The sequence below is a fragment of the Hypanus sabinus genome, chromosome 19 (assembly GCF_030144855.1).
Source record: "Hypanus sabinus isolate sHypSab1 chromosome 19, sHypSab1.hap1, whole genome shotgun sequence".
Lineage (NCBI taxonomy): Eukaryota > Metazoa > Chordata > Chondrichthyes > Myliobatiformes > Dasyatidae > Hypanus > Hypanus sabinus.
Window position 1 is genome coordinate 19,195,210 of NC_082724.1, and position 121,896 is coordinate 19,317,105.

At 40.8% G+C, this 121,896-nt stretch overlaps 1 long non-coding RNA gene across 1 annotated transcript; it reads left to right on the forward strand.

Annotated features, from left to right (window-relative positions):
* Positions 1–48,238: 48,238 nt before the first annotated feature.
* Positions 48,239–106,098, forward strand: LOC132378113 (uncharacterized). Its single transcript, XR_009506890.1, has 3 exons — positions 48,239–48,352; positions 58,679–58,866; positions 105,364–106,098. It is a non-coding gene; the product is annotated as an uncharacterized LOC132378113 (long non-coding RNA).
* Positions 106,099–121,896: the final 15,798 nt, after the last annotated feature.

The following is a 121,896-nucleotide window of genomic DNA, read 5'->3' on the forward strand; positions in this document are numbered from 1 at the left end:
ACCAGATTGATTCCTGGGATGGCAGGACTTTCAAATGAAGAAAGACTGGATCGACTAGGCTTATACTCACTGGAATTTAGAAGATTGAGGGGGGATCTTATTGAAACATACAAAATTCTAAAGGGATTGGACAGGCTAGATGCAGGAAGATTGTTTCCGATGTTGGGGAAGTCCAGAACGAGGGGTCACAGTTTAAGGATAAAGGGGAAGCCTTTTAGGACTGAGATGAGGAAAAACTTCTTCACACAGAGAGTGGTGAATCTGTGGAATTCTCTGCCACAGGAAACAGTTCAGGCCGGTGATTGGCTATATTTAAGAGGGAGTTGGATATGGCCCTTGTGGCTAAAGGGATCAGGGGTATGGAGAGAAAGCAGGTACAGGGTTCTGAGTTGGATGATCAGCCATGATCATACTGAATGGCGGTGTAGGCTCGAAGGGCCAAAAGGCCTACTCCTGCACCTATTTTCTATGTTTCTATGTAAGGTCAAATGTCCATTATACAAGAGGTCTGTTCAAGAATCTAATAACAGCAGCATAGAAACTGTCCTTGAGCCTGGTGGTGTGTGCTTTTGAGGTTTTTGTATTTTCTGGCTGCTTGGAGAGGGGTGAAGAGCGAATGTTTAGGATGGGTGGTATCTTTGGCTACTGTTACTGAGCACACACAGTCCATCGGGAGGCTGGTTTTACTGATGTGCTGAACTGCGCTCACAACTCTCTGCTGATTTCTTATGTGGATGTTATACATCTACACTGAATGCTTTCTATAGTGTATCTTTAAAAATCAGTGTGGGTGCTTTTGGACCTGCCAGATTTCTTTAGCCTGCAGAGGTGCTGGTGAGTTTTCATAGCTGTGATGTGGTGACATCAAGATGGGCTATTGGTGATGTTTACTCCTAGGAACTTGAAGCTTTCTACCCCCTGAACCTCAACACTGTCAATGTAGACAGCAGAATGTAAACTGTCCCCACCCTTCCTGAAGTCAATGACCAGCTCTTTTCTTTTGAGGCCACTGAGGGAAAGGTTATTCTTAGGACACTATGTTACTAAACTCTCTCTGTCTTTCAAACTTCTTTACCAATGAATGCAATCAAACAATGGACTATTTGACAGATGTGGCTTGGAGACAAAATGCCTCTTTGAGAAAGTCACACAGTAGCATGCAAACAGCAAGCCCAGTTTATACATTTTACAGTCATGCACGTCAGAATAGCTGCAAGGTCGTTAATCCATCTTTTTCTTGGAGCACAATGAATGTATTTTCTTACGTGAGCTACCTGACTTGAGTATGCTTGAATTTATTTCCATTTTCTTCCCCATTCCAGCTTTATATTGATCCAGCAAAACTACTCCCACTTCAGCGATTTTTTCCATGACCACCTGGTGCAAAAGGTCAGGTGAGGGGAGCTCGTGGTGGAGGTCAAGTTGGACATGGTTTCCAAGGCGGTGGCAGTGGGCGAGGTGGTAAGAAATACTCCATTAATTGAATATCGAAATTGCACCTGTGCAAAGCCCCTTTCTTTAGCGTTGTGTGTACTCCAAGCACTTCACAGCAGTGTTAGCAAACAGTATTTGATGTTCAGTCACAAAAGGGAGATGCTTGGCCATAGAAGCAGGTTGTAACGAATGTTATAAAAACGGGAAGAGTAGGAAGATGGAGAGACCCAGCGAGGGAATTTCAGAGAGAGTTACTTAGGAAGCAGAGGGCATGTCCTCTAATTGATTGATTAGTTTAAGGGATAGAACTGGACGAGTGTCAATGTAGAGTCAAGCAGCATGGAAACAGGCCCTTTGGCCCAACTCATCAATGGTGACTGCATTGCCCAGTGAATTGCTCCCATTGCCCACCCATGTTTTCCCCTTAGCCCTCTAAACGTCTTCTATCCGTGCACTTACCTAGATGTTTTTTGAATATTGCTAACATGCCCACCTCAACCACTACTTCTGGGAGCTCGTTACAAATATCCATTAGAGTTTGCATGAAGAAGCTGCACTTGATGTCCCTCTTAAATTCTTTGCCTCTCATTTTAAACCTATCACTTCTTGTTTTTAGTATTTTTACACAGGGAGAGGGTACTATATGCTTTCACCCTGTCCATACCCCTTATAATCTTAATACTGCTAAAGTCACACCTAATTCTACGTTTCAGCAAATAAAGTCCTAGTCTGCAGAACCTCTCCTTTTAATTCAGGCCCCCAAGTCCAAGTAATTTCCTGATAAATCTCTTCTGTATTATTTCTAGTTAAATAATGACTTGTGGCGACCCACTTCCTGCACAGGCAAACCAGCTCACAAATAGCCAACGCACGGGGGGAGACTTTGGTAATGCACCTCTGATGTCATTTCCGCCTGGAGAGCATTTCGTGCTAGGGATTAAATGCCAGCGCCACGAAGTTTGAATAAACTAGTCTCCAAACGACTTTCCGACTGCGTGTCGTTATTTCAGCGCTGTGTGTAGCACATTGCAACATTGGTGACCCCGATGGACCAAACGGGATTTGGACCAAAGATGACCGACTCTTCATCTGTTCACGCAGTTTCACTAAAACTGCCGACTTTCTGGACGCTGCGACCACGCGTGTGGTTTAGCCAAGCAGAAGCCCAGTTCCAGATTCGGCAGATATTCTCTGATTCCACGCGTTACTACCACGTGGTGAGTGCCCTTGACCAGGAGACGGCCACCCAGGTTGTGGATTTCATACAGTCGCCCCCGGAAGAAGGCAAATATGAAGCATTCTAAGCGCTGCTCATTGGGACCTTTGGCCTCTCACGGCGTGAGCAGGGAGCCCACCTGCTTCACCTGGACGGTTTGGGAGACAGGCTGCCGTCAGCATTGATGAACGAGATGCTGTCCCTGGCTGATGGACACAAGCCCTGCCTCATGTTCGAGTAAGCGTTCCTAGGGCAACTGCCCGAGGACATACATCTGCTGCTGGCCGATGCAGATTTTAGCAACCCATGGAAGCTGGCGGCCCGGGCAGACGTGCTGTGGAAAGCCAAGAGGGAGAGTGTGGCGTCCGTCGGTCAGATTACCAGGCCACGCACCCAACAGCGGACCAGACCAGGCCCAGCGGGGGAGCGCACACAACACAGAGGCAGGAGTGAGGAGGCCAGTGAACAGTGGTGTTTCTACCACCAGCGGTGGGGCACAAAAGCTCACCGTTGTCGCCCGCCCTGCAAGGGCCAGCTGCCGCTAATGACTATGGCGGCTGGCCACCAGGACAGCCTCTTGTACGCCTGGGACAAATAGTCAGGACTCCACTTCTTGGTCGACACCGGAGCGGAGATCAGCGTCTTGCCCCCGACGGAGTACGACACCTGTAACAGGAAGCCAGGACCCACCCTGAGGGCCGCAAACGACAGGACGATACGGACCTACGGTACCCACACAGTGCAGCTGCAGTTCGACACCAGCCGGTTCACGTGGGACTTCACACTGGCCGCCGTGGCCCAACCACTCCTGGGGATGGACTTCTTGCGAGCTCACAGCCTGCTGGTCGACTTGCAAGGGAAAAGACTGGTACATGCCGAGACTTTCCAGACGTTCTCCCTGGGTGAAGCCAAGTTGCCGGCCCCACACCTGGACTCCATCACGCGGTTGGACAACAAATTCACCAGAATCCTGGTGGACTTTTCATTGATTCTGGCACCGCAGTTCATGGCGGCTATGCCCAGACACGGTACAGCACCACATCCCGACCCAGGGACCACCCCTCCACGCCTGTGCATGAAGGCTCCCCCCGGAAAATCTCCGCCTGGCGAAGGAGGAGTTCAAGAGGATGGAGGAATTGGGGATCGTACGGCGGTCCGACAGCCCATGGGCCTCCCCCCTGCACATGGTGCCCAAAGCAGCTGGGGGTTGGAGACCATGCGGCGACTACCACAGACTGAACGAGGCTACAACTCCAGACTGCTACCCCATGCCTCACATACAGGACTTTGCAGCAAACCTGCACGGGCCAAGTATCTTTTCAAAGTAGACCTCGTCTGGGGGTACCATCAAATCCCGGTGCACCCTGAAGGCATCCCCAAAACTGCTCTCATCACCCCGTTCGGCCTGTTCGAGTTCCTCCAAATGCCGTTCAGCCTGAAGAATGCCACACATACGTTCCAGCGGCTAATGGACACAGTGGGACGCGACCTGGACTTTGCGTTCATCTATTTGGACAACATCCTTATAGCCAGCAGTAGTCGTCAGGAGCATCTGTCCCACCTCCGCCAGCTCTGCTCCTGCCTGAGTGATTTCGGCCTCACGATCAACCCAGCCAAATGCCAGTTCGGTCTCTATACCATCGACTTCCTGGGCCACAGGATTACCAAAGACGGGGCAACACCTCTGCCCGCCAAGGTAGACGCGATCTGCCGCGGTCAAAGCCCTGCAGGAATTCGTTGGTATGGTGAACTTCTACCACTGTTCCTCCCCTCAGCAGCCCGTATCATGGGCCCTTTGTACACCCTGATGTCGGGTAAAGGCAAGGACATTACTTGGGACGAGGAGGCCACGGTCGCTTTCGTTAAAGCCAAGGAAGCCTTGGCAGATGCCGCGATGCTGGTGCACCCCAGAACGGACGTTCCGACCGCCCTCACGGTGGACGCATCCAACACAGCAGTCGGTGGTGTGCTGGAGCAGCTCATCGAGGGGTGCTGGCAACCCCTGGCGTTCTTCAGCAAGCACCTACGGCCACCCGAATTGAAGTACAGTGCTTTCGACCAGGAGCTGTTGGCACTGTATCTGGCAATCTGGCATTTCAGGTACTTCTTAGAAGGCAGGCCGTTCACCGCGTTCACGGACCACAAACTGTTGACCTTCACATTCACAAAGGTGTCCGATACCTGGTCGGCTCGCTAGCAGCAACATCTGTCCTACATCTCCGAGTACACGACAGACATCCAGCATGTCTCGGGAAAGGACAACATTGTGGCGGACACACTCTCCAGACCAGCTCTCCAGGCCCTGTCCCTGGGGGTGGACTATGCAGCACTGGCGGAGGCGCAGCAGACAGACGACGAGATGCCCAACTACAGGACCGCAGTCTCGGGTTTGCAGCTGCAGGACTTTCTCGTAGGCCCAGGAGATAGGACCCTCCTGTGCGACGTGGCTACCGGCCAACCTCGCCCCATTGTCCCGGCAGCCTGGAGGCGGTGGGTTTTCGACTCCATACACGGTTTGGCGCACCCATCTATCAGGACAACCATCCGGCTGGTCTCCAGCAAGTTCGCGTGGCACGGACTTCACAAGCAGGTCAGTGAATGGGCCAGAACGTGCGCGCAGTGCCAAACAGCCAAGGTGCAGTGGCACACTAAAGCCCCGCCGCAGCAATTTGAACCCACCCACCGGAGGTTCAACCACATTCATGTGGATATCGTGGGCCCTCTACCAGTGTCCCGAGGAGCACGGTACCTCCTAACTATGGTAGACCGGTTCACGAGGTGGCCAGAGGCAGTCCCGCTCACCGACACATCTGCCGATTCCTGCGCCCGAGCACTGATCGCAATCTGGGTTGCACGCTTCGGGGTACTGGCCCACATTACCTCCGACAGAGGCACCCAGTTCACCTCCAGCCTGTGGTCGGCTGTGGCCAGCCTGTTGGGGACGCAGCTACACCACACTACTGCCTACCACCCACCGTCACTTGAAGTCGGCTCTCATGGCCCACCTGAGAGGACCTAACTGGGTGGACGAGCTTCCCTGGATCCTGCTTGGAATTCGTACAGCGCCCAAAAAGGATCAGCACGCCTCGTTGGCTGAGTTGGTGTACGGCGTGCCCCTGGCCATCCCGGGAGAGTTCATACCAGCCCCAAGGGGGCAAGAGGAAGAACCCGCAGCAGTCCTGGACAGGCTACGCGAAAGGCTCGGCAACCTGGCCTCCGTACCAACTTCACAGCACAGACGGACCCCGACCCATGTACCCAAAGACCTGCAGAACTGTAAGTTTGTGTTTGTACAAAGGGGCGGACACTGGGCACTGCTACAGCGGCTGTACGAGGGGCCATTCAAGGTGATCCATGTCAAGGGTCCATGTACGTTCTGGACATGGGGGGGGAGGAGGTTTTCACGATGGACCCACTCAAACCAGCCCATGTGGACTTGGCGCAGCTGGTCGAGGTTCAGGCACCGCGGCGCAGAGGCAGACCTCCCAAACAGAAGCTGATCCAGACTGTGGACACTGGGGGGTGTATCGCCAGTTCTGGGGGGGGGGGGTTATGTGGCAACCCACTTTCTGCGTAGGCGAACCGGCTCACAAATAGCCAGCGCGCAGGGGGAGACTTTGGTAATGCACCTCAGACGTCATTTCCGCCCGGTGCTAGGGATTAAATGCCAGCGCCGTGAAGTTTGAATAAACTAGTCTCCAAACGACTTACCGACTGCGTGTTGTTATTTCAGCGCTGTGTGTAGCACATTGCTACAGACTTTCCTATAACAGGGTGACCAAAACTGTACAAAATGCTTCAAGTGCAGCCTCAAAAATGTCTTTCATAACTGCAACATAACTTCTTGACTTCTACACTCACCCCGAATTAAGTCCAGTGTGTCAAACATTTTCCCCACCCTATCTACCAGTGACACTACTTCCAGTGCGCTCCGAGGTCCCAACCATCACGTACTTAAAGTCCGACACTGGTTTGATTAAATTAAAAACCTCACTTTTATCTGGATTGGAAGCCATTTGCCAGTCCTTAGCCTACATATCTAGCTGATCAATATTTCCCTCTAATTTGTCATAATTTCTACACTATCTACAACACCAGCTGTTTTACTATTATGCACAGACTTAATAACTATCTATATTTAACATAAATTACAAACAATAAAGGTAGCTGCACTGATGCTTTTGGCACAGCACTAGACCAAGTCCTCCAGTTTAAAATAACTCTTGACATCGCCCTCTGCTTCCTACAACTGAGCCAATTACAAACCCAATCCCCAAGTCCATGTGATTTAGCCTTATGAGGGACTTTGACAAAGGCACTGCTAAAGCCCTGCCCGAGGAATTTTTTGTGGGTGTTGGTGCTGAGGGAAATTGTAGTCTGGGGAGAATAACGTAGCAGAGGAGTGAGTTAAAAATCAAAATGCAGACTTTGCATGCCCTGAGCCCAGTAGAGACCAGCAGCGGTAGCTGGATGGGCTCATGTGCATAAAGGCATAAGCAGCGTGGTTTTGAATTACCTCAGGGCTAGGGGAAGGTGAAGAAGTGGATTAGTGAATTCCAGAGGTAAGTGCTAAGAAGCAGGGTCTTAACAGCAGACTAGCCGGAGCGTAGGTGATTAAGCTATGTTTCACCTCACTGTAAACCAGGAAACACATCCTTAACTTCTTTCTCTAGTGGGTCTACTTCTACAGTTCACACCTACCATAAATGAGTGGAAAACCTATTTGTAATTTGTGACTCACACTTGACTGATATTACTATTGCCGTGTGGCAAGCCAGCAGTGAAGAAACATTACCAGGGCAACAGTGACAGTGCAAACTTTCCTTCCTCTGGAGGAGGTTATCCAGCAAGATACGACAGCGGTCTTTGCTCCTCTGTCAGTAAAGTACAGACTCACTCTCATTATTATTCTCAGATCTAGGATTGTTCACCTTGGTTTTTTCAGCTGACAGGAAAGCTGGCTGCAAACAATCTTTCCATGAATGTTTCAGGATTTTCCCACCATTTTCATTTCAACTTCTTCCAAATGAGGTAAGTGAATCGTTGCTGAAGATCTAAGTGATGGTATTGAAACCGTTCGTGAAAAATTTTATTAGATACGGTGTAGCAAATACATTGACCAAAGAACATGCTGGAATCGGAAGCAACACAAACAAACTGCCAGAGGAACTCCGCAGGTCAGGGAGCTTTATGGAACAGAATACAGTCGATGTTTTGGGCCAAGACTCTTCTTCAGGATTGGAAGGGAAGATGACAAAATAAAATGGTAGGAGGAAGGGAAGGAGGATAGCTGGAAGGCGATAGGTGTGAAGCCAGGTTCAAATGATTCAATTTAATATCAGAGAATGTATATGATATACAACCTGAAATTCTTATTCCTCACCAACATCCACAAAAAAAGAAATCCCATAAAATGAATGACAGAAACATCATAAAACTGAAGCCCCTCTCTCCCCTAACCCCTCCATCACAGGTAAAGGGCTGGAGAGGAGAATGGACCATAGGAGAAAGGGTAGGAGGAGGGTACCCAGGGGGAGGTGATAGGCATGCACCTAACTTTAAATGGTCAACAAAAAACAATTCATTTTTAGGAATTAGCTTTCCAAGTTTCAGGGACTTAATGTCAAAAGATATGAAAGCTGCACAGATGGTTACAAAATTATTTTTTTCATCATATGAGCATGTTCATAGAGCCTATTTTGGACAATAGATTACAGTAGTTTTTCTGATTGATTGTGTAAATTTATATGCACCAAGGATCTGTTCTCTACTGAATGTCATGATCTTCTTTTCACCGGCTCATGTAGGGAAAACAGAGAATAAAACGGATTCCAGCATCAATATGCACAAAATATTGGAGGATCTCAGCAAGTCAGGCAGCATCTATGGAGGGCAATGTACGTTTGTACAATTGACATTTTGGGCCAAATGCTTCATCAGGGATTAATCCAGATTTCCAGCAGTCTCTCGTGCCTTAAAATAGATTCCATATCTACTTAGATACAAAAAGAAATTTGAATATACAGGGTGAAATTGGACACCAGGTCAGCACACAGGCAGAAACAAATGATTGATTCACGTGAAGCAGGAAGCACACCTAATTCATACTGCCCGCTGTTATTAATGTCTTGAATGTACAGATAGTAGGAACCATTCTGTGAAGCACATGATGTTTGAGCAACTCAGCAGGTTAGGCAGCATCTGTGGAACAAAATCAGCAGTTGGCGATTTGAGCCAAGACCCTTCATCAGGCAACCATATCAAAAGGCCTGTTCTGACTTGCTGAGTTCCTCCAGCATTTTTTTGTGTGTATGTGTTGGTCCACATTTCCAGCATCTGCAGAATATACTCTGTCCGTTGGCTTATTGTCTCGGTGGCAGTTTTGTAGGTGGCTATCACCAGTGAAAGCTAGTCTGCAATTTTTAAAAGAGGTTAATTGTAGCTCATTGTGACATCATGCATTTTAAAGACTGCAGCCAAACCCAGTAACTGAGAATGACAATACACGAAAAGAGAAGGAACCACCATGTGTGGAGACTAGCAGTGTAGGTATGTACAAAGGAATGCTCCAAATGTAATGCAAGCATAGCTGGTTTACAATGACAAAAGTGTAAAGACCTGACTGACTGGATGTCATTAGTTCAAAGACCTCTTACAGGGATTCAAGTTCTCAAATGACATTCTACAATGTTGTTTCCAACTGCACCTCAGCTGCAAGCACTGCTCAATACACACCCAGTCACCATAATATATCCAGTAGTTATGAGTTGTTCTCCCCTCACACTCACTATTGAACCAGGATGTCCAAATATATACAGTCGGCCCTCCTTATCCGTGGGGGACTGATTCCAGGATCCCCCCGCGGATACCAAAAAACACGGATGCTCCAGTCCCTTATTTAACCTGACTCAGTGCGGTAGACTTTAGGACCTGGCACAGCTCTGAATTTACAGTGTTTCTGTTCATGAAAATAATCACGATCACGATTGAAAATAAGGTGGAAGTAATAAAGCGATCGGAAAGAGGTGAAATGCCTTCGGTCACTGGAAAAGCGTTAGGCTACAGTCGGTCAACGATCGGAACAATTTTAATGGAGCATTGAAAGGCCCTGACCCGATGAAAGCTACAATTATTACTAAGCAATGCAGTGGTTTAATTATTGAAATACATATGTTTCTTAAGTGTTTTATTGCATAGAAAGGTAAAATATATACTATATACTAAGATAAAAGTTTTACTAACTGACGCTAAATAATACTGGATGTACCTGTTCCGACTTCAAATCCAACTTAAAGACGGACTCAGGAACAGAACTCATTCATAACCTGGGGACTGCCTGTACTTTAAAATCATCTCTAGATTACTTATAATACCTAATACAATGTAAATGCTATGTAAATAGTTGTTATACTGTATTGTTTAGGGAATAATGACAAGAAAAAAGTCTGTACATGCTCAAACGAATGCTGGAGAGAGAACTTCCGGGTTTTCCCGATCCGCAGTTGGTTGAATCCGTGCATGCGGAATCCGTGGATAAGGAGGGCCGACTGTACTCTATAAACTTGAAGGAGAAGATGTAATGAATGGATTTATTTCTTTTAGTGCAGTGACTCCCCTTAACACTACTTATTGACTGATAATGTAGCCATGCTCATTGATTTGTTCCTCCCTCTGCAAAGTGAATATACTCGTTAACCTCACCTCCGCATGTGTGCTTTTATTTAACTGATATATCGTTGTACAGGCACAACAAATTGGCGATGAGTATGAACCTGGAAGTCAGCAGATATCACCAACTGCACCAACTGTTACGAGGCGACAGAATTCGGACGAAGGGAGAAAGACAGTGAGAGGAAGGAGTGAACCAGTATGCAGAAGGCCGTCACGGATACCATGGGACTCGTGATTAATAGTGCACAGTACACGGAGAGAGACAAACAACTATCAAACTTAAAGTGAAAATAATGTGATGGCGTCCCTAGTCGGGAAAGTTGACAAATTTGATAGTAATAATGAGGACTGGGAATCATATCTTGAGAGGGTTCAACTGTATTGCAATGCAAATAATGTGGATTAGGAAAATAAAGTCTCCACACTTCTTAGTGTAATAGGTGCTAAAACGTACAGGCACCTATACAATTTAGTAACCTGAAAAGCCAGCAGGCAAGATGTTTGATGAAATTGTTGCAATTTTACCAAATCACATGAGCCCTAAACCTGCTAGTAGCTGAGAGATTTATATTTCACAAAATGAACCAGTGAAAGGATGAAAGCATTTCTGAATACAAGAGAATACAAGCAGTGCTGCAATCCCCCAAACTGGAAAATGTGTCAGCCTGGGTCACACTTGGGCCTAGTAAACTACTACAACCAGTTTCTCTCAAACATTGCTACAGTGCTGCACCATTGAACATACTGTTGCAGAGAGAAGCAAAGTAGGAATGGTCGGAAAGATGTGAAAGAGCATTTAAGGAAACAAGGAGACTAATAACATCTAATGAACTGCTCACCCATTATGACCCATCTCTGTCCATCAGACTGGCGCACGATGTGTCCCCTTACGGAATTTGTGCCGTTTTGTCACACACTGTGAAAGATGGATCTGAACATCAGATTGCTTCAAGATCACTGAAAAGAGCAGAATGCAACAACACACAAATCAACCAAGAGGCCCCAAGTCTGGTATACAGAATGCAGAAGTTCCACCACTACCTCTACTGACTAAAGCTTACTCTAGTGACAGGCCACCAGCCCCCTGTGCCCGTTTTCAATCCCAGGAAGGGAATCCCAGTGATGTCCGCTACCCAGTTACAATGTTGGGCACTGTTCCTAGGAGCCCACTCTTATGACAGCGTTGAAGGGTACCAAACAACACAGCAATGCTGATGGCTTGTCACCTCCTCTGCCATTGGCAAATGTAGAAGAAAACTCTTAATGCTGTGACCCAGCAGAAGTGTTCCACACGACATCGGTGGACCAGTGGCTGGTAACAATTCTGAAATACAAAGAGAAACAAGGATTGACCCGACATTATCAAATGTCTATGACATCACCATGTGAGGATGGCCAGCTCATGTTTCCACATTTCCAGAGTTCTCAGTGAAAGAAGACCACCTGTAGGTACGTCAAAGAATGCTGATGTATGGATCTCGTGTTGTGGTTCCCTCTGAACTATGCACCAGAACGTAAGGGAATCTGCACAAAGGACACCCGGGTACAGTCAATATGAAAAGCCTCACCTGGAGCTATATGTGGTGACCGGGAATAGATAAACAGATTGAAGACTTGACAAAAAGCTGTTCAGAGTACCACAAAGTTCAAAATGCACCCTCACAGGTACCGTTACATCTGTGGGAGTGGCCATCTTCACTGCGGCAAAGAGTGCATTTTGACTTTGTTGGGCCATTCATGGGCCATATGTCTGATTGCTGTGGATGCTCATTCGAACTGGCCTGAGGTGATACCAATAAAGTCAACCACATCAAGAAAGACTGTTTCCATTCTGAGGATCATCTTCCCCAGAAATGGCTTACCTGAACAAATTGTAAGTGACAACGGACTATAACACATGGCAAAAGAGTTCAGACTATTCATGAAGAAAAATAGCATCAGGCATTTCAAGTCCGTTCCTTACCACCCAGCAACAAATGGGTTAGCTGAAAGATTTATCCAAACCTTCAAGAAGTCCATTAAAGCTATGGACAAAGAGGACATTTCTTTACAGGACAAGGTGGACTACTTCCATTTTGGGTATCAGAACTCTGTTCATGTGATGACAGATCAAACACTTGCAATGCTGTTCAGAGGCAGGAATCTGTGATCTCGCATAGACCTCCTCAATCATGATCTACAGAGGGAAGTGCAGAATAAGCGGTTCAGTCTGTTGCCAAGTGAATCAGAAAGAAGCTTGGAGGTTGAACAGGAAGTCCTGGCGTATGATCATCACAAAGACAAGTGGACACCTGATAGGATAGCTACAAGAACTGGACCACTGATGTACACAGTAGATGATGGAGATTAGACATGGAGACATCGTGTGGAACAGGTACTGGATGCTCAGTTGAAGAACACACCTGAGTTGACTGCTACCGACAAGACAGACGCATTACAACCACCGGACTTACCTCCCAGTGATGATCATGTCACCTGCAACCAAGAAGTTGTCTTTAACGAGACACCTGCCAAATCTGATGCCACTCCACAGGTCCAGAGGTGCCATCCTGAAAGAAACAGAGTGCCACCCAAAAGGCTAAATCTTTAGTATAGTGACGTTAGTTATGGACAGCAATTGTTTATCTGAATAGGGTTTGTTAAAGGGAAATTGAATGTCTTGTTACATATACAGTTTATATTACATTAATCTAAAGGAGGAGGAAGTGTAATGTATGGATTTATATCTTTTAGCACAATGACTCCCCGTAGCACTATGTGTTGATTGATAACTTACCCATCCTCTCTCTGCAAAGTGAATATACCTGTTAACTTCACCTGCACATGCGTACTTCTGTTTAATTAGTACGCAGTTGTACAGACACAGCAGAACGCGTTACCCAGCTGGAGTGAGCAGCTCTGTTGGGTTCCAGTGAGGCTCTGTTGGGTTCCGGCTGGTTGCAGCACCTTCTTGCCCAAAGACGTGGAAACCATAACTGGAGTGATCCGTACAGAGTCTGCGACCATGGATGATGATGACGATGGCTTCCCACCCACCTCTGCCTCTCACTTTACAATTGTTTGCAATTCTCCCATCCTGTCAGCTTTACAAGTTGTCAATGATGTAAGTAGCCTCAGCGTTTTTCCCTCCCCCATTTCACAGCATGACATTCTCCTAAGGACAACTCCCAGGAGAAAGTAAAGATACACAGTTTTAATAAAGACTTAGCACTTATGAAGAGCATATCAGGCAGACTGAGCATGACTTAGAAATGGGGTCTGAATGCAGTGAACATCTGGGCATTATTGCAACTTGAAAGGATAATGTAGAAGCTTAAAGACAATTCCTTCAGCACTTGGTCTGTCATTCCACACTAACCTAGAAAGCACCAAATCCTTCTGCAAATCTTGGGACAGCTAGTATAAATCAATCATCAACTAACTATGAAGGTAATGATCCTTCTAAGTGGCGCTGGTGGGGACAGCAGATGGGAGAGCTCCTTATTGCTACTTACCGGTCAAATACACAGCTGTGTGAGGTTAAAGGAGGGGGTTAGCTGAATCCCTGGCCTCAAATCAGCAATTAACTTAGATCCATCTACCTTGCATACACCAAGCAGGTGTTTGCCCCTTCACCAATGTGGGTGCTCAGCAAGGCTCAAGCTATGCATATGCACAGGTATGTCTACTGCCATATTCACTCCCAAACAATTGCAGCTACAGAACTGAAATTTACTGCCACTGTAATGAGCATTCTGTATTTTTCAGCAGCACCTAGAAGTAGACAAAAACAATTGGACAGACCTTTCCACTAAGCCATTCGTAGCTGGGTGGTATGGGGTGCAGATGTAACAAATCTTATTCCATTCATTTTCAGGAATGACTGAAACTGTTCTGCCACAAACTGTGGTGCGTTGTCACTGAATAACACCGGTCCTTGCGAAGAGGCTTCTCAACACGTCAATCGTGAGGTTGCAGTCGAGGGTATTACGGAACAGTCCTGGCCACTTTGTAGCTATATCATCTACTACTGTGAAATTTGTGCCCATGAATAGTCCAGCAGGATCTGCATGAATCCTCTTCAGGCCAATTCCAGTGATGGAGAGGCACTGCTCTTGGCATCTTCTAGACATGTTGGCATCCCGCACGATGCGTGGCAAACTGTTCTGTCTGCTGATCTACCTTAAATCACCAAACAAAGCTTCAAGCCACGCTTTCATTTTAAGTGCACCTGGATGGTAGCTGCAACTCCTCCTGAAAGTGAACTCTCAGCTTATTCAATAATATAAGTCATTCATTGGTTTATTCGTGGATTCTGTGATACCTACTCCCAACGTGAATGATTATCTACAATATGTAAAGTCATTGTAATTTGGAAAGATCTCTCTTCGCCCAAGCCTCTTATTGTTTATAAATAATAAATATTCAGTTCCGACTTGCATTAGTCCTCTACTTTTGACTCTAGTTTATGTTTCGAAATGGATGCTTTCAACACAATCTTATCTGCACCATTCCAGGTTTTAATGTAATTCATAGATATGCCTTCTGAAATGTGACAAATTTCAAGCAAAACCCATAAAGAAAATCCAAACCAGTCAAAGTGGATAAAACACTATAATGTGGACATTATGAAGTACACAAACTCAAACAAATCAAATTCTTGTCAATAATGTTATCATGTTAAAATATCTACCAAGTCATAAGTTAAATTACCATCACTTCCAGGTAATACCCCTATGTAATTATCACAACAGAAATTCGCTAATTAAAGAAAAGCTATTGTTACATATGAAATAAAAGTAATTCACCATCATTATGTACCACATTGTATGACTTGAGTGATCATTATCTATAACCATGATTGTTCTTGGCAAAGTTTTCTATAGAAGTCGTTTGCCATTGCCTTCTTCTGGGCAGTGTCTTTACAAGACGGGTGACCCCAGCCATTATCAATACATTTCGGTAATTGTCTGCCTGGTGTCAGTGGTCACGTAACCAGGTCTATTGATATGCACCAGCTGCTCATACAACTATCCACCATCTTCTCTCATGGATTGGTGTGACCCTGATCGTGGGGCAGAGCAGTTGCCACACCTTGCATAAGGGCGACCTGCAGGCTAGCAGAGAGAATGAGATCTCCTTTGGTAGAGATGTATCTCCACCCTGCCGCCCAAAATAAGTAAGATTAAGGAGACATGTATTAAACATTTTGGAGAGCTGTTATGTGTATATGGCCATTAGTATACTGCAAATGGGATTGGAAAGGTTAAGGAACATGAAAATGAGCAAATGAATAAAAATAAAGCATTTACTTTCCAGCTTATTGGGTGTCCTACATTGATCAGTCTGATTACATTATTAAAATCCTTGAAGCATGCATCTTTTATTTCAGTCCATTTGCACCTGACTAGGCAGGGACAGCAGGAGCGCACGATGTACCACGGCTGAGGCTGCAGCCTCTCTGATCCAGTAATTTGGGGTTGATCCTGACCTCTGTCTGGAGTCTGCACAATCTCATTGGGTCAACCTGTTCCCCCTGGTGCTCTAATTTCTTAACACTTTACAATTACATGCTGGTTAATTGATTACTGTAAACCATCCCAACTATAGACTGATAACAGAAAAATTATGAGATTTGATGGGTGCCTAATAAAGATAGAGAAGTACTTATTGATTCCAAAAGAAATTACAGTGTCACAATAGTATTCCTTGTGCACAGATAGACAAATATTAGAAGAGAGAATAAAAAATAATTTACCACAAACAGTCTAACAAGAGGGGTCATCACTTCCCCAGCTATAGGTGACTCATTATAGAGCCTAATGGCTGAGGGTAAGAATGACCTCATATCGCGCACTGTGGAGCAGCGTAGTTACCGATAAATAAATGTGGAATGGGATTAACAGGATTGGTCTGAGAGTCAGCAAAGACTTGATGGGCTGAACAGCTTTCTAAGAAAATATAAAATACAATATATAAAATAATCTAACACAAAATTATCTGTATGATTAATTTACTCTTTTAAAAAACCTTGGTAGACTGTGTTCATTTTTTAAATTACTGCAACTCTTAAAGGTACTTTGGGAAAAAAAACTAGTCATGCATAAGGTGGTCAAATATCAAGTTTTTTATATCTAGCAATATTAGCACCATTGCATCATAATTCCAATTTCCAAGTTAAGGACTTAGATAATTATTGCATAAAACCATTAGAACTCATATCTAGGGTGTTTTATATTTAGGAGCATTAAAAATGTCTTTCTGTTGGATGCTGGGCACAAAATCAATTTGAGTAATTTGAATAGGAACATTATTAATAAGAAAGAAGAATGGTTTCAGGTTTGAAGATATAATGGCTTTGAGAACTACATCTCATTTATTACTAGCTAGCTTTTTGTTACTGATATTTCTACCTATTTCATTGCTGCACATTCAAATTTCTCAAAGTCCTAGTGCCACTGCTGGGATTACCACTGTTGCTTCCCTTAAAATCATCTGGTAGTAACGTACATAAAGGTCACCATCTATCAAGACAGCATTGATATTTCAATGCTTCTGGGCCCAGCACGCAAGTGGTATTACAAAGAAAGCATAGCAGTGCCTCTGCTTTCTTGGAAATTTGCAAAGATCTGGTATGTCATCTGTAACTTAGAAAAACTTCTATAGATGTATGGTGGGAGAGTATATTGACTGGGTGCATCATGGTCTGGTATTGAAAGCAAAAGCCACACAAAGTAGTGGATGCAGCCCAGCCCATCATGGGTAGAGCCCTCCCCACCATTGCACACATCTACATGGAGTGTTGTCGCAGGAAAGCAGCATCCATTATCAAGGACCCCTCACCATCTAGGCAATACTCTCCTTTTGCTGCTTCCATCAAGAAGAAGGTAAAGGAGCCTCAGGGCCAACATCTCCAGGTTCAGGAACAGTTATTACCCCTCAACCATCAGGCTATTGAACCAGAGAGGACAACTTCACTCAACTTCACTTGCTCCATCACTGAACTGTTCCCACAACCTATGGACTCACATTCAAGGACTCTTAATCTCATAATCTCAAAATTTATTATTTATTTATTGTTATTTTTTTTCTTTCACTCTGCTCTGTTGGGTGTCTTCTATTATACTTCTTGTATTTACTGTGATTGCCAGTATAAATCTCAAGGTTGCTTATGGTGACGTATATGTAGTTTGATAATAAATTTACTTTGGACTTCAAACTTTTTGCATGGATCCCTTAGATTCTTTGTCCACAATAATTCTGTTACACTGAATGCAGAGCATGCAAACTGCTCGAGAGGTTGATGAATCAAACACTGTTTTCTGATGGGCAGGCGATCAAATAAAAGGACCTGGTAAAATGGCACCACGATCGCAGGACTGTCTACTTGATGCTTTAATGTGCTAAATATTTCAGATGACAAGAACCTGATACTAAAATAGAAAATGTCAGAAGTACTTCTACACTTACAGAGAAATAAATTAATCATAAACTGAAATGTTAAATCCTGCATTTTCTCTATACAAGCATTGGCACATGCATAGATATAAGACCATAAGATATACGAGCAGAATAGGCTCATCGAGTCTGTTCTGCCATTTCATCATACCTGATCCATTTTTCCCCTCAACCCAAATCTCCTGCCTTCTCCCCATATCCCTTCATGACTTGACCAATCAAGAATTTATCAACCACTGCCTTAAATATACCCAATGTCTTCCACAGCCACCTGTGCAACGAATTCCACAGATTCACCTTTCTTAGGCTAAAGAAATTCCTCCTCATTTCCATTCTAAAAGGACACGCCTCTATTCTAAGGGTACGTCCTCTGGTCTTAGACTCTCCCACCATAGGAAACATCCTCTGCACATCCACTCTATCAAGGCCTTTTGACATTCCATAGGTTTCAATGAGGTCCCTCCTTAATCTTCTAAATTCTAGTGAGTACAGGCCCAGAGCCATCAAACACGTTTCATATGACAAGCCTTTCATTTCTGGAATCCTTTTGTGAAACTCCTTTGAACCCTTTCCAATGTCAATACATCCATTCTTAGATAAGTAAGCCAAAACTACTCACAATACTCCGAGTGAGGCCTCACCAGTGTTCTATAAAGTCTCAACACTACATCCTTGCTTTACATTCTAGTCCTCTTGAAATTAATGCTATCATTGTATTTGTCTTCCTCACCACTGACTCAACCTGCAAATTAACCTTTGGGGAATCATGCACAAGGACTCCCAAGTCCCTCTGCACCTCATATTTTTGAATGTTCTCTCCATTTAGAAAATAGTCTATCCTTTTATTTCTTCTACGAAAGTACATGAACATACACTTCTCAACACTATATTCCATCTGTCACATTTCTCTTAATCTGTCTAAGTCCTTCTGTAGCCTACTTCCTCAAAACTACCTGTCTCTCCACCTATCTTTGTATCATCCGCAAACTTGGCCACAAAGCTATCAATTCCATAATCCAATGTTAGTGACGTATAATGTGAAAATAATCAGTCCCAACACAGAACCCTGTGGAACACCATTAGTCACAGGCAGCCTAACAGAAAAGACTCCCTTTATTCCTACTCTTTGCCTCCTGCCCATCAACCAATGCTCTATCCATGCTAATATTTTTCCTGTAATACCATAGGCTCTTAACTTGGTAAGCAGCCTCATGTGTGGCAATTTGCAAAAAGTCTTCTGAAAATGGAAATACACAACATCCACCAATTCTCCTCTGTCTATCCTGCTTGTTATTTCTCAAAAGAGTTCCATCAGATTTGGTAGGCAAGAGTTTCCCTTGAGGAAACCATGTTGACTATGGCCTATTTTTATCATGCACCTCCAAGTGTCCTGAACAATCTGCTTATCCATCTTCCCAAACTCTGAGGTCAGATGAACTGGCTTATAGTTTCCTTTCTTCTGCCTCTCTTTCTTCTTAAAGTGTGGAGTGACATTTACAGTTTTTCATTCTTCTGGAACTATGCCAGAATCTATTGATTATTGAAAGATTGTTACTAATGCTTCCACAATCTCTTCAGCCTTAATGTATAATGGTTTATAAATGCTGCGACTGTCCATGGCAGACTGAATGTCTTAGTTAGTTTACGACAAAATTACTTCGAACCATGTCACTTTGATCTTGTCCATTAAGATCACACGCAAACACATGGAAACAAATTGGTTGTGTTGTTATTGTAGGGAGGGTAGTCTTAAGCCACAAAATAATATTGATCAGACGGTAACTTGAGCAGAGGAATGGCAGATGGAATTTAATCCTGACAAATGTGAAATAATGCATTAATGCAACTTCTTTTAAGGGGATGATGTGGGGCATATACCATGAGTGACAGGGCTTTGGGAAGCATAGAGGAACAAGGAGACCTTAGTGTATTAGTCCATTGAACACTGTACACTTAAGAGCGATGAAGACATATAATATGCTTTTCTTCATTAACTGGGGCATTAAATATAAAAATAGACAAATCATAGTAGAAGCTTATAAAAGTTTTCTTAGGCTGGAGCTAGAATAGTTTCAGTAGTTCCAGTTGTCACAACATAAGTGCACTGGAGAGAGTGCAGAGGAGATTCGTCAGGATGTTGCCCACAGTGGAATATGAGGGGAGTTTTGACAGGCTGGGTTTGTTTACCTTCAGGCAGAGGAGACTGAAAGGTGACCTAAAAGAGACAGTGAAATTCTAATTTGCATAGATAGGACAGATATTATGAAACTTTAGGACCCCTCACCCCCCATTCTGCGGCAAAGGTGTCCAGGACCTGAAGGCATAGAATTAAGGTGAGGGTAAGAAGTTTTAGAAGTCACCCAGAGGGTACTTATAGTCTAGAATGCGCAACATATGAAGACATTGGAGACAGGTATTCTAACAATATTTTAAAGTGCTTGAATTATTGAGGCATAAGCAGCTACGGAACAACTACTGGTAAAATGGGATAAATATATGGGTTCTTGATGGTTACCATCGGCATAATGAACAGACAGGCCAGTTTGTCTTCTGTATAATCCTATGGGAACTGTGTGCCCATGATTAAAGGACAGTACACTATTAACCAACAGCCCCCCCCACCACCATTTTTATATTACAAAGCAACCTCAAATGTCACAACCTTAAAACATCAGAAACCTCACAGGACAGGAATTAGAGTTGTTCCACATACTACATGCTTTGTGCCAGTATTGAGGTCTAGATCTCCAAATATTTTTTTCTTCAGCCGCCCTGAAATGGTGCTGGCATTCTGAAGGCAATAGTAAATCTCATCACTGATGTCTGCCTTCACTAAAGAGGCCAACAAGGTACACAAGGAGGTCAATGCTTTCCATGGTCTTGCTGTGAACCATTACTGGGCTGCAGGAACAGGTTTGCCTTGTGGAAATTGAGTTAAGGCCCATCCATTCATATACACTTCAGTAGATCAACAAATAAATTGCATTCATATATGTAAGGGTAACTGCCTCTCAACTATTAAGTCTGGGGTGACTTGGGTTCTACAGTGCTCATAGTGTAGATTAAAGAGTTTCCCATTGGTCCTATAGATTTGTTTGTTGGAGATGAGGGACAGTATTGTGGCAAAAAAAGGACAATAATCAAATGGGGCCATGAATTGCCCTTGCATAACACCAGTGTTTACAATGGTGAGTTCTTTCTATCTCTTTTGGCTAGTATCTCGACTTGCATGCCATCATAATAGAGGAAGTTTCTGCGGGCAGCCAGATTAGAGGAGAGTGATAGATAATCTCTCCCAGTTGAGGGAACTTACATGTAGTACCCCAAGGATGCATCTAAAAGGGGAACAAAATTCTTATAATAACCCAGTAGCTGAAATGTTTTGAGATTGTTTTGCAGAATGGTGATTAGAACTGTATTATTTCTGCTAAAAAGGAAACAGAAATCTTGCCTATTATCTAAATTTCTGTGAACAAACCCGGTGTGTTAAAAAAACAACAACATTTGAATGGCTTGTAAAAGATCCATTGAGGCAGCCAGTATTTGGCCTAGCAGGCACAATCAGTAGGGCCAGCTCTTAGAAAGAGATGGAACAATATAAGTAACACTCTTCCAGCTCCAGGGAAGTATCACTACTGAATGAGCATGATGGAAAGTGACCTAAATGGGGTGGTAAGAAAATGTGTCTACAGGACTCGTGTTCAAAGATAGACACAGCACAGAAGTAGACTGGCCTATGTGTCCCTGCTGAGCATTAAGCATGCAGTTACAATTATTCTACCCTAATCCTTTTTATACCGCACATTCCAATCAAGCAACCTTGGATTCTACCACTCACTTGCATTTTGCACAGCCTTCGTCAGTCTTTGGGTATCGTTTTTCATTGATTCCGTTGTATTTCTTTGTTCTACTGTGAATGCCTGCAAGAAAGTGAATCTCAAGGTAGTATTTGGTGACATATACTGTACGTACTTTGATAATAAATTTACTTTGAACTTTGATACCTCGGGGCAATTTACAGCAACCATTTAGTTTACTAATCCAAACGTCTTCAGGATGTGGTAAGAACCGCACATCGTCACAAAGAATATATATGTTACCTCTCTAGAGGTAGTGCCGGAATTCGGGATCAAATACAGCTCATTGGAAATACGAGACAGCTACAGCCAGACACCCTGGTAGAAAATTGCTAGCAAGGATTCTGTAAGGACATGAACACAGTTTCTGAATGCCTACACATTGGGGAAGTACTCTCTCCATTTTACCCATCCCTGTGGGATGAAAGGAGGACGGAGTTTGGAATTCCTTTCCAATGAGGCCATGATCAGCAAACTGCAAGATATGGCAAAGATCAGCAGCAGTAACCTGAAAACTTCCTGAGGTTAGGAAGTGAAAATGACTGTGACTTTGAACTCCATAGGCAAAGTGGTGAAAGCAGATCTGATGTTGTTGAAGACAAGAATGCAGTATGAGCAATGGCCCTTTAAATAGCATAGTTTCATGGAAAACAAAGTTAATAAGAATTAAATCTGTGAGAAACTAAAAGTTGCTGTTTTCAGCCAAGTCAGGTTAAATATCTCCCTATAGATGAATTTTGTATACATATTGCACTAATGTTGGTATAGTTTCAACTGAAAAAAAAAGGTGTTAGGGCAAATTAAAATTCTGCTGAAAACTGAATTTCCTAAAGACCGTCAGAAATGTGCACAAAACGTGTCAAATCTAAATTAATACAGCGCCTATTTTTTTGCAACCATCACCCAAGTACATCCTAGTTTTAAGAATTATTACTGTTGTAAATAAGAATTTGCACTGCATTATTATAAAACACTGGACCTTAGTATTAAACTTACTGCATCCAATTTTACCTGGTGTTAAACCATTTTCTTTAAGGGATTGTTGAAAGATTAGGCCAAAAATATAATCATTTAGACAATTATTTTACAGGTTTTTCTCCAGCTTTATGATTATAAATTGAAAGCAATTCACTTATACACTGACTTCTGCATGTAACAGGAATTCTCCAAAATGATATCGAATAGAAATAGATTAATTTGCTTGCAAATTGGACCACCCAAATTATTAGAAGTAATTGTATGCAGACAGAGGACTGCACCTCTAAAGAACATTTCCTTGTTTTGAAGAAACTGAATGCCTTCCTTATAAGTAATTTGAAACAGGTAATTATACCAGGGACAATCTATAAGTGTACTATAGTAATTGAAGATTACTTCATGCAGATTCCATGTTACTTGCTATCCACTGTACAATCATGTTAAGTATTATATAGATTTTAATCTACCATTTATGAATCCTAAAAATATAATGTGAACAATCACTCTGTCCAACTTACAAGAACAGGCCTGGAGCTTGGAGAAACCTAGATATTCTCCTTTAGAATTCTAGAATAAGATAAATATGTATATTTATAATATTCTATATGATTTCCCAGTTTATTGAATTATTCATGCAGAAGCAAAATCAAATTCAACGAAGTTGTTCCAAATTGCTAGAAAAAGTGAAATAGCACCACAAACATGCTGCTTAAAGTTTATTAATTTTCAGGATTTTTATGTGACTGGGTCCAATACATTAAGGACTGAAATGTTTCATGCTTTACAAATAGAAACTTCTTGTAATTAATATTTTGTGAAATGAGTGAGTGAATTTCCATTTTTTCAAGAGTCACAGTGCGTGAGAGTTTAGTCTAATATAAGGAAACTTTCAAGTGAGTTGCAAAGGAAAAGCATTGTAGGGAATCTCGGGATGCAGGTGGAAAGCGTGGATGTAGACCTTGACAGAATCCAGGCAGAGAGCATTCACAGTGCGTCACAAAACTGAGCCTTGGCAACTGGCAAACTTTGTGCACAAATGATTATGTGCTACAGAATTAGAAAAGGTTCTTAGATTGTTCACTACAGATTGAGGCCTTAAAAGAGGCCTCACTAAGTATTGGGAACAGAAGCCACCTAGAAAGGGAGACGTGGGTGGTCACCTGCAAAGGGGATAGAATTCATAGGCATGGAGTCACTAATCAATCGGAGCTATCTAATACCTTCAATCTAACCCCACTTTAATGCAGAACTCAGGCAAAATTCTACACTCCCTTGGTCCTCCTGCTCTCCATGGGCTTGACATGCCACTGCCTAACTGCCCTCAGGAAAACTTGCCAATTATAGTATAAACAATGAGACCTCTTTTGCAATCAATTAACTTACTAAACTCACAAAAAAAAAGCTCTCGGTTAAGGTACCAAGTAAATAGCCTTTAAAGTACTTTTTAAAACATTGAACAGCTAAAATAAAGATAAATTCAAACTCAAAACTTAATATAACAGGAAAGTTATGCATAATATCATTGCTACAATTGCTACATTGGGCTAACTCTGCTGCGGTTTGAATTCTGCTGATTGAGCATTTAAATAGCAAGGCAGTGTAATGGAAGAGTCAGAGCCCTGGGATTAATGCAACAGGGACCACTTTTTTCTATTCATACAGAAAGGGCCAGATGAAATTTAATTCAACAAGAGTTGTACGTCAGTAGAAAAAGTGCACATTGTGCAATTCTTAAACAATGTTGAAATAGGTAAGTTTAAAAATCCCAGTTCTTTCTAAAATTGCCATTTAAACGATCCAGTAATCAGCAAAGCCTATAGAACAATGAAATGCAAAAGTAAGTCCTCAAAACATAGATATAAGTTATGATGTAACTGTAGAGCAACTAGTCAATATAGATTATGGCATCTTTCAGAGTGAATGGATGGAGATATTGTGATTTTACACTCACATGGCTAAAGGGAACCTCATTTCAAACTGAAGATGATGAGCATTATCAAAATTGAATTTGATAGTTATTGCGAGTTTGCAAAACCATCTACTCCAAGAGGAACACTGATTCTGCAATCATTAATTATCCATGAATATGTGTTCTGACCTCTCTTCCCCAGAACGCTTACACTAATAAAAACATCTGGGGACCAAGTATATTTCTAAGTCAGACACCAGGATCTGGAAAACCATTCATTAAAATACCATGGATAAAGATATTTGTTTTCAGATTTAGGCAGCTAAAAACTAAAGTTAATAATTCATGGCTATAGGCAATAGAGCAAAATGGGTAACATTGAATTTTCAGCCTGTTTAAACTCCATTTTCTTTCCTAATGTAGTGGGTGGGATACAGACGAGCTCAAATTTAATTTATAACCAAACCATCTTTGTTATTACAATAATATTTCCAAACTAGTGATGATGCAACCAGTGAAAAATTGGAGCTAATCTCCCCTTTGTTCCTATAGGCCCTTGTTTGATTTTATCTCAAAAAAGCAATTTTAAGCCACCCACTTGCCCTCCAACAACCTGTGACTTCCTGTCCCTCAGAAAGAAACCATTAATTCAGTTGGCTTTTTACTTGTCTGCTTGCTACTAAATCACTGGACTGAAAGTCCCTAGATTGTTTCCAGTTACTTCTGAAATTACATTGTTGCCTAGTTCTTTTTCCTCTATAAATCATTTCCAGTCATAATATGTGAGGACACTGAAATTATCCTTAACAATACCACAATGGGAATTCTGTATTACCATGGTTGTTAGACACAATCTGTCCTCAGACCTCCAGAGGTGTCTTCAAGTTTTGATTCAAAGATGACTGGTCAAGCATCCTCTTCCAATGCCTCATGCCTAGCATCTCGTTGGTAGGATTTTCCTCATCTATGTCAACCCAGTTGAAGCCAGAGCTTCACTTTCCACACCTTCAAAGTTGCTCTTGGAGTTCTACAAAGATCAAACCTTGGTCCTCATGATACCACAACAGAAAATGCCTTTGCCTTTTTCCTGGAGTGCACGAATATTTTTGCACACTTCCTTGTAAAGTGGTATTTTAGTGGTGTTGGCAGATGGCCAAGTGGTTAAGGCATTCGTCTGGTGATCTGAAGGTCACTAGTTTAAGCCTTGGCTGAGGCTGTGTATATGTCCTATAGGAAGGCACTTAACCACACATTGCTCTGCGGTGACACCAGTGCCAAGCTGTATGGGTCCTAATGCCCTTCCCTTGGACAACATCGCTGACGTGGAGAGGGGAGACTTGGGCAACTGCCAGTCTTCCATAAAAAAACCTTGCCTAGGCTTGCAACCTGGAAACTTTCCAAGGTGCCAATCCATGGTCTATTGAGACTAACGGAGGCCTACACACATACATTTTAGTGACAACTGAGATTTTTAAACCTTTTAAAAAGTCACACTTTTCAAAGTATTAAGTGTTTGAGGAGCAGAAATTTCCTCCAGCTAAACATCGGGAAGATCAAAGCCATAAGCTCAGTGACAAGCCACCATTTCCATCCCACCATGGGGCAAATGTCTGGGACTGTACTTGATTAATCAAAACTTTGGTGTTATGTATGTTTGATCTTAAAAAAGCTTCTGAGACCATATCGTTCCACCTCATCTCTGTTTATTTGCCACTGTTATCTTCAGCTGCTACCAAACACAAAAAAAACTGACAATCTCTGCTTTATTTTCCTCTCTTTTCACCTTTGCAGGCAAGATTGACTTTGTGCAAAAACATAAAACATTGATAATCTGTCAAATGACTTCACATCTCTTCTCCTGAGGCCTGATGCTGGTAGAAATGCACAAATACAGAGGCATCTGCCCTCTTTCACTCAACAGCCCTACAGCAGGAAGCAAGAGGAAATTCTGCTCCAAAGCAATTCAACTGTCATTTCAAAAATAAAATAGTGGGCAAACATTTCCAGTACACCTGGTTAAAAGTAATTATGGCAAAAAGTATTTATTAAATTCTCGGAGCTATTTTGAGATGTTGGTGCCACTTCCAAGTCCTTCTAATGGAAAATGATCAAACTGAAGTATAAACCACGTCAAACCTTTTCCCAGCTCCCCCAGTAATAAAATAACAGAATATAAATCAAGATATATGTATAATGTTCAGGATCTGGGTATTTTCCAAAACTCAGCAATCAAGAAAGAATAGAACAAGACTATCATTTTTAGCATCCACATGATCTGAGTGCTAACGGAGATTTTGCCAGATGCAAATATTTTCGGTCCACAAGGAACAAGCCCACTAATTTTCAGCAAAGTCCATTTTTATTATATTACATTTATAGGCTAATCTGTTTCTCCACTGACTGCATTTTATATGTTCTCAGTCACTCACAATTTATTATTTTATGTGTTTCTCTAGACAATTGGAATTTGTGTAAAGGAAATGGTTCATAATGTAGCAAAGCAATTGAGGCCAAGAAACTAGACAGTAGCCCTCTTGAAAAATAAATCTTCATGAAATTAAAGTACATAACTTGAGCTTTATATATCTGTGGGTTTAAACCAAGTCTCAGTAATGGCTCTAAAATGTACGATTACTGCACAATATGCAGGTACAAATACTAGTAAGTCTCAGGAGAATGCCACCTCATTTACAATATTAAAATATAGGGCACTTTGCAACAATTAGTCTGCACATTGCAACACTCCTTATCCCCTTGTTGCTCTTTTAATCCCAAACAAACTCTGCTCTATATAAATTAATTTTCAGCCCAATTATTTACATTACATTTTTAGTTTATAAATGTACTGCTAAATAAACTGTTATATGTTACCACATGCCCAAAATATGAGTTGAAGTTTGAAAGTACAGCTGAAAACTTGATGGGTGAGTACTTCAGGAACTCGTTGCTTGCTGCTGATTTCCTGCCCACAGGATGCGCTGAAATCCTTTAACCAATGTGTGTGGTGCAAGCTATCATATTGTAGTACTTTACCTGAGGGAGACACTGATCTGCTAACAACCTCCCTGCAGATGCTAATTTTCTGAAGAGGTAATGCTCAACCTCTCTCAGTGTCCTTGTCGATAATAGCATTGGCCAACTACAGTATGCAGACCTATCAACCTAATGGTCATCCATTAGATCCCTGGCCTGCCCTGATCTCATGTGAGGCAGCCAAAATGGCGCCGCAGATGGTAATGGGGTCTCTCAGGTAGTAAGAAGATAGATAAGTCAATTATCTATTAAATAGATATCTATAATATCAAGTAATATTAATTAATATTATTTAGTATTGTCTAGCGACTTTAGTTGGAAAGTGAATGTGTGTGAATGCCAAGGGAGAAGTGAATTGTGCTTTAATGTGATTTCCCTACAGTAACTTCTCCCAGAACAGAGTATCTGGAGATCCGTAACTCTACTCGAGAAGGAGAGAAAATGGAAGTTAGAAGGCAGAAAGTCATGCTCACAAAATTCCTAAGCAATGAGATATTGCTTAGGTGAGGAACTTGTTGCAGCTAACGGGCCTTAGGGGAACACTATCGAGCAAAAGCTGGACATCATCAACAGGTCACCCAGAATGTGATCACTACACGTTCTAGGAGGCCACTTCCTAATGTCCTCTCCCCACTTACCACTGATCATCAGGAACTGCTTAAAAAGGATTAGAGCAGGGGTTCTCAACCTTTTTTATGCCATAGACCCCTACCATTAACAAAGGGGTCCGTTGGCCCCAGACTGGGAACCCCTGGATTAGACTTTGCCATGAAAATCATCCTGAGCAGACAAGAGAAAATCGGCAGCTGCTGGAAATCCGAGCAACACACAAAATGCTGGAAGAACTCAGCAGGCCAGGCAGCATCTATGGGGAAAAGTATAATCAACACTTCGGGCCAAAAACCCTACAGCAGGGCCGGAAGAGCAGAAATGTTCTGACTTGTCAGGTCACTAATGAGTGCACTTATTAAAAATATAGATAGTTTCAGCTGAATTGTAATTAACAATCAACTGGATAAATAAACACACTATGATAAAAAAATGCCTTCATGAATTGAGTGTGTGCAAACAACTGTAAGTGTTCAGTCGCATGCCAGGAATGCATTCATCAATGTTAAATGCACACTGAGGCGTGGCGTTGGATGGTAAATTGGATTTCCTCAGAAGCAGGCTGTGAGAGTGCATTGTGTCTGTGATAGAGTTTGGTCCAACTCCTTCACGTGGTGGTGGGGGGGTTGGGGGAAGGGGGAGGGGAGAGGGTTAACGCTTTGCTGCTGCTTTAGCATGAGGGGGGGGCTTTGGGGTTCTAATGTTTTTCTGCCATTCACTCTTTGGGGTTTGTCCCCTGTTTCGAGGATGGCTGTGAAGGGTAAGAATTTCAGGTTATACACACTCTCCGATATTAAATGGCCCATTGAATGACAGTGCCTCAGACACTGTTCAACACCTCACAACCTCATGTACAACACCCTCTATTAATCCAGTCTCACAATGTGAGCTCCATCAAATACTCACATCCTCACTACTGCTGAATAAGCCATGTCTATAACTTCTACTTCCCACATACCATGAGCGATTCAATCCCGGCAGACATATTTGCTCCAACAGATTGCATGTTCCTCACTGGTATCCTTCAAGATGGGACAGATCTGAAGGTAAGTGGAGCTAATGGAAGAGTGGAGGTTTGCTTATCTATCCTAAACACTGTTGTGGGAATAACATTGGCATTATTGTTTTAGCTATTGCTTAGATTGTTGAATCCTTGTGCAGTGAAGCTTTGGACTTGATTGAATGGGGGCAGGAGCAAGATAATAAAACGAAGAGCTTACCAGTGGCCAAAGGACTCAGGTGAGATCTTTGATAGCTCAAACTACAGGCAAAAGCATGTTTAGAAAAGGAAAATACACAACCATGAATTGCATTAGAACAGGTGATAGGGATACAATTGCGGCTTTGTACTGAGAAAGTGGCATTGCTGCCTGTTTTGCATGGTTTAAGAAGAAGCTAAATATCATTGTGCAATTGCAGGATTGGGGCAAGTGCCAAGGCTTCATATTTGCAGGGTATTGACATATCACCTGCGCTAGAAGAAGCATATTGAAATGGAATCAACATACTTGAAGATAAAGTAACTAAAACGCGAGAGGCCCAAAAAGAACAGCGGAGATTTGTTCCCAGAAGCAAAATGAAGAGTCAGGCAAACAACCTATACTAATAAGAGAGAAATGCATAAATCTGCAATCAGAAATGGAAAACAAAGGAGAAATCGATTTCAGTAAAATCCTCCGCATTAACTTGAATTAAAAAGGAGTGAAGGTTTGACGTAGAGAGAGATTAAAAGAATTAATGATGTGAACAGTATTAATGATATCAAAAATATTATATAAGGAAATCTGGAAAAGAAATGTTATTTTGTAAAAACATTAAAGTTAGGATTGACTTGCATACTTGTACCTTCTATATACGCAATCAAATCTGGAGAGCTTCAGGAATTTACAATTTTGTAAGGATTAAATATAATTGCAACAAGTTTACTTCAAATTAGTTTTAATTATATTAGGAAGGGAAGTTTATAATACCGGATATAGCACTTTTGGCATGTAACAAAGGGTAAAAGGGGATTCTTTCACATTACTGGAACACAGGCATGCCATTCACAGCATAAGTATGTAAGGAATAGAAGGCAAACATGTTTATTTCTCTCTATATATTTTACGCTACCACGTTATTGAGATGGAGATTTATGAAGGAAACAACATTGGCCATTTTTGAACTCTTGGGGTCATAGAGTTACAGTTATACAATTTGGAAATAGGCCCCATAACCCAATGTGTTCATGCCAAGCAGTTTGCCTGCCTAAGCTAGTTCCAGATACTTGACACTGTCAGTGTGAAAAACTTGCCCCTCGGGCCCCATTTTAAAGTTTCCTTTCTCACTGTAAATCTATGCCCTCTACTTTTACACTCCTCCATCCTGAGCAAAAGACTGTGACCATTCACTTACTGATGCCCATCATGATTTTGTACCTCCATAAGGTCACCTCCCGCCCCCCCCCCCCCCACCACCTTTGCTCCAGGGAAAAAAGACCTATCTAGCTCTTCCTTATAACTCAAGCCCTTCAATATCTGCACCATTCTTGTGAACCTTTTCTGTACTCTTTCAAACTTAATGGCATCCTTCCTATAGCCAGTGACTAGAAATGCACACATTACTTCAAGTGTGGTCTCAACAGCCACAGGAGGTGAACTTGTGGAATTTATTACCACGGCAAGCTGTGGAGACCAGGTTGTTGGGGGTATTTAAGGCAGAGCTTGAGAGGTTCTTGATTGGACCACAGCATCAAAGGTTACGGGGAGAAGGTGGGGGAGTGGGGCTCAGCAGTGAAAATTCTTCAAATGTAAAATATAAACCTAATATTCTTGTTAGCTGAGCAAATGCACTAAACCAATACCCAAGTGTGCACCTCAGAACAAATATTCCACATTTAACACACACATCTTTTATGTCGTAGATCTCAATTCATGTGTAGCCGTGGAGCAGTCACGCTGGAGAATGGAGGCAGAGCACGATCTCAGGCCGTGAGAAGGAAACACAGGATGTTTTTCAAGCAGGGTACTAGATGATGAGGATTGTTGCAGTCATCTGCTGGGAGGATATCAGAGTGATACCTGATGGAATGGTATGTTGGAATAATGATCAAATGAGGGGACAGTGCCAGCGAGCCAGGGGAAAATCCACAGAAATGGGTAAATGCATCATTTAAACAGGTCCTACCAGCAACCAAGTGCTGGATCCTACAGCTTTGGACCTGCTCGTGCAGGGAATGAGGCAAATGTCATTTTCAATGTGAAGGTGTGCCTCTATGTGAGGAGACCACGCCATTCACAGGCAACAGAAGTGTAACAGAATATAGCTACTATCGACCTCACTGCCATGAGGTTTGTGTAAACTTTTGCCAACCCTTTGTGAACCTATGTGACGCATCAGGTACTGGTTCTGCAGTTAATTTCTTTCCGATATTGCATACTACATGTAGATGCTGCATCGTGTGATAGAGTTTCACACCTGTGTGGGCTATGTAAGAAAACGTTCTCTATCATGACTTTTTATGTTCTTATGTTTAAATTCAGTTTTTGAGATTTTGTTGCCCATTGAAAATTTGTCCTTGCAAAGGTGGGTGGTGAACTACTTCCTGAAACACTGCAGCCCTTTTGGAGAAACTGTGCTGTGCTGTTAAGCCAGGAGTTCCAGTTTATTTATTTATTGAGATGCAGCCCAGAATAGACCATTCTGACCCTTTGAGCCCCACTGGCCAGCAACCCTCCCCGATCTAATCCTAGCCTAGACTGGGTGAGAATGAAGGGTGGCAGGGTACTTTGAGATCAGAATGGTGTATGTGCCAGAATTTGGAGCTCCTCTCTGAAGTAGCCTGGGTGAGGACCATAAGGGTGCAGAAATGAATTGACCGGTAAGAAGCCCGAGGCTTACTGAAAACGTAAAAACAAGGCACACGATAAAATTAGGGCTGACAATACTAAGGATAATGATGAAAAATATAATCTGCCTCTTAGGAATGTGGGAAGTTCAGTTGTAAAGGATCTGGGGAACTATGTAAAAAAAAACAGATAATACACAGGAAATAGAAAGGGCATTTTATAAACAAATGAAGTTAGTAGGACGTCAAGAGGGTAAGACTGCTAAAGAGTGAGGGAGTAAGTGACACTTAATGCCTATTGAGTTACTTATGGAACAGCAGATAAACTCAACCATGAAGCCACAAAATGTACACCAAAGTGCGATTTCCCATCTCATCTTTAGTAAGGAGGAACTTGGGTGCCTCTTGTAGGTAGAATATAAATTCCCAATGCAATTAATCTTCCCCTTCATTCAAAAAGAATACACCAAAAATAAAGAAACATCACAAGTGCAAGCTGAAATAGACCTACGGAGTTAAAGCAATCACAAAAGCTTCCAATTCACAGTGGGTGGTCATGTCAAAATGATAGGGAAAGTGGTCTAATACCAAACAATTATAGTGAGATCTGGAAGCATTTTTACCTAGTACTGCTTTCCTTTATATGGATATGTGACAAAGGAGTACAACTATTTATAATTGGGGGTTAAAACAAAATGCTTTTCCTGGACAGTAATTATTGACGATGAATTGTAGAACACTAATAGGCTGGGGCATGCCATATACTTTCAAATTGAAGGAAGACAAGCCAGCAGCACTAGGTTAATTGCTAAGAGATGGGCTACAGAATGCCGGCTAGAATTTCACTTAATGATTTGAGATTGGAGTGGCAGCCGTATTGGATAATGGAAATTACCCGTCATAAGAATGCAGGGACCTGTCAGTAACTGAGCTCATTTTACGAGGCTTGAGAAGACCTGACATATTCCGTCAAGTACAGGCACAATCGATAGGACGAGGCACAGACAACCTTTCCCCTTATTACCAGCAGAAAGAAGCCACCGTTCATGTCCTACCTAAACTGATCATCGGCTACTGAGTTGTTGTCTAATTTCTTCTGTCACCTTGCTTCTAACAATGACACTGTGTAGGAGACTTGAGCTTGCTGTTCCCCATTCTGTCTGAGCAAGCTTTTCTTCTGCGCTCCTGATGGAACAATCTCTGCAAGCAGCACTTGCACCCTACAGTGTGGCAGTTGTCATTGAAGCAGCTTCACTCGAGTGTGAAAGTGAACGAGCAGAAAATTAACTCTGAACTCCATTCCTTCGAGTGAAACTCAGTAAACGTTGACACCATGGCGAGAAGTCACTGTACTTCCTTTGAACAGCTGTTGCCATGAATTTCAGCTTGTGGTCACATAGGAGTTATAAGTTCGGGGAGTGTTTGCCCTTGTAATTCCTAAGGATATCCAGGTTCACATGGGAGGCTGCAATCCTTGGAAATTCAATTGAACCTTCTGGACCTCTCAAGGAGACATATGAATTCTCTGTTCTTCGGGTAGAGAGTGTCAGTAATGTACGTAACATGGCAGAGCTGCATAAATTTCAAACCATGGCTTGGTAAGCTGGTATCACAGGAAATTATCATAAAGCCGGGAAGTTCAGAATAACCTTATCTCAGGTGGCACAGTCCAGGTCTGACTATGTGGTTGTGACAGAATACAAAAGGCACAGATCTCGATCGCCACTGATTCTGAACACTCAGCTTCTGGATTTCGTGATTCTGGCAATAGAGTGGATATTAAAGCGTCTGTCCTTGGTGAAAGATCCCTTCCTCCCCTCCACCTTGACAGCCCTCTGCAAGTCAATCTATTCTTCCAACCTCACTACGACTAAAGCACTCCTGGCAAATCAGAAAAACACTTCAAATGTTACTAAATGCTCGTGCTGCATTTGGGTTCTTCTGGACCCAGAAAGACTGAAGCTGGTCTCCAACTGACATTGCAAAGAAGAAAACTGTAAGAAATCTATTTAAATCATGCAGATGAATGGCCTGGCACCATTAGCAAAACCTTACATCATGTGCTAGGCTCTCTGTCACAATTAGAACCCAACAGAATTTCACTGGGGAGGTTTCCATGGCATGGTGAGACAATTTACATTGCTCCTGCATTCTCTGCTTCCTCTGTGCTCAAAGAATTATCATTACACGTAATCCAAGTGCTTTAAGCCAATGATTCAGTCAATTAGCATATAGGAACAACATTGCATTGCACTTGCTTTCTAACTCAAAATAATTGTTTCCTACTGAGATACTATCCTTTAGTTAAAAGGACCTTAAAAGACAAACTGTGCACAGAAACAAGGATGTTTCATGACTTAATATCGATGAATTAAATTTCCCAAAGTGAGCAGGATGCAATCAGGTTGTTACCCTTCTAAATGAAAAGAAAAATCAAAATGTCCTGCTGATGACAAAGGAATCTAGTTTTTACCCAGGTGTCCTGTTTTTACTTATTGATTTATTTTTTGAGGTACAGCACAAAATAGGCCCTTCTGGCCCTTCGAGCTGTGCTACCCAGAACCCCCGATTAAACGGGACAGTTTACAATGACCAATTAACCTACCAACCAGTACGACTTTGGAGTGTGGGAGGAAACTGGAACACCCAGAGGAAACCCCTGTGGTCATGGGGAGAACGTACAAACTCCTTAACAGCAGTGGTAGGAATTGAACTCGGGTCACCGGTGCTGTAAAGTGCTGTGCTCACCATTAAGCTATCTTACTGTTAACCGCTACACTATCACACTGTGGTGAAACCGATCTTTGTGTGAATTTCATAAAAACAGGTAAGGTATGTGGATCCTGCTCACCGCACAGTCAACAATGGTGGAACATACTAGCTCTTATCTACTCACTCTAGATACGTAGAGCTCAATGAGACAATCACTCCCACACATCCAACAAGCCACCTCTAGGCAAGATCCAGAACGACTTCCTTTGTTTCACTTGCTGGTCTGTGGAGTGAAACGTTCAAATTGATTTTTCTCTGAATGAATCTTTGAAATTGTATGTATTAGTTGAGCTGTCATTAGAAGCAGCTTCTAATAGAGATTAGTCAACATGCTTGTCCACCTATAGATTAAGTCAAGATACCTGTATTAACTTTAAACTAAGTAAGTACAATTAGGTTTATATAAGTATAGCTGAACTGCGACAGGGCAGGAAGACGAGATGGACATGACATACCAATTGTCTTTACAGTGCTGTGGTCTGAGCAATATTTTGTAGTACTCTCAGTGAGCCGAGGCATTAGGAGATATACGACATGATTCCTCATGGACAGAAACTCCACCGGTTCAAAATAAGTCCATGCGGCATGCATTGATTATTATCACTGTGATCTGGCTGTAAATGATCAGACAAGGATCATTTTAAATCGATAACTTTCAATGGCAACAAAGGAAAAATACTATTACAGAAGTGTATCATATGCTAAGGGCACTTTATTCTCACATAGAAGTTAATGAACGTAGCTTAAGGGTATGGCAAAGTAAATTGACCACAGTTTCTAAAAATAGTCCAAATGAATTACTCTGAAATAAATGACATTAAGCACAACCACACAAACCAACAATTGTCCACTCCCACTGCAATAATTACTTGCTACATAAATTTATGCTGTATGAATTATTGTGTTAAGTATGTGCTAAGAGTAATCAAATTTCAATATTGCTAAAGTCACAAAAACACAAAACACGTCATCTATTAACTGCCTGACATTTACAGTCATTAAAAATTAATGAAATGTCTTTCCTTTTGGGGGCTAAGCAATTTTGTTTATCGTTTGATTTTATGGAATGGTGGAAATTTTGCTTAAAAGGACAAGAAATCATCTTACGAATTTGAAATAAGAAGTGAAAAACACAAAATGTTATAGTCTGGGAAAGCAAGTCTCTGAAAAAAGTGACGCACCCGGATTATTTAACATTAGTGATGAGGCAAGTACTGTAAAGTTATTAGCCCGCAACGCGGCTAGTGCAACTGAGATACGGTTGTGATCACAGGTCCTTGCTGTTTCTTGAGTCAAAAGGAACATTTTATGAAATGTGCAGAGTTTGGGAAGAGGCTGGCCAGGATAAATCACTCTTAGACCTGAAGTTGGTTCAAAGTGGCACAGCCTTGCTACCTGTAGCACGCTGTTTCTACATTTCTGGGCGGCACTGTAACGTACCAGTTAACGCATCTGCTTTACCATGCTGGCGATCACTGATTGGGGTTGGATTCCTGCCACTGTGTCTCAGGGTCTTGAACATTCTTCTCATGTCTGAGTGGGTTTCTTCCACATGAACAGTCAGGGTTATTGAGTTGTGGGCATGCTATGTTGGCATCAGAACTTGTGGGCTGCCCCCAGCACGTTGCAAACTGTGACACCAACGACATACTTCACAATATGTTTTGATGTTCTGACAAATAAAGCAAATCTTCTTCTTTTCTTCTATTTTGCATGTAATCCTGTGCTGCAACTTCACTGGACCAGAACTCAACTTCAGGTAAAAGTGTTGCTGGTCTCAGCACACTCCTTGGCTTGCTGACAGTTCTGGTAGAGCGAGGGATAGAAGATCGTAAGAGATAGGAGCAGAATTAGGCCATTCGGCCCATTGAGTCTGCTTTGCCATTTCATCATGGCTGATCCAATTTTCCTCTCAGCCCAAATCTCCTGCCTCCCCACCCCTTTCTTTTCATGCCCTGACCAATCAAGAATCTGTTAACCTGTGCTTTAAATATACATATATAGACTTGGCCTCCATAGCCACCCGTGGCAATGAATTCCACTGATTCAGCACTCTCTGGCTAAAGAAATTCCTCCTTTTCTCTACTGTAAAAGGACAGCCCTCTGTTCTGAGGCTGCGTCCTCTGGTCTTGGACTCTCCCACCACAGGAAACATCCTCAACATCCATTTTATCAAAGCCTTTCACCATTCCACAGCTTTCAATTAGCTCACCCTTTATTCTTCTGAATTTCAGTGAATACAGGCCCAGAGCCATCAAATGCTCTTCAAATGACAAGTTGTTCATTCCTGGAATCACTGTCATGAACCCCTTTCGAACCCTCTCCAGTTTCAGCACATCCTTTCTAAGATAAGGGGCCCAAAACTGCAATACACCCAGAGAGGCCTTACTAGTGCTTTATAAAGCCTCAACATTACATTCTTTTATATTCTAGTCCTCTTGAAATGAATGCTAACATTGCATTTGCCTTCCTCACCACTTATGATAAGTCATGATGTAACAAACTGGTGCAATACAGTTCCTTTGTCTCCTGGCCACCTTGTGTTAAGCAACTCAGTCTACTTCAAATTTGTCTCGGCAGGCACAACACATTGGAGGTTGCTTTCCATGCCAAGACTCCAATATCTGCAAGGAGACTGCAGTGATTATTCCTCCCAATAGTGCCCATAGCCAGATAAACTTGATGCAGTCATTAATGTGAATGACTTCAAGCAGGCTTGTCCCTTATATTAGTTAGCTCACCACCTGTTTGGCAGCTATGACCTCCTGGTCAGCAACGGCACTAACAGACTTTGTTTCATGTTGAAGAACCCTGCCCTAAATATAAAATGTACCCTTGTTATGTTCCAAAATTCATCACCTGAAGAAGAGCATTATCAAAAAGCTCAAGGGTTTAATTTCTTTGTTTTGTCTTATGTCATGAGTTGTCATGGATCTAAAGTGAATATTAAGGATTCTGTCCTGTCTACATTCCACCATGCAGCCATCTCTGATAGATCTGTTTCTTTATTGGGGGTTGTGAATCATTGAAATTATTTACTCCAGAGGGTTGTGGATGCTCAAATATTGATTTTATTCTAAACCAAGATCGATAGATTATCAGGTACTAGAGGAAAAGATAGGGAGATAGTTCAGGAAAATCTTCTTTAAGTATTAATGATGAATGAGCTTAACAGGATAAATGCAGAGTTCTTTCTTCTACTAGAGAACCAAGGACTCAAAGGCATAGCCTCAAAATAAGGGGAGCCAATTTAAGAAAAAGATGAAAAGGAGCTTCTCTCAAAGGTTTGTGAATATTGGGAACTTCCTCGCTTATCTAGTTTTGGGGGGGGGCACTTCATTAAATGTATTCAAGGCTGACTTCAGAGGGATCAAAGGTTTCAGGGATCAGCCAAGAAAAGGAGTTAAGGCCAAGATCAGATCATCATGGATTAATGGTGATCTTGTTGAATGGTGGAGAGGCCATTTGGTCTACCCTTACTCCTCTGATTTCTTAAGGTAATAAGTTCTCAAAATGGATTTTCTATGGAACTTCAGTGCTGATTTTACTGAGTGATGGACAGATTCCATATGCTTACATCCATTTTCTCGCACACATTACTTCTTATCAAGAGCAATTGCAATTTATAAAACAGAATAATACAGTAAACACACACTCTATACAGCAGAGGAAATTTTAAGAACTAGCATTGAAAAAGTGATGTTCAAGTTGACCTACTGTGGTCTAAATGTAGCTCAGGTTTTATTATTGGAGTCTATATATTTGATAAATAAAAATAAATAAAAATTCAGATGGCAGCTCATTTGGTATTAAAATGGAATAGTTTGGTAACAGTGATATGTTTCAATTCAAATCCAACAAGTTTGCTTCCACATGACATTTCTCATATCTATAAATCACTTGGTAAATTTTAGAATTTTGGTAGTTTTTAATGTTACAATACTTTCAAGTCAAAAAGAAAAAGACACAAATGTATTTCGGTAACCACTGGTAAATTTTAAATCAGATCTTAAAAAATTGAACCTTGTGTTTTTGAAATAATTTACTTTGTCACATCCAAACTTTGTAAAAGTCAAGGAACTGCCATAACTAAGATGCAACAAAGTCAAACTGATTAACTTCCACCATCTCTTTCGTGTCATTGTAAGTCAGCTTTGACAAGATGGAAAAGCTGCAAGGTGACATGTAACATCATATTAGTCTTATTTTTAAATATAATGGGGAGGTTAAACAGGGGCATCCCCCAAAATGGTGCAGGGATCAGAATAGTGTAATTGATTGCAATGCAGGCATAATGCCAGTTACAGGCTGCCTGCTTATTATAATGATTTCTATGTACATCTAACTCTGAGTGCATTGTTGACTGACTGGACACATCAGCATGGGGCCAATATTCATAACTTGCTAGCACCAGTTATAGTTAGTCCACACCTCTTAAATTGAGACTGAAGCGAATGCTGGTGAACATGCAGAAAGCGAATGTGACCTGGAAAACAGTAAAGAATGGCACGGGGGAAAAGGAAAGCTGCAGAGTGTCCCAACGTACCTCGGAGAAGGCAGAATGATGGACAGACATGGGAGCGATGTATCTGGAAGGGAGCCTGGTGGATTTCTAGATTCCCACTTCAAAAAAAAAATAACAGAAATAGATAGTTATAGAGGTTGGTGCTTGACACTATACAGTCCTGCAACTGGTTCATGATGGCCACCACATCTTCCCTGGTAGTCCCAGTTGACCACATTCAGCCCATAACCCTGCAAGCCCTTCCCCTCCATGTACCAGTCCAAAGTCCTCTTAAATGTTGTAACTGTACTCTCCTCCACTAATTCCTCCAGCAGTTTATTCCAGGTATCCCAGGGCACTCAGTGTAAAGAAGTTACCTTTCAGGAATCTTTTAAATCTCTCCCCTCTTTTCTTGTATCTGCGCCCTCTCATTTTGGACTCCCCAAGCCTGGGGAAAAGTCTATTTGTATCCCCCAGGACTTTACAGACTTCTGAGGTCACCCTCTCATTCTACTGTACTCTAGGGAACAAAAACCCAGTGTCGCAGCCCCTCCTTAGAACTCGGGCACTCAGTATCCTTGTAATTCTCTCCTGTATCTCCTCCAGCTTGACTATGTCTTTCCCATAATGGGCTGAGCAAAACTTCACGCAATACACCAAATACGGCCTCGCCAACAACTTATATAACTGCAACATAATGTCCCTTCTCCTATAGTCTGTGCCCCGACTGATGAAAGCTATTGACAAAGGCAATAGTTGATCTTCAGCTATCTTCAGATACTCAGCTGATCTTGCAAAACCAGGTCATATATTTGTGAGTCGGTGTGGCACCCTTACTGAATCATAGGCAAGTTGCATGCCTTTCGTCTTTAATCATCTCATCTTGATATTTATTTGTCTTCCACTGACAGCTACTCACCCCATCTCCTCCACTTCACAATCCTGCCCCCCAACATATTCAAACATAGAACATGGAACTGTCACAGGGTGGGCATTGAGGCCCCAAATGCAAGACGCAGACACTGAAATACTAGGAACAGGACGTAGGGCCGGGACTCATACACAGAAAGCTGAACATGATGAGACTGTTCTCAACACTAAGTAGCAGCAAACGGTCGGACCTACCTAGCGAAGGTGAGGACACAGAGAGACAGTTCCAAACAACGAAAGACAGTTTCTTATCTAGACACTGCAAGGCTCCGGTCTTGCTCTGGCAGTAGAACTTGAAGGCGAGAATAGGTGAGGATGTAGGCAAGGCTCCAGATGAAAGGTAGCAGGGGAGACTTCAGCCAAGGGCTACAGAAGGAAAGGGAAGGGAAGGGAACAGTCCAGCCTCAGGATAATGGCAAAGGCTGCCTGGCTTACCCAATAGAGGCAAGGACAGGAAGGGACAGATCCAACCACAGGGAAACAGCAAAGCCAGCCTGACTTAACCCACAGTGGTGAGGATGAATAAGCCAGCACCTACACTTGATCCCAGGGCCACTTATATTCCCAGCCCCAAGACGAGCATCTGGTGCCTATGATCAAGCCCAACTGAAACAAGGGACAGCCCGAAGACCCGGAGTCCGGAGTCCACGGATCAGACCGTGAACTGGAACTCAGACTTCACGGACCAGATCATAACAGGAACAGTACAACCAACAGGTTCACTGCTCTGTATCAGATCCTCATTTTGCTTGTTTTCTTATCAAGACGCACAACAAAATTAATGCCTATTGATCTACCCGTGTTTGAGAGCAATTGATCTGGCTGATGTCTTTATGTCAATAACAGGTCCTTCAGTACGTCCCTCAGTACTCATTGTAGATTTCTGCAACCTAAAATAACATCAGAAAGTACCAAACACTTGGCAAATCATGGCACTAGCCAGAGGAAATCAACTTGCTCATTAGTCAATAAGGTGAGAGGTGAGAGTAGATATTGGCTGCTGGAAGATGACACTGGAGAGTTGTAATGGCAGACAAGCTTAATAAGAAACACACACAAAATGTTGGAGGAACTCAGCTGGTCAGGCAGCATCTATGGAAATGAGTAAACAGTTGGCATTTCAGGCCATGACCCTTCTTCAGGACCAGAAAGGAAAGGGGAAGATGCCAGAATAAAAAGATGGGGGGAGGGAAGGAGATAAGCTAGAAGGTGATAGATGATGCCATGAAGGTATTAAAGATAAAGGGCTGGAGAGGAAGGAAACTGATAGGATAAGAGAGTGGATCACAGGAGAAAGGGAAGGAGCAGGGGCCCCAGGGAAGGTGATAGGTAGGTGAGAAGAGGAAAGAGGCCAGAGTGGGGAATAGAAGAAGAGGGGAGGAGGAGAGATTTTATTTTTACTGGTGGTAGAAATCGATATTCATGCCATCAGGTTGGAGGGTACCTGGATGGAATATAAGGTGTTGCTCCTCCAGCCCGAGGGTGGCTTCATCGTGGAACAAAAGAAGACCATGGACTGACATTTAGTAATGAGAACAGGAATTAAAACATTTGGCTACTGGGAAGTTCTGCTTTAGGCAGATAAGAGCGGAGGAGATCAAACTTAATAGGTAATTTGCATCAGTCTTCAGTGTGGAAGACACTAGCAGTGTGCTACAAATTCGAGTGTCGGGGGCAGAAGTGAGTGTAATTGCTGTTGCCAAGCAGAAGGTGAAAGGTCTGAAGGTAGGTAAGTCACCTGGACCAGACAGGTTCTGAAAGAGGTGGCTAAAGAGATTGCGGAGACATTAGTAATGACTGTTCATGAATCACTAAACTCTGGAATGGTTCCAGGGGACTGGAAAATTGCAAATGTCACTCCACTCATCAAAGAGGGAGGGAAGCAGAAGGAAGCCTGACTTCAGTGATTGGGAAGATGTTGGAGTCCATTATTAAGGATAAGATTTCCAGATACTTGGAGGCATATGATAAAGTAGGCCAAAGTCAGCATGGTTTCCTTAAGGTGATTGTTGGAATTCTTTGAGGAAATAATAGGCAAAGTAGACAAAGGAGCAGATGTTGTTCACTTGGATTTTCAGAAGGCCTTTGACAAAGATGCCGCACATAACTGCTTAACAATTTAAGAGCCCATGGTATTACTGGAAAGAGACTAGCATGGATGGAAGATTGGCTGATTGGCAGAAGGCCGACTTGGAATAAGGGTGGCCTATTTTGGTTAGCTGGTGATGACAAGTGGTGTTCCGCAGCAGTCAGTATGGGACCATTTGTTTTCACGCTATACATCGATTTGGAAGCCAGAATTGATGGCTTTGTGGCCAAGTTTGCATATCATACAATGAGAGGTAAATGAGCAGGCAGTGTTGAAGAGGCAGAGTCTGCAGAAAGACTTGTTTCAAACCTGATAGTTTGATCTACTGGTGCATGTCTGCTGGATATTAAGTTGTGCTTAATAGCTCTCCAATATGCGCCAGGCACAGTTATTGACACATGCAATGCTCTCCAAACAATAATCAAACAGTGGCAGCTTCCAATTCCAATTTTGTATTCAATACCTCCGGAATTGTTGACAGTCATTGTTCAGGAATTATTTAGATTTATTAATTTTGACAGAATAGTGGATTATGCTTATCGAGATTCAGCTAATGCAAACTCCCCCTTACAGAATTCTCAAATCACTATCCAGAAATTTGAGATCCAAATGAAAATTTGATCTTTTGAATTTGCTTGAAAAAAAAATAACAAATAAATAAATAAACATAAAATTTACTTCTTTCATCTTACTTTCCTAGATGTGTGTGCAGAGGGCACAGCTTCACATTATAAAAAGTCATGATACAGACCATTTCCAAGGAATGTAGGACCTCCCTTCCAGCCCTCCCCTCCCCTTCTGTAAAGTAGGGATGGCTTTACTTTACTCAGGGTATTGATGGTGAATGATGCCAAAACAGGAAAAAAATTGGATTTATCAGTTGAAAACACTGTAAAACATCTCCTGTAACGATTATATCATGTCTGATCAACTACCTTCGCTTTTGTTGTAAAATGAATTCCATCACTGCCAGCTCAACAAAATGACGAATTTTATCAATAAGCGAAAAAGTTTCAAGCTATTATACTGTAGCTGTACTTTTTTCAGTGGTTCCAGAAGCTATTTTAATTTAATTCACTTTACTTATTATTACAACACATAAATCAGCCTCGTTAGGGACCTGGAATTTGCTACAGGGACCATAACTGGGACATTACACCCGATTTACACCCACTTTTTTGCCAATTTCAATTTACACTGAAATTTCCTGTGGATCTAATTAAACAACAACACAACATTAAATAACTACTCAATTGAAATATAATGAAAGAATGTCCCCTGTTTCCATGATATATTGTTTGGCTCCAATGCCATTCCAGCTCTCTGTAATTACACTAAAATAGGATTTTGGAAGTAATCAACTCATGTCACATTAGTCATATTTATTAATAAATGAACAAAACACTTAAGTTATTAAATAAAGCAATGAAATGAAGATTTCATGGTTATCTACTGTAATAATTAATGTTTGGATTTTTAAAAACTTAATGCATTCCTAAATTTGTTTGTCCATTTTTTCTTACATCCATACTCTCCTTAAGAGGGTATCTGAGAGGTTGTAAAGAACAGCTTTATGGAACATAGAATAGTACAGCAAAAGAACAGGCCCTTCAGCCCACAAAGTATGTGCTGACCATGATGCCGAATTAAACTAATTCCTTACGTCTGCTCATAATCCATACTCCTCCATCTCCTGCATATTCAAATGCCTTTCTAAACACCTCTTCCTTCCTCGCAAACCTTGACATGCAAGGGAAGTAGTCACACTTTGAAGGAGAATTTTTCCACTATTTAAAACACGAATAATCATCAGTTTTAAAAGCATCCAATAATATTTCAATAGTCAAAATAAGTTACATGGAGTAACTTACTTACTCACTTCCTGTTATGCTGCTGGCGTTTAGGCCAGCAATGAAGGTCCTCCATCTCTGTCCGTGTTGGCCGGAGTCAGGGCATTATGCTTTGGCTCTTGGTAGAGTCAGCCATGCCAAAGAGGTCAAAGGGTAGAGGCCAGACTAAGAGCGGCCCATTAGTCTTTCAGGTTCAGCTCACAGCTAACAACCTTGACTGGCCAAATAAAACTGTTACAGAAACAGAATAATCCTTCTACATCTGTGTAAGACGGTATTCCTGAGTCTCCACCTGGGAAACTACTGGCCATCAACTTTGGCCTAGCTTTTGGCAGTGGTCAGGGCTTCCTTTGTCATGCTAGGAGCTAAGAGTTTTGACTACTGTCAGCTATGCAAGTCTTCAGGATTACTGTCGCACACAGACGTTGAAGGATTCTTTATTGCTGTTTCTCTGACAGTTTTGTTTGACCAATCAGGGTTGTTGACACTAAGCTGAACCCCCCGAAAGATTGGTGGACCACTCTTAGTTTGACTTCTACCCTTTGATCTGTTTGGCATGGGTGGCCCTACGAAGAGCCAAAGCATAAAGTCCTGAATGCAACCAACATAGAGTAGATCTCCTGGTCATTGTGGCAGGCAAGTCTCTAAACCACAACAAAGTTATGGTCCTCTTGGAGATATGTGAAGAAAGTAATTGTGTTTCTTAGGTTTCCTGTGGAAAGTAATTTCTCACATAACAAATATTCTTTGCAATTTATATTTAAATCCTAGATATACAACTATTATTAAATAGTTAGCATTAGAATTTGACTGTTCATTGCAGTTGGTAACTTTAACTCCTTGATCAATAGCTTATATGTTTATGGCAAATTCTGATTGAACAACTCTGTCTGATTTAGATTGAGCAGACAGGGAATGGAGAGATATAGACCATGTACATGCAGATGGGATTATTTAAACTGGCTTCATGGAGGACATAGGCGTTGAGAACTATACCTAAGCTAAGTTCTCAAAGCATTCACATTTTATCTTTTTCAAATGCAAGATTGTTACACCTTTTACTCAAGTTCTCTGTTTTTAATTTACAAAATAACATGAGCCAAATAATGCAGAATTGGATCACTCAATATTAATGTGTAGTAGTCAAACTTAAAAAAAATTAGGATCCATGGTATCAGTATTTTAAGGAAATAATTCTTATTTAGGCATACGTAAGCTCCTTGATACTGCAAATTTTTATTTGTGAAAGATTGAAAACTAGCTATTGCAAATTGAATGCAATATATAAAAATAATTTAATATTTCTCCAATTAACCTCTGAAGTTGAATTGTGTACCATGTCTACAGAATACAGTCATGTTTTTAATTAAGTGTACATTTTTCTTCAAGTCTCCTGCTCTTCTGTGTGTGGCCTTTTCTGGCAATGGTGTTGAAGGTGAATTTTGTTATTTTGCAAAGTGAGAATATATGAATATGACACCTCCTAATCTGCAATAATTCTTTAACTATCACAGTTCATGCTTTTCCTAATTTGAAATTTCCATTTAATATATTTTAATGTGTTACATACACTAGATCTTCTGGAGGTGCATGAATTTAGCATTTGTTGTAGTGAATTCATAGATTGGGTAGCCATTGCCAACCACTAATGTAAACTTGAAGGAAGTCTGGAACCTAAAATATTACATTTACATTGTTAGTACTTGCATAAAGCAGGAAATCGATGTTTTATTGTCGTTTTGATTAATAGGCTACATGAATAAATGCTGGAATATTGAAACATAGCTTAAGGAAATGGCACAAAATTATAGTCACTTACTTCTGATTTTCCTTGTCCTTTAGAAATTAGTACTGTGCAGCAATTAGTCCATATGTTGGATGCAAACTGAAAGGAAATTCTTCATTTCACTTAATTAAATGGACTCAGCCAATCTGCTTAATTGTGTTGTGCTACTTGAACGTTCAACATGGAAATAAGCAGCAATGGAGCTGATTCATTTGTTAAAAAGATTTGCCGAATAAATATTTCTAATCTGTTCTTTAATAAATGTTTTCATAAATCAATTGTTGGTTGAATTGCCACTTTCCCAAGTAATTACATCCCTGTTTTGCTGTAATCAGCACGTTTGCATTGAAACAGATTTGTCACTGAGTGTGATGGCAGTACCGATTCTAAGATGTTGATTCTGGGAGTAAGGACAACTTAGTTTATGGATAAAACTGTGGTAGACTGCCAGTAAAGCATACGGCAGATTTAGCACCAGCTTTTTGTATTTTTAACATTGTCAAACTTCACGGTAACACGGAGGAAATCAATAAAGTCACGGTAAAATGCAAATTTGGCAGAGTTGAACTCTCAGCTTCATTAGAGGAAGGCTGCAGTTTAATGCTTATGCATAAAGTGGGTGTTACTGTTCAAACTTTCCTTTGGCTTTGTTTGTCAGATGAACAAATCTGTACCATGGTGAAAATTGCAAAGTGTTTAATAAGCAAGCACAGCTGCTTTGTGATAACTGCCACACAAAGTGCTCAGCTAAAAAACACAGCTGTACTGGAAAGGGACCCACAGCATACATACATTTGTCTGGTTAACTTCAATGCCTCGACTATCAATCAGGACAAACAAAGAAAAAAAATGAATGGCATTAGTCAAAACAATGGATTGCAAATAAGCACTATTCCATGATTAATACTGCCTAGTTTAAATGTGAAATAATTTGAGCTCTGAATATGTGATGATCGATTTCCATTAGGCTGGCTTTTTAAAAAAAAGAACATTTTGAGAATATCGTGATAAAACATCTTTCAGGGACTTTACACATCAAACCATATGTATTTGGAAAATGACTTCACATGTTGTACTGTCAAAGTGAACATTGCATACCATCTTTTTTCATGTTGCATAAGGACCTTTTTCAAGTTTGGAATGTATATGCATTGGGCCTGTACAAAACCCTATTTGTACTTGGAAGATTTTTTGATCCTGTCAAATATCAGAATGGAAATTGAATTTGTTAAATGTATTTAATACAACCAAAGTGATTGGGATGAAACCTACTCTCACTGTAACTTTCTAATTTAAAAGCTTTAAAAAAAATTTCCTTGTAGTTTGCCTCTTTTTGCATTGGCACTTTTGTTCTATTTGTAGAAAGGGTGACTTTGGGTTTAGTTTAATTTCCAAGCATTTGTGCCACTTAAAAGATATATTTTCAAAAGCTTTAAAACCTGTTCCTCGGGTCCAGTGAATAAGATTCTGATCATAATACTAACAAGTAGATTTCGTTGGTGATTATCAGTTAAATATAGATCCAAAACTAGGACAGCAAGCAACATTAGGTTTAGTGTTTCTATTCCCCTGGTCATTTTGCAGATGTCAAACTCAAAGTAACAGTTGTAATTTCTGCAATTAAAGCCACCATTATTGCTTCCTTGAGTCAAATTAGGAATCTAAACTACTTGCCTAAATGTAACCACCAGTTGCTTCCTGCACATTTGAAGACTTGGTCGGCAGGAGAGTCTTCAAACTGACTGCTGTCTGAAAACTAAGTAATGTCATAAGCAATAATCCATCTCTTAAACACTACCCCGGTGCTTTATCTGCTAGATAATGATTGATACAGCCAGCCCTGTCATGTAGTGAGTCGTTGAGGGATTGGATCACTGGTGTGGGAGGAGAACATACGAGAGCAATCCAAATGCATGACAAACTGCAGACATAACAGTCCACTCAGACACTTGTTACAAGCACATAAACACTTGTTACACTGAGATTCAAGAGCAGCAGCTGAAAATTAACTCAGTGAAAAAAGCTTGGACTGATCTGTCATTTATCAACTACTAATTAACCATTTACTTGCCAACTTTCCTGCGGAAGAATAATATAAGGCTAAACAATTTGTGATGCATTACCCTTCTGCCAAGTTCAATGCAATGGATAATCTAGAGTTTTCATGCATTCGTTGAACTTTAGGAGAAAAAAAAGTGCCCTTCTCGCCATCTAATTGGACCATATTTAGCTGGTTAAAAACTGACGCAGTGGAAGTAAACCTGGTACTTTCATGCATGTGTAGTTAATGATGTTGATCTGAATTTACCAACAGCTTCTGAACAGTAAATCTGTCATTTGGGCCACTGCTGGTGAATTGGTGCTCAGGGTTAGACCTGGCAGAGGATTAGTGACCTCGGAGATATCAATAGGGACTGTAGAGCTGCAGAGAGGAAAACAAAGGGAAGGCAGGTTTGTTTTATAAAAATTAATTGTTTCATGTTTTTAATTATTTGTAAATGTTTTAAGTACTCTTGGCTACTTTTTACTGTTTAAGTATTATTAATCTCAATCATTTACTCATATTTAATAATTGTTAAATATCTCTGAGTATCAGAGACATTTAGAATCCAGGCAATGACAATAAGTACAAGAGGAAAGCAATGCTGATTGTTAAATGTTTCAGGGTCGTTTTGAAGGTTACTGGAGGCTTCATCAACACACCTCTGGAGGCTCTGCCTCGGCTCAGGTCTTTACACGGAGGTGCAGGACGCTTCAGGGCAAAAAGGGCATGGGGCAAGAATGCATGGCAAATGTAGGCACGTGGCCCAAGCTATGAGGTGGATTATTGTGTACAACACGAACAACATGATAAAATCAGTTAAATTAGAACTAGTGTTGGTAAAAAAAATACCTCTGTTAATTCCAATTTCCTTTCAGCAATACTTTCTTTTTAAATCATCAAAATACCATCAATTCTCAGAGATCATGAAGGAATGAGCACAGTGAAAATTATCTGTGAACCCTATCTCGGCAAGATGGCATAAATGCAAAGGTACCGACTGACAAATTTAGGTTTAAGGGCCTCCAACAGTGAAGATCTGTTAGACCTTTGAAAGTCGTCCAAACGTTAGGCTCTTTTCTTCTCACACCAGCTTTCAGCTTTGTCGTTGCCCCTAATGCCTCGCATGTTCTGGGCTTTTCCTGGCGTGCCGTGGCCAAAGCTGGTAATAAGCAGTAGATAGAAATAAAAAAGCATTCATGGTCAAAGGGGCACACACAAAATGCCGGAGGAACTCAGGCAGCGTCTGTGGGAAAGAGTAAACCCTTTTCCTCCAGCATTTTGTGTTTGTTGTTTTATATCTCCAGTATCAGCAGATTTTCCCGGGTTCATGGTCAAAGGAACTCGTTTTCCAGCCTTTCTCAATGACAACTACAGTCACCTTGGCAGATAGAATAAGGATGCCCCATAACAGCCAAAAACTGCACCTATGACATAGTACAACAATCCATGTGAATGGGTGATTTGCCTCACTATAGATTAGACCCCACCACCAGATGAATCGCTTCTCTTTCCTGTGCATTCAGAAGGTACTCCAGACCAGATGCTCAGAAATTAAGCAAACAAGGAGCCATTAAGAGGACAGAAATAGCAGCACACATTTTCATTCAGTCACTCGCTCTCTTTCACAAGTGCTGACAGGTCAACTTTCCTATTAATGAAGACTGCTGAAGTTACTTTTTGGAAAACATTTGTTATAAAGCTGTGTCATTAAATGTATAGGGAGATTTTAAAACTAAGGACTCCTTATCATTGTCCTCCATGGGCAATATTTCAAAATTATTACACAAAATCAAATCTACACAACTAAGCTGAGAACATACACCAGCCTTTAGAGAACAGCTCAGCGAACATAAAAAGTTCTGTTCTCAAGTACTATTACAAGACCATAAATTAACATTACGGCCAAACACCACTGCAACATTTTCATGGAGACAGACTGCTTTTAAAAAAAAAATGAATTAAAAGCTCAGTGGAGTTTATCAGAAGGTTGTAATATGTTATATAGGAACACTGTGCAGATTTGGTTTTATTAGTTTGACCATATAACCCTTAGAGACCCAGAAAAGAAGAAATTACCACTATTCTCCCATTTTGCACGAAGCACTGTTGAATCCTGACAAACACGTAATTACTTTGCCAGGAAATGTTACGCTTGAATAAAGATTTTATTGATCGTGTGTTAAGAAAGGCCTAATTTGTAATATTTGTACCTCAGCCTGTCTAATCAAAAGTGTCATAACTTAACCAAAAGAAAAAAAGCCTTTACGTGGAATCACTTAGGTACAAATGTTGAAGATATGTGATTTGCAGAGCAAAGAGAACAGAAGTAATTAAGGGCACTTTAGGTTTAATAAAGAAAATTCATTAAACTGATTTCCCTGAGTCGAAATGGAATGCACGGCGAATTTTCATATCAGAACACAGTCTCTGGATTGTCTCTTATGATTACATCAGGCATGCATTTATATGAAGTCAAGTAATCTGACCGCTGAAGTTAAACTGTCAACTTTTACAGCTTTAAGTATAATCATCTTAACCCTAATTCTAAAATAAACAAATAAATAAATAAACAAAGTTTACTCTCTTTGTCAACCTCAAGATGCCCCAGATGAGGAACTATTGAAATAAGTCCAGCATGAGATAAATGACCAAATAGAAAAATAAAATGCATGTTTTAGTAACGATTGTGGTTTAAATAATAGCACTTAATGCAGGAGAATTTCTCAGATCTTCTTAACGGATCTAGAGAGAGCAAACCCAATATCTGATCTAAAGAAAACTAAATAATTAATCAGAAATTAGCACTTTTTCAGAAACTATTTTCATTACTTCTTGAAAAATAATTCAGCTTCAAGTGCAACTTCCATCTGTAAAAATACTTTAACTAAAAAAAATGTTTGTCATTAATGTCTGAGACTATTATTGCTGATTCTATAATTACCAATGAAATTTACAACAGTTCTTGAAAAAGTTATATATTTTAAGCTAATATGTGCCTTGGTGACTCTCTTGATCAAGGGTTCCCAACCTTTTTTATGCCATGGACCAATACTATTTAGCAAAGGGTCCATGGACCCCAGGTTGAGAGCCCTTGCTCTCGATTGTCAGTATTGATACAATGCACGTAGACTTCAAGATGTGGCTGATTGCCTGCAATCCTTCACTTGCCATCTTCCTGACACCATTAGAGAGGTACCTAATCCAGGGTACCTCCCATTACCTGCTGGGAGAATTACAATGCATTGCAGGGATGGAAAATACTGCAATTCTATAGCTATGTAGAGTAGGTGTTTTTTGTATGATGTATGTAAAGAAGGAGACAAATAAGATTAAAGTAATCCTGGAGACAGAATACTAAACTAGAACATCACCTCCCAACAATTAATGTGCCACTTGATTTAAGCTGAAAGTAGAGCTGTTCATAAATTGATTACTGCAAATAAAGCATCAGCAAATTTTTTAAAAGCCAAGTTTCCCAAGTAAAATCATTGGAGAAATTCAAGGAGTGACAAATTAACTTTTATTACACAGTTAATTTTTAGCTCATAAATTCCAGAGGAAAAACAACATTTTCATTAAAGGCCTAATTTTCCCTATCCACTGTGCAATTAGTAACACTTGGCTGCAGACAATGGAAATTAATATTGTATAATTTTGTCTTGTACACTGTGGATTCAAGAATATATTTGGTGTTATTACAGCAGTAGTGGCCAGCTTTCTGAATTGGCACTAATGCTGGCAAGTTAGTAGCTGCTTCTTTCTGTATATTTAACATAGTTTTTTCTGTGCACATTGTATCCCATATACAGTGCTTCCTAAAACAGATTAATATTGATTTCAACCTTGCATTGGGCATCATGGATTATTCCTAATTACGAAGCCAAAGTAATCTCCTCTCAGGCCTTTCTGAACACACAGTTCTGGTGAATGAGAAGTGTCTGTGGTGATTCACCCTCTGACTTTTCCCTTTTCTTCTTATGAGAATCACCTGGATTCTGTGGGGAACCAGTACAGACCCCAACGTTTGTTTAAACCAAGAAGCAAGAAATGGCTGGATGGCTGAATTCTAGTATCTATGGGAACTAAACTCTGGCTATTTACTGTGGATTTTTCAGTAGGTTTGAGCATTAAACTCCATTGTATAATCTTCAAGTGGGTCACAGAATAGGAGCTCCATTTATTGTGCCTTTGAGCAGAGCAATCTGTGATATTGGTCAAGAACTATCCCAGTTCAGGAATGTACATCATATCCTAGTAATCTCTATGCAGAGGTTTTTGTACTTGTGCAAAAGTAAAAGTGCCTCCTTGTACTCACACTGAGTGGATGTATAGGTTCCAACATTGTTTGTATGGGGAACTATTGGGTGGAATGTTCAATCTTCAGTATTGCATTTTATTAAGTAATACAAAGGACAAATGTTTCAGATTCAGAATTACTCTAACCAATCACTTTGAGAAAAATAAACAGGATTGGGTTCCTATAGCCTGCAGTTGTTATTGAAGAAGGTATGTCTAGAGATTGCTAAATGAAATCAGTCCCACTGCAATTATGATCGTTGAAGCATACACTCAATATATCGTGCCAAATTGGGTAGACTTCAGCAATTTAACTTCCTCCGTGAAAGCCTGAGGGACAGTTTTGAGAAAGTACAGACTGTTTACAAACAGGGCAAGCCTCTAGGAATTAGGATTTAACTATCTGCAGCAGTACCACCAGCACACAGCCACACACCTGCTAAAGATTTCTGTAGCTTCTTACGAGCACTTTCAGCCATTTAAAAACAAACCAACATTAAGCATGTACAACGGCAGAAAACTAAATATAACTCCTGTTGTTCAACAAACAGAGTTTTAAGTGGAAAAAGTCAAAAGTCAACATTCATTTTGTAAACTCTGAAGCCAAATCTTATATTTGGCATACCTTCTGTAATCTGACTTTCACTGCCTTTGCCCAGCACTAACAGCCTCAGGATGGGCTCAGAAGCCTATTGCCTCATCAGCACAGTGTAACAATCAGCTCCATTTTGAAAGACGGCCACTACTTGACGACAACACTGTCAGCTCACCTCAGGATCAATGCCCATTCTGACAATGAATATAAGTCTCTTATATTGTAGGCAGCACTTGGATTGCTGATTTTGATGGGACGTATTTGGAGATGGTGCTATTCACCACTTCTACAGGCAATGGAAGTGTAAGCTTGCCAAATTTATATGTTGAGTAATATTTGTACGCCCCACAGGAGCTTAACATCTCATCACAACTGTTTTCAAAGAATTGAAATTTCAGCATGATGAAAGGACCCAAGAACATATTGGGTCTTGGTTGGAAACTCTTGCACTAATAAGACTGACATCGCCGATGTTTTTAGGTCCTGATAGCAATGTGAACTCACTTCAGTTAATTTCTTTTCCTTGTTTGAACACGAGTTACCTCCTCTGAAAGCAACACAAAAGGTTTCCTTGTTTATGCAGCAACTATTTGATGCATTTGTCGTTACTTTCTGTAATTAGTTTGCTTGTTTCCGAAGTGTATGGTGATGCACTTTGGTAGAAGGGATAAAGGTGTAATGCCCTGATTAAGAACCTGTCTATTCTATTTCTACTGCTGTGCAGTGAGGTACTTTTATTTTAGCCGTCTTTATGCAAATGCAGTGTGCTCTGTTAGCTAAGCTTCATAGACTTCTGATTTGGCTTTGGCTGATAGAAGGAGCATTTGCTCAGCCTAGGGATGTTGCTTCAGCCAGTTGGGTTTGACTGGTAACGTGCTGTAACATTCTGTTGAGTGGGAAGTCACAGAACATTTGAGAGAGCTGGGCGGGATCAGATTTCTGAAGGACAGTGGTCTGGTTTTGGGCTTTGGCTGGTAGGGGTTGGAAGATGAAGGTGGTGCTGAGCAGAAGGGAAGATGATCACAGAATCCCGCCTGAAGGAGAGACCTCGTTGTAAGAAGTGCTTTGTGCAGATGAATGGTTCCAAGGAGGAAGTGTCAATACTCATGAGTCAGCCAGTTCATTTAAAAAGTCTTTTGGGAAGTTCAAACTGGTGTCTTTCATGCAGAGTGTGGGTTCAGCATATGACTAATCAAGGTGCAGCGCCCAGCTACTCCAGAAATGAGCTCCAATGTTTACGTGCACATTTAGACTAGTTTAACTATCCTGGGCCCTTTCTTCTTTTTCCCTATTAACCGTTTGTTAAAATTGAAATATCTGTAAATATTCTTCCACTTTAATTTAATGCTACTGTAAGGTTTGTTATTTCCTGGCAAATGATAACCTTGCATGGGGCGGCATTTACACAGCATTCGCCACAATTTCCGTTCCCTCATCAGAGTTCTCCGACTTCCCTGTTTGGCTCAACCCAAATCATACCAACCCTAGATGTGCGCTGCTTATTGTTGGCCGTCTCACCGTTGCCCAAGCAAAACTGAGTCACGTGGCTGTTAGCTAATGAGCCAAGTTTGTTACTGTGGTGAACTACATGTACCTGTCTGGACACGCCCCCTGCTGACTGCTCCTGTGGCTCCTCCCACAGACCCCGGCATGAAGGCGATCAAGGCCTGAGCCCGGCCTCTCTGTCTCCAGGATGTAGTATGGTGGTCACTCACTGCTTGTTCCTTCTTCCAGTCAATAAAAGCCGATATCTCGCCTTTACGTCTCAGAGTGAGTTATTGATGGTGCATCAGTTACGAGCTGTGGTGAGAGGATTACAAAGGCCTAGACTATTTTCTAAGCAGGGAGAAAACTTGGGAGTCCTTTTGCAGGATTCCCTAAACATCAACCTGCTAAGGAAGGCCGATGCAATGTTAACTTTGATTTTGAGAGGACTTCAATATAAGAGCAAAGGATGTAATGCTGTGGCTTACAAGGCATTGGTCAGACTCATAAAGTATTGTGAGCAGTTTTGGGCCCATTACCTAAGAAAGGGTGTGTTGGCATTGCAGGTGGTCTAAAGGAGATTCAGAAGAATGATTCCAGGAATGAAAGCATTAATGCATAAGGAGCATCTGATGACTCTGGGCCCGTACTCACTGGAGTTTAGAAGAAAGAGGCAGAGCTCATTGAAATCTCTTGAATATTGGAAGGCCTCGATAGAATTCATTAGAGAAGAAGTTTCCTGTTGTTGGAGAGTTTAGAACTAGAAGGCACAGCCTCAGAATAGAGGGACATCCATTTAGAACAGAAATGAGGAGCAATTTCTTTAGCCGGGGGTAGTGAATCTGTGGAGTTCATTGCCTCAAACTGCTGTGCAGGCCAAGTTATTGAGTATATTTAAAGTGGAGGTTGATAGTTCTTGATTAGTCACTTCATCAAAGGTTACCAGAAGAAGGCAGGAGAATGAGGTTGACAGGGAAAAACATGAAAGACAAACAGGTTTTATTTGCTGGACAGAAAGCAAGAATTGTGTGGGGATAGAGGTAGATAGAGATAGAAGTAGAACAAAGTACAATGAAAGACAGAAAATCTTTAATGTATTTGTATAGCCTTTCATAACCTTATACGGTCTTATAAACAATGGTGTTTCTGAGTATAATCACTGTCAAACGTGATAATGCATTAATTGAGATTCATTTTCTTGCGGGCATGCTTATGTTGCTGTGGTTAAGCTCTTCACAGAACAAAGGTCTACAGCTTAGAATTATTCTGCAATTTTCAACCAACCATTTAAGTTGAGGATATTCAAAATAATAATCTACTTCATTCTTTTAGGTCTGATCAGCATAAAATATACATCCAATGCTTGCAGTTTTGATGTCAGGTTATAAGCATGGGTTATTTTACGATATTGCTGGAAATACTCATCAGGTCAGACAGCAAACTGTAGAAAAAGAAATAGACTTTACATTTCAGATTTCCAGCATCTGCAGGAGTTTGATTTGCAATCTGAGTGGTTTTACAGTTGATTCTGATACCCTCTAAGATTACCGAAAACATAGTTCAATTGATTCCAATTGATTGAAAGAAAGTAGAAAGGCATTTGACAAACAGCTCATCATACCTACTTAAAATCAAAGCTATGAAGAATCAGACAAGAAACTAAGGTCAAAGGTAGATTGGGGGGGTGGTTGACATCACTAGAAGTCAATGAGAATGTTTATAATTTAGATCAGTAACTTGGATTAAGAAACTAGGCAATTTAAATGGTTCGGTCCAGACTAAATAAGCCGAAGGGCCTGTTTCTATGCTGTACTTTTCTATTACTCTAAGAAACTCTATAAAATGGTCAAACATGCATTTGAACAAAGTCCAAAGGACAGTGAAATCAAAGGGAGGGGGTGGAATAAGGAATTTAAGGATGGCTTAATATGTCATGAACTAAATAAATTTCTTCACTTTTTAACTTTTATCCATTACTCTGTAAATAAATTTCCATGCATTAATTAGCTAATAATTAAATGTAACACACAGAAAATGTTGGGGGAACTCAGCAGGCCAGGCAGCACCTATGAAAAAGAGTGAATAGTTGACGTTTCGGGCCGAGATCCTTCATGCCCAAAACATCGACTGTTTACTCTTTTCCACAGATGCTGCCCGGCCTGCTGAGTTCCTCCAGCATTTTCTGTGTGTTGCTTTGATTTCCAGCATCTGCAAATTTTCTCGTGTTTGTGATAATTAAAAGTAGCTTTGTCCTGACAGAAAACATAAATCACCTCTATCTGGCTCTGTTAGTGATTCCCCCAAATTTGCAAGCAGATTTTCAGGCAGTAAACAAGAAGCTGTCATTTTACCTAATACTTCATTTGCAATATCTTGCTTTAAAATTGACTATATCACTCTTTTCATTGAGAGTACATTTATATAGTAATCCTTACCTGACTGCAATTCTTAAACATACAACTCACAAATGTGGCTTAAATGACCTGAAATGCTCTTGGTTTGTAGTTTTCCTGAACCATTATCCCTATATTCACCCTTTTTTAAGTTTGGGAATATACTTTTGGGATTGGGAGATATCTCATTATAATCTGGCATTGGAATAAACAAACACAACTTTGGAAACAATCTTGGGTACAAGACTAGGATATAAAAATGGAGGGGGGGGGGGAAAGAACTTCGTGCCACACACTTTGTTAATTCAAATTAAAAACTACCAACCACACTTTGCACTACAGACCTAATTAGCTCTCCTGTGAACCTTGGCGTCTCTCAAATAGTAAATGCTCCACTTGGTTCTCTCTGGTCTGCACTAAATGTCAAGACACAGTGATGTAAAACCAGGTTCATAACCAAAACATGCATGTTGTGATGCCATGCCTGGAAACAGAAACAAAGAAATTTCATACAGTCTAACAATAATTGGCAATAGTTTAAAAGCTAAATAACAAAATCCACTAACTTCAACTCAAATCAACTCAATTTAAACAATCACTGCTCTATAAAGTCTGGACTCATTTGATTATCCATTTAAATTCCATCATGTTTTACAATAATTTATCAGCTAAACACACAAACATAATGACATACAGCAAATGACTGATTAATGTGCATTCGTTGCAGCAGGCTCACTAATAAGAACTGCAAAAACATAATGGGCCTCACATGTACAGGAGAAGCCAATTAAGCCTCTACAGGTGACCTATTGTCTCAGGGGAAAGTCAATGATCCTGAATAACTCTAGAGGCATGATCTTCTGAGGCCCCACAGGTGGCATGGGGCTCACTGACAGCGAGCCGGAGTAACGGGATACGGCCTCAGAAACTGCACTCGCCATTCCTAAAGAGCTAATTTTTCCAACTGTTGGCTTTAAAAATGCCAGCAAAGTTATAATTGTAACTCTGCAAAATAATACTTTGCCGTTGTTAATCAAATGCCAAATTTCTCAACATAGAGTGAAATCTTACCCAGCCTCACCACAACTGGTACATCTCTGGAAAATGAGCTTGCCTTAATTTGTACACATCCTTAGAACTTTTGGATAGCGGCTGACAATTTGGATAGTTCAGGTATTGCTGCATTTGCTATTTGTATTTGTGCATTTTGATGGATGCTATTCATGGGCTTTTTGCTTTAACAACAGTTAATTGCTCCAGTACAAACTATTACAAATGATCTAAATGGCAGCTAGGATAAAGGTCGTGAATAGGAATCCCTTATTACTTATTTCCAGGGACAATATCAAGCTAATGAGATACAGTTCATGACAGGAATTGACAGTCTTGTAAGATCACCAGATCTCTTCCTGTCTTGCTCCCAGGAATTAGTAAGGGAACAGAACTTGTCAGCCGCTTCCTGCTGTCTCTCTTTCAGTTCCGCTGTGGGAGTCCCCCTGGCAATCCAGGCTTAGGGGCATCCTCCTTTGTACCCCGTACCCAACTTTCCACCACACCGCAGACATTTCCAAAGACAGATCAATGCAAACTCTTCCTACAGTGCTGTTGTGAGTATCCTTTAAGGGGTGGAGCTCTGACATCAATTAGCCCAGCAGCAGGTTAGCAGGTGCATGGTACTGAGGTGCTAATAGTCACAGTCTGCAAACCCTCCAGATAAAAACAGCAGTGCATGCTCAAAGGCCTACAAAAACATGTTCGCCAGGATATTGACCGAATTCCAGCTATGGCCTGCACCAGCATGAATTGATGAGTGTTCCGACACTGCTCAGGTTTATTGTGTCAATTTAAACATCGATTCCTAGCCAGACAATCTCTTTTTGTTCTGTGATTTACACCGCGCTGCAAACTGATGCTGCGCGTTCCATTGATTCCGCTAATATTGAATCTTTCCCCTCCTCTCACAGGTCCAAATCTTCTGCAAAACAATACATGGGTCTGCTGGTTCTACCCTTCTGTGGGACTTCTGGAGGGCAGAATCCTGACTGCCCGAACAGCCGAATGGTGCTGTCAAGACCTCTGCATCTTGGTGCTGCACTTAGGGAGTCCTCGAGGTGAAGTGCAAAGTTTTTCAACAGTAACGTCAAGAAATACGGTAATTTCAGTGAAAATAGCCATTGTGTTCTTTGTGTCAGCTAACATATCTCAGTATAAATATCAGACAGTGATAATCTAGCATTAATAACCTGCCTTAACTAAGTCCAAGATCTCTCTCACCAGAGACAAGTCTGCAAGCTATGATAAGTATTGATGTTCCTCAAAGTGTCAATGATCCCTTGGTAATGTTGGCAGTGATTGGAGGCAAGCTGCTTCTTATTACAAATGATTGGAAGTTGAACTATTATGCCTAATAACTAATCATACATTATAAATATCCTAAATTATCATTCTTGAGTCAGCTAAAACTCACACATTCAAAAATACGACCAATGTGCTCATTTGCGAACTAAATCAAATATTATCACTTGTAAATTGAGTCTGCCTTTAGAAAAATACTACCTCCCAAAATGCAAAACACACATTTTTGCCTATCAGTGAGTGAAAACTTGCGATGAGGACAATAGTCAAAGTATTAGTTTCTGCAGTTACAGCAAATCAAATCTATCAGCAGCTTCCGATCCAGAAACAATCATGGTGGAGTCTGTGATTTGACATGAGTTTCAATATTTTATTCATTATTCTCATGCCAAAAACAGTCAAAATGTCAAAAATGTTGAAAAATGTATGGTGGCACACTAAATCATGATTATTTTTGAATTACCTCCATGGCCCATTTTTTTTTTATTTGTGCACTTCTCTCAAAGCACCATGAATTTATAGAATATTGTTTTATTATAAAATTTATGGTAGTTTAACAATCATTTAAATGCATCAATCATTTCTTGACTCTTTCTTGGTAGGTAGGTTTGATATAGATTTTTAAAATATTTTCTGTATGAGTGTTTAACCGGGTTTCAGTTGTCACTTTTTCTGGCTGCCATAGATTCCTATAGCAAGTACCTAACAGTAACAGATCTTTAAAAATGAGAAATTACACATAGAGCTCCCTGTTATTGTGGGCAGTGGGGTTTTTTTCGGGTCTGCTATGAGTGTTATCTTTTGCCACCAACTAGAAAATGCTATTGGTTTCATGTTGTGGAAAAACACCACAAATACCATTTCTGTAAAATCCCAATTATCACTGGAAGGATAAGTAAACCAAGGACAATGGTCTCTCCCAGGCCAAACGCATCCTGTACCAAAGCCCTAGTTACTCCCAAACATCTTGACAGGACACGTTCTTCATATGCTCTCTACCAGATTCTCAAAGCAGACTCCAAGCGTCATCATACAAGGGAAAAATTATTTATTTATCTATTGAGATTCAGCATGGAGTAGGCCCTTCCAGGCCTTCGAGCCACAGTGCCCAGCAATCCCCCAATTTAATCCTACCCTAATCACGGGACAATTTACAATGACCAATTAATCTGCCAACTGATACATCTTTGGACTGTGGGAGGGAACCGCAGCACTTAGAGGAAACCCACATGGCCACAGGGAGAACGTATGAACTCTTTACAGGCGGTGCTGGGTAATGAACCCAGAGTGCATTGTGCTAAGCACCACACTTACTGTGCCGCATGTGCCCACAGTACCCTTGAAGAGGTGCAATACTCTTCCTGATTCCTGATTGTTTCCGCTCAAAGAGGAGGAGTATTTGAGATACTACTGTGAAGCTCAAATCCACGCATCAGAAGCCAAGTGTGAGCAGTAGAAGGAGCAGACTATCTCATGAACTACCCCTTATTTTCCATCAGCCATGTCCTGCCCCATCTGTGGATGAACCTGCAATTCTCACACTGCTCTCATCAGTCACCTCAGAACACACAGAACTAGAGTGGAAGCAAGTCATCTTTGATACTGAGCTTATTCTTCAGTATATCTACAAGCCTTATTGGTGTTTTGCAATGCACCTTTTAGCTAAAGAAAAGCCTAAATACTAGAGTCCCACATGGGGGAAAAGGAACCTCTGAAAACAGGGCAAGGCAATCGTGTTAAAAATCCTTAACTAATGATACTGAAGAACTCTCTCTGGGATATTCACTGCCTCAATCATGAAGTTTATGTTGAAATATTTAACATTTTTCCTTCATTATTTTCAGTTAATTTTCAGTCTCACTGACAGTATGGAAGATCAGCAAACACCCACTGAAATGTTTTCCATCTTTTGACTGGCATTTTTAATGATTATTACACAAATACTGTAAATTCATACGCTCCCATACATTTGCATGCAGAATTTCCTGATGAGCTTCTCTGAAAGATTGGTGAAAGTTGAACAAAAGCTTCCCAATTCCCACGTTCAGCTGTGAAGGTAGTTGCTGAAATTTAATCCTCACTACTGATAGTGAGCCTTCCTATTATCTCTGCTGCAAAATGTAGGTTGCTCAGTGTGTGTCTGTGTAAAAAAAAATGTCAGTCTGGGTGGTCAAGAAATCGAAGAACATCAATAATTATTGCTGACAAGTGGAATGGTGTGATTGGAGATACGAGTTCATAACAATGATTCAGGATGATCTTCAGCTTCCAGGACACATTTAATGAAGAAGAATAACGCAATCTAATAGCTTTCGGTCTACCTCAGCCAGACATGGCAATGCTTGTCTAGATGTTATACCTGACAACATCCATTGTAAATGAATGGAGCAAAGTCACCAAATAATGTGAAATATTCACAAAGGCATCGTCAAGTTTGTAATCTGTAGCCTGGAAGGAAGTGGACAAAGGTGCTGAGCAAAGGGCAAATTGTCATAGATACCCTCATGTAGAATCTGAGGGACATGAAGGAGTAGATAACTGACTCCTGAAGTTAACAGGTTCTAGCAGAAATCTATAGTGCGCAGAGGTAAAATAACACTCAAGTCACCGACCACTCCAGTCATTAGTCCTGATTCTTCTGTGAACTCATAAGGTATTTTCTTTAAAAATTCCTTTATGATTGATGTATGGAGTTCCATGCTTTAAAATGTTCACTTCCATCAGCAATGTGCCGTACAGTTTGTGTGGAATTAGACTGCACTGCAAAAAGGAAATGATACTGTGTGCTGATGTAGCAGATAACATTTTAGTTGAATAATTGCACTGGGCTACATATTGTTAAAAGGAATAGTGGAATTCTGTGCATTTATTAATGGTAATGGCACTTCTTTTGCGGGTATTATGTTTCTTCTTAATATGCTCTCATTTGTGATAGATCTGCAAAATTGGACTCACCTACACTGGGAACTCCCCTGAGCTAATTTAAAACTACTTTCAGAGGCAATTCCCTTCCAAGAGGTTCCAAGTGCCTTTATTTCCAGGCTTTGTTAGAAGTCACTGGAGAATGTAGGAATCAGGCCCTTGCCCATAGCAATGACTGTATAGACTGGGGATAACAAGAGCACTCATTATGTCCATCTTTAAAAGCTTGGAGCAGCTCCTTCAAAGACATAGGTTATTTGCATCTCAGTATCTAGTGCATGTTTTCTATCTGCAAGTCACCTATTCAAATTTACGGGGGTGGGGGGGGGGGGGTTAAATGAGAAAAAATATGTTCCCATTTAACCAACCGTATTGCCAGCATAAGAAAGCCCAAAACCAATTCTCTATTTTTAACTCATGGCTTAGATGTTACATTTTCTTTAGCTTTTCTTATTTATTCATTTTTCAGAATGTCCGTTTTGCTGATGGGGCCAGCATTTATCACCCATCCGTAAACACCCTTACCTCCTTGTACCAATACACTCCATCCATTTGATACCACTGAGAGGCTACAAGGCTGTTTCAGAAGTGAATTATCTGCCATTGACGTGACTGGGGTCTGGAGCTCCATATAGGCCAGAATTGGTAACAATGGCAGATCAGAGAACCAGATGGTGTTTAAGGCTATCCGGCAACGTAATGGTTGCTGGTATTGTTCGAAGATCTCAAATTATATACCTAGCTGAATTCAAACTCTATAGCTGCTATGGTGAGTTGTTAGACCAGATCTTTGGATAACCAGTCTGGTAATTTAACCACAGTGCTATCAATTCTGCACATTTACACTGATTCCATGTGGTAAGACAGTTATGAACATTGGAGTAGAATCTTGGCAGAAAAATATTATAAAGTTTTGTTACTTCCAATTCTAAAAATTTGTCTTCTGACCTTTTAATACAGTGGGATGATCTGAATGGAAATGACACCTAAACTGGTACTTGACTAGAAAAGGGAATGATCTTAGTCTTACATTTAAGAGCAATCCCTGCCTCACAGACATCAAAAATATGGAATACTTATTCTGGTACCAATCCACTCATTCCAATTAAAGTAAGCAAGGTCTGTTCAAAGGGTTTCATAGTATAATTGCGTGAAAGTAATATAGGATTAGTACTTTTCAGCATTGCAATGCGCTGTAAGGCAAGTCAGATGGGGATTGAATTATGTTGCAGCCCATTTAAGGTTCTGACTTCTGCTTCTTCAATCCTCTATAATTTAAGTCTCAAGATGGAGTCTGTGATTATATTGCCCAGCAGGCCACAGGGCCATAGAATTAAGTTTTGTTGGGAAATTGCTGTCTCATTATTAAACTTGCAAACCAAAATACAAATCTCGTAATAGTGAAAGAATTGTTATTGTCAAAATAACACCTAGCAGATACTAGTGACAAAGGAACATTAAACTGAAGATGAAAACAGTGCAATTTTGTGGCTGGTTGTTTCAGTTACCATTTCTCACAAATTTCTTGATGAAATCCAGTTTTAATGGCGAAGCATATTTTTCATAAAAGTAATGACAACACTAAACACATTAAGCATTTATAAAACAAGAATTTTACAAAGCAGTAAGCATGGTTGGCTCATAAAAATAAATATATTATATATAACTTATATATATTATGTTTAACTAATTTCAGTACTACAGGTATTTGCTTTCAACTGTACACTAAATTGCTCAGTTATTACTTCAAATTTTCAGATGAAATTTGTTCCAGTTATTTTAACAGTAAAATTTAATTCCTATTTTAAGAGAGCCACCCATTGCTTCTTATGTTTTTGGAGACTCAATGGAATAATCCGATTTTCATCTGTCTAATACAAGGACAATAAAGCTGTTTTGAATAAAAGATCACTTTAATCACTGTTTTACATTGCAGTGGGCTGAGGATTTCCCAAAATAATCACCCAGTTTTGTATGGAATGGATATTTAACTTGGTGGATACAGCACCAATAACATTGTAGTCTTTATTTGTCTCTTGTAGATAATGGGAATGTTTTTGGGTTTCAGAATACAAAGGTTTTGATATCCTGTATTCACAGTTTATGGTCTATTTATTTGTTTACTTTGAACTGTTCTTGCAATCTACAAGCCCTGTACTTCAAAAGTTTCATAGCCTTTTGAACTGCTTTTTTATGTATTCAAATTTATATCACTTGCAGACTTGGGCACACTATTATTTATAACCTACTTCAATCTTGGAAACTTGTCTTGGTCACTCATCTTTCCTGTATTCAGGACAATTCTCTCTTCTGCGCCAAAAATCCCACAAAGAAGTAGTGGACGTGGCCCAGCCCTCTCAGTCACTGAGCACACCTACCTGAAATGCAGGAAAGCAGCATCCACCATCAGGGACGCCACCACCCAGGGCATGCTGTCTTCTCGCTACTGCCATCAGGAAGGAGGGGCTTACACTACCCGCTTCAGGAACAGTTACTACCCCTCAACCATCAGGCTCTTGAACCAACAGGGATAACTTCACTCAACTTCAATTGCCCATCATTGAAGTATTCCTATGACCAATGGACTCACTTTCAAGGACTCTTCATCTTATGTTCTCGAAATTTATTGCTTATTTATTTATTATGATTTTTTTTTTCTTCTGTTGTCTTCTGCACTCTGGTTGAACGCTCTAGTTGGGCAGTCTTTCATTGATTCTGTTATGGTTCTTATTCTATAGATTTACTAAGTTTGCCCACAAGAAAATGGATTTCACGGTTGTGTATGGTGACATACATATAATTTGATAATATATTCACATCAAACTTCTCATTCAGCGCATTAATTGTCCATTTAAAGGCCTTTGACCATATTTCTCCCAACTGCTAAAATCTCCAGTTGTTAGGGAAGCCTGACTTTTCAGTAATTTATCAGGCAGTACTATAAAACAATAACCCAAGTGTTATAGAATAAATTCGAGGAACACAACAGAACTTTGAACAAACTTTGAGGTAGTTTATTAAAGGAATGCACACTACAATTCAACACGCTGTGTAGAGAGATCTGAAACCTACAGAGAGAGAGATCTTACACACACACACACACACACAACACTGCAAGAAACTAATTCATCTAAGAAATACTGTAACTAATTAGCCCTCTAACTCCAAGCACTTTTATAATGGGGAACGTCTTCTGGTGCTTTCTGATTAGGAGAAAGGCAAATCATCTTGGTTTATCTGGCTATCTTATGATCCCCCAATCCTAGATCCACCACGACATCTCTGGGGTCCACTCTAAACTCAGGACCCCTTGCATCAGCAGGCATCTCCAGTCACTAGTGATCTTCACAGAGCTGATCAGTGTTGGCACATTCAGACCATTGGGACAGATCAGCGGCTTGTAACTTGCTTTTCTTCTGTCTGCACCGTATACACCTTCAGATAACCTTCACAACATCACAACATAGAGTCTGACTGGATTCCCAGGGATTTATTTTAAACTAATAGCATCAGTTTTTACTAGCAGTTCATTTGTACGTACTTTATTACCTGGAGAGTGGTAAGGTGACCTCGGTAAGGTCCAAGGCTCTCTTGAAGCCTGATTAGCAACCCACCCCTAGGCTCACAAACAAAGTTATAACTGATACCATTGTTGCATTGGATTTGAAGATGAAAGTAAATCATAGTTAAAATTCTACTATTTATAGGAAAATGCTGGAAGAGTATGGGGGAAATGACAGCATCAATGGAAAATAAACTCCTGCCTAACTGAGTGGCAAGACCTCATAACCACGTCATGGCTGGCAACATTGCAGTCAGAGGCTTGCAAAATCATCCAGGAGTTCCAGTCTCCCCCAGGATTGGGAATGCATGCAACATTATTGGAAATCAATGGTACGTGATCAACAAACTAGGTCAGCATAGAAGACTTGTTCCATTAATTTTAATCATTGTGCGAAGCAGAAAATGATATTTGTAAAGCAGGGAAAGGAAAACCATTGGTTTTCATGATTGTTTTCCCAGTTATCTGTGCAAAGCAGAAGATAATATTTGTAAACCAGGAAAAGGAAAAGCAAGGGTGCAGGGGCTTTAGGACTACTTTTGGTTATTGTGTTGTGGATTCATGGTCAATTTCATACAGTAGAGAATTTCCAGTGAGGCAGCTGACACTCTAGAAACTCTGACTGGAAGCAGATCTTTTCAGATTTAATGAACTGCTGCTCTGTGAATGCTGCTTAAAGCATAAACTGATGATAGCCAGCTGAAGGTAAAGTAGAAAAACAGTCAGATTAAAAGCTGAAATGCTTTACCAGAGCTGCAGTCATCTTTGTAATGATATGCTAAATAGAAAAGAAGGACAAAGCCCTCCCTGCACCATCTTACAGATTTTTTTCCAGGGGACCTTTTTGCAAAGTAGTCACATAATTTCAGGTCTAACAAAATTGAATAGCTTACTGGTGAGGTCAGAAAATGAGACCTAGACTTAGCCATGTGGCATAAAAAAAATTAAATGCGAGCAGTTTAATTATTCTGGTTTCCTTTTTTGAGTCTGTTGCCCAGACTTTGAAATTGAAGCAATGAAAAATAAACAGTGCTTCTAGTAATGAAAACACTGCGTACAGAATCCGGAGTTATTTTGTGAATGCCTTTCACAAAACCAGTTTGGACAGTTCTTTATGGCACAACACGTGAAAAAAGGACATGAAGTGAGTAAATATACATTTGTCAGGCTACATCACAGTACATTTGAATCTATTCTTTCTGGTCCCACCTGGTAAATATCGTCTTTATGTGCAGCATGCTATCACAGCTGTATTTCTGCCAACAAGGAAAAATGTGTCAGCAATTCACCTGAATCAGACTTGCTAAACTGCTTAGCCTCCCAATTTCTTCTGTGACAAGTAATGGTCTGTTTATTTTAAACTCTTTCGCCTCTAGCAAATAATTCCTTTTCTGTCACCCAAGTATTGTCCCAGTGGGTAATGCTTGCTAAAGAACTTAACCACAAATGCCTGCAAAAGCATTACCTACTAGAAAATAGGAGCAATCAGTGACTGCTTTGTGAAATAAGTCCAAAAAGGTCTGCACTGCAGTGAAACCAGCATTGACTTCTTCCTCAACGCTGTAACAACATCTTTCAAGCGAATTAACACAACCTGAGTATTTTTATAACAGAGTATAATTGTTTATACACGAGTGTTTCCTGGAACAAAGCATATTACTTTAATGTTATTTAGCTTTAATAAGATGTAATAACTCTCCCCAGCATACTGACTTGACTTCTTAACTCAATGAATACTCAATTCCTTGTACAGTCCCAGGAATATTACTGCTCATTACCAAAATGGTTTTAATAAGCTAGACTGTACAGTTCTAGTGGTTTTCAAGTTCAGATTGCAGTCACAACTGTAATTTGAGCTTTGTCTTGCTGGGTTATTCTCAACACTTTTTTTTAGCTAGTCTATTATTTGGAACTTGGCCATTAGCAAAGCTTTGGTGGAGGGGAGTGTGATGGGAGGTGGTAGTGACCTAACAGGACATGTTGCTCTATCACATATGCTTGTATCCACTGTCTTAGAATAGTATTGATCTGTAATTACAAAGGCCAAAGCCAAATAGTTCCTGTCTGTTAAGTTTCAGGTCAAAGACCTAAAACATGAACTCTGTTTCTCTTTCCTTTTGACCTGCTGAGTTTTTTGCAGTATTTTCTATTTACAATTCAGATTTCCAGCAACTGCAGTTCTTTTTCTTATTTTCATTTCCTTTCTCTACTTTGTATCTAGTGATTATAATGTGATATATATATATATATATATATATATATATATGTTTAATGGCAGCCACCTCTGAGATCATGCAGTTCTGGTATCCAAGCTGTGACAGTTATGAACTTTGACCATGCCCCTTGTCAGGCTAATCAACCACCGGGTGCATTTCCTGCAAATAGTCCCGGAAAGCCATCAGCTCTGAAACTGCTTTGAGTTTCTACTTTCCATTTTAAGCGTCCTTACTGCTGCTCATGTCCCAGTCCTGACAAAGGATCCTAATTTCTGTGGCCGTACAGGGTCGATGGAAGGAACCTCCCTCCTCCTTTGTGAAATGTAACTGGGAAATAAATAGCCTTATTCTTGTTGAAATTATAATTCCGTGGCTGATTCAAAATGTAAAAAGGTGTGTTTGTTAAAATGAATTAACTGATGTTGTAAAAACCTATAAAACTGAAATAGTTTTGTTGTTTATTCTGTCATCAACTACTGTTGGAAACACACAGGCAGCAATATATCTTCTCTGTCACAGCCTGATAATATCTCTCTAATTAAATGCTGTGGGTGATAATCATGCAGGGAAAGGCAGTTACCCATTACAGACAGGAGTTTTTTTTAAGTATGGGTGCAAATGGCTATGCTCTATTTAAACCCAACTAATGCCTAAGGATGTTTTCCTGATTGGGGGCAGGATACCAAGGATTAATCAGATGTGTGGATCATTCACAGGTCACTAAATTGCCCCGTAATGATCGTAGGCAGATCAAAAAGTTAGCTTATATGGACCTTTAAGGAAAATGTAATTTTCAAAAAAATCTTTATTTATCAATGAAAAAAAATGGAACCATCCCAATCATAAAATTTCAGTATATAGTTTTAAATGTAAAAAATCAGACCCAAAGATTTGTGGCCCAAATCAGAATCGAGTTTAATATCACTGGCATATTTCGTGAAATCTGTTGTCTTTGTAGCAGCAGTATATTGCATTACATAATAACAGAGAAAAATGTGAATTACAGAGAGAGAGAGAGAGTGTGTGTGTGTGTGTGTGTGTGTGTGTGTTTTATATATATATATATATAATAGTTAAATAAGTAGTACAAAAATAAAAATCTAAAATATAGTGAGGTAGTGTTCAGGGGTTCAGTGTCCATTCTGAAATTGGATGGCTGAGGGGAAGAAGCTGCTCCTGAATCGTTGAGTGTGTGTCTTCAGGCTCCTGTACCTCCTTCCTGATGGTAGCAATGAGAAGAGGGCATGTCTTGGATGATGGGGGTCCTTTATGATGGATGCCGTCTTTTTGAGGCTGTAGAGGCAACTGGATAGTTTTGTTGTTTCGTATGGCATGGCCCGGGAGAGGCAGATGATCGGGAGCCAAGGTTGGATCGATCTTCATCTGGCATCCGATCCACAGCCATTCTAACATGGGTGGCTCTGAGCTGGCATCGCCTGATGGAGACCTTGAAACACGCAAGCCTCCACAGGACGTCAACATGTTGATCCAGTTCATGGAGGACTGGATAATCACAGAGAATGTGCTGTAGCTTTAGAAATCTTTTCCAACATCTTAATATGTAAGCAAACACGAGGAGATCTGCAGATGCTGGAAATTCAAGCAACACACACAAAACACACTTCATCCTGATGAAGGGTCTCGGCCCGAAACGACGACAGTGCTTCTCCCTATAAATGCTGCCTGGCCTGCTGTGTTCCACCAGCATTTTGTGTGTGTACCTTAATATGTAACAAAGGTTTCATCACATTTATTCTACTATATTCCTCTTTTCTGTTGGCTTTCTGAATTTACCAGAACTCAGTAAATGTTGAGTTCTAACTGTTGTTGCCATAGAAGAACGTTGAGATTTCCACAACAGAGCGAATAATATGGAGCCTCCATATTGTCATTTACATTGCACACAATAGTCCTGGAGTTCTATGCAATCTCTAAGTGCAGTCTGGCCATAAATGCAATGCTACCATCTAGATTCAAAACTCAAGCTCAATGCTATTGGTTCAAACAGACTGATACAAGATTGCATATGTAACTTTCATCAGGAAAGTAGTACATGCTACCCAGTCAGAGAAGTGCAGCAGGTTACGTCTCTTTCCTGTTCTGTAATTAATGGGAATTCATAGTAAATAGAAACTACTTCAGATAGTTCATGTTCATTAATTAGTGACTCCCTTAGAGAATATACCATTAATTAATAAAGCTGTTTCAAAGCAGTAACTAGATTGTTTTATTTATTCAACATACTTGTAAAGCAACAAGCAGCAAACACTCATCCAAATAATTAAATGTAAAATTGTAAGATCATTTAGTACAGATTTGTAACCTTAAACTTTTTGAGAGAGAAATTCAAAGTGAAATGCAACTCTTTAAAGTCACCAGCACTTTAAATCAAGGACTGATGTTTAAAAAAAAGCCAATCTTTTAAAATGCAATACTTGAACTCAGTGTAAATGTCATAGTATATGTTTAACTATATTCAGATAATTATACCACATTTAGGGCAATTTGATGTACTTAAAGACTTACAAAGTAACAGAATATCTTAGCTAATCAGCCACAAAAATGACTGAATAAACTAAAGCCAAAGGAGAGAAACATAATTTGATTGGACAGTTAATAAATTTTCAAACCTACCTTGTACTGTATCCTCAATTTAAAATAACTCAACTATGATTAAAACATAAGAATTTACAAATTCTATTCAGGTTTGTAATAGGTATTCAGATTCAGTAGATTACCTTTGAACAAAATTTGCCTAGAATTTGTTATCTGTCATTTTTGATCTGTGTAATATTATAACATGGATCAGAGAGAATCAACAGCCCATTTGGTTTCTTTTCTGAATTCTAACTCCATTGAAACATCTATTGTCCATTTTACGTGATTACATCACCCTGCCTGCACCAATGCACAAACGAAAATCACTTTCTTTTTCCTAATTTTATCTTTAAAAGCACGTATACAGTGTTTTCTCACTCGATTAACTTGATGGTTCATAATTTGCAGTCAAAATAATGCTAAGGCTAATGATAGTGGCTAATATCTATCAGCATATGATACAGTTGAGGAACAAGTGCACAAATCTAAAGTGTTGGTGTACAAGTTGCCACATTCTCTCATTAGCTTCATAAGTATAACTTACTATAGTCCAGAAGATCATTGGAAAGTACCGAATGATGTGGAGTTGTTGCATTTGCAGAGATAAATCTGAATCAAACTAACCACAAGGGTCTTAGCCATTTCTTACCCCCCCACCCCGTAACCTTTATGTGATACTTGTTCATTATTGCCACACTCTCTTTTGGCACTGACAGTTAACAAGTCTGGGCATACGGTCTCATTCCTAAATATTTTGAGGTGGGAGATATTGAAAATGTGAATTTTATTTTTTAACCCTTTTCTCTTAACCCAGTCTTTCTTTCTTTTTCTTTTTCTGTATTTAATTTTTGCATCTTATTCATCCAGAATAAATGTACTGTTAATCAAACAATTCATCAAACTGGCAGTTCTATGCTTTATTTGGGGTTTGCTAGTTTAGTTTTTCTTGTGGGGGGGTGGGGTGGTTGATGTTTTTATCTTTGTACAGCTTCCATGGTTTTCTTTGTTTCTTGGCTGTGAGAAGATGAATTTCAGGGTTGTATACTGCATACATACTTTGATAATAAATGAATCTTCAAACAGTGATACACAGTTCAACACATACAACAAGCTGGAGGAACTCAGCAGGTCAGGATGCTGCCCGACCTGCTGAGTTCCTCCAGCTTGTTGTACACGTTGGTTTGACCCCAGCATCTGCAGTGTACTTTGTGTGATACACAGTTGTTTTCTTCATTTGCTATAATTTATGAAGCCTGTTTCATTCAGAGTAACATAATCAACTTGCAATTATAAGCAAAAATTTAAATTTAAAATCCAGGAAAGGAAACTCTAACCACAGGTGTACAGTGCTGATTCACTATGATGGTAAACGGGACCAAAATAATGAAGTGAATTCCTGGGCTAAATTAGAATGATTGAGCAATCCAGTATAACACTTTGATGCTGCTTTCTTCATACAATCTAATTAGCTTTTGGCTTCTGCAAGCAAGTTAAACCTATTATTATCAGCACTAGTCTGTTAGGTGGTGAAATTATTAATTTCACTGAAATAATGTCATCCCTCAAGCACAATAAAACGGTTAAAGAAACAGTTTATCAAACCAATATTTTAATGAAAGAGTTTAAGATTTTATTCTGTTGTTAATCTCTATCAATCATAAATTATTAAATCATGGCATGGTGGAGGGAGAAAAGGAAGGGGGATTAAAAAAAAATAAAATGGGCTCTTAACTTCTACACCAACTGTCCTAATCCTTTACTAAAACTTTGGCAGGTGGTTGGCAGAAATGCTTGATTTACAAAATCAACTGTTGGTTCCAATTTTTCAAGGATATTGCCAGTGTCCAGCTGAAGTTTTGGCAAGTCAGAAACATGCGGAAGAACTTTATTTACCTTTGTCCACTAATTATCATCCATTCTACTCAACATGTATCTTCACAGTCAATCCAGAAGAAATCTCAACTTGCACATGTTGAATGAGGAATTAAGGCCAGTTAAAGTAATAGGTTCAAGGTATAAGAAGAGCCTGTAAATAAAAACACAATGAATAAAAGCATAATTCATTTACTCTGTGAACCTGTACAATGTTTTATCTGGAAAGTCTTTAAGAGGCACAAGAAAATGAAGCAAGTTAACTGTCAATGTGATGTAAAGAAGATGATGTTCTTCAATGTATCCAAGTCAGAATGTTGTTAATCTACGGTTTTAAGTTGAGGAATGCTGAGCCTATTTAATGGGGAAATGTCATAAAGCTAGTGGGCAATATAAAGGCAATTGACATCTGGGCTTCTTTAACATCTTAAAAAAGTGGATAAGCTAGTGCACTTTCCTTACAACTGCATCTATGTACTGGGTCCAGTGCAGGTCATCCGATTTGTTAACACCCAGGAAATTAAAGCAGCAGAATCTCTCCACCACCAATCCCATGGTGTAGACTGGTGCACGTTTACTCTGATTCTCCTTTCTGAAGCCAACAATCAGCTCTTCAGTTTTGCTGACATTGGACAAGAGATTTGCTTTAGTGGCACCACTCAACCAGGTGACCTGTCTTGCTCCAGTGAACTAACTCATCTCCATGTGTGTTTTTGTCCAACAATAGTGGTGTTGTCAGCAATTTTGAAGATGACATTGGAGCTATGCTAACTACACAGTCATGTTTGCATGAAAGTAGAGTAGAGGGCTAAGCGCGCAGCCTTATGTGCACCTGTATTAATGGTCAGTAAGGATGAGATGTTGTTACAAATCCTCCCTGATGGAGGTCTGCTGGTGAGGAAGTTGAGTATCCAGTTGCAGTGGGAGGTACAGAGGCCCAAGCTTTAAGAGCTGATGATGAGTTTGGTTGGGATGATTGTGCTGAACACGGAGCTGTAGTTGATGAACAACAGCCTGATGTACAAGTTCCTGTTGTTCAGATGATCAAGAGTAGTGTGAAGTGCCAGAGAAATTACATCTACTGTTGATCTGTTGTGGGGGTAGACAAACTGGAATGGAACTGGGTCTTTTCTGAGGGAGGAGATGATTCACATCATAACCAGCCTCTCAAAGCACTTCATTACAGTTGATATAATTACCATTGACAGTAGTCATTAAGGCAGGTTGCTACGTTCTTCTTGGACACCAATACAATAGATGCTTTTTAAAGCAGGTGGGAACTTTACACTGCAAAACTGAGAGATTGGATAGGTTCGTAAATAGTCCAGCCTGTTGGTCCACACAGTTTTTTTAGTACTCAGCCAGGTTCTCAATCTGGACTAGACGTCTTCTATGGATTCCCTCTCATAAAGGAATAAATATCCAGGTCCGGCCTGAGTCTGGCGCCTTCAGGGTGCAGCATTGTGTGGCCCCGTGGACACGTATTGTTGCCAGTGTTGCAAACTGAAGTGTAGCAGGAGACAGAGCATCGAAAACAGCAAGAGTGGCTGTCAGAGGGCTCCACACTCGGCGGTCGATCGCCCTCTGCCTCTCTCTCGACGGTGAGGGAGAATTTGCTACCTATTCCTGAGTCAGGGATCTTGAAATAAAAGCATTGCTTTGGACTGTATCATCGAAACAGCAAGTGCTTGCCCACCCCTTCCTCTGTGGAAGGAGCGATATCGGTCTCTCCCTTGGAGTAAACAGTTAGTTTTTGAAGTAGTGTAGACGATGGTCTTCCTTTGGGGATTTGCTGTTGTTTGAATGGTGGGTGATGGGAATGCTGATGCTTTATGCTAGAACCAGTGGAGGGAGGGTTGATGCTGCTCATGCATGGGAGGAAGCGGAAGGCTTTGCGGTTTTTGAGGGGTTTTCTTCTGTCTTGAGGATGTTGACAGAGAGTGAGAATCTCAGGTTGTATATTGTACACCTTCTCTGATATTAAATGGAACTCTTGAACTATTGACTACACAATTGTATATTCCTATTGACTCCGCAATGGTGATGACCTTCTATCCCAAACTCCCATATGGTCCCCATCCTCCAATACTCCCGACCTGTTTGCACAGTCACCAATTCTAAAAACTCGACAAGATGCTGATACTCTGATAGCCAAGCCCATACCGATTATCCACTGATCACTGGCCCATCACACACAGCCTCAGTGCTAAATGGCCTTGTCACATTCTGCTGTGTAACACCAGTTCAATGCCATTTGCTCTGCAGCTGGTTTGCGGGTGGAGCTCCCTGACCAAAATGGTTATTAGTAATGTGATCATTCGAGTCGAGTGTGATGTTTTCCTAAGGGGTTGTCTATTGGTGGGACCTCAGGGGGGGTGTAGAGCCCAAACTGGGATCCACATACTCTGGTGCAGTGTGGACACGGGTAAGTGGTGGCTGCAGTTAGTGGGAAGACCTTTTGCTTGTTTGATTGAACTTAAGAGCAGGGAGCTTATGCTGCAACTGTACAGGGTACAGGTGAGGCTGTACATGGAGTACTGCATGCAGTTCTGGTCTCCTTACTTAAGGATATACTGGCTTTGGAGGCGGTGCAGAGGAGGTTCATCAGGTTGATTCCAGAGATGAAGGGGTTACACTATGAGGAGAGTTTGAGTCACCTGGGACTGTACTCGCTGGAATTCAGAAGAATGAGAGGAGATCTTATAGAAACATAAAATGATGACAAGGACAGATAAGATAGAGGTAGGAAAATTGTTTCCACTGGTAGGTGAGACTAGACCTAAAGGACATAGCCTCAAGGTTCAGGGGAGAAGACTTAGGATGGAGATGAGGAGGAACTGCTTTGAAGCAAGTGGAGGCTACATCAGAAAATATATTTAAGAAAAGGCTGGATAGATTTTTGCATAGTAGGAGAATCAAGTTTTATAGGGAAAAGGCAGATAGGTGGAGATGAGCCCATGGTCAGATCAGCCATGATCTCATTGAATGGCGGAGCAGGCTCGACGGGCCAGATGGCCGACTCCTGCTCCTATTTCTTATGACTTGTGTTTAGTCTCTCCTTTCACAGGTACTGCATGTTCTCTGTGGCACAGTGGAGGTCACTCTCATGTCCTCTTGAACAGACTTCCTCCAGGTGTATCTATTAAGTGCAACATCTTCCCAGGTTTCCAATGTAAAGTTGAATTTCTTCAGGCTGATTTTGATACTGTCTTTGAAGTGTTTCCTTTGCCCACCAGAGGCTCACTGACCCTTGGAATGGAAGTTTGAGTTAGGTGTCCAAATGACGTGACCTATCATGGTGGAATTGCTGCTCATGTTGGCTTTCTCCAGTATGCTGGTGTTAGTGTGTCTGTCCTTCCAGCTGATCTTCAAAATCCTTCATAAGTTCTTTGGTTATTTTGCACCAGGGCCTTCAGGTGTCTGCAGTGGGTGGTCCATAACTCAGTTCCAAACAGTAATACAGGAAGGATGACAGCTCTATAGACCAATAGTCTTGTTTGGACCTGCAGCCATGATCTTCAAAGAATCTTTTGCTTAATCTTACATAGGCTTCAGTTGCAATACTCGGTTAGTGGTTGATCTCTTAGTCGATGTCTGCTTTTGAGGACCGAATGCTGCCAAGGTAGGGCATTAACATCCTCGCAGGCAATATCTTTAACTCTTATGGGGGGCTGGATAAATGGCTGGCTATGCAGTGGCTGATTAAGGATCAGAATCAGAATCAGGTTTATTATCACCAGCATGTGACGTGAAATTTGTTAACTTCACAGCAGCAGTTCAATGCAATACATAATCTAGCAGAGAGAGGAAAAAGATAATAATAAATAAAATAAAACATAATAAATAAACAAGTAAATCAATTACGTATATTGAATAGATTTTTTTAAATGTGGAGAAACAGAAATACTGTGTTTTAAAAAAGTGAGGTCGTGTCCAAAGCTTCAAAGTCCATTTAGGAATCAGATGGCAGAGGGGAAAAGCTGTTACTGAATTGCTGAGTGTGTGCCTTCAGGCTTCTGTATCTCTTACCTGATGGTAACAGTGAGAAAAGAGCATGCCCAGAGTTCTATATGCCTTGGCAATGACATTCAGTATACACCGTAAGTCATCTTCAGAGTGTGTTGTGATGGTGTTGTCATCTGTATACTGAACCTCCATGATAGTCGTGTGGTTGACCTTGTTTTTGACCATGAACCGACTGAGGTTGAAAATCATGTTGTCCATTCTATACATGACTGGGATTCCCTGTGACAGGTCTTGGCCAATCAGGTGAAGGACGGCAGCAATAAAGATGGCAAATAGGGCGGGTGCGATGATACAGTCCTGTTTGACTCCTGTCTTGACAGTGAAGGGTTCTGATCCAGAACCACTATTGCTGAGTACTGTGGCTGACATGCCATCATGCAGTAGCCTCAGTATTCATAAGTACTTGTCAGGGCAGCCATGTCTTGATAGCATATGCCAGAGGGCTTGGTGATCTACTGTATCAAATGCATTTGTCAAATCAATGAAATCAAAATACAAGGGTTGCCTTTGTTCACAGCATATTTCCTGTAATTAGTGTGCTGCGAGGATCATGTCTACATCTAGATGGGCGAAAACTACACTGTGATTTAGGAAATACTTCTTCAGACAGGGGGAGGAGTTGGTTGACAAGGTTACAGGCAAGCACTTTGTCTTTTATTGACAGGAGGGAGATGCCTCTATAGTTGTCACAATCTTGTCTCCTTTCTTGAATGTGGTCACTATTAGAGCATCTCTGAGCTCTGAGGGCATTTGTACCTTCTCCCAGATCATCTGGAGCAGAGTGTTGATGTGGTGCAGGAGTGCTGGTCCACATTCCTGAAGAATCTCTGCTAGGATCCCATCAGGGCAGTGTCTTTATTGCTTTTCAGGTTCTTGATGGCAATATGGACCTCTTTCACACTGACAGGTTCCCCATTTCTTCTCTCACAGGTCTCTGGAGGATTTAGTTAGGTAACCATATAACAATTCCAGCACGGAAACAGGCCATCTTCTAGTCCATGCTGAACACTTACTCTCACCTAGTCCCACCGACCTGTACTCAGCCCATAACCCTCCATTCCTTTCCTGTCCATATACATACCAATTTTTTTTAAATGACAAAATAAAACCTGCCTCTACCACTTCTACTGGAAGCTCGTTCTACACAGCTACCACTTTTTGAGTAAAGGAATTCCCCCTCGTGTTACCCCTAAACTTTTGCCTATGTCTGGATTTCCAGGGCTTTCTAAGTCCACCAAGAATTATTTAGCTCCCTCACCCTGCATTTGACATTTGCCTTGGCTTTGGAGTCCTTCTGCCAAGCACAAAGGCTTTCCTTCTCTTGGAGGTAAGTTGTTCTTCATCAAACAAATCTTTATGTTTCCTGGACTTGTACCCAAGGAAGTTTTTGCAGGTATCAAGGACGATGGATTTAAGCAGACCCCAGTGTTCCTTGATATCCCTGGGATATTCCTGTTGGAGCTTTCCCCAGAGAAGCCTAAAGGTGCTGTTGGTTAACAGTGCCAAATAGGCTCTCGAGTTTTAATCTGGGCCTGGTCTGCTCTTTTTCATGAGTGTGAAGCTTGTTCTTTATTAGAAACCCAACACCATGGACCCTGGGCTTGTCAGCTGTCTTCTCCGAGAATCTTCACCTTGTCGTGTTGGAGAAGCTTGTGATTTCCTGGGATCCCGAGAGCGATGCTGTCTGGAGTTTAGCTTCTGCTAGGGTCACCCATGACCCATGACCCATGACGGTAAGGTCAAGGGGCAGGTTCCAGAAAAAGAGTAATTCAACCAAGACCTCAACAATGGAGCTGCTGCAGATAATGTCACATCACAACATCAGTGTAGGGTCCCCAATCATCTTGCACTCCATGCCACTGGACCCTGCCCCTGATCTGCCAAGAACCATGTTGTGGCTGCTCCTGCATCAGCCTCTCTACGTCAAATAAAGTGACAAATGGACATTCTTCAAAATGGGAATCCACCTGAACATCCTGGATTAAGTCCCGTGTCAATTGGCAAGTGGCAAAGGGGATTCAATTGCGAGGTCTGGAAGCCCCTAGTCACAAACTGGCTCATTGGTTGATGGGTATTTGACTCAGTCACTGGGCTCTTGGACTCAGGCAGAAAGAGCATTTTGGCCATTACGCCCAGGACTGGGTAGCCCTGTTTTGGATCCACTTGGCTCACCCCACTCAGGGAAGGAGCTGGAAAAGGTGTCCTAAGAATGCCTGGCTTGAGATCTCCTGACTGGATCACCACGACCAGAGGGATCACCATGTGTGGTCAGAAACAAGGAAGATAAACTTTTGGACCTGGAACATGCAGTGATAGATAGTGCAGCCAGTCATCAACCAGACAGAAAAGTACAGTCATCGCCAGAGAAGTGTGCAGATGCTAGACTGACCTAACTGCTCTTTCTGAAACATGTCTGGCAGACAAAAGGAATGGGGGAAAGTTTATTAGTACTGTATGCAGCGTGCTTACAGTTTGTCTATTAGAAAGTACCACAAAGCTAGGTTAAAGTGTGGTGTAGGATTTGGTGCCTTATCGGAAACAAAATCAATAACTCTTTTAAAAGGAAATAAAGATCTAAAATTACTAAATAGAATATATGGGGAATGAGTGGTGGGAGCTGGTCATGAAAGGAATTGTAGAAACCTGGCTCAGATTCGGAGTCCTGAATTTTGTCTTCTGCGCTGTCATTCAATGACACTGCGTAAGCAGACATATCCAGAGCTTCGAGAGCTGCCTTCTCAGTAAGAATTAAAGGTTTTAAGTCATTACCTGATAAAAATCAAATCGTTAATTCTTTTAAAAGCTTTAGATCAAGCTGATAACAATTTGCAGAAAGGAAATTTGGCAAAGATGCAAAAGTGAAGTTATTCAGAATATTGAAAGGATTGTGTATTGCCCTATCACAACTCCAATTATATTATTAAGAAGCAGGTAGCATTAAGCTGGAACTAAGGCCAAAATGTTGAATGTTATGTTTAAATAATGTGAATACAACATCTCTCCTTCAGCTAACAACTCTGATATGCATCACATTTTAGCATGCAAATGATTATTATGAAAACTTTCTGGCTGACTAATAACGGTAAGTATTGCTTGAAGCCATTAGGAAAGAAATGGACAGCAATTAATAATACTTACAGGGGTCAAATGTCAAATACATGGCATCAGTGAGTGGGTGCATTGCATTTTGAAAAGTCCTCAGAGGAGCTATTGACATATTTTATTTTTCCCACACACTAACTGTTGGTACAAGATCTAATCTTCTGAAGGAAAGGGCACCAGGGCAGGGTTACTGTGGACAGGAGCTCCCTAGGGGTCTTAACTGTGTAACCTGTATGTTGCTTGCAAATAGTGTTCATTTTGCATGCCTGGAGGGTAGAAGAGGAAACTTAACAACTAGCATATGGAAGCCAATGGGATTGAGCAATACTAATGGTACACTAGTATCATTTAGTGTTTTGTGATGAACAACAATTTCAGATATCATTTATGATATATTTTAGATATTGTAATTATGAATTTACCAAATTGGATTTTTGGATCGTTGAGGTAGATGTTGGATTTCCAGCATCTGCAGAATTTCTTGAGATTTTGATAACAATTTGTCTTTTCTGAACTTACATGAGGGATTCTAACACCCTGCTATTATTTAGAGGAAAGATTTTGGGGGAAATAATGTTCAAAGATCTGTTCCCAAATCACTGTAATTAAATTAGACAGATGTGACACATTTTTGTAATTAAGTTTAAATGGTTTTGATGGGATCTGTTTCCCACAAATGAGTTTCCAGTTGGCACATACCTTTCCAAGATTGCTTCAATGTTGTCAATCTTGTACTGATGGCACTTTGAAACTAAAAATATATTTCTAAAGATAGAAATGTTAACATTGGTAAAATAATTCTTCTTTAAAGGAAAAAAGATGAAAGACATTTACTGTAGACTTTTTTCCAGTGTTAAGGGATATTGGAGATTTCCTTAATGATATTTTTTTAAAAACCCTTATAATAAATCATGAAATTTGCTAGCCCAGTCCTGAAACTGTGCTAAAAGATTCCCTTGTGGAATGCTATTCAGTTTCAGGCACAGCAGGTTTTAGGGCTGAATTTCATCCCTTAATAGCAATTTTCCTCACAGCTTTGCTCTCGGAAAGTATCCCCTAAAAAATTGACCTTTAAGCTGCTTGAAATTGTGAGCATGAATACATGCTATAATGATGGTGGCAGAATTCTCCCAAGGTGCAAAGGAAGCTCCATAGGTTTCTGAAGAACAGTCTGCCCAGAAAGACACTTATGGTGGATAATTGCCATGGAAATACCTATAATAGAATGTCCAGTATATCTGTGTGAACATTTTTTGAAGGTCCACATTGCAGCCAAATATCTTTTCCAGTTAAGACTGCAAAAGTCACTTATGTTGAAGATAGGAAGTTCCATATTTTGATAGAACAGATATTCTTCAGTTCTGTGATGGGCAGAGAGCAGCAAAATATCTTATGTGCCAATGCAACAGTCAATGTAGTTTCTATAGATTCTTATGCAAGGTTTTTGAAAATGAGGGCAAGGATGATATGATCCTGACTACAGTAAAGATATCAATGAGTTTGAAAAGTACAAAGAAAATTTAAAAGCATATTGCCCAAATTTGAGTACCTGAGCTATAGAGAAAGGTTGAATAGGCTAGGACTTTATTCCCTAGTTTGTAGGAGAATGAGGGGAGATGTGATAGAGGTACACAAAATTATGATGGGTATAGATAGGGTTAATGCAAGCAGACAAGAACTAGAGGTCATAGATTCGGGGTGGAAGGTAAAATATTTAAGGGGAACCCGATGGTGGTGTGAGTGTGGAGCCAGCTGCCAGTGGAAGTGGTGGGTGTGGGTTCAATTGCAACATTTAAGAGAAATTTGGGTATCTACATGGATGGAACCATATGGAAGGCTACGGTCCAGGTGCAGGTGGATGTGACCAGGCAGAATAACATTTTGGCTTGGGGCCTGTTTCTGTGCTGTAGTACTCTATTACTATGACTTTGATTTTGAGAGCTGTGCTCACTCTAAAACATCGCCTCAGGATCCTTGTGCTAACTAAAGCCATATATGACATTCTGTTGCATATTGCTGTAGTGCAGGACTCCCAAAGGAGCAAAAATTCATACAGAACGCTCATGCCTTACAGACACCTCCCTGACTCCTTCAGTTCTGTTCAGTTTTTAATCTGAACACCATGCAATTAATTGTCTTTTTGCAGGATTCCTTCTGCACCTCAGGTTATTCCACTTTGAAGGGAAATCTGGTGAAACCACCTGGTTTGAACATTAAGTACAATTAAACACTGTTTGCTCAGTAAGACAACAGTGCCTGTCACGATTCTGACTGACATGTCAAAATCGCAGCAGGAACAAATTTTGGGTGTTAAGTTATGGTAGCATTATTTTTGTAGGCCTGGCAATACGAGCATACTTGAATTTCTATTGACAGATTGTCCAGCCTTATTATCAATGCAGAAATTTGTCCAAAATGGTGGCCGCCACGTAGATGTTAGTTTTCTCTGTTTCTGTTGGTTTCTGAGTGGTGCGCACACCAGTTTCCTCCAAGAGGACCACAACCTTGACGTAGTGTTTGGAGGCTTGCATATCTCAATGACACAGAGAGCTACGTTGGCTGGAGTCGGGGCTTTGTGCTTTGACTCTTGGTAGGGCCACCCATGCCAAACAGGTCAAAGGGTAGGGGTCAGACTAAGAGTGGTCCCCCAATCTTCCAGGTTCAGAGGTTCAGCTCAGGGCTAACAACCCTGACTGGTCAAACAAGATTGTTATAGAAACAGCAACGAAGAATCCTCCTACATCTGTGTATTCCTGAATCTCCACCCAGGACTTGCATGGCTGCCAGTAAACCGTGAGGAAGCTACTGACACAATGAAGGAAGCTGTGAAGGCCACCGGAGATGGAGGACCTTCCTTGCTGCCCTAAACGCCAGTGTAGTTATGGGCAAAAGAAGCAATTTCCAGGTTGCCCCATACTTGGTATCTTTAATTGCACATCTTACTTTAATAAATTAAATATGCTTAGATGGTATAATAATGGAATTTATTCTTTAAATGATACTTTGAAAGATCATTTGGTGTGAATTAAGAACTCTACTGTGGGAACATTAAACAAAGATGGTTCATGAGAAGTTGGTTTGCATTAATGATTGGACTTCTGTGTGGCTGTATCAAAGGGGCTGACGAATCAGCATACAGGAGGGAGATTGAAAACTTGATTGAGTGGTGTATTAACAACAACCTTTCACCAAATGTCAATAAGACCAAGGAACTGATCGTAGACTTCAGGAGAGGGAAACCAGAGGTCCATGAGCCATTAATCATTGGAGGATCAGAGGTGGAGCGGGTCAGTAACTTTAAATTCCTGGGTGTCACTATCTCAGAGGATCTGTATTGGACCCATCATATAAATATTATTGCAAAGAAAGCACAACAGTGCCTCTAATTCCTCAAGATCTACAAAGGTTCAGCATGTCATTGAAAACCCTGGCAAACTTCAATAGATGTGCGGTGGAAACTGTGCTGACTGGCTAATGCCTTTGAGTGGAAAATCCTACAAAAGGTAATGGATTACAATGGATTAGGTACAGAGGAGATGTCAGGGATAAGTTTCTTACACAGAGAGTGGTGAGTGGATGGAATGGGCTGCCGGTGGCGGTGGCGGAGGTGGAAACGATAGGGTCTTTTAAGAGACTCCTGGATGGATACATGGAGCTTAGAAAAATAGAGGGCTATTGTTAAGCCTAGGTAGTTCTAAGGTACGGACATGTTCAGCACAGCTTTGTGGGCCGAAGGGCCTATATTGTGCTGTAGGTTTTCTATGCTTCTATAATTCTGCCCAGTACATCATGGCTAAAGCCCTTTCAGCCATTAAGCACAACTACATGAATCATTGCTGTAGACAAGCAGCATCAATCATCAAAGGTCCTCACCATCCAGACCTTGCTCTTTTCTCGCTGCTGCCATCAGGTAGAAGGTACAGGTGCCTCAGGACTCACACCACCAGGATCACAAACCATTACTACCCCTCAACTATCAGGCTCTTGAACAAAAGGGGATAGTTACACTCATTTAAGGATTCTGTTATATTGTTATTTCATGCTCATTATTTATTGCTATTTATTTATATCCACATTTGCACAGTTTGTTTACAGTTTATAGTTCCTGATGTTTACAGTTTCTGTTTTATAGATAGATTTGCTAAGTAATCCCACGGAAAAAGAATCTCAGGGTTGTATGTGGTGACGTATATGTACTCAAATAATAAATTTTACTTTGAACTTCTTTCCCAGTGGTGTGAGATGGAGGGTGGTGGTGAATGGAGATAGCATGGGGAAACAGTTTGGGTGGGGGCCAAATGTAATGAATAAACCTAAAATCTGTTCCTGATATCCCTCGCCTACTAAAATAGAAATATAGTTCTTATCACCAAAGGCTCAACTGATAGTCTATTCCGATAATGAATGCCATTGAATCCTTTGGCAGTCCAGTGACTCCATGAGAAGAAGGTTTGATGCAGTTCATAATCTGGCCCTTAAATTTACATTAGGGAGAACAAGCATATGAAAAGCAGTCCCATTCATTTGAGTTGGGTCATCAACCTTCGGAAAAAGGTAACTGCAGGAAGTGCTTTACTTATTTAATGCTTTTAAACATGTCTTTAATTACTTGTTCGTGCTTTAGTGCACTGTAATATTTTTTTTACTCCGAAATGTTTGAATAACCCTTTTATAACATTTGAATTGATATGAAAAGTTTTAAAATATCTGACTGAGAGGTTGCCGGTGATGGTACTCTCGATATGTTGAATTCCCTTGGAGTGGAGTTTGTTTTCTGAGGATTTGATCAGAATTATTTTATGTTTTGCCTGCAAGTATTGGAAAAATTCCCCAAGTGGTCTAAATGAAGCCCAATAACTAAGCCTAAAAAGAAAACCTGCACCCTAAAACTAAACTACACCTCAAAGGAGAAGGAGCTTAGGAGGAGACAATGGTTATTTGTGGGAATGGGACCCGCTCTCGGGATCTCACAGCTGGCCGTTAGTTGATATGCCAAGGATGCGGCCTAAGAGTTTAGCTCGCCTTCAGTTCCAGGATCTCATGGCTTGGCAGACGGGCAGACCGAAGGTCAGTGTCTCTGCAGGAATCCCATGTGCTGTGGGAGACAGAAGATCGAAAGCAGTGAGCAGAAAGCAGAGACCCAACTTCTTTGGGCACAGAGCTCAGAAAAAGCGACGCAGCGGGCTTCTAACATCATAAATCAGCGAGTTATTTGTTATGTCTCCCCTCTCGCTGTGAAACAGAGACACCTCTTTCTCCCTTATTGGGGTGAGAGAGAGCCTGTGGTAAGTTGAATACTGTGTGAACGAGTAGTCTTTGGCGTACCGCATGTCTGTGTCTTTGCTGATGCTTTGCTGCATGCTTGAGTGCTTGGTGGTGGGTGCTGGTGCTCTTTTTTTTTGCTGGTGGGGTCGGGGGGATTTGCTTTGCTACTGCTTATGCGTGGGAGGGGGTAGCTGGGGGGGCTTTGGTATTCTAACGTTTAACTCTCATTCTTTCTTTGGAGCACTCCTCTGTTTTCATGGATGTTTGCAAAGAAAAAGCATTTCAGGATGTATATTATATACATTTCTCTGACATTAAACGTACCTTCGAAACCTAGGCCTGTAAAATAAACCCACTCCCCAAACTAAGCCTAATAACTAGGCCTAGAAATACTGATTGGATCTATAAAATTACAGCATTGAGAATCGGGCGACACGTTCCCTGGTAAATATATCCAGACTGGGGACACCCACACCCTCAGATACAAAAGAAGTTACTGAGAACTACACAAAGCACAGAAGGTACTTCTTCTTTGAACACACGTACAGCCCCGTACATCTCCCATTACAGGTTCCATCCAAGGCAGTCCCACTCAAGGAGCAACCCACCCTATCTCGCCGTTAGATGTACAGCAATATGGTGCCTCAGAACAACTACTCCCCAAACAGGCCAGGCAAAAACCTTCTCCTGCAGGCTGCCCTCTCTCCTCCACCTCCTTAATACCCTGTCTCTCTCCCTGCCAGGCCACTCTCTTCCCCCCAAGACCCCCTCTCCCTTCCAGGCCTCACTTCCATGCTCCAACCCTAGCCCTAACCTTAACCTCCACACCCCTCTCTCCTACACCCTCTCACCTCCATCTTAACCCTCTCCTATCACTACCCCCTAACCTCCACACCACTCTATTGGCACACACTCCCACAAACTCACCCCACCAGGCCCCCCTCTCTTTCCTCGCCAGGCCTTCACCTTCATCTCCCCCAACCCTAACCTCCACAACCCTCTCTTTTAAAGAAAAAATTGGCTTCTCTGGAGAAACATCTCCAGTTAAAGGTAAACTGATCCAGCTGGAAGACTGAATCAGAATCAGGTTTATTATCACTGACATATGTCATAACATTTATACTCTGGCTGCAATACAATGTAAGGCATAAAAATCACAAGGGAGAAGGGAAGAAAAAAAGAGGACTAGCTAGATAGTATTCAGGCACAGTTCAGAAATCTGATGGATTTGGCTCAGTTCCATTGTTCCTTGCTTGGAGGCCACTCTAGCCAAGCCAAATGAACCCCAGATTCAACTGCAAGCAAGGCCAAAGGACCGGCCAGCCCAGCACCCTGCTTAGACGGGCCTTGGACAATCGTAGGAAGATAAGCACTTCATTCCTGCACCAACCTGACAAGAAATCTAACTACAGAATAGATTCAAAGTCCTGGACCAGCAGGAGTTTTCCCCACTGATGGGCTTGTCTCATCCCCGTTGCCCAGGGCATCAGGGACTCAATTGCAAGTGGCGAGATGCTCACCACTGCCATGTGGGCCCCACTCTGTTCCACCAGTAGGTACCTCCCAGCTTCCACTGTGCCTTAAGCGGTGCAGCTTTTGAGCAGCACCACCACAAATTCTATGGTCTTCAACCCCGTCTCCAACAACGCTGATAATCGGTGACTCCCTCAAATCAAAGCAAAGTGTGATTGTATGTTTTCCAGGCACTAAAGCTTCTGCTATAATATACAAACCCCCTTGCCTGCTAACTGTCTACCCCTCTGTATGAAGGATCATTGTCCATGTTAGCACAAATGACATTGCTCAGCAACAATCTGAGCTGCTCAATTCCCACTTTATTGGTCCCTTTGAATTTCTAAAAGTAAAATGACAAGAATATTTTTATCCCCAGACCAATCCCCACGCTGGGTCAGGGCTTTGGGTATTTTGGCAGTTCCTCAGTCTGCAGGGTTGGCTTCAGATGTGAGGTAGAGTGCCAAACTTGGGCTTCATTGACAATAGAATCCGAATCAGAATCAGAATCAGACTTTAATCGCCAAGTACCTGTGCACATACAAGGAATTTACTTCCGGCAGATGTTGTCTCTCTGCTCATAACAGATGATAAATATAAATGAAAATATAGATTATACATACAGGTAGTGCAATCCAAGTAATAGTTAGCCGACAGTTAACCGGCAGTTAACTGTTCAGCAAAGTGACCGCAGTAGGGAAAAAGCTTCTCCAGTGCCTATTAGTCTTAGTCTGGAGGGATCTGAAGCGCCTACCAGACGGAAGCAGTTCAAACAGTCCGTGCGCAGGATGGGAGGAGTCCTTTATGATGTTCCCCGCCCTCTTCTTCAACCTGGAAGAGTACAGGTCCACAATAGAGGGCAGGGAGGCTCCAATGATGCGCTCGGCAGTCCTCACTGTGCGCTGTGGTCTGGTTCTATCTATTCTGAGAACACGCCATATTCTTCAAACCCAATATCTTCGCCCAAACAGCCTGGGCTCATGATACTGTCTCCAAAGAAAAAGGCAGTGGCCCGCAGCAGTTAGGAGCTTTGAGCAGCAGCAAGTTGGAGATCAGCAGCTTGAGAAGACGTAGTTCACTCAGGTCCACTGAATGAGCAGAAGGGGCAGTGTCACGCGGCAGTTTGGTGCTCTGAGCAGCAGCCAGTCAGCGTTCAGGATTGACTGGCAGGAGCAAATCAAAGACAGGCAGGGCAAGTGGAGCAGCCTTTATCAGAGTGGTGATCTTTTAGGCTTTAGTTCCTCGAGGCTTCAGTGAGAGAGGGCAAAACAGCTGTGGGTGGAGTTCCGCTTCCACACCCCACACACATATTTTATTGTTCTTCCTTCTTCATATTTGCTCAGTTAGAACAGTAGAAGCAACAGGCAGGATAGTTGAATGTTCCTCTTGCAGGATGAGGGAAGGCGGGGAGACCTCCAGTGTCCCTGACAACTGCACCTGCAAGGTACATCCAGCTGCAGCTTCTAACACTCTGCATTAAGGAATTGGATGAACTCTGGATCATTCAGGATGCTGAGGGAGGGGGTTTGAGAGATAGGACATACAGAGAGGGAGTTATATTCAAGGGGCAGGACTCAGGAAAATCGGTAACACTCAGGAAGGGGAAAGAGGTTAAACAGCCAGGGCAGAGTACCCCTGCGGCCTTCCCCCTAAACAACAGGAATATCACTTTGGATACAGTTGGGGGGATGACCGAGCAGAGGAAAGTCACAAGAGGTCAGGTCTCAGACACTGAGTCAGTCTCTGCGACTCAGAAGGAAAGGGAGAAGAGGCAAACACGGAAGCTCACGTGCACCATTTGTACTGGCAGCTGGTTTCACACTCTCATGACACTCTGAGTGAAGAGTTTTCCCCTCATAAAAGAGTACAGCACAGAAACAGGCCAGAAACATGGCCCATCTAGCCCATGCTGCAGTATTTAAAATGCCTACTCCCTTCAACCTGTACTGGGACCATGGCCCTTCATAACCCAAACTTCCATTCACCTATCTAAAGTTCTCTTAAATGTTGATATCGAACTCACCTTCACCACTTGTGCTGGTAGATCATTCCACACTGTCATGACCCTCTGGCTGAGAAATTTCCTCTCATGTTCCCCTTAAACATTTCACCTATCACCCTTAACCCATGACCTCTGGTTGTGGTCCCACCCAACCTCAGTGGAAAAAGCCTGCTTGCATTTACCCTATCTATACTCCTTGTAATTTTGTATACCTCTATCAAACCTCCTCTCAATCTTCTACATTCCAAGGAATTAAGTCCTAACCTATTCAATCTTTCCATATAACTCAGGTCCTCCAGACCTGGCAACATCCTTGTAAATTTTCTCTATTATCTTCCAACATTATTTACATCTTTCCTGTAGGTAGGTGACCAAAGCTGCACACAATACTCTAAATTAGGTCTCTCCAATGTCTTATACAACTTCAGCATAACATCCTATCTCCTGTACTCAGTACTTCGATTTATGAAAGCCAATGTTCCAAAAGCTTTCTTTATCTACCTGTGACACCACTTTCAATTAATTATGGACCTGTATTCCCAGATCTCTTTGATCTACTGCACTACTCAGTGCCCTACCATTCACTGTGGAAGACCTACCCTGGTTAGTCTTACCAAAGTGCAACACCTCACACGTGTCCACATTAAATTGCATCTGCCATTTCAGAACATTTTTCCAGCTAGTCCAGATCCCACTGCAAGCCAAGATAGACTTCCTCGCAGTCCACTATACCCCCAATCTTGGTGTCGCCCGCAAATTTGCTGATCCAGTTAATCATATTATCATGCAGATCATTGATATAGATGACAAACAACAATGGACCCAGCACCGATCCCTACGGCACTCTAGTAGTCACAGGCTTCCAGTCAGAGAAACATCCATCTGCTAACACTCTCTGGCTTCTCCCACAAAGCCAATGTCTAATCCAATTTACTACCTCATCTTGAATGTTGAGCAACTGAATATTTTTATTCAAGATAGCGAGTAGGGATAGCCCAGGAAATTATAGGCCAATGAGTCTTTCTTCAGTGGTTGGTAAGCTGATGGAGAAGATCCTGAGAGGCAGGATTTATGAACATCTGGAGAGGTATAATATGATTAGGAATAGTCAGCATGGCTTTGTCAAAGGCAGGTCATGCCTTATGAGGCTGATTGGATTTTTTGAGGACACCCACTGCCTTGCCTTCATCCACATTTCTGGTAAATTCCTCGAAAAACTCTATGAGATTGGTAAGACATGACTTACCACACACAAAGCCATGGTGACTATCCTTAATCAGTCTATGTCTATCCAAGCACTTAAATATACAGTCCCTTAGAACGTCTTCCAATAACTTTCGCACTACTGATGTCAGGAACATCAGCCTACAATTTCCTGATTTAATTTAGAACCTTTCTTAAATAGCAGAATAACACTGGCTATCATCCATTCCTCTGCTGCATCGCATGTTACTAAGGATGATTTAAATACCTCTGTAGGGCCCCAGCAATTTCTGCACTTGCCTCCCATAGGGTCCGAGGGAAGACCTTGTCAGGCCCTGGTCATTCATCCATCCTAATTTGCCTCAGGACACCAAACATCTCCTCCTCTGTAATCTGTACAGGGTTCATGAAGTTGAGGCTGCTTTGCCTCATTTCTATAGACACGGTGTCCAGCTCCTGAGTAAATACAGATGAAAAGAATTTATTTAAGATCTTCCCCATCTCTTTTGGCTCCATGCATGGATTACCATTTGGATCTTCCAGAGGACCATTTCTGTCCTTTGCAATCCTTTTGCTCCTTACATATCTGTAGAAGCCCTTAGGATTCTCCTTCGCCTTGTCTGCTAAGGCAACCTCACGCCTTCTTTTAGCCCTCCTGATTTCCTTCTTAAGTGTTCCCTTGCATTTCTTATACTCCATACGCACCTGATTTGTTCTTGCCTGCCTGTACCTGCTATGCTCTTCCTTTTTCTTACCAAGGGCCTTAATATCTCTTGAAAACCAAGGTTGCTTACACCTGTTATTTTTACCTTTTATTCTTACAGGCACATACAAGCTTAGTACTCTCAAAATTTCACTTTTGAAGGCCTCCCACTTTCCAAGTATCCCTTTGCCAGAAACCCGCATGCCCCAATCCACACTTGCCAGATCCTTTCTGATACCATCAAAATTGGCCTGTCCCCAATATAGAATCTCAACCCCCAGACCAGACTTTACTTCCTGTATATTTACTTTGAAACTAATGGCATTGTGATCACCAGATGCAAAACATTTCCTTAAGTGCTCTTCTGCAGAAGCTTCCTGTATCTTTCACAAATTATCTTTAAGTTCCTTTACTTGTTTCTAAAGCTCTTAATAGTTTGGGACTATAGCACATCACAGAATCATTTTCCTTTTATAATCCTGCTCAAGCTCTCAAGTCTTCTTCTGCCAATCTCTTAACTTTGAACAAATTCCCTCAAATAGTAATTGTGGCAGATCAGCTTCTTTTGGCCACATTCCTAAACCGTGGAATTCAATACCTAAAATTATATGGGAAGCAGATTCAGGTGATGCTTCTAAACACAAGCTCAAAACCTATTTTTATAACCTTGTTTTTAACTAACATCTTTTTGGCTTTTATTTCTATGTTTATTTTTATTTTTAAATTTTTTTAAACTTTATTTTCATATTTATACTTTTATCCCATAGTAAAGCACTTTGAATTATATGAACAGTGCCCTATAAATAAAGTTATTACTATTATTATTTCCATGCGTTCTTCAGCAACTGCTCAATACCGTAGATAAACTCATCTTGGCAGTCAAACCTAGCAGCAAACAGTAAAATTCACAAAGCATGGGAACTATTACAGTTCATTTACTGGCATGTCCAGGTCACACTAAGCTACTGTCTCTTAATATTGATCTAATAGAAGCATAATCCAGGCCATATCTTATCCATCAAAATGTATATATATGTTTCAGATTGAGTCAGGCAGGAATACAATAGGATGGATTTGAGACTTGGGAAAGATTCAATGCAACTACCTCGAAAAGATTTGTACAGATGTGTGTGTGTGTGCGCGCACGCACGTTTACGTGTAGGTGCATGCATTTGGTGCTGTCATGTGGGTTAGTAGTTCATGTAGCACAGGCCTGCATTTCTGGCAAGGTCACTGAAGGAGAAAGGTTCAAAATCATTGAACGAAAAATAGTGCTTGTATCACTTGCACAAAGACACACCTGGTCTCAGACTACAGTTGGAAACAAAATGGCCAACTGCTTGGTTTGACTAAACTAGTATTCATGGGCATATAAAAAGTTCAAGTGTAATCCAATTGTGGTTTGGAAGAGAGTAACTGATAGGGTTTTAAAGATAAGTATTTCCATTGATGGAAGTGTTTAAGGCATGGAAGTTTAATCTTCATATCAGAGCTAGCCATTCAGGAAAGAAATGAGAAAACAGTTATTCCCACCAATGAGACTGTATGGTGCCAGAAAAGACACTTTAATTTGCTGATGTAAAGCAATATAATTAATGTTTTGTTTAGAAAATTCAAAAGGGCTTGAGTATTATTGCAAGAGATTATTATTGTCCTTTAAGAGGACATATCCCAGGTGAATTCCTGGAGCTTGATCACACAGTTGAGCTCTTGCTGCACAGGCTTCCAAAAGCATGAAAATCTGCAACATCTGCACAGCACAGATCCAAAAGCAAAGGATTCCCACACTGCTCATTTCCAGGCTCCTCCATGCAGTAGTACATCAGATGCACACAGGACCTGGAAGAACAACTGCAGAAGTTTTGGCAGAACTCCAGTTTTCAACTACTATTATTTTTCAATTGAAGTTGTATTGCATAGCATGCATTAATATGGTGCAGAATGATTTCTAGGGCATACATTTTTATACCAGAAGTAGTTTAGGAATGTAGTTGAGAGGTTATCAGTCAAAACTACCTTTGACAATTGTATAACTGTACCTTATATGGCAAGTAACATTTTACCACCTTCCCACACAGATGGAATGAATCTATCCTGCATTAGACGATCAAAACCAAACATGAATTATGCGCTAGATCTAATTCTTTTAATCTGCAACACAAATCTGTCCGGACAAAAAATGTTTCCTTTTCCTTGTATGTTCAAATTGCTTATTATATTCCACTGGGCTCTATTGGTCTCCTTGTACTAAATCGTTGTATAATTCACATCAGTTACCTTTTTTTTTGTGAACACCCTGTAATGATATGTAATAAATTAAAACAATCACAGCAGTCATTTATTGCCAGGTTCTGCTTTTCTTCAAATAATGCAGGGGCATTTTGGTTGCATTTGCACCTTTTTAAAAAACAACTTTGACATATCTATATACTATAAGGAGATATGCATTTTTAAACCATAATAACCAGTGCCTGAAATACTCTTTGTTGAATTTCTGTATACTCTTCTTTATTTTGTCTTTACTTTCAGTTCTCTAACTCATTACTATTAAACTGAGATCTCTAGGCCAAAGAGGTCTTAGTTTATTAATAAGGTAACCCATGGACTTTGACAATCAGACCAACGACATCCTCAGAACATACTTCAAAGAGGCACTTCCAATGAAGATGGTGTTTGCAAGGTGCTTCACTGAAGCTTTCCTCGAGATAAACAAGAAGCAATTAAAATATTGGCTCAAAAAAAGATGGAACTTAATGAGCATCTTAAAGAAAGGCAAAGAGATTTTAGGACTGGAACTCAATATTGAGAGCTACAGATGAAAGGCATGATAACTTATTAAGGGTGAATGTCATGAATTTCATACAAGATTGTAACTGGATGAATTCAGAATTCCTGAAAAATTCTAAAGCTAGAGATGGTCAGAATTAAAATGTGGTAAGGACAAAGGGAATTAAACCTGAGGAAGTATCAGTTTAACCAGAGATGGTTAAAACAATATGCACAGGGGTCATGAGTGAATGTCACTTATTGTGGGATCTGATGCATGTAAGCAGAGGTTTTAATACGCTAGAACCTCTGGAAATAGGAAAGTCAGCTAGCAGAGCTTTAGAAGAGACAAGTGAAGGTGGTAAATGGGTGTGTGTTGCAGTTTCAGGTGGTTTGAGATAAAGGTAGTGATGACAATACCTGATCTGTGGTTAGAGTCAAAAACTAAGTCTGTGATAAATAACCATAGAAAGTTGCAGACGGAATCAGCCTAATAGAGTGATCAGTGAGAAATATAGAATCTGAGGCAAAAGTCTCATAGGAAAGTGTATTAAATTTGCTTCCAGTCTCATAAAATTTAACATAAAGACCTGAGAAATACAAGTTACAGTTGACAGATGGCCTCTCAAGAATGCTCTTCCATTCAATAAGATGCCACAAATCCACTGGCATTGATAGGTATATCTACTGATTTCCTTGGTCTACATAGAACCCTTGAACACCCTAAAAGACTGAACAACCATATCCTTCTGAGGAGGAGACTTCCAAGATTTACAAACATTTACTAGTTTCTGCTGTTTTCCTACTCATCTGCCAGGAAGGCTATCAATGTTCACCATTGTTCCTCTACCACTACCAACCTAGTACCAGACTACGACCAGGTCTGTAAAGTTACTCCCCCTGTGCAGCCACTGCCTTCCCCCTGCCAACATTCTCTACAATCGCACATTTGTTCGATGGACTATTGTTTTTTCATCCGTCTACATCATCAACATTCAGGATTCCAGTTATTGCTGGCCAGAATTCCTGTCAAACCCGCTTCAACAATATCCACTTCCTGGCTGAGTACACTTCCTGTACTCCACTGTGCGAAATGCTGGATTCTTGGGCCAACCATTCTATGCCACAGGCCAGTCAGCAGAGGAGAAGCAGAGAGTACACCTTTGAAGAGGCAATTACATAATGCCTGACTTGTCTGAAAGGTGACACCATGGGATAATGGCCAAACCAGTTACTAGCCCACTATTTCTACACCATTCCAGCACTGAGGTTGCACTAGAATTTCTAGGCTGATGCATCATGCTCTTACAATTGGTAATATGTTAATTTCTCAACACCAAAATGTAGGTTAATTATTGATATTTCTAGATGTTCCATAACAATAATAAATGTAGATGACATTGAGAAACTGACCTCTTGTGGAAAATTGCATGAATTGATTATATGCTTTCCAATAAAGAAATACTTATTGACCACATACCAAATGATTCTTCTAGGAGGGTTTCTTGACTCGCTACCAATTTCTTTCTTTATTCGTTAAGAGCTGTCAGCATCAACCCAAATCAATCTTTCAGTTTTATAGGCTATGCTCTTTTTAATAATATAACCTTTCTTTGAGTGATGACATTGCAGTCAGTAATAGTAAATGAACAGGTGCATACAATAGTATGGTATCTTGTTACAGATCTTACTCACTTTCACACTCTCTCTGGAGTTTGTTCCTGATGCCAAGCCTCTAGAGCTGTAATTAATTCTGATCAATCACAGGGCAAACTAAAGTGACAATGTCATGAAAAGCTGAGAAGGGAGAAGAAGCTTCAATAGAAATGTCTTCTCTTGTAAACTGAGAGCCTTGGTGCTTTACATAGCTTGAATCAACTCACGAAAAAACAGTAGGTGTATCAAAAACAAGAGGCCATAAGCTTAAGGTGAGAAACAGGAGTTTTGAAGGGGATCTTCCTTCACACAGAAATGGTTGATAACACTAGACAATAATCTTTTATTGTATGTATTGCTCCCTTTAATTTTTTTTTTGTTTTTAATGGACTGCTTGAAGCTGAACACAAATGTAATTTCAGAATACTTGTATCACTTGTATGTGAAGAAACCAAAGAAATTGTTCTCTCTAAAGTAAAAGGTTTAATAGGTGGACATAATTACAAAGGGTTATGAAAAAAATGGGAAACTGCTGTTTCCAGTAACAGAAAGTTCAGCAATCAGAGCATTATTGATCAAAGAACCAGAGACGACGGAGGTGACTTATTCTCAAGCTGTAGCTTCTAATTAACTGACAGATGCTGGCAATGGCTAGCCCAACTTCAATAATAAAAAAATTAACAAGATGAAGTTGAATAAATATCTGAAAAAAATTCCAGACAAAGGAGAAAGGGTAGAGGGATGAAACTAATTGGACAGTTCCTTCAAAATGTTGATGCTGGTGTAACGGAACAAATGGGTCATTCTATGCTACAACATTATGTATTTTATTTATAAGACAATTTATATGTAATGTCCTGGTTAAGATTTTGTACCGTTACGCTATGAGGTATTTTATTTTAGTTCTTCTCTGTAAAATTGGAGTGTCCTGCTGGTAGAATGTTTTGGCTTTCGCTAAAGATAAGGAGATATGTTGATCAACTTAGGAATGTTGTGTCAGCCAGTCAGGATGGTGGAATTGGGAGAAGACTCTGGGAGGAGGGAGATTTGTGATAGATAGTGGTGGGGCTCATGTGATAGATATGGAGAAGAGAAATCAGTAAGACAACCATAGGATTTGACCTGACAGGAAAACACTATTGCAAGGAGTGCTTCACGAGACAAAGGAGTCCAGGATGGGAAGTTCTACCAGTGATTGGTGATGAAAATTCAGTGCTGTGAGTAATGGTTATACCCATCTTTTGGGAGAGATGAGCTCCAATGGACATGCGTACATTTAGACTGGTCTAACTGTAATGGGACCTTTTATTTTTTTTCTTTCTTTATTTTCTCTTAATAACCACTTGATAAAGCTGAAGTTGGTAAAGACACATAGAAATAGAAACATAGAAAACCTACAGCACAATACAGGCCCTTTGGCCCACAAAGCTGAGCTGAACATGTTCCTACCTTAGAAATTACTAGGCTTACCCATAGGCCTCTATTTTTCTAAACTCCATCTAACTATCCAAAAGTCTCTTAAAAGACCCTATCGTATCTGCCTCCACCACCGTTGCTGGCAGAACATTCCACGCACTCTCTACTCTCTGCATAATAAACTTACCCCTGAAATCTCCTCTGTACCTACTCCCCAGCACCTTAAAACTGTGTCCTCTTGTGACAACCATTTCAGCCCTGGGAAAAAGCCTCTGACTATCCACACGATCAATGCCTCTCATCATCTTATACACCTCTATCAGGTCACCTCTCATCCTCCATTGCTTCAAGGAGAAAAGGCTGAGTTCACTCAACCTTGTGTTTTCATAAGGCATGCTCCCCAATCTCCTCTGCACCCTTTCTATGGCTTCCACATTCATCCTCTAATGAGGCGACCAGAACTGAGAACAGTACTCCAAGTGGGGTCTGACCAGGGTCCTATACAGCTTCAACATTACCTCTCGGCTCCTAAATTCAATTCCATGATTGATGAAAGCCAATACGCCATACGCCTTCTAACCACAGAGTCAACCTGCGCAGCTGCTTTGAGCGTTCTAAGGACTTGGACCCCAAGATCCCTCTGATCCTCCACACTGCCAAGAGCCTTACAATAAATATTATATTCTGCCACCATATTTGACCTACTAAAATGAACCACTTCACACTTATCTTGGTTGAACTCCATCAGCCACTTCTCAGCCCAGTTTTACATCTTATCAATGTCTCACTGTAACCTCTGACAGCCCTCCACACTAACCACAACACCTCCAACCTTCGTATCATCAGCAAACTTACTAACCCATCCCTCCACTTCCTCATCCATGTCATTTGTAAAAATCACAAGAGTAAGGGTCCCAGAACAGATCCTGAGGCACAACACTGGTCACCGACCTCCATACAGAATACAGAGTATGACCCAGCTACAACCACTCTTTGCCTTCTGTGGGCAAGCCAGTTCTGGATTCATAAAGCAATGTCCCCTTTGATCCCATGCCTCCTTACTTTCTCAATAAGCCTTGCATGGGATACCTTATCAAATGCCTTGCTGAAATCTATCTACATTACATCTACTGCTCTTCCTTCATCGATGTGTTTAGTCACATCCTCAACAAATTTAATCAGGCTCGTAAGGCATGACCTGCCCTTAGCAAAGCCATGCTGACTATTCCTAATCATATTATACCTCTCCAAATGTTCATAAATCCTGACTCTCGGGACCTTCTCCACCAACTTACCAACCACTGAAGTACTGCCTTTCTTGATCCACAACCCTCCAATCCTCCAGAATCTCTCCCGTCCTCATTGATCATCGCCAGAGGCTCAGCAATCTCCTCCCTCGCCTTCCACAGTAGCCTGGGGTACATCTCATCCAGTCCCAGCAACTTATCCAACTTGATGCTTTCCAAAAGCTCCAGCACATCCTCTTTCTTAATATCTACATGCTCAAGCTTTTCAGTCTGCTGAAAGTCATCACTACAATCACCAAGATCCTTTTCCATAGTGAATACTGAAGTAAAGGATTCATTAAGTACCTCTGCTATTTCCTCTGGTTCCATACACATTTTCCCACTGTCACACTTGATAGGTCCTAGTCTTCCATGTCTTATCCCCTTGCTCTTCACATACTTGTAGAATGCCCTGGGGTTTTCATTAATTCTGCCGCCAAGGCCTTCTCATGGCCCCTTCTGGCTCTCCTAATTTCCTTTTTAAGCTCCTTCCTGTTAGCCTTATAATCTTCTAGATCTCTAACATTGCCTAGCTCTCTGAACCTTTTGTAAGCTTTTCTTTTCTTCATGACTAGATTTATTACAGCCTTTGTACACCTCAGTTCCTGTAACCTACCATAACTTCCCTGTCTCATTGGAATGTACCTTTGCAGAACTCTACACAAATATCCCCTGAACATTTCTTCTGTACTTTTCCCTGAGAACATCTGTTCCCAATTTAAGCTTCGAATTTACTGCCTGATAGCCTCATAATTCCCCTTACTCCAATTAAACACTTTCCTAACTTGTCTGTTCCTATCCCTCTCCAATGCTATGGTAAAAGAGAGAGAATTGTGATCACTATCTCCAAAATGCTCTCCCACTGAGAGACCTGACATCTGACCAGATTCATTTCCCAATACCAGATCAAGTACAATCTCTCCTCTTGTAGGCTTATCTACATATTGTGTCATGGAACCTTCCTGCACACACCTAACAAACTCCACCCCATCTAAACCTCTTGCTCCAGGGAAATGCCAATCGATATTTGAGAAATTAAAATCTCCCATCACGACAACTCAGTTATTATTATGCCTTTCAAGGATCTGTTTCCCTATCTGCACCTTGATATCCCCATTACTATTGGGGGGCCTATAAAAACACCCAGTGAGGTTATTGACCCCTTCCTGTTCCTAACCTCCACCCACAGAGACTCCGTAGACAATCCCTCCATGGTGTCCACTTTTTCTGCAGCCATGACACTATCTCTGATCAACAGTGCCACACTCCCACCTCTTTTGCCTCCCTCCCTGTCCTTTCTAAAACATCAAAAGCCCAGCACTTGAAGTAACCATTCCTGTCCCTGAGTCATCCAAGTCTCTATAATGGCCACCATATTATAGCTCCAAGTACTGATCTACGCTCTAAACTCAACTGCTTTGATCACAATACTCCTTGCGTTAAAATAGACACATCTCAAACCATCCCTTCTCTATCACCTGCCTATCCTCCCTCACACTGTCGCCAAGCTTTCTCTATTTGTGAGATAACCGCCTTTTCCCCAGTCTCTTCAGTTCAGTTCCCACCCCCAACAATTCCAGTTTAAACTCTCCCCAGTAGTCTTAGCAAACCTCCCCACGAGGATATTGGTCCCCCTGGGATTCAAGTGCAACCCATCCTTTTTGTACAGGTCAAACCTGCCCCAAAAGAGGTCCCAATGATCCAGAAATCTGAATCCCTGCCCCCTGCTCCAATCCCTCAGCCACACATTTATTCTCTACCTCATTCTATTCCTATACTCAATGTCGCGTGGCACAGGCAGTAATCCCAAGATTACTACCTTTGCAGTCCTGCTTCTCAGCTTCCTTCCCAACTCCCTGTAGTCTTTTTTCAGGACCTCTTCCTTTTTCCTACCTATGTCATTGGTACCAATATGAATCACGACCTCTGGCTGTTCTCCCTCCCACTGCAGGATATCTTGAACACGATCTGAAACATCCTGGACTCTGGCACCTGGGAGGCAAACTACCATTTGAGTTTCTTTCCTGCGTCCACAGAGTTGCCTGTCTGACCCCCTAACCATAGAGCCCCCTATCACTACTGCCTTCCTCTTCCTTTCCCTATGCTTCTGAGCCACAAGGCCGGAAACTGTGCCAGAGGCATGACCACTGCCACTTCCCCCAGGTAGGCTGTCCACCCCAACAGTACTCAAATAGGAGTACTTATTGTCAAGGGGTACAGCCACAGGGGTACTCTCTAGTATTTCTTTATAATCTTATGCTGGTGTAGGATTTGTCATTTCTTGGCAACTGGTAATTCTGTATGGGCAGTATTTACACAGCATTCACTCAAATCGAGGTTCCATTAATCGGAACATCCCAACCTTCCTATTTGGTTCAACCCCAAATCATACCGATGGTAGACATATATTGTTTATGAAAGGTGGCCTTCTCACCACTGAGTCACATGGCTGTTAGCGGAGTAAGCTATCGAGCCTAGTTTGCGGAGAGAGGATTACCTATACAATATGACTGATCCAATCAAGTAAAACTCGAAGGATGTTAGAGTTATACAATAGTAACTATTAATAAGACTATGCTTTAACATCATCAGTGAAGAAATATTGTTGTAAATTCAATCACATTATTCAATTTTTTTTTTGCAATGGTATGAGAATGAAAATTGATGGACACACACCAGTACCCATTTTTTGGATGCCTAGCGTCACACAGCAAATGTGTCCTGCAAGGATTCATCATTGCAAACCTGATGCAATATCCAAAGCTGGTGTACCGTATAGAGTTTGATTCAGTTTCCAAAGTAATACTACAGAGGAACGTGGGCATTCTTAGGTTTTACAAACTTTTACAAGATTAAGACCTTTCTAAGCAGGTGTCTTACTTACTTCAGATTTCTCAGACAACGACCACCTATTGCATTGAACGAGCCCCAATCCCAATTTCACTAATACCTTGAGACACCCACCATAACCAAATCCCAAAAAGTCTTAATCCTCAGGAGTTCATGCCTCCAATTCCAGTCTTAATCCTTAGCCATTAACTTCTTCAACTCCTAATGTTTCTGCTACCCACCCAGAATTATTTAATCAATCTCCCTCCCAACTCCGATATTTCCATTACACCGTCCCTCTGTCCATATCAAATTGTCAACCCCTTATTCTGAAATTATGTTTCTTGGTTCGAGGTACCCTAACCAGGGAAAAATCCTCTTGGCTTCCAGCCTCGCAATTCCTGACAAGAGTTTTATATGTTTCAATATGGTCATCTCTGATTTTTGTAAACTCCATTGACAGGCGGCCCAAACCGCTCAAATATTAATACCTTCATCTCATAAATCAGCCTTGTGAACCTATCTGCACAACTTCCAAAGCAAGAACATCCTATCTTAAGTATGGAGACCAAAGCTAGATGCAGTACTCCTTGTGTAACGTAATCAGCTAACTTAACCTGTAAAGTTGTATAAAAGCTTCCTTACCTTTATACTTCATACCCCATACACCCCAGACAGCATATTTTCCATTTAGGAAACCCTTTCATTTGTGTTCAAGGCCATCACTAACTGCACTAAAATTTCTAGGAATACTTCTCCAAAAGTTAAAGCAAGTAATTCAAAAACTTGTAAAGAATAAGTAATGAAACGAGTATAAGACCTAAAAATTCTCCACAATGTAGAAAAAGATTAAACACATCCACTGAACGGACTGCAGGGAACTAATTCCACAACAGGCGATCAAACTTTAAATCATAAAAAAACAGGTATGAGATTGTCCACACCCTCTGAACATTTAAATCAACTGCGGATAATTTTAGATTGTTTAATGGGACTCAGGGTACCTTATCCAGGCAGCTTTTAAATCAGGTTTGACACATGGGATACAAGTCCATACAAAGTCAATAGCAAACAGTGCAAGATCTTACACTAAGGGGTACCAAGTCAGGTTAACTGCTTTAAACCTTGCAATTCTAAAACAGCTTGCAAGGGAACAACTTATTTACACTGTGTGTTCCTGATCAAACCAACTTGTCACTTTGCACAACTGAGAATTCAAAGGGAAATGGATAGATTCCTGTTCGCCAGGTAGAAAATGTTCATTGATCTAATGCTGAAAGAAAAAAAGAAAGATTAAAGTAGTCTTTGCCAGTTTTTAATGTGAACCTTTTCCCTGTTATATCACACTGGGATTTTCATATAATCTATCATTCAACAGCTTTCACCCCCATGGTATTTTCAAAATTAAAAAATATTTCAAACATGACAAACGGAAACTATGATAAGAATGTGTCCGAAGAATAACAAAGTGTAGTTAAAACCAATGAGTTTTGAGACATTGAAGAGAGCACTTAGAGAAACTTAGAGCCACATAGAACACATTCAATGAGGGGTAGATAAGACATTGAAACACTTTGTGAGGGATAGATATCAACTTTGATTGTCTGTGATTATTCAAGAGCTGAAGAGCTGTTTCTTTTCTACAGGGAAAAAAAAGTGTTCTCAGATTAAGTTTGCCTAATGTCTATGCAGCATTATGAATCCAAAATAAATCTTTACTTCCAGGGATAAAACCAGGAGTAGAATAGTACCTGCAAAAATCAATAATGAAGCACCTAAAATATCTACCTCAGTAGATGCTCTTGTTCAGCAAGGTACTCGGATAGTCTCAACTTGGAATAAGCATAATAGTTGCAAGTTATGTGGGCAGATAAACAGAGTCAACAACCCAGATCAATGGTCTTTTTATATCAGAACTGGAAAAAGTTAGATATTGAGTGTGTTTAAGCAATCAGAGAACCAAACAGAAGTAAAGAGCCTTGGGGATTTGGTTCCGGATTGGAAAGGGCAATGCTTGATTGGATGGAATATGGGTGAGATTAACTGGCACATGGAAAAAGGCGCAAGGTCAAGTGGTAATGGCGTAAGTTAATAAAGGCGAGGCCAGGAGAAAGTACAAAGTAGAGAGGGAAAGATAGAAGGATAATCAAGCAAGGAGAAGACTTCCATTGCACAGCAAAGTAATGATTGCAGGCACAATGACGCCACAGATGAGGGCCACCCTACTCCCTGTGGATCGTGTCCCAATCAGCTGAAGGTGGTTTGGATTGTTTCATTTCTATCACATGTTTTTTTTAATGCCCTCCAAAAAACATAGGTGATATGTTCCTTCATTTAGATCTGGTCACAGTGGCCAACCAGATAAACACGAGGAAGTCTGCAGTTGTTGGAAATCCAAAACAACACACATAAAATGCTGGAGGAACTCAGCAGGTCAGGCATCAACTACAGAGATTAATGTTTCAGGCTCAGACCCTTCCTCACGACTGAAAAGGGAGGGGGAAGATGCCAGAATATAAAGATGGGGAAAGAGGAATGAGGACTGCTAGAAAGCGATAAGGCAAAGCCAGGTGGGTTGGAAAGGCAAACCATGGACCACAAGAGAAAGGGAAGGAGGGGACCCAGGGGGATAGGCAGGTGAAAATGTGTAAGAGGCCAGAGTGGAGAATAGAAGAAGAGGGGAGGGGGAAAGATTTTTATTAACCAGAAGGAGAAATTGATATTCATGCTATCAGGTAGGAGACTACCTAGATGCAATATAAGATGATGCGTCTCTACCTGGCGATGGCCTCACCCTTTCTCCTATGGTCCACTCTCCTCTCCTATTAGATACCTTCTTCTCCAGCCCTTCACCTTTGCAACTGACCTAGCTTCACCTTCTAGCTATCCTCCTTTCACTACCCCCCACCAAAGCTTTTTATTCTGATATCCTTATCCTTCCTTTTCAGTCCTGAAGAAGGGTCTCAGGCAGAAATGTCAACTGTTTATTCATTTTCCATAGATGCTGCCTGGCCTGCTAAACTCCTCCAGTATTTTGTGTGTGGTTCATATGTGTAAAGGCTCTGTAACTGATGGTCATCAACAGATTAATTGTTTTAGTTTACCAAGTCATTAATCTAGACAGATAAAACACTCCAGGTTTACCAGGACACTGCCCTTCAAAGAAAGTTATGTCCAGAATGATGATAATGTTGATTTCACAGTCCAGAGAGAGAGAGAGATCAGGGAAATTCACAGATCTAAAGTTCGAATGATCAGGATGGTATGGAAGGGATTGGGCTCAAGTAATGTTTTCTGGTGGTATCTTGGTGGGTGGTAGAAAATAATTATCTTCAGACATTAGTTCTGACTCATTTTCTGTAATAACATCTGTGTTGCAACAAAATTAAACGCTCAAGCTGAAGTATGACCGTGGAATTGGATCAAACCCTATGTCTCTCACACAACTTTTAAAACTTTTGCAAACATTTGTTTAGGTTATCTGGTATTATTACTTGTGACATTATGGAAAACAATCGAAAAGAAAAACATTGGATCTGCTCTGGCCTGACGTCACACTGCTTGCTGCATCCCCTGGTTATGAGAGAGGAACTGAGACTTCAAGCACACACTGCCTTGGATCATGACAATCCCCGGCTTTAAGCAATATATTAATACAAACAACAGTTTTTCTAAAATTTGCATCTATTAAAGGTGTTTGTAACACTTTAAGGAAGTGTTATATTGTCCATATATTCCAAGCACTTGTGCAGGAATTCATCTCTTTAATCATTTCCCATAAATTGTCGTGCAAAATATTACATTTTTATTCAGTTACTTTCATTTCTTGCACCTTATAAAGTTCAAAACAAATCCATGTGGAATTTTCAATTTAATCTGGACATTTTCTCTCATCAAAGTTCAAAGCACATTCATCATCAAAGTATGTATGCTATACTCAACCTTGGGGTTCAGCTCCTTAAAAGCAGCCACAAGACAAAGAAACCCAATGGGACACATTAAAAAAAAATAGACTGTCAAACAACCAATGTGCAGGGGAAAAAAAAACAAATCATGCAAAAATAAAAGTAAGCAAATAACATTCAGAACTGAAACTCACAAAAGAGAGTCCACAGTCACGAAGCCAGTCACCACTGACACAAAGCAGTATTTGGCCTTACAGCACTTTGTTCCATCTGAATCTCAAATTGTGACCATGCAGAATTTATTGAACTTTCAGACATGAACAGGTGATTTACAGTGAAGGCGCCTTCTGGGTCTGGAAATCTTAAGAAAAGAAATGATGCAAATCTTTCTGAAAATATAGCTGGCAAGCATGCAAATGCAGGCTGCTTTTATTGCACAAATCAGTGAGTAAACTTATTGCCATGAGAGACATGTCTCCTGAACTCATTGTCTGATCTTATGCCAGTTACTGTTGTAAGTCCAATTAACATTTTGTATTATCTCTGTCTTGGGTGACATGGTTAGCATGATGCTATTACTGCTCAGGATATCGAACTTTGGAGGTCAGTCCTAGTGTCCTCTGTAATGAGTCTCTGTATGTCGTCCCTGTGGAATGTACGGGTTTTCTCTGGGTCCTGAAGCTTCCTCCCAAAGATGTACAGGGTAGGTCCTGCCAAAGGGTTTCAGCCCAAAACGTCAACTGTACTTTTTTTCCATAGATGCTGGCTGGCCTGCTGAGTTCCTCCAGCATTTTGTGTGGGTTACTTGGTAGGTTAACTGGTCAGTAAAAATCGTCCCATGATTAGGTTAAAGTACAGCTTGAAGGGCTGGGAGGTCCTATTCTGCACTGTATCTCTAAATAAATTATATAAAATAAATTGTGGGGAATTATAGGTATTAATTTATGATTGTGGCACGTTCCCAGACACCGAGTAAAAATTACTCCAGAAAGTATCATTATAGGCTATGCAAAACAGTTACGTATTAAACACATTATTTCTTTAAGCTGCTTACTTAAGCGTAGCTGTCTGTATTTTGTAGCTTGTTCATTATAAAACATTCTGCCTTCAAATCGTATCATGTTGCAGAGCTCTGGCCTGAATAAGTGGTTTACTATTTCTTTAAAAGGTTCAGTAACTTAGACTAAAAACAAATATCTTGAATCCATCACAAACGAAAGCTGAGACCCTTCAAAATTACTATGTGGTGTAACACTTAGTAGGTCAGATCAGGAACTGTTAATAATGTTTATATGTAAATAAAACAGCGCCACCTACCACATTTGCAATATGTGAAAGGTTTTTATTCACTAATGATGGAAGAGTTCCTGACCTTTTACAAATGTGCAGGATTAGTCTCATTTCCTACAGCAAAAAGGAAAACAATTTCAACTTTCTCCATTTTACTTTGCAGATGGTGATATGGATGTGAAAACAGGGCTGACAAATAAATCAATTACACGGCATCACCCAGAGACATAGTTTGCCCATCGAAGTTTCGGTACGTGAATTAGAGTAACATTTGACTGTGTGGACAGGAACAGTCGTGATGTCTTTGAAAAAATTAAACTTCAATTATTACAATCTGCCATTTTTGGACTGCAAGTAGTCTTGTGTCATATCCTCAGAAACAAATTTGTTGCAGGACTAAATATGCAACCAATAACACAAATTCAACATGAGACTTCACAATCTGTGAATCAGCATTGCTGAATGACAGTGATGTGGACTGCTATGCCACTGAACTCCATATGTATCTGACGATCACAAGACATAATCTCATTAAAAGTAATCCTTCCAGAAATTGAATGTGGGGTCCTGAAAGGTGAAAGTTGCACTGAATCAAGGACACCTGCCAAGGATTAAGACAAAATGATAACTGAGTTAGAAACAAACCAGTGCTCTATTACAACTTTTATAACTCCAACGTCCCAAATTGGTCACAAAATGAAAATCCACATTTAAGTTCAAGATGTTGCAGCCAACTTAGTTAAACAATATCATTATCCTGACTATTATGAAGATATATATATATATATATATATAATTTTAAATTGAGATGAATACCCCTCTTGTATTCTCCTGGTCTGGCATCTAACCTTTACCCTTATAGTCAGTCTTAGACACTGGTCTGCATATGTAACATTGAGAGTGTTCTAAAATGTAAATAAAGGCATTCAAAACTTCCTAGAACCTGTGTTTTAATTACCTTTTATCCATTTGCATGATGCACACATTACTGACAATGCTGAAATTTAATAATCATCACTAATTGATTCTGCACTGGCGAGGCATTTCAGAATTATCCAGGGTCTGCTTTATTTAGGCCAAAATGGTAAAGAAAGCAATCTCCTTCCAAGAAGGATAGCGATGAACTAGATGTGTGTTTAGGATAGACCAGTAATTTTGAGATGAAGATTGTAGATACAAGAGTTTTTTTTTAAATTAGATTTATTCAAACACTTAAATTTAAATTTTCCAGCTGCCATAAGCTTCAAACTCATGTTGTTGGGTCAATGTTCAAGGGCTCTGATTTGCCAGTCCAGTAACTAGTCGTTACTCTACTTTGCCAATTGATCTATTTGCAGCAGTACTAGTTTGATGAACGCACCCTAGCAGCGATGAATCTTTGTGTGTATCAAGTAAACGTCTAGAAAGCGCTGAATAAATCAGCTATATACAAAAGGTGTAAAAATGTCATCAGTGGTATTATTTTATTCTCGGCTACTAACATACTCAACATACTAACATACTTGTACTCAAAATGCTGGAGGAATTCAACTAGTCAGATAACATCTACAGAGGAGATTAAACAGTCAATGTTTTGGACCAAAGGTCTTCATTAGGACTATTCACAAGTTCCAGCATATGCACAATCTCTTGCATTTAGAAATTACACATCTTGGACTACAAGGAGGTCATTCAAATAATAAAGATTAAAAAAAATGTTTTCAACAAATACTATTTTACAAGAGTAGCACGCATAGAATAAATGCAAATCTCATTGATAAAGGAATAACCGATAATAATAAACCCAATTCTCTCTCTCTCTTTCTCTCTCTTAACATTATATGGAATTTCATCACTCAGTTGCTGACCAAAAGAAATCAGTCCAATGTGCAACACATTTTAATGTAATTTATTAAGGATGTAACTTTTCTTTAGATATGTTGTATATAAAAACAGCTTTTTTTTGCATTAGATGTAAATTTCATAAAAAAATTTTGTCAAACCCAAATATAATTCTCTCAAAAGTACTTAACAAACTTAATCCTGTGAGTGGGGAGATTGGATGGGTGAATTCAGAATGTAACTGCTCCCCTCCAGAGTGTTAGGGGAGAAAAGACCCAAAGCAATTGGCTTTGAAATTACTAAGTGAGAGATGACAAAATAATTGTAGCGAGGAAGTGCATTCTAGAAAAATGACAAAACACGTTTACACAGGCTTGACAACTTCCAATGGCAAGTTTTACACAAAGCACTGCTTACCTCATAGTTCCTTGATGGAGATCTCACAGGTCTTTCAGCGGAACGTTGCAAGCATGACAACTTCAGAGCTTTATTCAAAATGGGAGTCGGGCCAAACAGAGATGAGTGATGTCAATAAACTGCTCCTTTAAGAATGTGAGTTGCTGCATTTTGTTATATGAGAAGCCTTTTCAGCTTCAAAGCATAATTATATGTTAACCTGCCTGATTTTACTGAGTTTTATTGATTGTATCATACAAATTGGTTTCTAAGCTCCAAGTACCATGAAGTACAAAGAATAACATTAACTCATTCACTACTAAAGTATGTAATCTTGCATCATCGCCACTAGAATCCTGTACCCAGAATGATGGCAGATGGCACTGTTATTGCAGCTGTGCTGAATGAATGTTGGCTCAATATTAGGTAACACATAATGGAAATGTACAATGAAAGAATCAGAATCTTATCATGCCTTTAACAAAAAAATAATTTATTGTCACAAAAGAGTGTTTATCATACATCAGCTTCACTGACTTAGTATTAATCTTCACATCAGTAAACATTCACAACAAATAATATATTCTTTAAAAATCACAGATTTGGAAACCCTGAAAACAAAAAAAAAAAACATGTTAAACAGTAATCTCAGCCACAGAGTTAGTGCAATGCTATTACAGTTTGGGGGCGTCAGTTTAATTTCAGCACTGTCTATAAGAAGTTTGCATGCTCACCCCATGACCGCTTGGGTCTCCTCCGGGTGTTCCGGTTTCCCTCCACAGTGCAAAGACGTACAAGTTAGTAGGTTAATTGGTCGTTGTAAATTGTCATTGTAAAGTAGGCTAGAGTTTAACAGGTGGGTTGCTGGGCGGCATGGTTCATTGGGCCTGTGCCGTGCTGTTGTTGCCAAATAAATAAAGACACAAAAACGTGGCTTATTGTTGATGCATACGGTGTGCGATAAAGTTACTAAACAACCTTTTACAAATATCCTGGGACAGTTTATTTCAAAGACCGCTACAAAAATGTGGAAACTCTGGAATAAAAATTCTGGAATCTAACAAAAGGCAACATAGTCATGGGCTAAAGAAAACAATGTAATCTTTGTTCCCATTTGTCAGTTAAATTCAATAATTGCAGCAGAATAATTGTTCAGCACTGCAGCAGACCTTTCTGGTCCATCACATCCGCGTCTCCCAGTTTAAGATGGCACTACTGACAGCGAGTGACAACTTACTGGTAGTTCAAAAAGCAAGAAATATGACTAAAAACATCACTAATAACACTTTTTAATGAGGTAAACTATCACCACAAACAATGAAGAGGTGAGTGGGGGCAAAGCTGACTGGAGGGATGAGCTGTGCTGGTGCGTTGCAAAGTGTAATATGTTTGAGATGGGCTCACAGGTGGAGATGGAGCTGGAGTGAGCTATTCAGGGAGGGGTTGAAGCGGAAGAGTTTTGGTGTCTGTCTACCTAAGCCAGGTGTGAGGTTGAATTGTTCTAAGTGCTGAGCCAACTTGAAGAGGTCGAGAACAGCTTCACTCTGGGTAGTGACATCTAGGCCAGGATGTCTCACTGTGCAGCGAGGTCTAGATCTGGAGCGTGTCGCTGCAGCAGGGCCCAGGTCCTAATGCAATGCACGATCTGGAGTTTGGACAATTTAAATGCTGGCCTAGATAGCCTGGAAAGGCAAGATGTCGGGACCGAAGGAGAAGGTCGGGCCAATTTTGCTCACTCTCCCCTGATGCTCACTCCTCCCTCCGCTGCACTGAGGCTGTGAGACTGCTGTGCTTCATGTCTGTGAGCTTCACGGCAATTTACCCCACTAATATGATAAACAGAAACTGAGGCTTTGGGCCTACTCCAGTTGCTCAGGGAATTCAAACTATGGACGCAATTTAGTTTGTAATGCTGTTGCTTGCTATTATCGTTTGCATGATTTGCATTTTTTTCACTTTCTCTCTGTATTGGGTGTTGGTCTTTCTTTTTTATAAATTTAGTTCTTTCGGGTTTCTTGCCTTGTGGCTGCCTGTAAATCTCAAGATTGTACAATTTATACATACTTTGATAAGTACTTTGAATATTTTGAACCTTTGAATGTCATTCATTTGGCCCATCTATGCTACCCATTTGCCTATAGGTCCATATACCTCCTGATCTTGCCTATCTATACAAGTGCCTGTCTAAACCTCCATTATATACAGTGCCTATAAAAAGTATTCATGCCCCCTTGGAAGTTTTTATGTTTTAGTGTTTTTTACAATATTGAATCATAGTGGATTTAATTTGACTTTTTTGACACTGATCGACAGAAAAAAGATTCCCTCTACAAAGTGATCTAATTATAAATATAAAACTCAAAATAATTAACTGCATAAGTATTCACCCCCGTTAATATGACACACCAAATCATCATTGCTGAACCCAATTAGTTTTAGAAGTCACATAATTAGTTAAATGAAGATCATCTGTGTGGAGCCAAGGTGTTTCAATTGATTGTAGTAAAAATACACCTGTATCTGGAAGGTCCAACTCCTGCCAAAAACTACACCATGAAGACAAAAGAACACTCCAAGCAATTCTGTTATTGAAAAGGTTTCTGAAAAGCACAAGCCAGGAGATAGATAAAAGAAAATTTCTAAGTCACTGACTATCCCTTGGAGTACAGTCAAGTCAATCATTAATAAATGGCAAGAATATGACACAGCTGTAAATCTGTGTCATATTCTTGCCATTTTTTGATAACTAGTGAGGAGGCCTCCAAGAGACCTATGACAACTCTGGAGGAGTTATAAGCTTCAGTGGCTGAGATGGGAGAGACTGCACGTACAACAGCTGTTGCCTGGGTGGAAAAGTGGAAAATAGAAAGCCACTGTTGAAAAATACTCACATGAAATCTCAACTGGAGTTTGCCAGAAGGAATGTGGACAACTCCGGAGTCAGCTGGAAGTAGGTTCTATGGTCTGATGAAACCAAAACAGAGCTTTTTGGCCATCAGTCTAAACACTTTGTTTGGCATAAGCCAAACACTGTACATCATCAAAATCACACCATCCCTCCCGTGAAGCATGGTGGTGGCTGCATCATGCTCTGCGGGTGCTTCACTGCAGCAGGCCCTGGAAGGTTTGTGAAGGTAGAGAGTAAAATGAATGTAGCAAAATACAGGGAAACCCTGGAGGAAGACTTGATACAGTCTGCAAGAAAAACAACAAAGTTAATGCTCTGGAGTGGTCAAGTCCAGACCTCAATCCAGTTGAGAATTTGTGGCTGGACTTGAAAAGGGCTGTTCACTCATGATCACCATGCAATCTGACAGAACTTGAGCAGTTTTGTAAAGAAGAATGGGGGAATAATTACAGTAACCAGATTTGCAAAGCTGGTAGAAACTCAAGGCTGTAATTGCTGCCAAAGGTGCATCTGCTAAATAGTGAATTGAAGGGGGGTGAGTAATTATGCAATCAATTATTTTGCATTGAATAATTATAATAAATTTAGACCAATTTGTAGAAATGTGTTTTCACTTTGACACGAGTCTTTTTCTGTTGATCAGTGTCAAAAAGGCAAATTAAATCCTCTGTGATTCAATGTTGTAAAACAATAAAACATGGAAACTTCCAAGGGGGGGGAGTGAATACTTTTTATAGGCACTGTATAGTGAGTGTATCTGATTCTGCCACAAGTTCCAGTCATCAATCACGCTCAGTGTAAAAAAAACTTTTCCCTCAAATCCCCTTTGAAACTTTTTCATCCCACCTTAAAACTATGCCCCCTTGCATTCGATACCACTACTACTGGAAAAAGGTTCTGACTACCTACCCTATCAATCTCTTTTATAATTTTATATACATCCATCAGGTTACCCCTCAACTTTCTTTGCTCCAGAGAAAATAAACCCAGCCTGCGCAATCTCTCCCTATAGTTAAAGTCCCCAGTCCTTGTAATATCCCAGTGAGTATACTCTGCACTCTGTCTAGTTCTTCATGTTCTTCCTATGCTCCAAGCATGGTCTAATCTGTGTTTTGCAATGTTCCAATGTTTTATATTTTTGCTCTAACATATGACATGCTTGGCTTCGTGTGCCTCTTCACCACTCTATCTACTGTGTTTCCAGTTTTAATGAATAATGAACTTTAACACCCAAGTCCCTCTGTTCATCAACATTCCATAGTGCCCTGCCAATTACTGTTTAGGTCCTACTCAAATCTGACTTCCCAAAATATTCTTGTTAGGATTAAATTTTATCTGCTAATGCTCCACCCAATTTTTCATCCGATCTGTACCTGTTATCACTTGAGACAACTTTCCTTGCTCTCCGTAACAGCACTAATTTCCCTGCCATCTGCACACTTACTAATCGTTCCTCCTCCTATCATTTCCTAGTTAATAAGAGTCCTAGCACTGATCCCTACATTTCACCGGTGGTCACAGTCTCCCAATTAGATAATCATCTTCCCACTGCATCCTCTGATTTCTATTACAAACTTAATTTTGAATCCAGTCTGCCAGCTCACCTGGGATCCCATAAGTGTTAAACTCCTCAATCAGCCTATCATATAGGGACTTTGTTAAAACCCTTGCCAAAATCCACATGGACATTGGTTGTCATCTTGCCTTCATTATTTTTGTTAGTTGCCTCTCAAAAAAAACTCAATTAGTATTTAAAATACTACAAATGTGTAATTTTTTAAGCTGTACTGGACATAAAATGTGTCTAGTCCAGCATTTTGAAGATTATTTGAAGGACTTAAATAAACTAATCTTGTTACGTGTGGGGCCCAAGCATAAGGAATTGTTTCTACATTTCTCGGGGAGTTAATCTATGCAGCTGGTCAAAAGTCACAGCGTTTCTGAAGCATCTGCTGAAATCTTTTCATCATAGTTCATGCTGAATAGTGAATGAGGTGTAGCTACAATTAAAAACTGTTATGAAAATAAGAAGCTTTCTTTAAGTACAGCTTACAGATTGTATTCTGTGATAACCACACTTGTCCATGACAGACTTCCCCTTTGCAATTGTGACCGAACATTTATAATGCCCACAAATAATCAGAATAATTTAAAATGTATCAAAAGCCTATAGAAATCAAACTTAGTTGCTAAATACATAATTTTGTTGTACCACTTAACGACATGTAGAAACAAAGTTTATAGCAAAATTTCATCTTCATAAACATTTAATTAGTTTTAAAGTAATTTTCAAGTATTCAAATACCAATTTATAACTGAAGGATACATAAGACTAGGTTTTCAAATTCTACCAAAGCACAGAGTAGTTTTCTAAATGTTTGATTTAAATCCCAAGGAATTTAAAATTAAATCTGTTCTTTTTAAGTGGTGGTTCTGATTGGGAGTCATCCATTATATTGTCGATAGTTTACTTCTTGCACTAAGAACTTCCTTTATATGTAGGGCATTTTTTCAGTCAAAACAAACAAGTGGGCTGATTTTTGTAATTAAGATATGGCTACATATTTGATTTCAAATTTACCACTTAACTTGTGTGGAACTCAGCCACTGTTTGATTGTCAATTTTCATTTTCACCTTGAGTGCATCTGAAAATATTGAAAATTACCATGGATTTTTGTGTATCTAGGCATGTATTATAATATATTAAGCATCAAGGAAGTCAGTATGGAGAAACTATTTGAGTGAAATATGAGAGCACGAAACTGCCATTTGAAATCAATCACCAGGAAAATCGAATGGCGTGAGGGAAATGGATCTGCTTCAGTACTCATCTTGTGCTTTCATCACCCACTATGTCCTTTTCAAAACTCAAAAATGCTGAAATTTAAATAGGTTTGCCATTATACAAATCACTACTTGATTTGATGTTTTTTAAATGTCACTATAATTTATCATATGATAACATGTCTTTAAATATTCTTTGTGTATGGTTAGTTCCTTTACATTATCTATTATAAATCTGTATTCTACACCTGTTTGCCTCTCATTTTTTTTCCCATGGAGGGATTATAAGCTATTTATAGCATAGAAACCAGTAATTCTTACCACAGTCTAAACTCACTTTCATCCATACTTAAACTTTATCTGCTTCAACATATTGTTCTAGTCCTTTCTCCTTCAAATGCTTCTCCAGCTTTCCTTTGGATGTATTTATGCTGCTTGCCTCAACTACTCTTTATTATTGGTTGCTACACCTTCAAACGCTTCTAAGTAAAGAGTGTCTATGTAATTTCTTTTCAGACTTTGTGGTAATTATTTTATCCCTAGATCCACGGCCACAGTCCACAGATCTGGCCTTGCACGGAAGTAGAAACATTGGAGGCTAAGTTAGATACTCCCAGAAAATAGGCCCAGAGATTGCAAAGAATGAACAAACCTGGAAGGGCATTAATTTTGCAATGACTTTTACATGCATGAGTCCAGCATGGGTCACAGGAATTTCATCTGCTTAGAAATTTAACACTGTCTCACAATTTTATTTTATCACTCACCAAATATCTATATGTTCGAATGCATCAGCACACTGTTAGTACTGCTGCAAGCCTTGAACTCATTTCTGATGTCTTTCAGAGTGCCAGCTATTCAACCATGGGATCGTCTGAACAGATTGCATGCCACGTGATAGGCGATCAGGAACAGAAATTGCCGTAAATCTTAATCCCTTTGGAAGAAGCAGTGCTGGCCGTAACTGAGGCCAGCTGGCAGGGCTGAATCAGTCAAAGATAAAGATATTCTCAATTTAGTCCTTCTCCTATCCCACACACTCTTCTGATGCACAGACTGGAGTTACTGTGAGTCTACACGATGTACCTTTCTTATCTCCAACTCTTGCTCCTACCTTCAATCTTCTGTAATCTCTTTTCCATCTGATCAGAGAGTAGAGCTGAGTAATGATGAAGGAATGTCCATGGGGTTTCATTGCATAATCCTGATCGTGAGCGTTGGATGTAATAGAGAGAAATTGGAATTGGTTTATTATTGTCACATGTTGACTGTGTGCTGAACCAGCTAGAAAAGCACACCAAAAGCACTCAAACACTAATCTCTCCTACCTGCACCATGTCCCTATCCCTCCATCTCCCTTACATCCATGAGCCTTTCCAAAAGTTCATTAAAAGCCTCTAATGTATTTGCCTCTGCCACCACACTAGGCAGTATATTGTAGACATTCATGACTGGGTAAAAAGCTTACCCCTCATATCCCTCCTTGAACCTGCTGTTTCAATGGATGCCCCCTGGTATTAGGTATTTCAACCCGAGGAAACAGATGCTCTCTGCCCACTCCATCAATGCCTCTCATAATCTTATAAACTTCCACTGGATCTTCCATCAGCCTCTGGCACTCAGAGAAAACAACCCAAGTTTGTCCAGCCCTCCGTGATAGCACATGTCCTCTGATCCAGGCAACATCCTGGAAACCTCATCAACACCCTCTCCAAAGCCGCAACATCCTTCCAATAGTGCAGGAAACAGAACTGTATGCAATATTCCAGATGCGGCCCAACCAGGACCTTGCCCTTACCAGTGTACTGTCTCCTTGCATTTGCCCTACAAGGAGCAACACCTCACATTTATCTGGGTTGAACTCCATCTGCCATTTCTCTGCCACTGATCTAAATCATACTGTATTCTTTGCCAGTCTTCTACACTATCTACAACTCCACTGATCTTGGTATCATCCACAAACTTACTAACCCTCCCATCCACATTTTCATCCATTTCATTTATATACATCACAAACTGCAGAGGTCCCAGCACAGATTCATGTGGAACACCACTAATTACTGACCTCCAGCTTGACGAATTCCCTTCAACCACTACCCTCTGTTTTCAATGTGCAAACCAGTTCTGAATCCAAACAGCCAATTCACTGCAGATCCCATGCATCATAACGTTCTGGATGAGGGACTATGTTAAAAGCCCTACTAAAATCCATGCAGACAACATCCACTGTCCTACCCTCATCAGTCTTTCTCATCACCTTGTCAAAATATTCAATCAAGTTGGTAAAGCATGACCTGCCATGCATAAAGCCATGCTGGCACTCCCTAATTAGGCCATGGGTTTCCAAATGCTTATATATCCTATCCCTAAGAATTTTTTTCCAGCAATTTCTTTACAACTGACATGAGACTCACTGATCTATAGTTCCCAGGATTTTCCCTTGTTCCCTTCCTAGATAGAGGTACAGCATTAGCCACTCGCCAGTGCTCCAGGACTTCACCTGTGGCAGAAGAGGACATGAAGATATTGATCAAGGGCCCATCAATCTCAACTCTGGTTCATTCAATGACATTGTGGTAAATCCCAACACACCTTGGGGACTTATCCACCTCAATACTCATTAGGAGGCCCAACAGTTTCTCTTCCTTGACCTCCGAACTCCCTAATGTATTTATACACTCAGCACTGATCTCCGGGTTCTCCATAACTTCTTCCTTGGCAAATTCTGAAGCAAAGTATTCATTAAACACCTCATTCACATTCTCCTCATCCAAGCAAATGTTCCCCTCTTTCTCCTTGAGTGGTCCCACCAACTGCTTAGCTATCCTTCTGTTCTTGAAGTATATATAAAATGCACCTTTCTTCAATCTGCTCCTCAATGTCCCGGTGACTATTAGGGAGTTTGTAGTACAATCCCATCAAAGTGATTGCACCCTTCCTATTCCTGAGTCCAAACAGATTCAGTGTCTGACCCCTCCATAACATCTCCCCTGTGTGCAGCTGTGATATTGTCCTTGATTAGTAGTGCAACTCCACCCCTTCCCACCCCCCCCCCCCAACTTTTACCTCCTCGTCTATCTTTTCTAAAACTTAGAAAACATGGTACATTAATCACCCATTCCTGCCCCTCTCTAAACCAAAGGCAACAACTTCATAGTTCCTTCTACTGATCCATGAGCCATGCTCTAAATTCCTCACCCTTACCCAGAATACTCCTAACATTAAAACAACACACTTCAAACTATTCGACCCAATATAAGTTACTTCGATTTTGCCTTTCAATATTTTCCCTGACATCTAAATTCTGGTCTTATCTATTACTGACCTGGGGCTCCGGTTCCCAGCCCCTGCAAAACTATTTAAACTCTCTCTAGTAGCATCAGCCAGGATATTGGTTTCTCTCCAGTTCTGGTGCAGCCCATCCCTCTTCTTCAGGTCACCGCTTCCCAAGAAAAGGTCCTAATGATCCTAGAACTTGAAACCCTGTCCTCTGCACCATCTCCTCAGCCACTTATTCATCCATGTTATCACCTCATTCCTACCTGCACTAGCCCGTGGCACAGGGAGTAATCTGGGGATTACTACTTTGGAGGTCCTTCTCTGACTCTATACACTCACTCTTCCCTTTTTCTGCCTATGTCATTGGTGCCAATTGCACCACTCCCTCTGGCTGTTCCCCCTCCGCCTTGAGAAAATCCTGCAGTTGCTCCGATACATCATGGACCCTAGCACCAAGGAGGCAACACACCATCTCTTGTGGTCACATAATCTCCTTTCTGCCTCCCTAACTACTGAGTCCCCTGTAACTACTGCACTGCCCTACTTCACCCTTCTGTGTGGAGCCTCAGAGCCGGCCACAGTGCCACTAGACTGGCAGCTGCTGCCGTGCCCCGATGGGTCAACCCCTTTCCCTCCGGCAATACCCAAAGAGGTATACTTGTTGCTGAGGGGAATGGCCACAGGGAAACCCTGCACCGACTTCTTAATCCCCTTACCTCTCCTGGTGGCCACCCATCTACTGCCCAACGCCTGTACTCTGGGTGTGACCACCTCTTCAAACGTCTCATCTATAATATCTTCAGCCTCCCGAATGATCCCGAGTGCATCCAACCCCAGTTTCAACTCCTTGACCCGGTGAGTCAGGCGCTGAAGTGGGTGCAGTTACTGCAGATGCAGTCCTCAGAGAAGCCATCAGATGTCCTGAATTCCCACATCTGACAGGAGGGGCATTCCATCCTAACTACTCTGTATTTTTTTTTAAAAAAGGCTTAGCCCTTCTTAACTGTGCCTCTGCCTGTTCATGTCAAAGCCAGTTAAGCCAAAACCTTCACACTCCATCAGTGGCACAATCCAACAATGGCCACTCCACATGAGCCTACCTTCTTTCTATTTGGAGCTGCGTTTAGGCCTCTGACCTCAACACTTAGGGTGCCTGCGCAGCCCAAAAAGACCGGCCTTGCCTGAATCTGCTCCTTTCATACTCTCTCTCCCAACTTCCACAGGGCTCTAACACTGATACTCGCAGTCCCCATGTCTGAGCTGCCGATAGAAGATAGAACAAGGTATAACATTAATAATGCAGAGTAACGAGCAACAGCTACCGAGAAAGTGCAGTGCAGGTAAACAGTACGGTGCAAGATCATAACAAGGTAGATTGTAAGGACAGGAGTCCATCTATGATATAGGGAATCATTCAATTGTCTTAAAACAGCAGGGTATAAGCTGCCCTTGAGCTTGGTGGTATGTGCTTTTGAGCTTTTGTATCCTCTGGCCAATGGGAGAGGGAAGAAAAGAGAATGCCCAGGGTGGGTGGAGTCTTTGATTATGATAGACCAGAGTTGGGCTCTACATGTGCAAATGCACATGAATGGCTTGTAGCATTTTCCAGCAAAGTAAGACTTCAATGGGGCTGCTAACCAAGGAAGACTAGTGGATATGCAGAATAACAAAAAAAAAAAGTGTGGATTCAGTGTTTTGCTAAAAAGGTGATTTATTGTCAAACATCAAACTGGCACAAGAATTTAGGCAAATCACCTGGACCGTAGCCACCTGCCTAGCCAAAATTCTCTTAAATGTCACAATTATACCTGCGCTCACCACCTCTGCTGGCAGCTTATTCCACATTCACACAAAGTTCTCCCTCAGGTTCCTTTTAAATATTTCGCTTTTCATCTTAAAATATGACCTCTAGTTCTAATATTACTCAAATTCAGAGGGAAAAAAGACTACATTTATTGTCTTTACCTACTGTTCAGTCTTCATAATTTTGCATACCACTATAAGATCTCCCTTCATGCTCCAATACTCCAGGGAATAAAGTCCCTGCCTACTTAACCTTCCCGTAACTCAGGTTATCCCAGGTTATCAGGCATCCCAGGAAAATCCTTGTAAATTTACTCTGCACTCTTTCAAACTTATTGATCTGCTTCATGTAGGAAGATGGCCAGAACTGAACACAATACCTCAACTTTGTCCTCACTGACACCGTATGCAACTTCAACATAACTTCCCAACTCATACTCATTGCCCTGATTTATAAAGGCCAATTTGACAGAAGTTCTCTTTTCAACCCTATTTACCTGTGACACCAACTTCAGGGAATGTTGTATTCTCAGATCACTTTGTTCTACCGATATCTCTCAAGTGCTGCATCAGTCCACAGCAGGGGTTCCCAAGCTTTTTTATGCCTACCATTGTCTGATGGGTCCATGGACCCCAGGTTGGGAGCTCCCCCCCCCCCCCCCCCCCCGATCTACAAAGAGTGCTCTTAATACGCTTGAATGAGAATAGTTCTAACATTCAGGAAGTTCAAATTCAATGGCTGGTACTACATTCACCTCCACAAACATTTCTCTCCACTACAGGAACACAGTGCATACTATCCACAAGATGCATTATTGTTGTTAACCTGGGGTACTCTGATATCACTTCCCAAATCTGCAACCGAGGGCGGGTACAGAAAATGCAGGGACAACCACCAACAGGTTTCCCTCCAAGCCGCCTGTCTTGTAAATATATTGCAATGTCCTCCTCAGTCATCCAACTGGATCTAAATGCAGCAATATCTGACCTAGCAGTGTGAGTTCCTTCACCAAAAAAAAACTACTTCTGCTCCAGAAGGTGATTTACCACCATCTGCTCAAAGAATGGAGAAGAAATGCTAATATTGCCATCAACAACCACTTGGCTTATAACAAAAGACATGTCATATTATTTTGTGTCATGAGGTAAGAGTAGACAAAATGCTTCCTGGACATTTATAGCCAGCTGCCCAGAGTCCTTCTCCTTCTCTTCCTTCTTCCACCAGCTTTTCAGATCAATACACTATATATTCCCAGATGTGCTGTATTCACAGAGGAATGATTTTTCATTTTCATGTGAGAATACAACAGGATTAAGTGAAATCTTCAAATCAGCAAAAGTTCCTCCAGCACAACTCTTTGTGAACATCTGCCATTTGAAGCTACAATATATAATTCATCTGTGTGTAATTGATGATCCTTCTTATGTAATTTTGGTGATGATCCCTATAACCATGCAAGGTTAAAGGACAGAGGGGACTCCAGAATGGCAAAGTTAGCAATATATAATTTGTCTGCTTTGCAAATTTCTGTTGCATGTTTCACTTCTTGTGTTGTCTGCATGATTTCTTGCTGCTACATAAAGCATCATAGGCTAAATGAGGCTTATAAAAAATGTAACCTGGACTAGTGATCTCTAGGTTGTCAGCAGCTTATGCTGATTTACGTAGTGATCGGTCCACTCTGCATTCTTCAGTTTTGAAGCCACCCTCAGAAATATGAGCACGTATCAAACTCCAGTTGTCCCCTCCCACCTGGTAGCACCTGCAGCATCAATGTAATGACGTGCTCTGAAACTCAGTTTAGCTTTTTTTTTCAAATCTATTCTTTCAAATCCTTACACAAGCATAAAGACTTTTAGCAGGCAATTCCTTAGCCTTCTATTTTCCGATGAAAACACACCCAGCCTATTCAATCTTTTTTGATTGGTGTACATTCTGACTCTGCTATCATTCCTGTTCAATTATGTTGCAACTTCACTACATTGTTTGCAGCTATTTACAATATGGAGGACAAAACTATTCACAGAACTTCTAATATGGTCTAATTGACTTTTCATGTGAGTTTAATATCTTATTGAGAAGGTTATTAACTTCCTGGCTATAAAATCATTTCTCTAGAAATGAGACTGTGTTTTTTTATTTTATTAGTTTATCAGCCTACATTTCTACTTTCAAGAGCTCATTTACCGATACCCACAAAACCTCCTTCTGTTCAGTGCCACTTGATTGTTTTAAATTGTCTATTCTTCTTTCCAAAGTATAGAACCTCACACCTCTATATAAAAAGTCAACTTGCCTAGTTTGCCCATTCTGCAAGCTTATTAATATATTCCTTCTTTATATTAGCTAAACCACTCCCTCCCCACCCACAAGTTGCTCCCTAATCATGGATTTTTGTTTGATGTCAATTTTTCAGAGGAGAAAGTATTGAATGTATGTTTTTGTTGCATTTAGAACCCCATAAATTTGTTGGATCCTTAAAGGAACTACCTTCACTCTGTCAAAAGATTTCTTTGAAACAAAATACTTTGGCAAAGCAATACCATATTTGAGCAAAGACTTTCCAAAGCAAGCCCATAAATATCTTCTAACACTCCAACAGTAATGGCTTTAGTAAGATTTCCAACTTAAATGCCTGATTATCAGCCTTGTCTTTAGCCTTTAAACCAGGGAAGGATCTATTTTATGTACTGTGTTATAATCTTTGCTGAAGAAAGCCAAATAATTCAATGCTCCTTGAAGCATTTATTAAAAGTTTTTGGCACAATTCTTTTACACATGAAAATCATTAAGAGCTTCTGTTGAAATATTAATTTATGTGTTGAACAAGCCTCTGACTACAAAGCTTTTAAGAATAAACAATGAATTTTATGAATAAATTTATTCTCAATTAATCTAGTTTTGGAGCAACCTAATTTCATAAGACTTCTGTAAGTGGAAATCCATCCCAAATTCTGTAGCATTCTCTTGGTGAGAAGCAAATCTTTGATTTTTTTTCTTCAGAGAAATTACTTGAACGAAACCAAATCAATTTTTGGCATACGTATACGTTTAAACACATATCCCGTCTGTCTCAAATGCATCCTATTAAATGCATTTACTTGCTTGATCCCGTCTCAGTTTAGCTTTGGGAGTCTTCCAAGCTCCATCCAACATCATCCAATGCAAAATTTAAAACACAATTTCAAAAGCACTGTACTAGACCAATTCTGATTTTATAATTGTCTCACCACTTATGAGCAAAACGCTGACACACCAAACAACCTGTCACCACATTGCAAATCAGGGAGTCACATGACATAATTTTACATTTTTAACCCCTGACCCTCTTCTGCCAAATGACCACAGCAAATTGTTAATGTGCACTGTAGCCCAAAATAAGTCCATCACAGGGCTTAGGCACATTAATACTTTTAGAACTGCTTTGTTTTCAGAGAAGTTGATAACTAACAATAAATGAATTAAAGCTATGCTCAATAAAAAAAGTGAATTGAATGATTAGTTTCTGTTATTTTTGCTTTGTTATTTTTAATGCACCACCGCAGTTTAAATGATTTTGCAGTGAAAATATATTTTAAATTGCCATCACAAATGTTTTAAGTTTTCCATGCTCTTGGCATTCTGCATTTTAAAAGTTTGGTCGCTAATGCTCTTTAATGTAAAAAAATACAAATACATTTCCAATGTTTATTCCAATTCACTG